This window comes from Heloderma suspectum, chromosome 5 (assembly GCF_057233095.1).
Source record: "Heloderma suspectum isolate Gila_16-S chromosome 5, 16-S_ref, whole genome shotgun sequence".
NCBI lineage: Eukaryota > Metazoa > Chordata > Lepidosauria > Squamata > Helodermatidae > Heloderma > Heloderma suspectum.
Window position 1 is genome coordinate 103869453 of NC_139462.1, and position 144179 is coordinate 104013631.

Genomic DNA, 144179 nt, shown 5'->3' on the forward strand with positions numbered 1-144179 from the left:
CAGTAATTCAAGTCTATGCCCCAGCCACTGATGCCGAAGAAGCTGAGGTTGATCGGTTCTATGAAGACCTACAACACCTTCTAGAACTAACACCAAAAAAAATGTCCTCTTCATCATAGGGGATTGGAATGCTAAAATAGAAAGTCAAGAAATCACCAGGATAACAGGCAAGCATGGCCTTGGCATACAAAATGAAGCAGGACAAAAGCTAATAGAGTTTTGCCAAGAGAACACGCTGATCATAGCAAACACTCTTTTCCAACAGCACAAGAGACGACTCTACACATGGACATCACCAGATGGTCAATATCGAAATCAGATTGATAATGTCCTTTGCAGCCAAAGATGGAGAAGCTCTATACAGTCAGTAAAAACAAGACCTGGAGCTAACTGTGGCTCAGATCATGAGCTTCTTTTTGCAAAATTTTGGCTTAAATTGAAGAACGTAGGGAAAACCACTAAACCATTCAGGTATGACTTAAATCATATCTCTTATGAATATACAGTGGAGGTGAGGAATAGTTTTCAGGGATTAGACCTGATAGACAGAGTGCCTGAGGAACTATGGACGGAGGTCCGTCACATTGTTCAGGAGGCAGCAACTCAATCCATCCCCAAGAAAAAGAAAGGCAAGAAAGCCAAGTGACTGTCTGATGAGGCTTTACAAGTAGCTGAGGAAAGAAGGGAAGCGAAAAGCAAGGGAGAAAGGGGAAGATATATCCAACTGAATGCAGAGTTCCAGAGAACAGCAAGGAGAGACAAGAAGGCCTTCTTAAATGAACAATGCAAAGAAATGAAGGAAAACAACAGAATGGGAAAGACTAGAGATCTCTTCAAGAAAATCACAGATCTCAAGGGAACGTTTTGTGCAAAGACGGGCATGATAAAGGACAAAGAAGGCAGGGACCTAATAGAAGCAGATGAGATTAAGAAGAGGTGGCAAGAATACACAGAAGAACTATACAGGAAAGATCTGAATGTCCCTGATAGCCATGATAGTGCGGTCACTGAACTTGAGCCGGACATCCTCGAGAGTGAAGTCAAGTGGGCCTTAGGAAGCATTACTAACAACAAAGCTAGCGGAGATGACACTATTCCAGCTGAGCTATTTAAAATCCTAAAAGATGATGCTGTTAAAGTGCGGCACTCAATATGCCAACAAATTTGGAACACTCCACAGTGGCCACAAGACTGGAAAAGGTCAGTTTACATTCCAATTCCAAAGAAGGGCAACACCAAAGAGTGTTCAAACTACCACACAATTGCGCTCATTTCACATGCCAGCAAGGTGATGCTCAAAATCCTACAAGCTAGGCTTCAGCAGTATGCGAACCGAGAACTACCGGAAGTACAAGCTGGGTTTCGAAGAGGCAGAGGAACTAGAGATCAAATCGCCAACATTCGCTGGATCATGGAGAAAGCAAGAGAACTCCAGAAAAATGTCTATTTCTGCTTCATTGACTACGCTCAAGCCTTTCATTGTGTGGATCACAACAAACTGTGGCAAATTCTTAAAGTGATGGGAATACCAGACCACCTTACCTGTCTCCTGAGAAACCTGTACGAGGGTCAAGAAGCAACAGTAAGAACCAGACATGGAACAACCGAGTGGTTCTAAATTGGGAAAGGAGTACAACAAGGCTGCATATTGTCGCCCTGCTTATTTAACTTATATGCAGAGTACATCATGAGAAACGCCTGGTTGGATGAATCACAGGTCGGAATTAAGATTACTGGGAGAATTATCAACAACCTCCGATATGCAGACGATACCACCCTAATGGCAGAAAGCAAAGAGGATCTCAAGAGCCTCTTGTTGAGGGTGAAAGAGGAGAGTGCAAAAGCTGGTTTGAAACTCAACATTAAAAAAACGAAGATCATGGCATCTGGCCCCATCACTTCCTGGCATATAGAAGGGGAAGAAATGGAAGCAGTGACAGATTTTACTTTCTTGGGCTCCAAGATCACCGCAGACGGTGACTGTAGCCATGAAATTAAAAGACGCTTGCTCCTTGGGAGGAAAGCTATGGCAAACCTAGACAGCATAGTAAGAAGCAGAGACATCACCTTGCTGACAAAGGTCCGTCTAATCAAAGCTATGGTTTTCCCAGTAGTAATGGATGGCTGTGAGAGCTGGACTATAAGGAAGGCTGAGCGCCGAAGAATTGATGCTTTCAAACTGTGGTGCTGGAGAAGACTCTTACGAGTCCCCTGGACTGCAAGGAGGTCCAATCAGTCAATCCGAAAGGAAATCAACCCTGAGTGCTCATTGGAAGGACAGATACTGAAGCTGAAGCTCCAATATTTTGGCCACCTAATGCAAAGAGAAAACTCTCTGGAAAAGACCCTGATGCTGGGAAAGACTGAAGGCAAAAGGAGAAGGGGACGGCAGAGGATGAGATGGCTAGATAGCATCACCGATGCAATGAATATGAACTTGAGCACACTCCGGGAGAGAGCGGAGGACAGGAAGGCCTGCTGTGCTATGGTCCATGGGGTCACGAAGAGTTGGACATGATTGAACGACTGAACAACAACAACAACAGAGTACTGTGTCCAGTTCTGGGCACCACACTTGAAGAAAGATGCAGACAAACTGGAGAGGGTTCAGAGGAGGGAAACGAAGATGATCAGGGGACTGGAAACAAAGCCCTATGAGAAGAGACTGAAAGAACTGGGCATGTTTAGCCTTGAGAAGGGAAGACTGAGGGGAGATAGGACAGTGCTCTTCAAGTACTTGAAAGGTAGGGGTGAGCGGATCACTTACCTGGTTCTGGTCCATGGCGTCTGCTGGGGAGGGAGGCGATCCGTCCCTTCCCCTCCGGAATCCTCCCTGGCCGGCTCTGCTCTGTGGCAAAGCTGCGGAGCCACCAGCTGGGGCCAGCCACAGTCGGACTTCCGGCCACTGCTGCCACACTGCGGACACAAATGGCGGCCGCTACGCCGGCCGCCATTTGCGTCCGTGCCTTACGCCGTGATCACAGCAAAGAGCAGGGGCACAAATGGCACCCATTATGCCACTTGCGCCCCTGCTCTTTGCCGTGATAGGCTACGTAAGTATTTATGTAGCCTATCATGGCCTAAGAGATGGCCGCAAATGGCGGCCACTATGACGGCCACCATTTGCGGCTGCAGCAGCCTGGCAGTGGCCGGAAGACGACCCGGAGCCGCCGCCACTGCTGGGTAGGTCCGTTCCGGGGGGGATTTCGGGGGGTGGCAGGGGGGTAGTCCGTTCCGCCATGGAATCCAGGGGGGATGGATTCTAAAGAATCTGGCCTCGGCGGAATTCTCCAACATCCCTATTTAAAGGTTGTCACAGAGAGGAAGGCCAAGATCTCTTCTCGATCATCCCAGAGCGCAGGACATGGAATAAAGGGCTCAAGTTACAGGAAGCCAGAGTCTGGCTGAATATCAGGAAAAACTTTCTGACTGTCAGAGCAATACAACAGTGGAACCAATTACCTAGGGAGATAGTGGGCTCTCCCACACTGGAGGCGTTCAAGACGAGGCTGGACAGCCATCTGTCAGGGATGCTTTGCCTTGGATTCCTGCATTGAGCAGGGGGTTGGACTCGATGGTCTTATAGGCCCCTTCCAACCCTACTGTTCAATGATTCTATGAATTCCTTTTTCTCAAGGATAGTGCTCTACTCTACGAAATGGCATGAAAGCTAGAAAACAATTTGAATAAAGGGCTTGCAGATGAGCATAAAACAAGAATGGAGCTGCAGCATTGAAGTTATATGCATTGATCCTGTTCCATGTTCATGGCAGGGGAAATAAACCACAGGGGCTTATTTTCCCCTGCTGCGCATGCTGGTTGCGTGTGGGGGGGATTAGCATAATTACCCTCAGCAGCACAACCTGGTTTGCACCCAGTTGTGCAAACCCAGCCAGGGTTCTGGGTGGCTTGTTACCCACGGCAACAAGCCATCCTGGCCAGGTTTGCATGACAGGGGAACCTGCCCTGCTGAGAGTAATTATGCTAACCCCCCCTGGCATGGGACCAGTATGTGCAGCATGGATAACAAGCCACTGTGGCTTATTAACCACCCTGTGATGGTGCAAATCGGGCCATTGTTTCACACATACATACTGTATTTCTATGAATCGTTGGCAAATTCGGGGGAAGTTTGTTACAGGACCAGTTCCTCCTCTGGAGTCTGCTTCTTGAAAGCCAGATGCAAAAATTCAACTTTGTTCTCTGGTCCCATTCAAATTCTTCCCCATCCTGCCCTGTTGGCATACTTTCCCAGGAAAAACATTGGTCTTAGCACCCGTTACCTGCTTGGTAGTGTGTCCTGCATTAGGTGGCTTTTCCCATTCATTAATATTTTGTGTTAGTGACCAGGCTAAGCCAAAGCTAAAGGGAGTCTTTGAACAAATAAGAATATTCTCTTTGGAACGAGGAGCTACTGACCCCATGTGACCCAAAAATAATCCCAAAGAAAAAACTATAATGGGAAGCTGCTGTATAAGACTGATGTAAGAATTACTGAGGGTGTCGTGCTATGCAAGTTTAGACAGAAAAATGCATTCCCCATGCTGGCTGGGGAATGCTGGGAGTTGTAGGATTTTTTCTTAATACATAGAATTGGTCCCTAAGGTACTTTTTTTTTTTTTCATTTCATTTCGTTTCTATACCGCCCAACAGCTGAAGCTCTCTTTGAACAGCATCACACAAAGCTAGGTTTTGTTATATTTACATATTAAAATGTTGATGGGTTTGTTTGTTTTTTAGGTTTTGCCATTCGGTTTTTTTCTTTGTAAATCACAGCAGCCCATCTTTTTCACAGCGCATCATCTCACCTCCTGCAGAATATTGTGATGGAGCAGAAAGAAAGCCTGGAGTATACTGCATACATTTCCCTTTAGCAGAAGCTTTCCTAGTTTGCTTACTGGTTTTTTATACCTGTCCTTAAATTTGACCTTGTCCTTGTATGAACCTCAAGTTCAAGTATGTTTCTCTCTCTCCTTATCCTTACCCCCACCCACCCCGGCCCCTTTAGTAAATACCACAGATGCAAAGCCTGGGTTGATTTTGCTGCTAACCTGTGTAACCCTCACGGGCGAATTGTGTTCAGCTCATAATGGCTCTGGGGTTTCTGAATTGGGGGAGTTTGTTTCCAAACTGCCCTATTTCTGGATTTCCCCCCTCCAATTATAATTTTAAGCAGCATTATGAAATGTCATGTTTTTGTTTTGCTTCAAATGTATGATATATGTCAACAGGTTAGAGCTTGCTCTTCTGTTACTTTTATCAGGAGTTCAGTACTGTTTTCTAACATTTGGGCTCTTGTATGATTAAATATTCAATGTGAAACTGTGCAATGAATTATACCTAATCTAAATTCTTGTTAACTGCTGAAATGCCCACAGAAGCCATTTAGAAAATTGTTTCTCTGGGATAGGCTTCTTCAAAACAGCTGGGATCTTATTGATCTTAAACCATAGGGCAGTATCCAGTGGTGACATTTGGCAAATTTAAGAGCTGTAGCAGAGCTTTGCTGAATCTTCCTGTTGCAGAAGTGGTTGCACATTAAGCTTTTGCAATCCATCATGCAACGAGTTGTGCAAGTGGTTGCACAACTGGTTGTACAAGAATAATGTGCAACTGGTTGCACAATGGATCATGCAAACATAATGTGAAAGCCATTGCACAATGGGTTGTGCAAGAATAATGCACAACTGTGCATGTGCAAATATAACTTTAGTTGGATTCTCCTCTTGAGCATAGTTTGGAACCTCATTTCCACTAGCACAACATAATTTGCTCTACTGGAATGACACAGTTGGATACTGTCCATAGTATGAATATGCCCATTGTGTCTAACAATGACCAAATCCCTTGGAAACTTGCAGACAAAGCAGACCAAGAAAGCCATATCTGTTGATGGTTTCCATCCAGCATCTGGTAACCTGAATCCAAATGTAGAGGTTCCTTTTCTCTCTCTTTTTTGAATTACCATGGCTAATATCATTGTAGGCATATCTTCCCTGTGGCCATGGAATTCTTTTTAAAGGCCATCTAAAATTATCATCATTTCATAATTTCATGGTTTATGAATTCCATAAATTAGTTATGCATTAAGTGGAATATGCTAAACAAGCCCAACAGCAGGACTGGGGTGCTTAGCTTGGTTGGTAAACAGAATTAGTCAGCTGAAAGACGGCTGTTCCCCCTTCTTTTCTGTATTTCTTCTTGCTTCCCAGCATCTGGCAGTGGCTGGGGTTTCTATGCAATGCTATTCTAGTAGTCAGGGGAAGTGGAACTATGTTAGCAGTGGTGTAGTGGAATTGGGGCTCACAGGGATGGAGCGCAAGCACTTTCCGGTTATCAGGGACACTGATTATCAGGGACCCCCCTCAAAATTCCCTGTTCCCTTTGAGCATAGTTGCAATTCTCACAATAGCTGGTGGGAAATGCATTTTTCCCAGCAACAATGTATTGTTCCCTATTGTAATGCATAGTATTTTGTGGTGACCTGGTCTTGAATGGGTAAGACGCATGAGCATTACAGAAGACCTGCTCCTGGTGGACACAAAACAGCTAGAACTGGTTTGTTGATAAGGATCAAGACAGCTGCCTGAATTTCTAGAGTCTCCTTGGGGCCTGTCTGTGGAGACTGTCATGATGAGTGTCTGCCCTTCAGAATTTGCCACTATGCCACCATATATTAGACAAAACCATACATGGAGAAAATTCTGAAGCAGAACAACTGAGGTCATGCAAGAAAATTGCAACCGCAGCAGCTACACCAAGGGAAGTCTCAGCACTTGCTGCTTACCCTTCTTATTGCCCACTATCCAAGGTCCTGATCTTTTTAACCTTCTTGGGATATAGTTTTAATAAATAATAAATTTTACCTGAAATTCCAAAATGTTATACTGGCATTCCCAGTAAGTTTGGATGAAAACTGTTCTGGCACTCCACAGTGTTTCGCTGTTTTGTTATGGCTCCCTGGTTCAACAGGCTCCCTGGCTTCTTTGTAACTTCTGAACTTCAGTGATTGCTATCCAAGAATCTGTGTCATTTTGATTCACTAATATTAAAGGACAGCTTATAAAATTCCTTAGCTCTTCTTGAATGTTGATGAGAAGCTGCTAGTGACTGACAGGAAAATTCCAAGGCTGCAAAGCAACACACACTTACTAGGGAGTAAGCTCCATTGAACGTAATAGGACTTCCTTCTGAGTAAATATACATTAGCTTGCACTATAAAGCAGTTAGTGTCGGGAGGGGGGAAGGTCAGTTAGTGTTAGTGAGAGATGGGATGTTAAGTTAGTTATTAATATATTATGGAGATTGTTTCTTTAAAAGATAACATCTATTGTTTATCTTTTCAAAATTATTATTGATGAGTTTTTAAACAACAGCTTTTTTGGCTTTTTCCAAGTGTTTGAAGTAAAATGCCTACTACAACCTATCTCTTGTTATACTTGAAACATACACTTCAGTGCCAAGCCATTAACACTGCTATTTATGGTACACTACTCCTTAAATAATTTGCTGTGCGATTGTTTCAACACCTTTTCCTCATGCTGAAAAAAATCATTTTTAGAAAAGTCTTAGTTATGGCATAAGTCTAAGCACCTATTTAAACTATGGACCTAAACTGATTCATCCCTCTTTACAGGGAATCCTGGCAGTTGCAGTTCTATGGGGGGACTTGCTAGGGATCTCCAAGGAAGTATTCTCATCACACTCTACCAATTCCAAGGATTCCTTAGGAGGGAGCAATGGTAGTTAAAGTGGTATAAAACCAACATAAAATGTTAGTATATGTATGTAAATCTAGTCTTAAACTACATTGAGTTGGATCCAGATGTATTCTTACCTAGAGAAGACCCATTGGAATCATTGGGACTTAAGTTAGACATGGCTAGCTTGTCCCATTGATTTCAGTGGGTCTACTCTAAGTATGATTAAGTCTAGATCCAGCCCATTGATTAATTTGTGAAGAAAAGTGTCCCATCCCCTCCTCCCTCTGCAGCCCCCCACCCACCCCACTCAGGAGGCCTTTCCTGAATAATATACAATGGCGTGTGGGGGCTTCTTGGGAAGGGGAGTAATCATCCAAAATCAGGTGTAGATCCTAAAATAAGGCAAGGGCACAATCCTATACATGTTTAGACGGAAGAAGTTCTGCCTGATGAGAAGGTATAGTTGGCTGGGGGAGTTGTAGGACCTTTTTCTCTGTAAACATGCATAGGATTGTGCTCTAAGTTAAGGGATTAATAGAAGACATGTTTCCTGTCCCCTCTGCCTCCCACCATCACCACTCACCATCCCACATTGTTCAGAAGCCCCCCACCATCTCAAGAGCTTTTTAGGGTCACACAGGTGTCTACAGTGGGGAGGAGGAGATGGAAACCTTTTGTTAAATTAATTTCTTTTAGGATCTGACAATGTCTTTTGCAGTGTTCACATTATTCAGTGAAAATCCGATCCTAACAGAACACTGTGGTGTGCAAGAGCAAGAATGGCATAGTGAAGAATGAATTACAGACTAGCCATGAAGCTCCCTGCATTATATTGAGCCAATTTCTCTCTCTCTCTCTCTCTCTCTCTCTCTCTTAGTCTCACAGGGTTGCTGTGTGGATGAACTGGGCTAATCCTATGTAATGTACCCTGAGGATACAGGAGGAAAGGTATGATACAAAAGTGATGGCCAAAATAGAAATGATCTTGGAAACAGTTGTCTGCCCAAGTCTAGGTTGGAAACATCATCACCATTTTTATTTATTTATTTAAAATATTTCTTGGCTGCCTTTCAGGGCAAAATGACTCACAGCAATAAAATACATAAAAACAGTTCAAATATTAAAAGTGATCAAAACATAAAAACAATAAAAACAACAATAAAGGCCAACAATAAAACCAGCAACAATGCTAACAGCCGTAACAGCAACAATAGCAGTCATATCAAAAGAGGGCCAAGGTAAAATATGTTTTCAAGGCCTTCTTAAAAGTCTGCAATGACGGAGCATGGCAGACCTCCGATGGCAGCTTGTTTCAAAGGTGTGGGGCCACTGCTGAGAAGGCCCTTTCATGTGGGATCACCCACCTGACTGCTGTCATGGGTGGGCAAATGAAAAGGGCCTCTCTTTCTGATCTTAAAGTACAGGCAGGTTGATATGGGTGTAGGTGGTCCTTCAAGTAACTTGGTCCCAAACTGTTTTAGGCTTCAAAGGTCAAAATTAGCACTTTGAATTGGGCTCAGAAACGCACCGGTAACCAGCGCAGCTAGCACAGTATAGGTGTTATGTGACTGAATCGCCTTGCCCCCACCAACACTCGGGCGGCTGCATTCTGCACAAGCTGGAGTTTCTGAACCGTCTTCAAAGGCAGCCCCATGTAGAGTGCATTACATCATCATCTGCCAACATGTGGCACACCTTTGGGAGCACAGACAGACTCAGAACTGGGCAGTATTCACAGGCAGGCACTGTTTGTGCCAGTCTGTGCCTCTACCATGTAGGGACTATTGAGGTGGTCACCATGAATTGCATGATCCTAGCAGACTTTTTCCCAGGCTGGTGTGATCCCACAAATCATGGCTCAATCACTGATCACTGCCCCCCGCCTCCATGTGGAGGTACTCAATGTGAACAGCACCCAGCTGTGAGCCTGCCAATGGCCCTGCGTGCTCCTGCAGTGCTCTCATGGCTGCTGCCAGCTATGGTGAACTGACCCTAAGGACTCATTGAACAGCCATAGCAGTTTAACAGCATTGTTCTCTAAAATTTAAAACACATGTTATTCCCTGAAGTGTTTCTTGACTGTGTCAGTCTGATGGTAAAATCTATTTTTTATTAGCTGTGCTGTGAAGTGCCTTTTGTCAAGGGCTGATAAGGTGTGAGAAATTACCTTTCAAATTATAGCAGCATTGCTTCTGGATGCTGCTAACACCTCATCAGAATTTATTTCTTTCAACCTTCTGTGAAGGAGACAACTCCAACCAATTAAACATTTTTGTTCCTTAGATGACCTATGCAGAGCCTATACTTCCAATTCATAGTGTGTGAAGACATGTTTTCCTTTGGGAAATCATAATTTAAATTCATGATAACAAATTTTGGCCACAATATACATCTCACTTGCACTGAGGAAACTTTAACCTTAATAGAACAGCTCTGTATTAAAGGGGTCATCAGTCCTTTCATTATATATTCACACTAAAAGCCTATATCTCCAAGAGTTCTGGGAATTGGAGTTTGCTGAGGTTGCTTCGAATTCTGTTAGAAGGTATGACTGGTAAACCAGTTAAAATCTGTAACATAGATATATCCTCAGAAGTTACTTTTCACAGAAATTGAGGATGTGTGGTGCTGATTTGAAATAGACGGTCAATACTTCTAATACAGGGGTGTGCCCCCACAGTAGGCCCTCGCATTCCCCCCAAATTCAGGGCTACCCCCCAAACCTAAACAAAATGGTGTTTAAAGCTGCTACAGAGCGCCAAAGGGGTAAACATGAGCTTGTTTGCAAGCTCATTTTGACCCTTTAGGCACTCTTTAGGAGCTCTGGATGCCATTTTGTTTTTTTATTATTATTATTTTATCCCCCCCCCATTCTTTGCAACTGTGGGCAGGGGTGTGGCCCATGGGGGGGAGGGTCCAGGGATGAAAATGCCCCCCTGACTTTCCAAAGTTGCACATTCATGTTCTAAAATCTGAAAGTATGTGAGCTGGATGTGATTGTCTAGAGGAGCTGTAAAGAACATGCTAGAAATAGCTTCTGCCCTTACTTCAAACTCATCCCACCTAGATCTGCATCCCACCTAGATCTGTACTCCATGAGCTAGACATAAAAGGTCCCAGGCAGAGATGAAGCTAGCAAATTCCGACAGGGTAAGTAAGCATATTTCAAAGAAAGCAGGGATTATGTCCGTGCTGGGTCTCTGCCCATTACTGAGACCCCATGGAGGTACTTAATTACTCAGGTCTGAGAATGTCTGAGGTTGAATTCACAGATGCACGTTTATCACTCTATGACCACAATATCAATCAATGCCTTGCATGCGGTGAAAGAATCATCACAGATTGAACACCATAGAGACAGTTTTTATATTCCCTAAATTCAACAGGGTAATTTCACACATTCAGCTGTAAGTCACCAAGCAGCAAGCACTGATAAACAGTGATGAGACATCAAATAAAGTACACACGTGTGAATCAGCCCTAAGTGGTCACACTTTGGCTTTTGCAAACTATTTTTATTTTATTTATTTATTTATTTCATTTCTATACCACCCAATAGCAGAAGCTCTCTGGGCAGTTCACAAAAATTAAAACCAAACAACACACAATAAAACAATTTAAAATATATAGAACATTAAAACCACAATATAACAGTACAACCACAATAAAACCTAGCAGCAGTGCAGGAGTTTAAAATACAGATTTAAAACAACAAAGATAAAAATTTAGAAAGCTAAAATGCTAAAATGCCTGGGAAAATAAAAAGGTCTTCACCTGGCGCCGAAAGGAATACAATGTAGGTGCCAGGCGAACCTCACTAGGGAGCTCATTCCAGAGCTGGGGTGCCACAACAGAAAAAAAAGCCCTCCTCCTAGTAGCCACCCGCCTCACTTCCTTTGGCAGGGGCTCACGGAGAAGGGCCGTTGATGATGATCTTAAGGTCCGGGCAGGCACATATGGGAGGAGGCGATCCTTCAGGTAACCTGGCCCCAAGCCATTAAGGGCTTTGAATGTTAACACCAGCACTTTGAATTGGGCCCGGAAATGGACTGGCAGCCAGTGCAGCTGGAAAAGTACAGGCGTAATATGAGCTCGCAGGCCAGTCCCTGTTAACAATCTTGCTGCCCTATTTTGGACCAGCTGAAGTTTCCGGACCATTTTCAAAGGCAGCCCACGTATAACGCACTGCAGTAATCCAGACGAGAAGTTATCAGAGCATGGATAACTGTAGCTAGGCTATCTCTATCCAGATAAGGGCATAGTTGGTATACCAACCTAAGCTGATAAAAAGTGCTCCGTGCCACTGAGTTCACCTGTGCCTGAAGTGACAGTTCTGGATCCAAGAGCACCCCCAAACTACGAACCTGATCCTTTAGGGGGAGTGCAACCCCCTCCAGAACAGGTTGGATATCACCTAGCCGGGCAGACGAACCACCCACTAACGGTACCTCCGTCTTGTCTGGATTGAGTTTCAGTTTATTGGCCCTCATCCAGTCCATTACCGTGCCCAGGCACTGATTCAGAACAGCCACTGCCTCACCTGGTTTTGATGAGAAAGAGAGGTAGAGCTGGGTGTCATCTGCATATTGATGGCACCTCAGCCCACACCTCCGGATAACCTCCCCCAGCGGTTTCATGTAGATGTTAAACAGCATGGGGGATAAAATAGAGCCCTGAACTATCCAAGCATGAGAATGTATTCGTTTTAGCTGACTATAGTAAACAGTGTTATTTTATTGGAATAGCGATGCTCCTTCAAAGCACGTTGCAGGAATATTGCCATCTTGACTAGGTCAACTGAAATCTGCCTTACATCCACACAAACACCACTGGATTATTTCAACATCAAGTGATGGCTTGGGCCATTACAGTTTGAACATCAGAAAGGACTGTCTTATCACTTTTTCAAAGCACATTCCTTCTCAGAAGAGCATAAGAAAAGCCCTGCTGGATCAGACCAAAGGCCTACCTAGCATCCTGCATCTTGTTTCCTAGAGTGGCCAACCAGGTGCCTACAGGAAGCCCACAAGCAGGATACAAGGGCAATAGCCCTCTCCAACTGTTGTTCCCCAACAAGTGGCCTCTGATCCTGGAAGCAGCATAGACTCATCGTGACTAGTAGCCATTGATCGCCTTATCCTCCATTAATTTGTCTAATTGACTTTTGAAGCCAAAAAAGAGTTAGTTGTTCATGCATTCAGCTGTAGTTATCTTGGGCTGGTACACAAATGCACATTCATCATGCATACATGGATCGTCACAGGCCAGACGGGGCCTTCATATCATTCCATGTCACTTCATACATGATACTTTTCAGTAGGGATGTTGGAGAAATCCTCCATGGACCCCAATGAGGCCGGATTCTATTGAATCCGGCCCCCCTGAAGTCCGTGGAGGATCGGATCTCCTACCTCCGCCTTGCCGTGAAGTCCCTCGCCAGCTGGATCCTGCCTGCCACTGGCCCTGAAGCCCCAGTGATATGGCCGCCATTGCTGTATCGCTGGCTGCACTGACGGACTGCGGATGCAAATGGCATCTGCTACACCATTTGTGTCCCTGCTCTTTGATGTTATAGGCTACATAAATCTTTACGTAGCCTATTGTGTGAAAAAACAGGGGTGCAAATGGTGTATTTGCGTCCCTGTTCCTTCGCGCAATAGGTTACATAAAGATTTACATAGCCTATCACGTCAAAGAGCAGGGACACAAATGGTGTCCGCTAAGCCAGATGCCATTTGCGTCCGCAGTACGTCAGTCCAGCCAGCAATACGGCAATAGCGGCTGGATCGCTGGGGCTTCTGAGCCAGCCGGTGGCTCCGCAGAGTCAACGCGGTGTGGAGCCAGCTGGCAAGGATTCCGGGGGAGGGGGAGGAACGGATCGCCTCCCTCCCCGGCGGACCCCCCCGTGGATGGCAAGGTAAGGGATTCGTACATCCCTACTTTTCAGTGGAGTCAGTTCAGAAATCAAGCAATGTACTGTACATGTAAGCATGAACCAATTTTGAAAAGCCATGGGCATTTTGGAAAATAGCTTATGCTTACTGCCACTGAGATTTACCCTGGTTGATTGTTTCAAATATTACAAACAACAACAACAACAACACACTTCTACTGACTGCAATTTGTATTCTAGCAAAAATAATTGACAATATAAATTTTCTACATAACTACTAATTCATCTTCCTAGCTGCTAAAAGGCACATTTACCTATTTTTACCTAAAGAAGTTAGCATTTATCAGACTTAGGATGGATAAAAGCTGTTGTGAGGTCTTAATTTGATCCAGGGCTTATTGGGGGTCCAACCCTATTCTGAGGTGGGGACTGAACCCTGGGAACGTTGACAAATGGACAGGAAAAACCTGAACCTGAGATTGTTTCGCGTGTGCGTGTGCGTGCGTGTGCATGTGAAATGAAGAGCGTTACAGGGATATTTTAAACAAAGAAAGAAAGAATTGCCAGAAAGCTTTCACAAAAAAGGCTTTTGTTTTGTCACAGACCACCAGGGTCCATTGCATCACCCAACCCCATTCTGATTGCTGCCCGAATTGGAATGGGCTGGCTGTGAGTCAGGAATCAGGATACCCTGCGCTGACATCATCAGTGGGCATTCTGGGCTCACCGCCTCTCCCGCAATCTGATTAATGCTACAGCTATGGCCAGTCAAGAGTACGTGGAGCCCTGAAGGGAGCCTGGACACTTCACATGCCTGTACAAAGAGGAGGTTGTGGCTGGGGGAGAGAGAGGGGAGAGGACAGAAAGTGCTGCGAGGAGAGAAACTGAGGGGAGGGAGAGGAGAACACTGAGGCGAAGGAGGAGAAAAAGTAGAGAAGCCAGAAGGGAGGAGGACATGCAGAGAGAAGCAGCACCAAAGTGGAAGGCAGGCTAGAGAGGGGGAGATGCAAGGCAACAATGAGGGAGAAAGAGTAGGAAGAAGGGGGGTGGACTGAGGAAGCCAGGGAGATGAGGCCTGGAACTCCCAAGAGAGTCTGATCCTGAGGAGTGGCCGGCTGACTGATTTCCCAGGACAAGAACACACCAGCACAACCAGGATATCCAAGCCTCGTGGGGTAGACAGGCTCCATCAGCAGCTGCCTGGGACAGAGGTAGTCAACGGGATGGGGACATCAGCGAATAGCCACCTGCAAGTCCCATTGCCCTGAGAAGCACAAGCGAGAGCAGGTGGAGAAGGGACGAGTTCGGAGGCAGCCTACCATTCCCATAGGATTGTGCCCTTAGCGATCTTACGATATCAAGTGGTATATAAGTAATTTAAACAAGTAAAATAAATCATAAATCAATACCACTTTCCCAGTTGCTCCCCTTACACTAAAGTAAAAGGTTCTAACTTCTTTAGCTTTTGTATTTATTTATTTTTTAAATGCCATAGTTTTAATTATTTCTTGTAAGTCACCTTAGGAGGGCTTTGCCCCCAAAGGCAGCATACAAGTGCGTTAAATCAACTAAATAAAAAATAAATTGTCCTGATAGCTCCAGATCCCACTCCACCGTTCCTTCCCAATTTGTAACCTCAGTGCCTTTCAGGGTTACATATAGGGATGTATGGATTTTTGGTCCCATCTGTGTTTCACAAATTGTCGGGCATCTTCTGCTGCATTGTCTGCTCATTGATGGAGTCGGGTCCCCCCACCCCTTGGAGAAGTCCTCAGAAAAGTCGGAACTTTTGCTGGCATGTAGCATTTTGCAGATTTTTCTTAGCTCAGCGTACAATCAAGAGCAGAGCGCACTTGCAAAAAATGCTACACAGCAGAGAACATAAGAAGAACCCTGCTGGATCAGACAAAGAGTCCATCTAGTCCAGCATTCTGTTCACACAGTGGCCAACCAGCTGCCCACGGGAAACCCACAGGCAGGACATGAGTGCAGCAGCACCCTCCCACCCATGTTCCCTAGCAACTGGTGTACATAGACTTGCTGCCTCTGATACTGGAAGTTGCATATAGACATCAGGACCATTGCATATAGACATCTGATACTGGAGGTTGCATATAGAGACATCAGGACATCAGTAGCCATTGATGGCCTTCTCCTCCATGAATTTGTCTAACCCTTTTTAAAGCCATCCACTGCATCTAGTGATAGTGAGTTCCATAGTTTAACTATGCGCTGTGTGAAGAAGTACTTCCTTTTATCTGTCCTGAATCTCCCACCAATCAGCTTCATGGGATGATCCCGGGTTCTAGTATTATGAGAGAGGGAGAAAAATTCTCCCTATCCATGGATAAGAGGTTAAAGAGAGATCAGAAGTGTATAAAACATTGTGTTCATGTGTTTTTGAAATGGCATATATATTAGTGTAGTTTCCAGCAACTTCAGTATTTTTGTACAACTAAAATTCCAGAATGTAAAAAATTGGTCTGCGAGTCAGTGTCAGTCAGACAAAGCCAGTCTGCTATGGAACCTGCAGATCGGATTCATAGAAATCCAAATACATTTGAATCCGTTGAGGATTTCTCCAGCATCCCTGGATGCATAGATTATTGCAGGAGGGCCAAGAGGCTGTGAGATTTCACCTGGGCTCCTGCTGGGTCCCTGAGCTGTCCTTCAGCCTTACCTCCATTTGCCGCTCCTTCCCTTGGCAAGTATTTAAGGCATGGCTGCCAGATGCAGCACCTCTGCGGCACGCAAAGTGCGGTGTGAATTGCGCACTTGGTGCCACACTTTCAGACGCACGAGGGACGCATGAGTCCTTTCTTTTCCTTTCCTTTCCTTTCCTTTCTTTTCCTTTTCTTTTCTTTCTCTCCTGTTTAGGTTGTGGTGTCGATTTTAATGATGGTTCTAACCCAGAAACAGCACAAATTAAGGGTGGATAATTCTGTGTCTGGAACTTCCCCTAAACTTAAACAACTTTGTATTGACAATTGAATTGTATAATCCACCCTATTACATCAGCTGCATGTAGACATGTGCAGCAGGACTAATTTTTTCTTAAAGAACCCATGCCAATATCTGATAAAATCTCAGACGACATTGACGATGTTATGGCACAAGTTTTGGGTGAACCACTTGAAGAGAGCCTGCTCTCAGCGGACTGCCCTGTTAAAGCAGACTTGGATGCCTCAGTTGATGCAGTCTCTCATCTGGAGCAGGATAAGAGAGCACTTTCCTTTAGTCTGCCCAGTCTCCTGCATGACAATGATTTGGATACCCTCTCTAAACACTGTCTCCTGACCTCCAAAGTGATTATTAATTTTTTCCAGGAAATCCGGGACATTAGGTTGATGGTGACAGGCTTTAAATCTTACTTAGAAGTGTTTGTCGATTTTGTTGGCCAGTGTTTTCCTGTGTTGAACAAGGAACTACCGACTATAGTCACAGAGCAGAAAAGTTCCATTTCAGAGCCCTCTTTGGACAAATCCTCCTCTTGTTTGCAGGGGATTGCCCCCCTGCTAGGGGTGTACAAAACCCACTTACCGTTCTGTTCCGGGTGTCCGTGGGGGGGGGAGGTGATCTGTCCCTCCCCCCGGAATCCTGCCCAGCTGGCTCCACTCTGTGGCAAGTCTGTGGAGTCGCTGGCCGGGCCCGTCCCCAGTCGGACTTCCGTCTGCTGCTGGGCTGCGGCCGCAAATGGCGTCCGGCATAGGGGACACCATTTGCATCCCTGTTCTTTTTGGTGATAGGCTACATAAATATTTACGTAGCCTATCATGGCAAAGAGCAGGGATGCAAATGGTGTCCCCTACGCTGGACGCCATTTGCGTCTACAGTCCGGGGCAGCGGATGGACGGCAGCAGCGGATGGACCTGGACCAGCCGGCAGCAGGTAGGGTCTGTCCGGGGAGGATTTCAGGGGTGGCAGTGGGGGGGAGCAGTCCATTCTGCCATGGACTCCGGGGGACTGGATTCTAAAGAATCTGGCCTCATTGGAGTCCATGGCGGATTTCTCCGCCATCCCTACCCCCTGCTGCCTCATCTGAGTGCCCTTGTCGAGGAGGCAGGCTGGTTGGTTCCTAAAGTAGCAAAATACAATTCAGGCAGGGTTTTAAAGAGCAGTCAAAATCCTGGTAATAGGTTCCCCAAGAGGAGGAACCTAAGGAAAGCTCAGTGTACATTTAACAAAAGATTGGGAGTAGGGGCTGGCAAATTGTCATCATATAGAGTAAATGTTCTCAAGAAGGTGAAAGGGTTAAAGTTTAACTCACTATTAACAGTACCAAATGACAGTCAGGATGCTGAAATGAAGGACAAGCCAGTGAGGCAGGTCAAGCATCTCAAAAGGGAGACACTACAAATGAACTCCCCCAGCCCAGAGTTCAAAATTAATCAGGAATCCAGTACACAGACAGACCACATTGGCCTAGTGTTTAAACAGGAGCAAACAGGAGTCATTACATACCTACAACAGTTTCAGATAATTTTCTTACAAGAAACGTGGATGGAGAATGTTTCCTGTCTACAGGGTTACAGGGCACTCTCTAAAGCCGCTGTCAGACGTCAAAAAAGGGGCTGCTGCTGTGGTGGGTTGGCAGTGTTTGTTTTGGTAGAACTAGATGGTAGCTGCCAAATGATAGAACCCCAGTTGCATAATAACATCCTGATGTTACAGGTTATCACTAATGGTACCTCCCTTTTCTGTATTAATGCTTATGTTCCACCAGAGAACTCATCACTGTCACCCCAAGACATGTGGTTATCATTGGAATCTGCTCTGGGAAATTACGAGTGCCAGTCTGACAACTCCCACATTATTTTGGGAGGTGACCTAAATGCTCGGATAGGACGAACTAATTCAGAGCTGCTCAAACATTTAGGTCTTTGCCTGGATGATCTATTCTGTCTGGACAGGCATTCTCAAGACAGGAAGTTCAACAGGAATGGCCGTAGCCTTATTATGCTGGGTTACAAGTGTTTCATATTAATTTTGAATAGTAGTTTGAAAGATATATCTTCCGGGCATTACACATTCTTTTCTTCTAGGGGAGCCAGTGTAGTAGATTATTTTTTGATTTCTCCCAATCTAATCCCGGATGTAAAAAGTTTCTCAGCTGAAGATCGGCCAGTGAGTGACCATAGTCCTATTAAGCTTGTCATTCAATTGCCAGTTAAGCCAACTGAGGGGAAAAAAACATATTCTTTTGAAATGGTCACTGCTGACCATAGACGGTTCAAATGGTCTGAGTCCACGAGTTCAGTGATAACTGACTTGTTATATAGCCTGACTTTACTGGGACTGAGAAATCAAATTCTAGTGGGTCATCTGGAGGTCTTGGAGGGTTATCAGCAAATTGCCAAATACCTAAAACCTTTTCTGGTACAATCTGGTCCCACGCCTGCCCCACGCCCAGGTAGAACCAACTGGTATGATAGGGAATGCAGGAACATGAAAAAAGAATTAGCAAGGATTACCCGTAGCTTTAAGTGCTTTAGATCAGAGGATTGTTATAAGACTTTAATTACAACCTGTTCATCTTATAAGTTTCTAATGAAAAAGAAGAAGGTGGAGTCTATTAGACAAAGATGGATGGAGCTGGGATTGGTGGTTAGGGATGTACGAAACACTTACCTGGTTTCGTCCAGGGACATCTGCGGTGGGGGGGGAGGGACTCTGTCCCTCCCCCTGAAATCCTTGATGGGGGGGGAGGCGATCCGTTCCTCCCGCCTGGAATCCTGCCCGGCCAGCTCTGCTCCGCGGCCAGACTGTGGAGCCGCCGGCCAGGCCAACCCGCAGCGGGGCCTCCAGCTGCTGCCAGGCTGCTGCGGATGCAAATGGCATCCTGAGTAGGGGATGCCATTTGCGTCCCTATGGTAGCCCGTGATAGGCTACATAAATATTTACGTAGCCTATCATGGCTAAAGTGGGAACGCAAATGGCATCCCCTACGCCATTTGCGTTTCCGTTTTCTCCGTGATAGGCTACGTAAATATTTATGTAGCCTATCACGGCTAAAGTGGGGATGCAAATGGCGTCCCCTACACCATTTGCATTCCCGCTTTAGCTGTCATAGGCTACGAAAATATTTATGTGGCCTAAAACGGGAACGCAAATGGCATAGGGGACACCATTTGCATCCCCACTTTAGCCGTGATAGGCTACATAAATATTTACGTAGCCTATGACAGCTAAAGTGGGAATGCAAATGGTGTAGGGTGTATTTATTTAATAATAAATAATATTATTAAATACGTAAATATTTATGTAGCCTATCACGGGCTACCATAGGGACGCAAATGGCGTCCCCTACTCAGGATGCCATTTGCATCCGCAGCAGCCCGGCAGCAGCTGGAGCCACCGCTGCCGCCGCTGGAGCCACCGCCGGAGCCGAAGCCGGAGCTGGAGCCGCAGCCAGGTAGGCTCCGTTTTGTGGGGCTTTTGCGGGGTGGTGGGGCGGGTTGCTCCATTCCGCCATGGATTCCATGGGGCCGAATTCACTGGAATTCGACCCCCCTGGGATCCGTGGCAGAATTCTCTAACATCCCTATTGGTGGTGAGACAAAAAGATCATGTCAAATTTTTGAATTTGATCAATTCAGAGCTACACTTTTCCATGCTCAAATTAGAATCTCAAATCCCTGGTTCATTGTGGCAACAACATTTTGAAAACATTTTCCAGGGACCCGCCCCTATAGAGGTTAATCCTGCTTGTATGGATCTCCCTGACTAGCCACTGGTCTCAGTCTCGGAGATCAAACATTTACTCTATAACCTGGTATCCAGCAAAGCACCTGGGGAAGATATACTCCCCCCAGAATTATTTAAATGCAATCTTGCCTGGCGGGCCCCAGTGCTGGTGAAGTTGTTTTCACATATTAATCTAACTGGAATCATCCCTGCTGGGTGGGGGTCCAGCATTATAGTTCCGCTGTACAAAAAGGGTGAAAGATCAGACCCTAAGAATTACAGGCCAATTAGCCTTTTGGACATAGTTTCTACAGCATATGGAAGATTCTTGTTGAATAAATCGGAAGCGTGGGCAGAAGAAAACAACATTTTCGACAAGCCGGTTTTCAGCAGGGGAGGAGCACAATTGACCAATGTTTTGTGCTGTCCCATTTGATTTGTAAAAGTCTGAATAGGCCTGGAGGCAGACTATATGTAGCCTTTGTGGACTTCACTTCTGCATTTGATCTAATAGATAGAAACTGTTTATGGGAAAAATTGTCATATACCAACACTAATAAGTGGCTGCTGTTTTTGGTGCAGAAAATCCACTCCCATACAGATCTGAAAGTTCATACTGGTCTGTCAGGAGCGCTCTCCGGAAAAGTCAACACCAGAGGAGGTGTTAGATAGGGCTGCATACTGGCCCCCCTTTTGTTCAATTTTTACGTGAATAGTTTAGTGGCAGATTTAAGTTCCCTGGATCACTTCCCTCTATCTTTGGGACCCTGAAAGGTACAAATGTTACTTTATGCAGATGATGTGGCCCTTCTCTCAACCACTCTAGCTGGTCTAAGGAGACTTTTAAATAAACGTAGTTTGGTCTGCAGACAGGAGAAGTTGGTTATAAATTTTTCCAAAACCAAGGTTATGTTTTTTTTCTAAAAGGAAACAACTACATAAATAGTGCCTGGATGAGCACATAATCGAACAATATCCTAGCTTCAAATATTTGGGGGTACAATTCTCCTCAAATGGCAGTTGGAAAACCCACATACAGGCAGTAAAGCTTGCCGCCTGGAGGACTGCTAAAGCAACCCTATCTTTCGGGTGATGCAATGGTGGTTCTTTGGTGGGCCCAACCTTGGAAATATATCTAGCTAAAGTGCTTCCCCAACTTCTGTATGGTGTAGAGATATGGGGTCAGGGTCATGCCCCAGCAGTTGAGACCATTCAAAATAAATTTTTGAGAGAGCTGCTGCCTGCTGGCACTTCCACCGGGGGTCCCTTCTTCCCTGCTAAGATTGGAAGCTGGAATTATGTCTATCAGAGCAAGAATAGACAAAGCTCTCATCCTTTATGGGAAAAGACTACTGAGCACCACTGATGGAAACCTGGCAAAACAAAGCTTTCTTGAGCAAATTGATAAGGGTGGTTGGGCTCAGCATTGGCTAGTGCTGTCTCAGGCCTATTTTGAGGATACCCACAATTCCCTAACTATCTTGGATAAGTGGAGTATCAGAGACAGAATCTCCAAAGCCAATTGCCATGAAACTATTCTGGATCGCCAACGCCAGGCCTTCTCACCATGGTTTTGTTTTTTCAAAAGAGGACAATATTTACAACAGTATTTCCAGGATTTAACTTTTGTGGCTCTCAGGAAGGCTTTTACAGCCCTTCGTTTTTAAACCATGCCAACTGCTTACTCGGATGAGAAGGACAAATTGTGCTATGGACAAATAATAAACAACCACATAGATTATTGCAGCTTGTTTGCCGAGTCCTGACTGCATTTTTTAAAAAGCCTCTTGGCTGAGAGGGTGGAGTAATCCAAAGTGCTTTTTCTGCCTTAAGGCATGACCAAGTGCCAGCTCAAATGACACCTTGGCCAGGCCAAGGTCAGAAAGGGAAGCATCTGCTTAATGAGAAGGGAGTTCATAATCTCTATTTGATTGTGCATGCAAAATTACCTTGCAACCCTACCTTTAATGAGCAAATCAAAAAAAGTAATTAACGTGGTTATGAGAATATTATTTCATGGAATATCCTTCATGTGATTTCTTTAAAAGGAACTGATGCTTTAAAAAAATATCCTCTGCTTTTCTACGTGAATGAATTAGGAGATAAACAAGCCTGAACTTTTTCTTGAATGGAATTCACAAAAAATGCCTCTGGGGTGTAATCATGAATCATGGTATTCCAGCTTTAATTCACCAGCCCTGAGAATGATAAAAGGGGGCAAGGAAAACCTGAACATGCTGAGGAACATAAGAAGAAAGCCCTCCATGACATGATTGCAAGTGACAGTTTCTTTCATGCTACCCATGAGCTGTGATTTCAACCTGTAGTTGTGCCACATCTCATTATGCAAAGGGAATGTCGGGGCAGGCAAAAAATAGCATTCAAATGGCATGGAGGAGGCCTGACTTAAATAGAAAGGGGTAACTATAGCTCAAGAGCTCAGAGCAATATAATCCATAAATAGAATATTAAATCAAATTTGCTTAAAGAGCAACTTCATATATACACAAATAGACAAACACCAAGGCAGGCTTTCAGACTGCTGATGTAAGCAAGGAAATCTTGTTTTCACTATCTCTTGGCTATGCTTGCTCTTATAAGATATCAATATGAAAGAAGTGAAATTATTTTATGGAGCCTAAACAAAACGTTTCAGCATTCCCTCGAATAATGAGCTTACGTGGTCAAAGGCCTATCAGTTTCAGAAGCAAAAAGGATCTTTCAATACCTGAATGAATGGTGTGGAGCAGCATTGAATATACAAGGAACAGCCTCTGCTCTGGTCAAACTGGAGAATGTGGATAGGGAGAGCATTTTAAACACATGCTCTGGTCACACTCAGTTTTCTGACCTTTGGGGAAGAGGTTTCCTCATATCTAAAATGTATTATAAGTATGGTCTGTAATTCTTGGCATTAGACACTTAATCATACGACACCCACCAGTTCTGAGGGTTCTCACTTTTAGGGTGGCCTTAGCAGCAAATATATTAATTAGTGTTACTGAGTGCCCAGAAAGTCAAAGACGTCTATATGCTCACATTTAGTTTAGTTAATTGAACTAGCTGGGAAAGGGGGAAAAAAAGATTAAATTGATAAGAAGCACAACACATTATGGCTGAACCAAACACCCTCCATCCAGCACTCTATGGGACATCCCCCGCCGGCCAGCATTATGGTGATGTTCCAGGGGAACATGGAGAAGAGTAAAAATGTTCACTTCCTTTAAATTGACTACTGTCAAAGGAGGCAATCTGCTTTGATATGCAGTGCAGTCCTCTCCCTCTTTTTGAAAGGTGGGGGCGGGGGAGGTAGGGATTGTGCTATGCATATTGCTACAGATTGCTGCCTTTAAAACAGCTGTTGGAGCCACTTTAAAAGAGGCAATCCACAGCACAATGCCCAGCATGATCCCTCATTCTTTCTAGACAAGTGCTTTGACTGGAGAAGAGGCTGGATTTTGCAGCAAAAGATGATTTATTATTTTTCTAAGAGACAATTGCAAACCCAGAGATTAATTTATTTCTTTAAAGCATCTTTATCCTGGTCTTACCCCACTCCTTCTACCCCAAATAGGCTCCCAGAGTGGCTTACACATCAATAAAAAACCAAAAAGGACAGTTTCTGTCCTTGGGCTTACAATCTAAAACACATGACACAAAAGGAAGAAGGTGTGAGGAGGGAAAAGGAAGAAAGCATACTCAGAAAATGTAATCTTTTGCTGCAATCAATAAACCCCATAAAAAGATATTTCAGCCATACAACCAAGTAGAAACTGACCAAAGGTCCATATTTATCAGGGACAGACCCCATTATCTCTTATCTGTTCCCTAATTTGCCTTTTGGGAAGATATTGACCATGCCATTTAAAAATATCAACATCAAGGTTTCATTCACCTGCTCATCTTCCAATGTGACATATGCTATCTTCTGCTAGCAATGCCCTTCTATATTCTACATAGGATAAACAGGCCAGTCTCTGAACACAACAAAATAAATGGACCCAAATATGATATCAGAAATATCAGTATTCAAAAACCAGCAGGAGAACATTTCAGTCTCCCAGGACAGCCTGTTACTGACCTTAAAGTGACCATTCTTGAACAAAGGAACTTCAGAGGGAGAGTCCAGCGTGAGACTGCTGAGTGTGGAATGGAGTAGGGAATGGAGAACCAAGGATCCTTGTGTTCACTGAAATTCCCTGAACTTTACTTTAACACTTCGTTTGGTTCACTCCTGTTCTCATTTGTGGCCTGCTTCCCCCCGAGTTGGTATGAATGGGAAAAGTGCACATTTTTCAGAACTGTGTGCTTTCCCCCATTGACCAAGTGTGAAAATTTGAATTTTTAAAATTTGTGCATTTTTAAAGTTGTGCATTTTTAGAGTGCACATTTGGCGAACACAAACACAACTTTGGAAATTTCCAAACATTTTCAGAGAACATACACTCCCATTCACATTTGGTGTTGCGAACAGGGCCTTTATGAGTGATTTCTGAACTGAACTGAAATTCTTGTACATCCCTAAATGTATATGACATGAATGTACATGACACAGACATGAAAAGCAAGCTTACTGGTTTCCTCTCACCCCCTAAAACCAAGGATACAGATAATAAATGTTGCTGAATGTATTAGAGTTGTGGTCATTCTATAAATCAGTCAGCTCCATTGTGTGACCAAGCTTTATATTAAACAAACATGGGTGGTTTTTTTTTAAAGGGTTGCGACAATAATGGTGCTGTTGAGGCAGTAAAAAAAATAATTTCCTCACATTATTTTTTAATTTTCATTGTAAGAGTAAAGTAATGTTATTTCACTATATAAAAATGTGCCACTTTCCCAATCCAATTCATTCTTCTACCCCGCTGTTTGAATAAAAACAAAACACACACACCTCAGCTCCACAGGAGATCCAATCATAGATCACCAAGCAGCATCTCATCTAGTTTGGTCTTTAGTACGAATGAGAAACTGGCTTGGGATCTCTGTGTGAGAAGAACTGGGCCCTCTTCAAGGTGTCATAAAGGTCCAGAGGGGAAGAAAGAAGAGAGGTTTTTCAACTTGACCCTCCTCAGAGCTACCAGCTGAACCATGCAGACCTTTTGGCTGGTTTCCTTTCTCCTCTGCTGTGGTGGGAGGTTTTTCTTTTTTCTTTAACCCGCCCAATTCTTCTTCGTAGGCTCAGAATTTCCCTTTCTGAAATGAAACATCCTTCCAGGTCTATGCGAAGGTTATTAAAACAAGCTTTGTGTACTAACCATGCAAAATGGTCACCAAAATGACTAGTGCAGTCCTCATCACAGGTCAGCGACTCAGCACACCTGCTCACCCTTCTAGTTCATGGGTTTTGTAACCACATGTTGCATGTGTGTGTTCCTTTGTTAATGTCAGAGGTGCTACAGGGATGCATAATACATTCAAGCCCTATTCAGGTGTTATGTAGGAAACACATGTAGGAGAGACAGGACCATGCATGCCAGCTCTGCCTCCCTGTGCTAAAACAGGCTTCCTGGTATTGTGGAGGCTTCTACTCATGTTTGAGTGAACAGAGACTTAGAGGGCAGGGCTGGCACACACAAAGACATTGTGGGCAAGTCAAACATGCATGGCCATATGCCTCTTGAGCATGTTGCTATACCCTGTTCAGGCATACCGCCTGAACAGGGCTTCAGGCTGTAATTCACTTACGTGAGAGTAAGCCCCATTGAAGTCAATGAGTCTTACTTCTGAATAGTAAGGTATAGGATTATGCTAGTGTAGGATTATGCTGTATGACTAGAGAACAGTGTTCACTTGGAACCGCTACGTACAGGAACAGGAAGCTAAGCTAGCTAGACACTGGAGAAATTAGATTGTTTCTTGAAAAATGTCCCTCTGCTTTTAAAGAATATTTCTTTTTCTGTCTCTCTAGGAACACTGCACTAGTACAAACAGCCTTCATATGTACTGCCATAGGCCCATCGTTCCCCAGTCAAGAGGCCAGGAAGCAGTGCAGCTTCTCCAGGGCCAAGGAAACTCCTCCGAACTTTTAGCTGCATTTGTCACCCAATCTGACTCCTGGCGACATAACTATTGGTGGGTGGATGGGTGGGGCTTCCACCTACTACCATAAATAACTGCAGATAGAACTACTTCTAAGGAGCAGTAATATTGCCTTTGAAATTAGCGAATATATATCAGTTTTTTTTTTTTAATTTAAAAGATTTATTGGCTGCCTTTCAAGGCGGAAGCTCTCCCAAGGCGGTGTACAATATATACCAGTTTACCAATTCTGCAGTTAAAAATCACATAAAGATATAATTTTAATGGGAGCATGCATGCCCAATCTTCTAGGGCTTTTCTACACAAGGCATTGATCAAGTGTTTATCATTCCCTACTCACAGTTGTTTATGGGTTCTTTAGATGACATCATGATCAATTTCGCTTCTGTGTCTAACCAGCACTTTTGGCTAGTTGTTTTAAGCAGGGACAACGCAGTGTTTAATTGTGAAAGCGAAAGAAATCGCGATTTCCTTCTGTGCGTTTGCGCTATTCTGCAATACCACAATGCCACCTAGAGGTTATGTAGCGACAAAGCTGAAAAGGAAACGCTCTTTGTGTAGTGCTCGGATCTCAATTCTGTGATGAAACCAAAAGTAGATACAGCAGATTAACAGCCTCATGTAGAAAAGTGCCTAGTCTTTGGCAGTAGAGGACTCAATATATATTCCAGGCTGTTCCCCCCAGAGGGAGGAGGCAAAAGGAGCAGCACATGGACTGAAAGGCTCACTAATGGAAAAGAGACCAGCCCGCAGAAGTGGCCTCTTTATAGATTCCTCTGGCCCTGCCTGGCAGTTGCTTTCATAAGCTGTCTTGTCCTAGCAGCAGCATTTAAATATATTGGGGAAAGGGTTGCCACATTTGCATTGGCCCCTATTCCAATGCCTTCAGCATCACCTTGATCTGAATTTGATGATACTCATCTCCATGTCCTCCAAAAGGCATGACCTGGTTATTTCTGCAATTAAGCTGCTGTTAAAAAGAGTATGCACAGGCCAGATCAGCTGGCCACGCTACATGAAAGACATACAGCCTGATCCTCTGCATATTTACTTAGAAGTAAACTCATCATAAACTCAAAGACATCAGTGGCACTTACTCCCAACTAAGGGTGCAGTCTTGGGTTCATATTTATTCCAGCTATGAAATCCCCGGGGGTGGCCTTGGGCAAGTCATTATCTCTCTGCATGTAAAATGGGAATGATATTGAACTGTCTCTTAGGATTGCTGTTAAGATTAATGAGAGAATGGCTGCAAAGCAGTCTGCACCATTAAGGACTGCATGCATAATTACAACCAAAGCGCTCTGGCACTTTCAGGGGTATGGGAGTTAACAAACTGAGAGCCCTGAGTTAAAAGGCATGCCTGCAGATGTGCCTATGCAACTCAAGTGCTATGTATTCTATATTGTTTCCCAAGGTAGGAGAAAAGGTGGTAGAAGCTGAAGTCTGGTTGCCAACATTTCACTGGACCCTGCTCCTGCGCTTTAAACAGCAGCTCAATGCACACAGCCAGTAGTGGGCAATCATCTCCATGCCATGAAAAGCACAGGAGATGACAGGGCCATTTTTTCTGATCACTTCAGGGGAGGCAGACATGCAGTGGTTTCCAAACTTGAGGCCTCAGATGTGGTTGGACTACAAATCCCATCATCCATGACCACTGACCATGCTGGTTGGGGGTGATGGATGTTGTGGCCCTTCATATCTGGAGGGCGCCGCCAGGGGAAGATGCTCCACTGTCCTCCTGTCTACCACTTTTCCTCCTCAAGCGCTCTCCCTGTTTATTTATTTTTTTCCCTGCCTGACCCCAAAACCACATTTCTGGGGGAAGCGGGAAAAGGACCTGAAATCTTGCCCAGCACATTTTGCTCATCAGAGGCAAATACAAGATCAGCAATCTTGTGTTTGCTGCTGACAGCTAGCTCTGTCCTGGATTTCCTGAATCAACTACATAATAATATTGATTTAAAATATACATTTCATATAAACTTAAATCATTACCCCCGGTAAGAACACGGTTCCTCTCTTTGGAAAAAGAAATCAAGTTCCTGTACAGATTTGGAAACAAATCCATTGTCACAACAATGCCTTTGATATACGCAAGCAATAGTGGCCAAATATCCTTGCATTAGTTACAAGAACTGTACGTAATGAAAATCCAATGATTTTTTAATGTCTGATTGATTATAGCTGGCCACAAGGACATCTGAGTAATAGAGATCAAGTTCACAGCATTGACTTAAAAGGTAAAGGGGAAATCACGGCATTTTCATTATAGGCAGAAGTTGCTCTGCTATTGGCAGGAGTCACATTTCATTTCTGAAGATTAATTGCATTGCTGAGTTGGCCATTGTCTGCTGAGAAGGGGCCTAAATCTCACTGAGGCGGTAAACCTGAGTTTGGACTTCTGCTCCACCCCATGGCTATTGACCTGTGGGGCACCACAAGGTTCCGTCTTATCCCTTATGTTTTTCAACATCTATATGTAACTCCTGGGAGATGAATGAATGTATGAATGAATGGTTTATTGCGGTCACAGACCAATACACATTTTTGTTCAAAAGGAAGATACAGGTAATTAAAAGTAATTAAATAAAACCTATACATTTTACAATGGGGCCAACATATTTTCTCCCCTTGTTTGCATTGAAATGAGAAAGGACCTAGCAACCTTCCCGGTGACATAGGATGAATCGTCCTTCAAACAGGACACCGCCGCCACCTCTTCAGAAGGTCATCCCGGGAGAAGTCATTTGGAGGTGTGGGCTGAAATGTCATCAATATGCAGCTGATACTCAGCTCTACCTCTTGTTTTCATCTAGAGAAGTGGCAGAATTCTTTCTGGCCATGGTCAAAGTTAGGCAAAGAAATGGGTCAAATGTTGAATGTTGCCAAGGTCATGTGATGGTACCCACTGGAGTTTTGTCCACTGAGCAAATGATTTGAACAGGGTCACTGAAATCCAACCACTTTTCTGCATGCTAAAAATCAAGTCTTCACATGAAAGCATGGGTATACATCCACCCCACCCCCAGCACACACTTTGGCACTAAGAGCAGCTCATTTAATAGTTTAAATATACGTACGGGAACCTAACCTTAGGCTTTTAGTTTTGAAAGTTGTGGCTTCTGGCAGCTGCTATCCATGTGGCCCTTTCATCTGGAAGAAGCAGTGTGCTAAATTAGCAACTGTGGGAAAAGTACATTGAATTAAAATGAGAAAGTATTTTTTTAACCCCCCCCCCCATTGCACTACTGGATCAATTTTCAGTCTCATGAGTATGAAGAGAGCTACTTTTCAGTTTGTAAAAGGCACAAGAACAGAAGAGCTGGAAGGCTTAAGGGCCTAGAAATCCAATTCATTGAATCAAGGCAAGAAGACTCCTAATGTTGAACTATGCCTGTACAGATGTTTATCCAGTATTGCTTGTTCATATAGTCATAGAAGGAAGGGGGCTTGTAGGTAGGGACGGCGGAGAAATCCGCCACGGACTCCAATGAGGCCAGATTCTTTGGAATCTGCCCCCCTGGAGTCCATGGTAGAACAGACTACCCCCCCGCCACCCCCCAAAATCCCCCCTGGATGGAACCTACCTGGCGGCGGCTGGTCCGGGTCGCATCTTTGTTCCGCAGCCATCCGCTGCTGGGCTGCAGAACAAAATGGCATTCAGCGTAGCAGATGCCATTTGCGTCCCTGCTCTTTGCCATGATAGGCTACATAAATATTTACATAGCCAATCACGGCCAAGGGCAGAGACGCAAATGGCATCTGCTACGCCGGACGCCATTTGCGTCCGCAGACCGGCCACAGCCGGAAGTCCAGCAGTGGCCGGAACCGGCCGGTAGCTCCACGGACTCCCCGCGGAGAGGTGCCAGCCGGGGAGGATTCTGGGGGGAGGACCAGATCGCCTCCCCCCACCTGCGGACCCCCCCACGGACCCCAGGTAAGGGGATCCATACATCCCTACTTGTAGGCCATACTCTGCTTGATGCAGGACATCCAGACTTGAGCATCCTCAATAGATGACTGTCCAACATCTGCTTCAAAACCTAGGGATGGTGGAGAATTTCTCCCCGAATCTTCGGGAGGCCAAATGCCAATGCATTCAGCCCCCTGAAATTGGTGGGGAAATTTTCTGCCGGCCCCCCGGCCCCCCCCCGGGATGGGACTTACCGTGGCTGAATGTCCCTCTCGGCGTCGGGTCCCGGCAGCGGTGTGGTGGCGTTTCGTCGAGGGCGGGGGCGGCGGCCGGTCTCCCGACAGGCTGCCACCACCGCCATTGCAAAAAAAAAAATGCGGTAAAAAAACAACACACACCCGTGATAGGCTACGTAACGATTTACGTAGCCTATCATGGCTAGATTTCCAAAGTCAGCCGTGATAGGCTACGTAAATCGTTACGTAGCCTATCATGGCTGACTTTGGGGGGGAAAAAAAAGCGCGTACGCAAATAGCGGCGGCCCATGGGCGCCGCCATTTGCATTCCTTATTTTGGCACATCTAGTCTATGTAAACATTTACGTAGACTACGGCGAAAATAAGGGAACGCTATTTGCGTTGCCCTTATTTTTGCCGTAGTCTACGTAAATCTTTACGTAGACTAGACGTGCCAAAATAAGGAACACAAATGGCGGTCCCTATGGGAGCCGCCATTTGCGTACGTGCTTTTTTTTTTCCCCCCAAAGTCACCCGTGATAGGCTACGTGATGATTTACATAGCCTATCACGGCTGACTTTGGAAATCTAGCCGTGATAGGCTATGTAAATCGTTACGTAGCCTATCACGGGTGTGTGTATGTGTGTTGTTTTTTTTTACTTTTTTTTTCACAGCCGGGTAGACGGGGCGCTTCTACCCGGCCTGAATTTCGCCGGCGAGGGATGGGGCACCTCCCCCCCGGCCTGAATTTTGGCCGGGCGAGGCAGAGCGCTTCCTCCCCCTCGCCTGAACTTCAGGGGGAGAACCGAAGCGCCTCCCCCCCACTGTGAAGCAAGCTTCGAGAACAGGTAAGGGACTTTCGCCCATCCCTATCAAAACCTGAAGTGAGGCAGAACACCCCCCCCCTCCCAGAACTGGTTTTGTTGTCAAGGTGCTCTTACCATTAAAAAGTTTATCCTAATATTCATCCAAAATCTATCCTTGCTATACCCAGTGAATGCTTGCAATTGGGTGGATTAAAAATTAGCGATGTACGAAAGTCACTTACCTTTTCGCAGCTTGGCTTCGTGGTGGGGGGGAGGCGCTTTGCTTCTCCCCCCGAAGTTCAGGCGAGGGGGGGGAGGCGTCCCGCCTGGCCTGGCCGAAATTCAGGCCGGGGGGGGGGAGGCGCCCTGCCTTACCCGGCCGAAATTCAGGCCTGGGAGAAGCGCCCCGTCTCCCCGGCCGCGAAACAAAAAGTGGGGAAAAAAACCCTGTGATAGGCTACGTAACGATTAACATAGCCTATCACAGCTAGATTTCCAAAGTCAGCTGTGATAGGCTACGTAAATCTTCACGTAGCCTATCACGGGTGGCTTTGGGGGAAAAAAAAAAAGCACGTACGCAAATGGCGGTGGCCCATGGGCGCCGCCATTTGCGTTCCTTATTTTGGCACGTCTAGTCTACGTAAAGATTTACGTAGACTACAGCGAAAATAAGGGCAATACAAATAGCGTTCCCTTATTTTCGCCGTAGTCTACGTAAATCTTTACGTAGACTAGATGTGCCAAAATAAGGAACGCAAATGGCGGCGCCCACGGGCCGCCGCCATTTGCGTACGCGCTTTCCCCCCCCCAAAGTCACCCGTGATAGGCTACGTGACGATTAACGTAGCCTATCACGGCTGACTTTGGAAATCTAGCCGTGATAGGCTACGTTAATCGTTACGTAGCCTATCACAGGGTTTGTTTTTTTTCTTACTTTATTTTGTAATGGCGACAGCAGCAGCCGGTCGGAAGACTGGCCGCTGCCCCCGCCCTCGCCGAACCGCCGCCGAACCGCCACTGGGACCCACCGCCGAGAGGGACATTCGCAGGAGGTAAGTCCCATCCCGGGGGGTGGCGGAGAATTTCACCACCAATTTTGGGGTGCCGAATGCGTTGGCATTCGGCCTCACCGAGATTCGTGGAGAAATTCTCAGAAATTCTCCGCCATCCCTATTAAAAATATAATGACTAAATAAAATAAATACCCACCTGTAACTTGAGCCCATTAGATCTAGTCCTCTCCTCTAGGGCGGCAGAGAACAAGTCTTTGTACCCTTCAATGTGACAGTCCTTCAGGTATTTGAAGAGTGGTGTCATGTCTGCCCTCAGGCTTGTCTTCTCCAGGTTAATCATACCCAGTTCATTCAAGTTTTCCTCATGATAGGGCTTGTTTTCATACCACTGTCCATCTTCGTTGCCCTCCTATGAATCCTTTCCAATTTATCAAAGTTCTTTGTAAAATGCAGTGCCCAGAACTAGACTTAGTATTCCAGATGCGGTCTGACTAGTGCAGAATAAAGTGAAAATATTTATTGGAAACTATAGTTCTAAAATTGCATCCCCCTCCTTTTTTTTTTTTGCATCACATGGCTTATTGCTAATATCCTTCTCACATGTCTAACTGCCCAACTGGGGCTGTGTTTCCATGACAATGGAAGGAGAAGCTAATGGAGGAGTACTGGATTGTTTGAAAGGAATCGGCTTTGCTGTGAGCGGGGTTCCACGAGCGGATTTTCCGGCCCAGTAAAAATTGCTTCAGAGAACATACTTTCTGGTGGGGTTGGGGTTGGAGTGAATGTCATCTGACTGGCAGGGGCTGCTCAATCGATAAGAGAGGCTTCCCCCTTCTCTCCCCCCCTTTCTCCTTTCCCCTGAAAGTCCAGATGCCCCTGCATTTCAGGAGCAAGCCTCACTGAGCACAGTCGGAGTTACTTCTGAGTAGACACACATATGCTTGTGTTAGGAAAGGGGGGGGAGAACACAAAGAGGGAACCCAGCCCCCAATTTAACCCGCAGGACCTCATTGACCACAATGGGAGTTACTTTGGAGGAGACAGTAATGGGTTTGTTATGGGAAAGAAAGCAATAAACACAAAGACAGAAACCAGCTACCATTGTAACCCACAGGATATCTATAATGAAGCTGTGAAGTACTTACTTCCCAAGGCAATGAATTGGAGCCTCGAGATCCCACTTAATCACACTTAAAGAAATGGGCTTTAAAATGTGCCATTTCAATTGAGGGGGATCTCTGTAAGTTCTGATGTGGGCATTCAAAGGCAAGCCTCATTCAGCACAATGGGAGTTACTTCTGAGGAGACACTAATGGGTTTGTTGTGGGAAAGAGAATGAAACCAGCACCCATTTTAATGCACAGGATCTGTATAAGGAAGCTGTGAAATAGTACTTCCTAAGGCAATGGAACAGAGCCTCGAGATCACACTTAAGGAATTTGGCTTTAAAATGTGCCCTGTCAGTTGAGGGGCTTCTCTGTTATTTCTGTGGTCATTGAGAGGACAAGCCTCATTCAGCACAATGGGAGGAAACACCCCTTGACTGGAGTCACAGTGAAAGGTGCACCCCTGGGCAGGGCTAGCATACTTGAGGTCAATGCAGGGGTTGGGGCAACTATAGTAGGGAGAATGTAACTTAAGGAAAAGAATCAGACTTAAGCAGTCTCAGGAAATCTGTTTTTTCCCTGAAAAGCTCTGGGGTGGCTGCTGGATGGGCACGACGTCATGTATCCCTAATGACCTCAACATGTAGCTGGCTCAGTGGAAACACCCCCCAGGTAGGTATACCCTGTCCTATACCTCTGCAGTTGATTTTGTTTTTTTCCCAAATAGAGAACTTCGCATTTGTCTCTATTCATTTCTGTTTGTTTCAGCCCAGTTTTCCATTCTGTCAAGATCATTTTGACTTTTACTCCTGACTTCTGTGGTGCTCGGTCTCCCTTCCAATTGTGTGGCATCCATATGTTTGATAAGGATTCCCTCCAGATCTTCATCCAAGTCACTGATAAAAATATTGAAGCGTACTGGTCTCAGGACAGAGCCTAGCAGCACCCCACCTGAAACTTCCAGTTTGATTAGAAACTACCGATGAGCACTTTTTGAGTATGATTTTCCAACCAAGTGTAAATTGGTACTGACTGATGGGGTTTTCATCTAGCCTATATTTAACTGGATTGCTAACCAAGCAATCAGGGGAACTTTGTCAAATGCTTTGGTGAAATCCTCCACTTTAGTTCCTAATTACGTTATCTTTGGCAGTCTCAAAACTCATAGGATCTATCAGCCTCCTGGGGAAGACAATCTAAACAGGTCCTTCATCCCTTTCAGGATAGAAAGCCTCACCAGCTAATGGTTTGTCCATGAGAGAGTAATTAAATGCTCCCCCAAGCCAAGACCACTCCCAAATCTATTCCATCAGAACATCAAAGTGAGAAAGTGAGAGCATGATCTGTTGTATGTTCTGCGGAGCCGCCGGCCAGCTCTGCCCGCAGCCGGACATCCAGCCACTGGGCAGCAGGGACGCAAACGGCAACGGCCGTAGCCACTGCCATTTGCGTCCCTGTACTTAACCATGATAGGCTACGTAAATATTTATGTAGCCTATCACAGCAAAGTAAAAAAACCCCACGCAAATGGCGGCTACGGCGGTTGCCATTTGCGTTCGCTATTTTTCGCCGTTCTAGCCTACATAAATATTTACATAGGCTAGAACAGCTAAAAATAGCGAACACAAATGGCAGCCGCTGTAGCCGCCACCATTTGCATACGCTGCACCCAGCCAGGAGACCAGCTGCCCCTGCTGCCGCCGCCCCCGCCGCAACTGCTGCCCCCACCGCCGCAACTGCTGCCCCGCCCCCGCCGCACCTGCCGCCCCACCGCCGCACCTGCCGCCCCCACTGCCGCCCCTTCCGCTGCCCCCGTTGCCACCCCTGCCACCGCCCCCGCCGCCGCCGCCCCTGCCACCCCCACCCCCGCCACACCTTCCGCTGCCACTGCACCTTCCACCGCCACCCCTGCCTCCCCTGCCGCTGCCGTGACACCGCTGCACCCAACGCCGCCCCTTCTGCCGCCGCCGCCCCTGCCGCCCTCGCCGCCGCCCCTGCCGCTGCCTCTGCTGCCGCCAAAGCCACCGCATCCGCCCCAGGTAAGTGCTGTCCCAGGAGGTTCTGTGGGGCAGGCGGAGGGGCAGGAGGCCGTTCCACCACGGATTCCGGGGGGCTGAATGCTAGTGCATTCGGCCTCACTGGAATCCGTGGTGGAATTCTCCGCCATCCCTACTCAGTCTGCTGTTTGCTAAGCAGTGGTGGGTCATGTCCCTTTACACACAACCCTCCCCGAACCTCACACATGTCCTCAGTGAATGTTTGGATTGGGGAGGGGGACAATGCCTGATGCTCAAAGTCTTCATATTACATAGTTTTTAGAAGTCATTTGGGAGAGTAAAGACTGGGTAACAATATATAATATTGGATAATATTGTATAAAAATGGGTAACAATATATACTATTGTTATCTTTATACAAGATTCATATATTTATGAAATATTTATGAAATATCCATATATTTATGAAATAGAATATTTCATAATCCAAAGCTGTTCAATGTTGACAATGTTTTGGAAATAAACAGAAATGGTCCTTGGGAAACAATGGGTGGAAAATGGTTTCTTTCCTAATTTTTCCAGTTTTTTTCTTGGGTTTTCACATATTTGCTTTTCTTCCCCTCCTCCCTCCCAATCCTGTTTCCTTTTGTGTTGTGTCTTTTAGATTGAAAGCTTGAGGCAGAGACTGTCGTAATATTCATTTTTGTAAGCCACTCTGGGAGCTTTTTTCGGCTGAAGAGTGGGGTAAAAATGCCATAAATAAATATAAGTTGGCCGCTATTATCAGCCTGCTCCCGACATTCCTGTGTGTAGGGCAATGTCTGAAAAGAGAAACCTATGCATGCGCATCTGTATGTGCATAAGATTCCTGTGTGATTGGGAACCCCTATTAACAGAGTAAATATTTATGTACATTCGCTGCATCATGGAGAAAGCAAGAGAATTCCAGAAAAACGTCTATTTCTGCTTCATTGACTACGCTAAAGCCTTTGATTGTGTGGATCACAACAAACTGTGGCAAATTCTGAAAGAGATGGGGGTACCAGACCACCTTACCTGTCTCCTGAGAAACCTGTACGAGGGTCAAGAAGCAACAGTAAGAACCAGACATGGAACAACCGATTGGTTCAAAATTGGGAAAGGAGTACGACAAGGCTGCATATTGTCACCCTGCTTATTTAACTTATATGCAGAGTACATCATGAGAAACGCCAGGTTGGATGAATCACAGGTCGGAATTAAGATTGCCGGGAGAATTATCAACAACCTCCGATATGCAGACGATACCACCCTAATGGCAGAAAGCGAAGAGGATCTCAAGAGCCTCTTGTTGAGGGTGAAAGTGGAGAGTGCAAAAGCTGGTTTGAAACTCAACATTAAAAAAACGAAGATCATGGCATCTGGCCCCATCACTTCCTGGCATATAGAAGGGGAAGAAATGGAAGCAGTGACAGATTTTACTTTCTTGGGCTCCAAGATCACCGCAGACGGTGACTGTAGCCATGAAATTAAAAGACGCTTGCTCCTTGGGAGGAAAGCTATGGCCAACCTAGACAGCATAGTAAGAAGCAGAGACATCACCTTGCCGACAAAGGTCCGCCTAATCAAAGCTATGGTTTTCCCAGTAGTAATGTATGGCTGTGAGAGCTGGACTATAAGGAAGGCTGAGCGCCGAAGAATTGATGCTTTCGAACTGTGGTGCTGGAGAAGACTCTTACGAGTCCCCTGGACTGCAAGGAGGTCAAATCAGTCCATCCTAAAGGAAATCAACCCTGAGTGCTCATTGGAAGGACAGATAATGAAGCTGAAGCTCCAATATTTTGGCCACCTAATGCGAAGAGAAAACTCCCTGGAAAAGACCCTGATGCTGGGAAAGACTGAAGGCAAAAGGAGAAGGGGACGGCAGAGGATGAGATGGCTAGATAGCATCACGGATGCAATGAATATGAACTTGAGCACGCTCCGGGAGAGAGCGCAGGACAGGAAGGCCTGGCGTGCTATGGTCCATGGGGTCACGAAGAGTCGGACACGACTGAACGACTGAACAACAACAATTAACAGAGTATCGACCACTTGGAGAACCTATGCTTGTACAACTATATGTATGGACATCGGCTCCATTTTCAGACATGATGCTCAATGTGTGGATGTCAGATGTGGGATGCACAACCGTGGGGGCGAGGCCAACAAGTGTGGTCCAGCTGTCTCCTGTACATGTTCACTGGATGTGTGGGGAGAGAGATCATGTGAAGTTGAACATGTCTCAACAGAATCTCTAATATATTCTGACAGCCTAACACTAGGTACAAGCACTCAGTATAAGATGGGTAGGGATCGTGATGTGGCATGTAGCATTCCTATAAATCACAGCACTACCATCTGCTGTTCCTTTATTTCTCTACTGTTATTGAGCCAAAGAACACACAACTGGATAGAATTGACACAGGGTGGTGAGTCCCTGCCCCATCCAGATAGGACTTGGTAATACACTCCAGTTCAGCCCCTTCATCCAGGACTTGGCATTAAGCACCATTCCCTGATGATGAATAGCTGACATCGCAGCTAGGGATCTGTCGACTAGAGATAATGACTCTCTGCTCTGGGTATAATTTCCTTTCCTCTCTTCTAGCCTACATCCAGTGTCTAATTTTTGCCTCCTCTAATGTTAGCCAGTACTGGGACCAAACCTATGTCTCTGCCCTCCTATTTGCTTTCTCCCTGCTGTCCAACTTGCTTTGGTCTCCCCAACCTTACCCCAGACTTATGAACTCATGTGGGGCACCACAAGGTCAGTCTGGGCCAACAGATTATTATATAGTAAAGTTATTCTTTGAAAAAATGTACAACTTTAGACTGCAGGATAATTCCTTTAATACAGGAACTTCCACAACCTGGGTTCCTCCAGATGTTTTGGCATACAACTCCCATCATTCCTGGCCATTGGTCACGCTGGCTGGGGATGATGAGAGCTGCATTCCAAAGTATCTTTAGGGCACTACGGTGGGGAAGGCTGTTTAATACATTGTAATGTTGTGGCTAGGGCCATCTCTCAGTTTTGTATAGTGCTTAATAGGAATGTAGTATAGCTCAGGGCTGGGGCATCTGCTATGGCCCTCCAGATTTTGATGAACTACTACTCTCCTCACCCTTCACCATTGGCCAGGCTTTCTGGGGCTGATGGGAAGTGGAGTCTGACAATATAACTAGTAAATAATGATGGTGGTGATGAACACTTTCCCATGAAGATGAAAACGATGCACACACAAAGAAAACAAGCATGTCAAACAGAAGGTTAAACTAGAATCCCTGCTTCCTGATATCTAGCTTTTTAAAAAAATGTACAAGGAGTTTTTATATGGAGGTGCAATCAGTCATGCAACACCCCAGCTACAATCTGGAAAGGTATGTTCCAGGAACAGTTTGACCATGCGATCTGCACTCTGTCTTGACTGAGTCTATGAGATAACTTCCCCTCAAAAGTATCCTGCAAAAAATAGATGAAAAGGTTAATTGTATTATGCTAATAAATCTCAGGATATGCTCTGCATTTTCCCTGGTATTCATTAGTGGAAGCTGAAGTAATGATTTTGAAGGTGTTGGGTTCAAAGCTTTTAAAAGCATTTGTCTGATGAGAGTAATCAGGGCTGGAAGTAATAACTTGCTCTTTGACCCCTTAATTTAAGGCTCATTAGATTACTGTTTTTCACGTGTCTCAAATGTGTGAGTCAGCCTAATGAGTCTGTCTATTTTGCAAGTGAAGACAAAGCAAGAATCAAGCATATTTGAAGATTTTACCTTTGACTGAAGAAAACCCACATGAAAAGCCAGCATACGGGTTTGCTGAAATAAATGAAACTGTCCCCATGTAGAAATGAGTCAAACATAGAAAATAAAGGTCTGAAGGCTGCTTTGAGTGGTAGCAACGTGAGGGAACTCTGGTATGCATGGCACCTTGCTCTGCATTGCATTAATTCCAGAAAGTAGCAGCTAAAACTGATTCAAGTCAACCTGTCATTTCCTCACAGTTTACGAAACAAATGTAGGCAAGAAACTTGTCACATCACCAAGGACCTTGAGGGCTAGTTCACTCATGGCCCAAGAATGTATATTACATGCTCTCAGGACATGACAGGAAGCTGCTTAGATGCTCCCACCACCGCCACCACCATGTATACAACTTGTAAACAGAGACTCTGAAAGTTGGCTCCATTGGCTAGGGCCAGCTGCAGCCTTTTGCAGGCCCTTGGGCAAAAGGTCTATAATGAGCCATTCCCTCTCTGTGGGTAAGACACCCATCCCTCTCCCTGCAAGAGGGTGTCCCTGGCTTGCTACAGCAGTTCTAAATCCACTATTCTTGCTTCTCATCCGTGGACCAGAAGGACAGCAGGGAGGGTGGATTAAGGGTTGCACTAATCTGAGCTTTCTCAGTGGGGCCTTCAAATAAGCACAGGCTCTGAGCTGCTGTCCAGCCTTGCCAAATTCAAGCACCTAGGGATGTATGAGAAATCTGTTTCAGTTTGTTTTTTGACCAGAACTTGATCTGTTTTCCTCTCCTGGACCTGAATGCGGACCTGAATGCAATCTTCAGTCAAAATCCACACATTCCTGAGCTTGCGATGCAATTCTGTGGAACTCCAAAGTAACGTCTTGGAAAAATGTGTACATTGGGAAAATGCCCATGAACAAAACCCATACTTTTTGAAAAAAAGTGCACTCTAATCAATGGGAGAAAAATGTGTACATTGGAAAAATGTGCATAATTGATGCTTATGTCTGGAAAAATTGTGCATGAAAATACGCACAAACGTTTGCGTGAAAAGATATAAACAAAGCTCAGCATTTGATGCAGACACAACTTGGAATGGGTTTTGAGGTGGAATTTGGAGAACTTCAACAAGCTCAAGTTTGCTGATTCACACATCCCTGCTACCATCAGCCATGGTACTTGCTTTATACCCAGACTGATTGGGTGGATGGATGGCACAAGTAAGGCCTAATCACGTTAGCACTTGGCCTGGTGTGCATTAAAAGTTGTGTGCCTTGTAAGCCAGGGTACATAGGGTCAGGGCTCTCTCCTACACGCACACACGCACACATGCACACACCTCTCTCTCTCTCTCTCTCTCTCTCTCAATATATAACCTATACATCCAGGGCAATTGTGAACTGGCTCTTAAATAGTGGCCAGCAGTTTCTTATACCTGCAGAACTCAAGTTAATTTTCTTATACCTTATGCAGAGAAAAAAAATTGTTTGGCTATTTATATTTGAAAAATTTATGAAAATTAGTCTCAGCAGTTACATGTGAGCAACCAATACTAATATGAAGTAAAATATTCAGGACTGAGTTCATAGTCAATCCAAAACACCCTTCCCTGGGATTAGTAACCACCAATGAACACAATGGGATTTACTTTTGAGTAAATATAACTATCATCCTTGAGCCTCTCTATATATTTATCTGTGTATTAATACATTTAACTTAACTTGGAAAGCAGCAAAGTACATTGGCTACATGTTACAACAAACGGCACGCTAAATAAATTGCTTATATAAGGTTACACTTAGAGGCCTATAGCAGAACTCAAGGCTGAATTTCCATCTCAGGAGTTCTGGGCTAACATTCCAATCTACTTTCTTTTGACGCTAGATAAATGCAGTTAAGATGAAGAAGTAATAGGAGCATTCTTTTATTTAGTCCAGCCTTGTCCAACCTGGTGCCCTCCAGATGTGTTGCACTACAACTCCCAGCATCCCCCTGCCCACCATGCTGAGAGTTGTGGTCCAACACATCTAGAGGATGCCAGGTTGGGGAAGGCTGATCTAGTCTCTCTGGGGAAAGACTCCTTGGAAGAAGATCTCAATTCTGCCAATATTCTCTACCAGCGTAACTCCAGGATGCAAGTCCAGCTTCTCTGGATCATGTGACTTTCCCTTAAGACTGTGTCAGAGGATACAGAGCTCAAATTGGCAACCTCAAGCTCTGAGGAGGGTACCTCGCCTCGTGAGCTGCCCAGGCTTGTGTGCTCAAGGCCCTCTTCGGGCACCAAAGGGAATGGAAATGTGCAATATCAGCCCCCGTTATTGGTGAACGTTATCCCTGTGATGTATTGGCCAGGACTGGTATCAACATTACGAGCCTGTCCTTGTGTAGACAACAGAGCACTGTTGCCCTCTAAGCTCCCAGTTCCTGCCTGAAGGGATCCTGCGTTGCAAAACACACAGGACTGGTCCCTAATATGGTTCACCCCACCCCCATCCCAAGCCTAAACATTTCTGCAAGTGTAGTTGCATTCATATCAGGTATTGTTAGACACTTTGGCTAGGTGGGCAAGCCAGAGACAGGGTGGCTGAGTACCAGTAATTTGGTGTTCAAAGGGAGAACTGGGAGCTCTTCCTCCGATGAATTCCCCAGACTGAGGAAGTCAGCAGGCCTGAGAGCGAGTGGCTTTCCACGTGACTTCCCAGGCCTGGAGGACTGAGGATTGTTAAGCAAGCCTCTTAGCTGGAGTTATGTACGGTTTGCCCATTCAATCCAGCAAGCAATCCAAGTGGTGCTGGTAGCAAGGAGTCAGTACCTGAAATTCAGGGCTCCCTGTTCAAGCCCTGCAAAGGCCTAGCAGCTGTCCATGTCCACCTGCTAGCAAGGTCCAGCTCTTCACAAATGAGGATGCAACACAGGGGATGGATAACTGATAAGCAGGCAGTGTGGTCTGCGAGCCTATTGAGTTCTCTTAGTAATGAGTTGCCCAGACTGCAGGCGTGTCACATATCTTAGAACTTTCTAGCAGGGAGGCAATGGCACTGAACTGGCTCTCTGCGACCACCTGATTCTGAGCGATGTTCTGCTCCATGGTGCTAGTGTTCTGATCTATGGTTTCCTTCTCTGACCACTGGTCCCGGGAGAGCAGGAAATTTGCACCCAGCCTGCAGAGCTGTTGGTTCAAGCTCTGCAGTGCGCACATGAAGATGCAATACTGACAGAATATCCTTGTAACTTTGGGATGACTTAATGAAGTGTAGGACATTGACTTACACTTGGCTCTGGTTCATTTTAAGCACTTGTCAGTCCTGCCGAAGAGCGAAGATTGGTCATAACAGTAAAAAAGACAAAAAGATTTTCAAATGTTTCCATTTGAAACGTCCAAATGTTTCCTTCCCAGAAATCTTTCCAGCAAAATCTTCACAGACATCATCTTTTTTGTGCCAACAAGGATTTGATTCTCATTTTTAAACACACAGAAAAGAACAAGTTTAAAGCATAATACAAAACAAATGCTCCCCTCCCCTCTTTTTCCTGCTCATAGAACAAGAACATCAAACATTCAAAAGCTCTAAAAACAGAACAAAACAATGCAAGAGCAAAGCAGCACTGTAGTCAGCTGGTGTATTTTAAATACCATATGGCTCTTTTTCCAACTGCAATTCGGTTGGAGCCATCACACCGTTGGGGGAGATAACAGTATCTCTTGGTAGGGCTTGCAGGAGGGTGAGTAGCAACAAGTGTTTGTGGTGTAGAGTCAGAAGCTATTATCATCTGTCTGCAGACACGGAGATCAAACAGAAGGCCATGCAACAGGACCATGAGAGAGTAGCACTGGAGCACATTTGAAGGTTTTCTTGCCAACATTTGCCTGGGGTCTGGCAGAACAAATTCGTCTGGGTGCCAAATCTCAGTCCAACTGCATACATCGGTCCACCACAGCAGAATCCTTTTATATTCACAAATAGGCTTTTGTTCTTGTATTATAGCATTTATCATCATTTAGACACCTGTGGCTTGATCTGTATATCCCTTCCAATCATGGCCCTAGGGAAGAGAAAACAGCACAATTGCAAGAAAGCCCAAATAATTTTTTTTAAAAAAATGCCTTAAATCTAGAGCTGAACTGCAGTCATTCTATTTTTCAGCAGTGCTGAAAACCATCTCCCCATTTGGTAATTTGGAAATTCTTTTAGAGTTACAGAGTGAGCTAGAAACATTTGTAAAAGATAATAAATTACACACACACACACACACACTACTGTCCTTGCAGAAATGTTCACTTATTCATTTATATTGCCTTCACTTGTCCCCACTTGACCAAAGTGATGTCTGCACATAGATACATTTGATTATCCATGAAGTTTTGTTATCATCCCATTCCCTTTATGATGCTGTAGTGGGATTCAGGGAGGACTGGTGACTCGAGTGCCAGAGGGGAGGTTATTCCATTCAGTGTTTTGTTTACCACCAGCCAAAACTCTAAAGGTGCTATCCAAGGTGCTGAACCATATCCCCCAAACTCTAAAGGATAGCAACTTTAGAGTTTTGGCTGGTGGTAACTAAAAACCTGAACGGAATCACCACCCATCCAGAACTAGAGTCACTGGCTGCCACTGGATGGAATCGCCCATGTGACTAATCCAGGAGGAGAAAGAAACAGCAGGCAGGGAAAGAACAGCACCAAAGAAATAGCAGCAGCATTCAGAGAGAACTGCTGCTAAACAGTTTTGGAAAAAAAAGTTGAATATACACATAATTGGGGAGGGGGGGATAGGGGGAATTCTACCCATATTTTTTCACCAAAGTTGCAATTGTTACCCCAAATTTAAATGGGAAGATACTTGGTACAGCCCTGCTCTCCTGCCCCTCCCCAAGCTAAACATACCGGGGACCTTTAAACCTTTCCTCATAGGTCTTGGTCTCCAGGCTCCTCACAACCTTTGTCACCCTCCTCTGAACTCATTCTAGTTTGTCAATATCCCTCTTAAACTAGCAATTTCAACTAACTAACTAAACACAAGGGTAGGTGAAAGGTGCAGAAAACACAAGCCCCATTCGTGCATTAAAACAGGGTGGGCCACATGCAGCCCCCCCCCACTCCCCAGTGCAGCCCCGCCCCCCGCCAAAAAATGTTACCCAAAAGGCATTCGTAGTGCTTATGGAGTGCCCAAAGAAGCAAAATTGGCTTATTTGAAAGGCACTCAGTAGCCACTATGGAGCACTAAGAGGGTCACATTTAGCTTAGTGTCAACCTGTGATTTTGCTCCTTTTGGGGGAAGTGCCCTGAAAAATGCACAGCACCCATGGGCTACAGCCCATGGAGGAAGGGTCCAGGGGGCAAAAATGCCCCCCTTCATAGCTCCACTGGAGGAGTCCTCCTCCTCAGAGGAGGTGGAGCCCCCAGTGACCCAGGGCACCTCAGATCAGCTACTGCTATCAGAGCAGCAGGACCCCAGGCTGTCGGGGGTGATGGCTGCGGGTCTATCTCTGGCAGGAGGAGGGGGTTCTGCCTCTGAGGCAGATGCTGCACAACCCCATGGCCCCCAGGAGCATCATTGCCTCAAGCAACAGGCCAATAGGGCCCCTGTGAGAAGGAGAGCTCACTTGCAGAGAAGGACTCCTCAGGAGAAAATGACTCCTCAGGAGTAGGGCTCTGAACAGGGAGCTCTGATTACTGCAGCTGAGTTCTGGGTGGGGCACAGCAGGCTTTGGAGTTAAAAGCCTTCACTGTAGATCTAGCCAGTGTTGGACCAATACCATTCTTCCAGCTCCCATGCTGTATACCTTGCCTCCTGGACCTTGCCCTGTGATCAATGCTCCATGTTACTGACCTTTGGACTTCCTACTGCCTCTGGGCTGTGTAACATATCTGACTGGTTGCCTTTTGATCTCTGCCTATTATTTGGACCACTCCTGTCCTGTCTTAAGCCTGAACACCATTGGAGAGAATCCTGTAGACTTGAACATTTGCTGGCTTCATTCCATTGCTTCTGTGTTAGCCCTGCACTCAGATGTTTGCTGCAGTCAAAGCAGGACACCCTCGGACTCCCCAAAGTTGCCCATCGCTTCTTTAAAAGCATGAAGGGGCATCATGTATCAAAACAGACTGTAGGACCACAGCTCAGGGCTCCACCCCTGAGGTCTGATGCACATAGGCTTTCCACCTGATCTGGAACCCTGATCATGCAGTGCTCCAGCATGCCTGCAAAGGTTAGACACGTACAGATCTACATGGGTAGGGTTTGCCTGCAGATGTCCATGCCTAATGTGTGGATGTCAGGGGTGACCTGTGGCGGGGCAAGCAGTATGGCCCCACAGCCCCCTTCTATGTGCAATGCCTCTTCACACACGTAATGTGTGGAATGGATTGAAAATGCCTGAAGTAACTGTAATGATAGGCAATTAATCGAGAAGTGTTTATACACAAAGAACAGACCAACAGAGGAAGCTGCAAAGGGGAAGGAACCTATAGAGGCAAAAGACAAGTCTCTGTCTCCTAATTCCAGAACTCCCACCCCTTGTCACTGTGACTGGAGGGCTTTGTGCAGAAAGAAGACCTATTACAATGCTGGCCACTTTGGCTACAATGTTTTTGAATTGAAATATGGACAGTTTATGTGTCAATCTTCCTTTTCCTGTTCTCTCTCTCTCCCCTGTAACCTCCAACTGACCCATTCAGGCTGCTAGATGAACACAAAAGAGGAACAAATGAGTTCTGCGTGAATAATGAATGAGTAGCTGTCATTCTGAACTCACTGTTGAGTCTAAGATATCTTTGTAACCTATGTACACCTGTTGCTGGAGAACATGGGCGGGAAGGTGCTGTTGCACTCATGTCCTGCTTGTGGGTTTCCTGTGGGCAGCTTGTTGGCCTAGCTGGACTCTGCCCCCCGCAAAAAAATGTTACCGAAAACAGCATTTGCGGTGCCTATGGGGTGCTGATTGGTCTGATCAAACATGGCTCTTATGTTCTTCTTATGTTCTTATGCCTTAACTAACGAAATGGGCTGGGCAAATTGTGGTCCTCTAGCTGTTGTTGCACTGCAGCTCTCAACACCCCTCACTGTTGGTTATGCTGGCTAGGGCTGATAGGACTTGCAGTCCAACAACATCTGAAGGACCACAAGTTGCCCAGCCCTGTTCTACAGAGCGGAACATTCAAAATTCTTCTGCAGGCAGTTTTCCTAGTTTAAATCTGGAACTTGAACATCTCAGAAATGTAAATTCAAGAATTGTAGATTTGAAGTCAAATTTTCCAGACCAAATTTCTTTCGCCTTTAATTTCATAGTCCCGTCCCCCCCGACAGGGCAGCCACCAGAGGCAGTTGTTCATGTGTCTTCATTGAATGTGTGGCTATCATACATACACCTTTAAATCTGTGTACACACATCTGGAGACCCTAAATTGGACCAGGGTTCCCAGATATGGGTACAAAGTTATTTAAAGATGCATGTGCACACATGCACATGATCCTGCTGCTTTACATGTTTGCTGCAGGAAACACTGGTGCAATGCTAATGGACACACAGCAAATGTGTTTGCAGCATAAAATTTCAATCTGCTCTATGTCAGATTGATCCTTGAAAGCTGATTTATTTAAAGTGAAATTCTTTGGAGAGTTCCTTCTTCATTTATCAACGGCCTGGGCTTTTTCATACTATTCCATGCAAAAGGAAAATCACTAGAATTTTGGAGACATTTGGGAATTGTATCTAATGGATCCTTGTAAATAACCTCAAAAATATCCAAGTTCTGTCCAGAGAGGATTTTATTTGGCAACCTGACTGACATCAAGCAATGACTTGGATGCTTCATTCAGTGTTTTCTGATACCCAGAACAACAAGTGTGCTTTTTGCATGCTGTTATTATAATCAAGCAAGTGTAAATTGCTGAGGATAAATTGCATCATGATCGGTTTCTCTGCTCTGTTGGAATCCTTTGTAGATTCATTAGCAGTTAGTTATAGAGGCCTTCAGAATTTTCTGGAGGTCCCTTTCCTTAATTACCTAATAGCTAGCCCAGACAAGTTGATCTTCAGTCACATGCACTAGCAAAGTAAAAAAGAAAAACAAAGTATTGTGGTTTGAATGGCTATACCACTAACATACATTACAGCATGTTAAAACATTTAAAAGATGACAGGTGAACTGAAAGTATAATAAGTAACAAGCTCTTCATATGAATATTGCTGACCCCTATTGGATGTCAGTGTTTGACCAGGTAAAGTTTTGAGGCCTACAGAGGCCAAGTGAAAAAAGGTCAGGCCTGGAGTTTTCTGTTGGGAGTAGGGGTGCACGAAAGTCACTTACCTGGTCACGCAGCTTTTCGCGGTGGGGGGGAGGCGCTTTGCTGCTCTCCCCCCGAAGTTCAGGCCAGGGGGGGGAGGCTTCCCTCCTCGCCCGGCCGAAATTCAGACCGGGGGGGAAGCTTCCCGCCTCGCCCGGCCAAAATTCAGGCCAGGGAGGAGGCGCCTCACCTCGCCCGGCTGCGAAATAAAAAGTTTAAAAACAAACAAACAATGCCCCCATGATAGGCTACGTGACGATTAATGTAGCCTATCACGGCTAGCTCTGCAAAGTCAGCCGTGATAGGCTACGTAAATCGTCACATAGCCTATCACGGGTGACTTTAAAAAAAAAAAAGCGCGTACGCAAATGGCGGCCCCCATAGGGAGCTGCCATTCACATTCCTTATTTGGTCACTGTAGTCTACGTAAATCTTTATGTAGACTACGGCGAAAATAAGGGCAACGCAAATAGCGTTGCCCTTATTTTCGCCGTAGTCTACGTAATCTTTACGTAGACTACAGCGACCAAATAAGGAACGTGAATGGCGGCTCCCTATGGGGGCCGCCATTTGTGTACGCGCTTTTTTTTTTTAAGTCACCCGTGATAGGCTACGTGACGATTTACGTAGCCTATCACGGCTGACTTTGCAAATCTAGCCGTGATAGGCTACGTTAATCGTCACGTAGCCTATCACGGGGGCGGGTTTTTTTTTTTAGTTTTATTGGAATGGTGGTGGCGGCAGCCGGTCGAAAGATCTGCTGCCGCCCCCGCCCCTGACGAAGACCCGACGAACCGCCGCTGGGACCCACCGCCAGGAGGGACATTCAGGAAAGGTAAGTCCCGTCCCGGGGGGGGGTGCGGGGTGTGGGGGGGTGCAGAGAATTTCTCCCCGAAACTTGTTCGGGGGGCCGAACACGTTGGCGCTCGGCCCCCTGAAGTTTCGGGGAGAAATTCTCCGCCAACCCTAGTTGGGAGGGGGTAATCTTGAGGGGAGTAGTTTCATTTCTCTGGCTAAGTGTCAGTTTCATTTCTGCACTTATATTTCATTTCTTCAGGTCTGAAGCAGTACTTTCGGTTTTGAGGGAAGAGGGTATATACAGAGAGGGAGAGAGCCAGTAAGAATCAGAAAGACCAGGCTGCCGCCAGAGCAAGAGCAGAGAGACAGCCAGAGCCTAAAGTGAGAGCAGAGTCTGAAGAGTGAGCAGGAAGCAGCAGCCTAGGAAAGTCTAAGGACAGCTAGAGTAAAGGAACTTGTGTTTTGCAAATTTTCTTTTCTTTTAATGCCTTTTATATCACTCAGCTCAATTGTGTAAATACCTTTAGTTGTAATTTGTTTGCTTTAAATCTACTAGTAAACTCTTGTGGTTAAACCCTGTGTCTGGTGTGTCAATCACCCCATGTCTACAGCCTAAACCCATTACTGGGAAGGGGAAATTTAAAAGAAGGAAGGTGGGACTCTTAAGGAGATAAGAGATCCTTAAGGAATTGCTCAGGGGGTCCAGGTCAGAAGGGGAACCGTGACACACCCCTTTTCAGCATTCCCCCCCCCCCACATCCCTTTGTGAAAGGGCATGGAAGTATTTGCAGGGGGTTTGGTGTGTGTGAGAGAAACTAAAAGGTGCTGTAATATGTATGCCATTACTGAGGAACCTAGGTTGACACTCACTTGCCTCAATCCAGACATGGTTAGTTCAGTTGACTAGTTGGGGCAGAATATGAATGAACACTGGGGCAGAATAGTTGGGGCAGGATATGGATGGTCACTGCTCCACGTACTTATGTTTAACTTTACTCCACTAAAGCTGGATAGGGCATAAGTCCAGCTGTACAGTCTTGCCAAACAATGCAACTGCCAGAGTATCTTTGTAAGGCAGAAAGCGCTGGCCCAGTTGCCTTGACAACTAGGATGTCTTTCCCCACGCCCAGGCCCAGGCCCAGCAGCATGTGGTGGTGGTGGTGGTGGTGGTAGTGGTAGGGAAATGGCTGCAAACAGGTTCCAAATATGCTTGAAATAAGCACAGCACTGCCTGTTACATAATTTACTGCAACATAAAGTATTTGTTCTCAGCAAATCTCTGCAAATCTTAAGTCGTAGCTGATGCCAATATAGCTTATCTCTTGGGTGACAAGACTTAACACTTCTCTTAAACTGAAGGTTGTTTTTGTTTAACTCTAAACAAGTTTTTAACTTGTAATTTGGATACTGGTAGAGTGAGAGTTCTTAAATAATATGATTTTTTTTAAAGACCCATTTGTAACATCAAGTTCTCCACTACCACACACCATAAGCCTTTGTGTTTAACAGCTTTACCTGTTCTCATTCACTCATTTATTCTAGAGCTGGAAATTCACTTTTTAAGTGGGAGATGAAACAGTAATCCCCCCCGCCCCGGCCTTTCCAGGTTTTGTTATCCACCCTCTCTTTGGAAGTCCACAAAACTAAAACAACAACCACACCAAATTTAATAATGCTGAGGATAACCTGTCACTGACCAGTTTCCACAGGATCTTCATCAGGAGTCAAATGAAAATGAACCTCAGCAGTCTGTAGAAACCTTCCAGATATTGTTATAGGATTAAACAAATGAAATAACAATTTCAATAACAATCCTGTAGTTTATCAAGGATAGTAATGGTATGGAAGAGTAATGGCTCTTCATGTAGGCATTATCTATGGGCTGTAATATATTCCAGATAGTATAAGGTCAATCCTGGGAGAAAGAACAATTTAATTATGAAATTGCAACAATATATAATTACCTATAGTTTTAAGAACACTTAGGGGCAAGAAGGCTTCCATCTAAAGGACTTAGCAAAGTTCAAAAGAACCCACAATCTGCAATGCAAAAACTCATGTAAAGATAATGTGGTACAAAGAGATTTTTGTTCTGTTTTGTTTATTTATTTAAAATGATTTTAGGCCACCTTTCAGAGTAGAATCCTTTTATTTCTTCGAGGGAATATATATTTTATAGTAATCAACCAACCTTAGAAATAACTTAATATTATATGTAAAGTATAAATCTTAACCATTGATAGAAAAGTGTTTTTCTCTAGTGTGAGGTAAACTTTCCCATCTCTATTTGGAGTACACTGGAGCCCCCTTTGCGCATTAATTGCACGGCGGGGGCTTTATGTGGTTAAGCGGGGGTGAGGTGTGCTGTTAGCCCCACCTGTGGCATTGTGCATGCTGAAGGCCCCACCCCCTGGATGTTTTTGTAGCCAATTACAAGCATTCCCCTTTTTTATTTCATTGGGAGTTCCTTGAAGTATGTGATTCTAAAAACACAAATGCTTGTAAAAATCGTAAGCAACCTCTGAATATGAAAGGCAGAGAAATAGACCATCACCAGGCAAGAGCAGCCATTTGGTTTTTGTTGTTTTTAAAAACTCAGGGCTTGGAGAGTTAGCATATTACTCTATTATGTTTCTGTCCTGTGAGCTGTAAGTACAGTTGGCTGAAAATTAGTGTCTTAGGGTAAAAAGATGGACTTTTTAATTAGCTGAGCAACAAGGGAAAAAGAAAACTCTGGTAGGATGGCTAAGGGGCAAAATTTCTCATGCACCATTAACATCCTTGTGGAAATGAAGTGAGGTTTTGTTCAGCCAACAAAAGGATGTGGAAAGCTCTTGCTTGGTGTCTGTGGGACACAAGCTGTAATGGGTGTGCTGTACGTAGATATTAGCACATTTTTACTTCTTCCCAAGATCTCCGGATGGTGACAACCCAGGCTTATCCCATTTTGTCTTCACGGTAACCCATCAAGCTCTACAGCTGAATGAGAATTTGAGTGCAGTCTCCCCTGCCCATGCCTGGAACATTATCCACTACACCACACTGCCTCTCATAGAGAAATGAGCGTGACTGTCTGCCCACCTGTTGCAATCTCCTGGGTCTTTCAGATGTTGGGAAGGCCTTGTTCTAGGTTCCTGCATGTTGTAAAATCTTGCAGGGCATAGGAAGAGCCTTCTCTGTGGTGGCACCTAAACTGTGGAATCAGTTACAAGGGCTCCTGATAAGCTCACCCAACTATGCATGATGGACTTTTAAATTATTCTTCAGGGTGTGTATGTGTGTGTGAAAGGAAACACCTGAAGTTGAAAGCAGAGGGCCAGCAGAGGGAGTAGCTGCTCAACTCACTTTTTTTTTTAAATTTACCATTTGTCTATTCAAGATTGCACTCAGCTGCTTTTCTTGCTGTGGGGGGAAAAATACAATCCCAATATATTTTCCCTGGTGGGTGAGGAAGCCGCGTGGGAGGATTTTGAGCAGACTGTCAGGAAGGGGAAAGGTTTATTATATATATTTGATATAAAAAAAACCCATGCCTCATCTTTCTAGTGACGTCACTTAAAACCACAATATAAAAGTACATAATGATATTAATATAAAAATCACAATATAAACAGCAACTCCTTTTTATATTAAGCAACACCTCCCTCTGCTGCTCCTCTGTTCCTGACTTCAGACTCTGGAAGTTGCTTTTCTTAAAATAAGATGAAGTCCTCTCTCCCCCCCGCCCATCCCCTGTTGGGAGGAAGAATAACTGAGCTGCCAGTCGCACAGTGCTGGCTCCAGATTCGAGGGAGGGAGCTTGGAAAAAATGCTTTCAGTGACACCTCACCTCTACCACAGGGGCCTGTTTCTCTTCACCACTGACACTGCTGCCCATTTTATTCTTTATTTATTTATTCATTTGTTTGTGTATTATTACATTTATACCTTGACATTTCCTCTTGCAAGGACCCCAGGGTGGCTTACTTGGCACTCCTCCTCTACATTTTATCCTCACAACAACCCTGTGAGGTAGGTTAGGCTGAGAGTCAATGACTGGCCCAGCGTCACCCAGTGAGCTTCATAGTTGAGTGAGGACTAGGACCTGGCTCTCCTGAGCCCCAGTCCAAGCAGTACACCACACTGGCTCTCTTGGTCAGCTTCGTCTCAGCCTAATCCATACCTCCACCCAGAGGGAAGGGGAGGGGTGAGACAAAAAGAGGGGTCTGCTGCTTATCCTCACTCATTGCTTAGTCGCTCAGGGAAGGCAATTGAGCAGGCAGCAACACCAAGAAGGATGAGCTGTAGAACCAGGGACTTGGGCAGGTTTGTAGGATGGCCATGTGCCCTATTTTACAGAGGGCAGGCCTCTAGTTGAAGGGCTGTCCAATATAGGGATGGCGGAGAATTTCTCCACGAATCTCCGGGAGGCCGAATGCCAACGCATTCGGCCCCCCGAAATTGGTGGTGAAATTCTCCGACACCCCCCCCCAGGATGGCACCTACCTCCTTCAAATGTCCCTCTCAGCGGCGGGTCCCGGCGGCGTTTCAGTGGCGTTTCTTCTGACCGGCTGCCGCCGCCACCATTTCCCCATAAAGTTAAAAAAAAAACAAAACGTGATAGGCTACATAACGATTTACATAGCCTATCACGGCTAGATTCTCAAAGTCAGCCGTGATAGGCTACGTAAATCTTTACGTAGCCTATCACGGCTGACTTTGGAAAAAAAAAAAAAGTGCGTACACAAATGGCGGCGCCAATGGGCGCTGCCATTTGCGTTCCTTATTTGGGCAGGGGTAGTCTACGTAAAGATTTACGTAGACTACGGCGAAAATAAGGGCAACGCTATTTGCGTTGCCCTTATTTTCGCCATAGTCTACATAAATCTTTACGTAGACTACCCCTGCCCAAACAAAGAATGCAAATGGCGGCGCCCATGGGCGCTGCCATTTGTGTACGCGCTTTTTTTTTTCCCCCAAAGTCAGCCGTGATAGGCTTAGGGGAGGACGAAAGTGACTTACCTGTCCTCGAAGCTTGTTCGCGGTGGGGGGGAGGCACTTCGCTGCTCCCCCCGCGAAGTTCAGGCCGGGGGGGGAGGCTTCCCGCCTCGCCCGGCCAAAATTCAGGCCGGGGGGGAGGCTTCCTGCCTCGCCCAGCCGAAATTCAGGCCGGGGAGGAGGCGCCTCACCTCGCCCAGCTGCGAACTCCAAAGTTTTTTTTTTTTAAAAAAAACACCCCCGTGATAGGCTACGTGACGATTAACGTAGCCTATCACGGCTAGATCTGCAAAGTCAGCCGTGATAGGTTACGTTAATCGTCACGTAGCCTATCACGGGTGACTTAAAAAAAAAAAAAAAGCGCGTACAGATAATGGCGGCCCCCATAGGGAGCCGCCATTCACGTTCCTTATTTGGTCGCTGTAGTCTACGTAAATCTTTACGTAGACTACAGCGACCAAATAAGGAATGGGAATGGCGGCTCCCTATGGGGGCCGCCATTATCTGTACGCGCTTTTTTTTTTTTTAAGTCACCCGTGATAGGCTACGTGATGATTTACGTAGCCTATCACGGCTGACTTTGCAGATCTAGCCATGATAGGCTACGTTAATCGTCATGTAGCCTATCACGGGAGCGTTTTTTTTCTTCTTTTATTGGAATGGCGGGGGCGGCAGCTGGTCGAAAGACCGGCTGCCGCTCCTGCCCCGGACGAACACCTGCCGAACCGCCGGCCTGACCCGCCGCCGGGAGGGACATTCGGCAAAGGTAAGTCCCGTCCCGGAGGGTGTGTGTGGGGGGCGGGGGGGCGGAGAATTTCTCCCCGAAACTTGTTCGGGGGCCGAACACGTTGGCGCTCGGCCCCCCGAAGTTTCGGGGAGAAATTCTCCGCCAACCCTAGATAGGCTACGTAAAGATTTACGTAGCCTATCATGGCTGACTTTGGAAATCTAGCCGTGATAGGCTACGTAAATTGTTACGTAGCCTATCACGTGTGTTTTTTTTTTTAATTTACTTTTTTATTTCACAGCTGGGGAGACGGGGCGCTCCCCCCTGGCCTGAATTTCAGTGGCGAGGGATGGGGCGCCTCCCCCCCAGCCTGAATTTCGGGGGAAGAAACGGAGCGCCTCCCGCCCCCCCACTGAACACAGCTGCGGGACCAGGTAAGGGACTTTTGTCCATCCTTAGTCCAATATGAGTCAGGTTTAAAGATAAAGAACTTTAGGACGGGATTGCCCAGAGACCTTGAAGCTGCCCATCAACAGCACCTGGGGGGTGTCTCAACAGGTGATTTGTTGCGAGCTGGCTGAGTTTGGAGATTGTTCGGTGGGCATGCAGGCTGCTGTCCTGCAGCCACCCCAGAGCTTTTTGCAGAAAAACCTGATCTCCTGAGACTGCTTAAAGTCCGATTCTTTTCCTTAAGTCAGGTTCTCTGTGCTATAGTTGCTGTGTGCCCCAACCCCTGCATTTACTTTGGATATCCTAGCCCTGCCCAGGGGTGTGCCTTTCACCATGACCCAGGTCAAGGGGTGTTTCCTCTCCCTGTGTTTCCCATCCCTATCTTTCCCAGCACAAACATATGTGTGTCTACTGAGAAGTAACTCCCATTGTGGTCAATGAGCTTGTTCCCAAAATGCGCACTCCCAAAGTTACTGAGATTCCCATGAATCAGAATAATGCATTTAGAAGCTTTAAAGCTATGTCGAAGCTGCATGACTTTGATGTCTGCTTCCTTGCTTCTCAGAAGTAATTAATTCTCAGCTTTGCTCCTTTGCAGCATCGGGAGCTTTAGGGGAGGGAGAAGGCTTCAGCTGTGTTTCTCTAATGTTTGCTTAGCTGTAAGGAAAGCGGCGGGGGGGGGGGGCTCTCGCATTGGTTGATCAGCCCCTGCCAGTCTTTCTTTTAAAATTTTTACCAAACAAAACAAATTGAAAACATTACACAACCTAAAAAAACAACAAAATAAAAATAAAAATACAACAACATGTTCAAAATCCTCAGTTTCTAACATTATAATATTCGAGGAGAAAAAGCGGGGGGAAAGGTTACACATAAACTTCAGTAAAAGCAGACCAAATATCTGCATATAAGTCCATTTGCAAGTTATGCCTATATACCACTCTTTCAAATGTTGCTAGTGTTGTTAAGTCTTCAGTCCATTGTGTTATAGGCGGTGAGGTTTTATCCTTCCAATATCATAGTATCAGTCTTTTAGCAACCAAAAGGGCATGAAAAATCCATTTACACTGACCATGTGTTACGTTCCAAGAAGCAGGTAATTTAAAAGAACATTTACATCAGTAAATATTAAAGAGCTTTCTAATACAAAATTTATCCATACAATAACTTCCTCCCAAAAGGAGGCATCCATTGGGCATTTCCAAAACATATGAATAAAAGAAGCATTGACTGCATTGTTGTTCAGTCGTTAAGTCGTGTCCGACTCTTCGTGACCCCATGGACCATAGCACGTCAGGCCTTCCTGTCCTCCTCTCTCTCTCAGGGTGTGCTCAAGTCCATATTCATTGCATCGGTGATGCTATCTAGCCATCTCATCCTCTGCCGTCCCCTTCTCCTTTTGCCTTCAATCTTTCCCAGCATCAGGGTCTTTTCCAGGGAGTTTTCTCTTTGCATTACGTGGCCAAAATATTTGAGCTTCAGCTTCAGTATGTGTCCTTCCAATGAGCAGTCAGGGTTGATTTCCTTTATGATTGACTGATTAAACCTCCAACAATTAGCCGAATTTGACAAGCCTTTACTAAAAAGACGTTGTGGTGTCCAATAGACCTGAAACAAGAGCTTTTGCTGAATAAGGTGTAACCGAAGATCCATTGAAATGTCTGATACAGACGCCAAAACAGCAGTCCATTGATTAAGTAAATTAGGACATTCCAATTCCCTGTTCCATTCCTGCTGTAAACCACTTGTGTCATATTTATTTATTGATAATAAATACTGATAAACATGAATCATAGGTCGATACATCTGATCAGCTTCAATAAGTATTTCCAATAGGGAAGGAGATTCTGAAGCAGTAAAAGCAGCAGGACCGAATCTAGATACCAACAAATGTTTCAATTGCAAATACTGCCATTCTGCTGAAGCCAGCAGATCAAATTTACCTCACAAAATTGAAAATACCCCAAATTCATCATCAACCCCCACTAATTGATCTAAAGTAAAGATCATATCTGTCCAGGTCTGCCATAAAAACATTTTCTTGCCAATTCTTAAATCTGGATTTCCCCATAAAGTCAATTTAGCATGGGAAAATGGATCAAACTGTAATTGGCGTGACATTATATGCCAGACTTCCCAAACTGCCAAAATTGTGGGAGGAGCTCTGTCTACCTTAATATGCGGAGAACCTAATGCCATTCATTTAAAGAGAGGCTCCAGACAAGAAGATTCCAATACTGACCACGGAGGAAAATCTAATTTGATTAGAAAAGACCAAAATTTAGTAGAGGTCAGCAAATAGGCCCGATGGTACATAGCTAGATCTGGAAAACAGAACCCACCTTCATTAATTGGAAGTTGCATCCTTTTTAAAGATATTCTTGGTGAAGAGGAACCCCAAAAGAATTTATGAAACAAAGCATTGCGTTTTTAGAAATACTTGCCAGGTATAAGTATAGGGATCCCTGGTATAACATACATAATTCGGAGTATGGTATTCATTTAAAGTGTATTCACCTTACCCCGTAAACTCAACTTTAAAGATGCCCATCTACCTATATCTCATGAAATATCATTAATCAACTTGTTTAAATTTAAACTGATCATTTGAGATATAGCTCCAGGAATAATTATTCCTGGAGCTATATCTCAAATGAGATATATTTCCTGCTAGTCTGATGACGTTCACTCCAAACATCCCACTCTACCTAGAAGTATGTTACTGTGAAGCGACTTAGAATAGTACGGTGCACTCATTCGTGGAGCCCTGCGCAGGCCAAAGCTGATTTCCTGAAAAATCCAGGTAATCCTCCATTTGCTTCTCCTCCCATTGTCATGGAGATCCTCCCCTGGACAGCAGACTAACAGCCTCATCACAGGAGGATTTTTATTTTGCAATTTACTGGGGCTTCTGTTTCTGCATTCCAAGCAAGATAAAGATCAGCTCTTTACACAGGAAAGTTCTCTGCAGCCTCAGGGAGGAAAGTGAGCCGTGAATCAGGGGGTCTCCTGAGGGATTCAAGTCTCTCTCTCTCTCTCTCTCTCTCTCTCTGCAAAGCTGCACGGCATGTGTGTGTGTGTGTGTGGCTTCGTTGCTTACAGGGCGGGATCGCCATCTTCTTCGTCTCCAGGCAGCTCTGCATTCGCTTTGAGCCACTCCTAACCTGGCTAAGAAAACTCTCCTCCTGGCCCAGGTCAACAGGCAGATACGCTGGAGGGAGAAGGGAGGGCAATTGTGATTTTTCTGCAAGCCCATTGGCTTCTTCTTCCCAGGCTGTGGTTACAGAAGAACTGCACATTTACAGTAATTAAAGTGGAGTTATATTTAAATAGTGGATTATCTCCATTGAGGTTTTGTGTGTGTGTGTGTGTGGTGGGATAAAGATCAAAAACAGCTGGATGTGCCCTGGAGGTTGATGGCGTCATGTAAGCATCCTGCAAATTTCTGTGAGTGACCAATCACAAGTGCATGATAAATGCTTCTTTAAAGACAGGCTAAGCAAGGCACACAGGTCAGTCATTTCCACTATGGGAAGATGTATTGCTATTGCATTTCTATTTACATTATAATGCTTATTTCTAAATGTGCACATACTCATATAAACCAGCATATGCAGATTTTGTACTAATCAATTTGCCCTCTCTTGCCTTCTGTCTTGGCGATACATTCCCTCTTTTTTGGCCACCCTAGGAGATTGACAGTGGACACACTGCTGTGCCTGCTGCCCAGCAATGCAAACCCCTGGTGCCGGCCCTGCCATCACATGTCCTTTGGTTCCTCTTATGTCTAGAGCAAAAACCTTTTATTTTATTTACTTACTTCAGTTTTTAAACAGCAAAACAAGTAGAAGCCAAGCAGCAGCAACTGTTCCAGTGGCTGGATGTTTAAATTGTTGCTGCCACTCGCCTTCTTCCCCTTTCCCCCTTTTTCATTGGTAGCGAACTTGATTTAGATCTTCATTGAGAGATATGGTACATCAGCTTGAGTGCCTTTTGAGATGGAAAGGCGACAGACTGATTTTATAAGTACATACTGGAAAGAAATAATAGTACTCAGCTCGGAGGACATACTACGGCAGGGGTGCGTGCGTGTGCGCGCGCGCGTTGCGTACCTAGAATTTCATTTGGGAAAGGGATATTTTGGTTTCACTGCTTGAGTGCTTACTGAAAAGAGAGGGGTGTGTAGCTGAGTTTATCATACTGGACTCCAATAGGAAAGCAGATGTGTACCCACCCAGGAAATTACCATTTACAACAAGAGACAGAACAGCAAATGGATTTTCATGCATGGCAAAATAATGTAATAAACCAAGCAAGGCCTCTGACTTGATAAATTATATGGTCATAGCGAGGGAAAAACAATTTGTTTAAATTCTTAAACCTTCAATAGAGCTGTGAAGCCCTTTGCCTTTTCCAAGCACTTTCCATGGCATCCCTCCTTTATTTTCTCCCTCCCTATGCTGTAATTGCTCTTGACATTTGTAGCTTGGGCTCCAATTCTATGTACGCTGACACGAGTATGTCCCACTGGATTCACTGAGCAAGCATGGATCGCATTGGAATGGTCATAATTCTAAACCGGGAGAGAAGTGAACTGGCAAAACCACCAACAAAAGGATTCTGCCTGCCTATTATGCGAAAAATGGAATAACTTCCAGTTCTTCTCATATCCCAAGACACATTACAGCCAATGGATTTGAAGCATGTAGTTTTGTCAGCATAGAGCAAGGATGGGGAAAGTGTGGCCTTCCAGATGTTGTTGGACTGCAACTCCCATCATCCTTCACCATTGGCTATTGTAGCTCGGGCTGATGGAAGTTGCAGTCCTGCAACATCTGGAGGGCCCAAGTTCCCCATCACTGTTGTAGAGCAAAAGTGATAGAAAGGAAAGGAGATTGGAGAGTGATAAAGACTGAAGCAAAGTGTGAAGAAGAGGGAATCCACTAGGACACATTCTAAGAAAGAGGGGGATTGGTGTAAGAAGGAAAATTGAAAGGAAGAAGACCACAAGGAAAAGGTCTAGATAGGTACAATTACACATAGCAAATTACATTTTTAAAAGGGGTGATGTACACTGACCTTAAAAGGCTGAGGAGAGTTGATATAGACCAAAGGATAATGTTTGTAAGAGGCTTATTGTGATATTAATAAGACATTCCAACTCCACACAAAATCAGTGAGAGAGGATGAGGCTTTTATCTGGTACTTTTACCAGGGGCTTCTGCTTCTGGATTCTTTGCAGGATGAACATCAGCTCCTTTACACATGCTGATCAATATCATTGGGTGATCAATATCAATGGGTGACTCAAAGTTCTACAATTATGAAAGGAGGAAAATCTCTGTACGTCTGCTCTCTCCAAACCATCCATAAACTGATTAACCTCAGGGGTCCCCAACATTTTGGGGTTGGTGGGCCCATTTGGAATTTTGAGAGAGTGTCATGGGTGTTCTCACAAAATGGCTGCTATGGAGGTGGGCCTTGACCATATATAAAGTGGCTGCCATGCTGGGCATGGCTGATCACAAAACATTCATTTCCCAGAAAGCAAGCTGGTGAGACTAAAGAAAAAGTAACTTGTCCAAGTACAAGGCAGAGGCGGGGTCTGAGCTCTAACACAGAAAGCCAGTTTTGAACCCAAATAAAAATGGTGCTGGAGGGCGGCCCTTGTCTTTGCAACCTGCCAGCCTCCTAGTTAAAAAGTAATTTAAAAAAAAAACCCTTAAGAAACAAAATAGAAATCAGGAGCAGGGAGCCTGGCAGGGGCCAAGAGAGTTGTCCGTGGGCACATGGGTGCCCCAGCTCTAACTTCTACCCCCCATACATGTTTTAGTTGTGTCTTCCTGAACGAAAAGGCTCAAAAGGCTTTAGCTTTTCCTTGTAAGGAAAAGCATGGTATACAACCCTGATGTAAATTAATTGATCCATTACTTTAATCCAAGCTAAGGAAGGATACCAGCTTGGATGCCCTCAGCCTTGAATGGCTGGGGCATAATTTAAAATCTATCATAGAATCATAGAATAGTAGGGTTGGAAGGGGTCTACAAGACCATTGAGTCCAACCCCCTGCTCAGTGCAGGAATCCAAGTCAGAGCATCCCTGACCGATGGCTGTCCAGCCTCATCTTGAATGCCTCCAGTGTGGGACAGCCCACTACCTCCTTAGGCAATTGGTTCCATTGTCGTATTGCTCTTACAGTCAGGACATTTTTCCTGATGTTCAGCCAGAATCTGGCTTCTTGTCACTTGAGCCCATTATTACGTGTCCTGCACTCTGAGATGATTGAGAAGGGATCCTGGCCTTCCTCTCTGTGACAGCCTTTCAAGTACTTGAAGAGTGCTATCATATCTCCCCCCAGTCTTCTCTTCTCAAGGCTAAACATGCCCAGTTCTTTCAGTCTGTATTCATAGGGCTTTGTTTCCAGTTCCCTGATCATCTTTGTGGCCCTCCTCTGAACCCTCTCCAGCTTGTCTGCATCCTTCTTAAAGAAGACACAGTACTGGACATAGTACTCTAGATGAGGCCTAACCAGTGGTGAGTAGAGGGGAACTAGTACTTCCCGGGATTTGGAAGCTATGCTTCTATTAATGCAGCCCCAAATAGCATTTGCCTTTTTTGCAGCCACATCACATTGGTGGCTCATATTCAGCTTGTGATCTACATAGGGATGGGGGAGAATTTCTCCCCGAAACTTCGGGGGCCCGAGTGCCAACGCATTCGGTCCTCCAAAGGTTCGGGGAGAAATTCTCCTCCCCCCCGCCCCCCCCCCGGGATGGGACTTACCTTTTACGAATGTCGCTCCTGGTGGCTGGTCCCGGCGGCGGTTCGGCAGGTCTTCATCAGGGGCGGGGGCGGCAGCCGGTCTTTCGACCAGCTGCCGCCGCCGCCATTACAAGAAAAGTTAAAAAAAACAAACGCCCCTGTGATAGGCTACGTAACGATTAACGTAGCCTATCACGGCTAGATTTGCAAAGTCAGCCATGATAGGCTATGTTAATCGTCACGTAGCCTATCACGGGTGACTTTGAAAAAAAAAAAGCACGTACGCAAATGGCGGCCCCCATAGGGAGCCACCATTCGCGTTCCTTATTTGGTCCCTGTAGTCTACGTAAAGATTTATGTAGACTACGGCAAAAATAAGGGCAACGCAAATAGCGTTGCCCTTATTTTCACCGTAGTCTACGTAAATCTTTACGTAGACTACAGGGGCCAAATAAGGAACGCGAATGGCGGCTCCCTATGGGGGCCACCATTTGCGTATGTGCTTTTTTTTTTTGTAAGTCATCCGTGATAGGCTACGTGACAATTAACATAGTCTATCACGGCTGACTTTGCAGATCTAGCCGTGATAGGCTACGTAAATCGTTACGTAGCCTATCACGGGGCTTTTTTTTTTTTTAACTTTTCTTTTGAAGTTCGCGGCCGGGGAGACGGGGCGCTTCTCCCTGGCCTGAATTTCAGCCAGGCGAGGTGGGAAGACACCCCCCCCTCGCATGAACTTCGGGGGGAGAAGCGAAGCGCCTCCCCCCCACCGCGAAAAAAGCTGCGGGACAAGGTAAGTCCCTTTCGTACATCCCTAGATCTACAACAGTTCCAAAATCCTTCTTGCTTGTAGTGTTGTTGAGCCACGTATCCCCCATCTTATAACTGTGCATTTGGTTTCTTTTTCCTAGATGCAGAACTTAGCATTTTTCCCTATTAAATGTCATTCTGTTGTTTTCTCCCCAGTGCTCCAGTCTATCAAGATCACTTTGAATTTTGTTTCTGTCTTCCAAAGTATTAGCTATCCTGCCCAATTTTGTGTCATCTGCAAATCTGATCAGCATTCCCTGCACCTCCTCCAAGTCATTAATAAAAATGTTAAAGAGCACTGGGCCCAGGACTGATCCCTGTGGTACCCCACTCATTACCTTACCCCGGTTTGAGAAGATCCCATTGATAAGCACTCTTTGACCCTGATTCTTTAGACAACTGTGGATCCACCGGATTGTTGTTTCATCTAGCCCACTTTGAGCAAGTTTGCTCATCAGGAGATCATGGGGCACTTTGTCGAAAGCTTTGCTGAAGTCGAGGTATATTATGTCCACAGCATTCCCACAGTCCACGGGGAGGTTACCTGATCAAAAAATGAGATCAGATTCGTCTGGCAGGATTTGTTCTTGACAAATCCATGTTGGCTTCGAGCAGTCACTGCATTGTTTTCAAGGTCCTTCCAGATGGATTGCTTTATCATCTGCTCCAGAATTTTCCCAGGGATTGATGTCAGACTGACTGGTCTGTAGTCCCCAGGTTCCTCTTTTTTACACTTTTTGAAGATAGGGGCAACATTGGCCCTCCTCCACTCATCTGGCACTTCACCCGTCCTCCATGATTTCTCAAAGAGAATAGACAGTGGCTCTGAGAGTTCTTCTGCCAGTTCCTAGGATGCAGTTCATCTGGCCCTGGAGATTTGAACTCATTCAAAGTAATTAGGTGTTCCTTCCTTGACCATATACCTATCGATCTCAAGCTGCAGTCCTGCCCCTTCAGCCTGTACCTCAGCCACTCCTCAGTACCAACTAAATTACTAGCGATCCCCCCCCGCCCTCACATCTGCCAGTGAATTTCTCACAATCACTTACCTCCTTTTCTTTTATAGTTGGATGGTATCTTGTGTCTGCTTCAGTTCAAAATAACAAATTTCATTCTTTTTTTTATTAAAAAGGATTTATGTATTTTCCAATGATTCAGAAAATCCCCTGTATTTCATTGAAATGAGTCCCCTGCCCCCCACTCCAGAAGCATTCACAGAAGGAAAAGGTTAATTTGACTTTCCCCAGGATTCTTCTTTCGAGTCCAATTACTTACACATCAAAAACTGATCACAACAGGCATGCATGAGAGGCAAGGGGGGGGGACAGACCTGCTTCCTATTATCTGACAATGCAAAATTACATTCCACACTGCCTGCAGTGAAACGTTCATCTTTAGATTGGTTCTAGATTGTAGAGGTGAACATGTAGGAATAGGTGCACGAGATGCTTTGCAAAGCAGAAGTGGGGTTCAGAGGGTTCTTTATTTCAGGGCACAACCCAACCAGTGTGAAGCATTCTTAAACCTTGTCAATTTCAGTCCAAGAATTAAGCATATGCTTAAATCTCTCCCAGTGAAATCAATGCACTGAAAACTTCAGCAATGGGCACAATTTAGCCATTGTAAGAAGGGTGCTCCTCCTTCCCCAGGCTGGGTGTGCTGCAGAGTCCCTACAGTGATGATGGGGCTTGCCTTGTCCTTAGTCTTCCTCTGCAGAGGAAATCTGTAGTGTTCCCCCAGATGCCATTATATGCCCTGGGTGCCTTCGTTTCTTTGTCCCCCGGCATCAGCCTCTGGGGACCTCACCAGTTTCAGTCAGTCTCCTGCTGGCCTCTTAGGATCCTGCTGCCCTCTTTCAAGCGGGATGCTCAGAGAATTAGAATTATCCCAGTAGTTGCCCCCTCCAGGGGTTTCTGGTGATGCCCCCATGTTGCTGTAGTACAACAGTGAAGGAAAAGAATAGATTCAGGAAGGGGCCTGGCTTCGGAGGTTTGGACAGCTGTAGTCACGCGCAGTTTCAGACCGCATGTGATTCTTCCTCAGATGCATTTACATGGCCGTCCAGCTCACTCCTCTTATACAGAGAATGCATGTATGAACCTTTCTACCCTTGATTGCTCAGTCACAGTAGTTTTCAGGTCCTTTAAACTACATTGGCATCCTCCAGGGCCTCTCCTGTGCTTTGCAACCATTATCGTGGCTTTTTTTTCCTAATGAGGAAGGTCTGGTATTATTTAGAAATGGAGGAATGAGAGTCTCGCGTAATTGCGCAATTCCATTATACCACAGCACCATCTAATGGGTGTATAATGAAACATACAGAAAGGCAGAGAAAGAACACAACCAACCCCCCCCCCCAAGCATGTGTAAAGGAGCCGATCTTAATCCTGCAAAGAATCTGGAAGCAGAAGCCTTGATAAAGGTGTGGGATGGAAGTAGGGATGGCGGAGAATTTCTCCCCGAAACTTCGGGGGGCCGAGCGCCAACGTGTTTGGCCCCCCGAACAAGTTTCGGGGAGAAATTCTCCGCACCCCCCCTGGGACGGGACTTACCTTTGCCGAATGTCCCTCCCGGCGGCAGGTCCGGCCGGCGGTTCGGCGGGTGTTCGTCCGGGGCGGGAGCCGCCGCCATTCCAATCAAAGAAAAAAAAACAAAAACGCCCCCGTGATAGGCTACGTGATGATTAACGTAGCCTATCATGGCTAGATTTGCAAAGTCAGCCGTGATAGGCTACGTTAATCGTCACGTAGCCTATCACGGGGGCGTTTAAAAAAAAAAAAAAAAAACTTTTGAGTTCGCGGCCGGGCGAGGCGAGGCGCCTCCTCCCCGGCCTGAATTTCGGCCCGGCGAGGCGGGAAGCCTCCCCCCGCCGGCCTGAACTTCGCGGGGGGAGCAGCGAAGCGCCTCCCCCCCACCACGAAAAACTTCGAGGACAGGTTAGTGAGTTTCATCCACCCCTAAATGGAAGCCTCATGTAGAAATACTCTATAACACGGGGTGGGGGGGGGGAGAAAACAATCACAACAAATACCATGTGGGAGGGGATTAAATGGGTCTGTGGCAAAATGTCTTTTACCTCACAGGTAACTCAGGGAAAATATCGTACTGTTGCTTGTAAACAAACTTTGGGTTTGTATTTTAGCTCCAGAGCATAGACAGTTTACATAAAACCACATCCCAAATATAGTTTTGGTGGTCTCACCTCAGCCAGGAGCAGAGACTGGGGAACTTAATATATAAATACCTAAGCTACTGAAATGCCAAGGGCTAGCTGACTAGGGATGGCAGAGAATTCCGCCACAGACCCCCAGAGTCTGTGACGGAATGCAACACTTACCTCCGCCTCCCCGCGGAATCCTGAGTTCAATGCGACTTACTCCTACACGTGTCAGCAACACATGACATTGAGTTCAATGTGACTTACTCCTACACATGTCAGCACCCCACTTGCCCCCAGCTCAGCTTTGTATTTCCACATCCAGCTCATGATCAAACCTCCTGTTAGTTATCTCAGAAGACCCTTAGGTGAATTGGGGGGGGGGGTTCCAGGGACCAGCTGGATTGAGGGAGATTCCACACACACACACATAATGGAAGAATATAGTTCTTCATATTCCCTGGTATATTTATTCCTCATTTTATCCATTCCCTGAGCATGTGCAGAGTGTGCTTTTTATTCAAACAAAGAGAAGGTTGCTGATCTTTCCCTTCATGCTGCATTTGTACAAGTGAAGTGTGACTGCTTCAGAAAGAACTTTCCATTATACTGTCTCTTTTTCTTCATGAGTTTCATAACAGAAGTATGGTGTAGTGGTTAGAGTCCAGCCCAAAGTCACCCAGTGAGATAACTAACAGGATGTTTGCTAATGAGCTGGATGTGGAAATACAAAGCTGAGCTGGGGGCAAGTGGAGTGCTGACATGTGTAGGAGTAAATCGCATTGCACTCAGTAAGACTTACTTCTGAGTAGACATGCACAGAGTTGGTTCTCCTCTCCATTTTAGCCTCAGAACATCAACAACAACGCTGGATGTGGAAATATAAAGCTTAGCAGGGGGAATAATACCTCGTGCAGGGCTCCAGACCGGCAAGGTCATTTTAAAAGGTTCTTTCTTTCTTTCTTTCTTTCTTTCTTTCTTTCTTTCTTTCTTTCTTTCAACAGCGTTGCTTTAAACAAAGAGTGCATCGCTCAGGCACACCTAGGACAGCCTTCTTTTGGGAAGCCCCGAGGAGGAGGAAGTGTTTTGGCTGAAAGTAATTACTGCACGTCTCAGGGCAGGGGAAAAATATATATAAATATCTACGAAAAATAGCCTTTCTTACGGAAGTTATGCAGACTCACAGAGATGGCTGGGCACTGGAATTATGGCTGTTGGTAAGGATTTATCCTTGTAATTTTCAGAGCGGAAAAAAAAGAGGAGAATTCCAGGGGCTTGAGAACAACGGTACGGAGCACTGGCCACAAACTGCGGAAGTCAAGTGGCACGGAAAGTACACAATTCGTACATCCCTAGGTTTGGCTCACTTGGAAGTTGGTGTTCCAGGCCATTTCCAGAATATGGACTATTGCCCAGAATGGGTACTGGAACATGGGTTTTGTGGAAGTTTTGTGGCTGACTGCCTCCCTCCCATCCAGTCATGTGTGAATGGTGAATTTGGTTGGTTTAGTTCACTGAATGCCAACTGTTTAGGCAGTTGGCATTCTGGGCCTTCTGTTCCAGACAGATTCAGTACATTATAGAGTTAATAATAATGGAATATTGAAAGTATTTCACTCCTAAAATATTGTGCTCAAGTGTCTCTGAGCTTTTCTACATGAGGCTGTTAATCACTGTATCTACTACTGATTTCATTGCAGAATTGAGATCCAAACACTACACAAAGAGCTTTTCTTTTCCTGATTTTTTGCTACATAACCTCTAGGTGGAGCTGTGCTATAGCAGAATAGTGCAAATACACCAGTAGAAACAGCACTTTCAAAAATAATACCCCATTTTTCCCATTCTAAAAAAAATAATAATGGGAATGTGATCTGAAAAAAAAAACCAGAAGTGAAATTGAAGGATTGCATCATCTAAAGAACCCATAAACAACCGTAAGGAATGATGAGCACATAATAAATGTCTCTAGAAAAGCTCTTTTAACACGTGCTGTTGTTTTCAGCATGTTTTTTTTTTTTTAAATAAAGGAGCTATTCCAGCCGACTTCATTCCGTCAAGATTTTACATGATCCCGTTTAAAAAGATCTGGAGAGCGTATGTTAATATAAAGAGAGTGTGTGTGCATGTGCACAGGGGGGAGATGTTTTATCTAATTATCTTATCCATCTTCATTCAAGAGGCTGTAAAATATTCTTTTGCTTGTTTTTCAGTTTTTAATAGCGACATGTACTCAGTAAATGTGTGTTCTTTTCAAAACAATCAAACTTGTCTTGATTTATTTTTGGATTTTCTCCTCAACCACATCTAAATTACCACACTAGTGAAAAGAGAAAAGAGAGAGGAACATTTAACAGATCACACCTTTATACTTCTGTTAGTGGCAACAAGGATACCAAGGCTGGATCTACACTTACCGCCTTTTTTCGCTTCCAATGAGGTTTCACCACCTGCCTTTCACACTACGCAGTACCTGCCTCGAATTGGAACCGGAATTTCCCACTTCCGTGCTCCCACTTTCAATACCCAAATATCCCAGTATTTCCCCTTAATGTGCTCTGATTTTCCACCTTCGCTACTGTATCTGGTTGTAGTCCCCTCCCCCGCCTGTCCATATACGGTGGTGTTTGTATTTCCCTCTTGTCCAATCACAGCTCTTGACGGCCCCATGTCTTCTTCTGGCTGCTGATCGCATAGCTTCCTCATCAGCCCCTGTTTCCTCAGCAACAAGCAAAGGGCTGGATGTGTGCACATTTTTCTGATCTCAGAAGCTAAGCGGGGTCGGCCCCGGTCAGTAGTTGGATGGGCGACCGCCTGGGAATCAGGCTTCCTGCACTGAGCAGGGGGTTATTCTATCCCTTCAAATGAGAAACTTCACAACTTCGAAGCTTCGAAGATCATGCCTCAATTAGAAAAAAAAACCCACTGTGGAGAAGCCCTGATTCTGCAAGGATAATGCCTTAATTTTTTTTTTTTTTTAAACAGGAGCGGGGGATAGGAGGGGGTAAAACTTAGGGATGTACGAACGTGACTTACCTTTAACGAAATTTGATTCGAGGTGGAGGGGAGGCGCTCCGTCCCTCCCCCCCGAAATTCTGGCGGGGGGGAGGCGCTCCGTCCCTCCCCCCCGAAATTCTGGCGGGGGGGAGGCACTCCGTCCCTCCCCCCCCGAATCCTGGCTGGCCAGGTGTGCAAATGGTGGCGGCTGTAGCTGCCGCCGTTTGCATCCCTGCAGTCAGCCGCGATAGGCTACGTAAATGTTTACGTAGCCTATCACGGCTAATTTAAAAGAAAAAAAACGTGCGTATGCAAATGGCGGTGCCCATGGGCGCCGCCATTTGCGTTCCTTATTTTGACATGTCTTAGTGTACGTAAACATTTACGTAGACTACGGCAAAAATAAGGGGAACGCAAAAAGCGTAGCGTATACGCTATTTGCGTTCCCCTTATTTTCGCCATCTTAGTCTACGTAAATGTTTACGTAGACTAAGACGTGTCAAAATAAGGAATGCAAATGGCACCGCCCATGGGCGCCGCCATTTGCGTATGCGCGTTTTCCCCCTGTTTAAATCAGCCGTGATAAGCTTAGGGATGGCAGAGAATTTCTCCCCGAATCTTCAGGGGGCCAAGCGCCAACGCATTTGGCCCCCCGAAATCGGTGGTGAAATTCTCCGTCCCCCCCGGGATGGGACTTACCTTTGGCGAATGTCCCTCCCGGCGGCGGTTCATCGGCCTTTCGTCGGGGGCGGGGGCGGCAGCCAGTAGTGAAAAGATAATCCTACCCATTGTGATCTAGCATCATGAAGATTTTAACCTTTCTGGAGTTTCCCCTCACTAGGGAAAACTGTGTGTGTACAACCTGTTTTACCACAGCGGCTGCCTACTAGCTGTGCATGCCAAACTCACAAATCCATTGCTGTGTTTGTCCCATGTTGATAAAACTGCTTTCAGTCAGGGGGGTCAAACTTCTTGCAGCCCGAGAGCTGAATTCATGTTCAGAGATGCTCTCAGGGGCTGCATTCCAGTGGTGTGTGTGGCTGAAGGCAAAAGGAGGCAGGGCCAAACACAAAAAGACTCAGCCAAACACTTAAAAAAAATACCAGCATGTTTTAGCTTAAAGCTCTTGGGGCTGGTAACTAAGCCTTAGGAGAGCAGTTCAACCTTCCAGAATAGGGGAACATGTGCAAAACCCAGGAAACCACCAAATAATTGGCAGTTGGAGGAAGAGGGGTGGGGCCAAGGTGTGGCCATCTGGGGAACCCTGGAGGGCCAAACTGGGAGCCTGTGTGGGCCAGATTTGGCCCCCAGCCCTGAGGTTCTGTACCCCTGCTATAGAACTTATTAAAAAGAAAACAAAGTCAACCACAGCTCTTAAAATTATACAGTGCTTTGTTACAATTCCACTCTGAAAGTAGTTCAGAGTAGCTCTTTCAACCTTGCTGAATCCAATTCAGCCCGTAGTGGAACTCTCTTACTCCTGTATGCAGCTATCTGTGCAAAGCAGAGCCCTTTGTGCACAGGAGCAGTCCCTGGTCTATGCACACTCCATCTCAAAGCAAGGATTAGAGAGTCAGAAGGCTTAGCATCCCTTCCCTGAATTTATTTTATATGCATTAATTTTAATTCAATGTAACCTGCTGCCTGCTCCTGTCTCAAGGGCTTAGAATGGGTTACACTTGTCAGGAACTCAGCTCTAACTCTTGGCAAGTACCTGGGCCAGGTGGCAACGTAGCATCATTTCAGCATTTGTGGCTCTTTAGGAGAACCTGTATTAGTAGATCCACTATCAGACAGTCTGCTCAATCCATCATGCTTGGAATTGATATGCCAATTAATGCATTCCTAGGCTCTCTTACAAAAATTAATTTCAGGATGAAGTACCCATTTGATGAGGGTAAGCAATTCAAGTAGCTTTGCCAAAGTAATAATGGTAATGGAAGTTCAGGCACAGCTTTTACAAAGTGGGTCTTTGCTTACTTACATTAACTTAATGTGGGCAAAACATTTAATGCCCTAATGCACATTATGCACTCCATCAATAAAACAGAAAGGGAAGCTCGATAAGTCTTTGCGAAGTTAACTGGAACACTGCTTGCAAACTAGACAGATTTTGGAGAGTCAGAAAGCTGAAAACGTTATAAGCCCCACCGGCCTAGATATAGCAGAACTAGTAAAGAAGACAAAACATCTACCAAAGCTAGAATCAGTAGCAGAAGAATATTAATGTTCTCTTTACATTACACATGTGTATCTGTTTTATCTGAGGTTAAATGTCATGGCTTCCCTTCAAGAATGCTCCTGGGGATTGCGGGTCAATGATGGTGCTAAGAATTCTTTGTTTGAAATGCCCATAGTTCATAGTACAGAGCGATAGTTCCTAGAGTTCCCTGGGGATCAGGAACCAACTATTAAAACATGAAAGGAGCAATCCTATGGGAATAGGCAGCCGCCTCCGAACTTGGAGGCGACCGCCTATCCAGTACATGGATCCTCTCCTCCATAGGGACATCAGAGAATTCCGCCACGGATCTCAGTGAGGCCGAATGCCAGTGGCGGAACGAAGCCCCTCGCCCCACCACCCCGCGAAAGGCACGCGAAACGGAGCACTCACCTGTTGCCGTTCGCGCTGCTTTGTGAATGGCGGCCGCGTCTGTGGCCGCCATTCACTTCCCCATTTTTGCCATGATAGGCTACGTAAATACTTATGTAGCCTATCACGGCTAACACAGGGATGCCATTTGCGTCCCTGAGGAGGCCATGATAGGCTATGTAAATATTTACGTAGCCTATCACAGAAAAAAGAGGGAACATAAGTGGCGGCCGCTGTAGCCGCCGCCATTTGCGCCCCTGTTTTTTTGCTGTGATAGGCTACGTAAATATTTATATAGCCTATCACGGCGAAAGACAGGGGTGCAAATGGCGGCTGCTATGCCATTTGCGCCCCTGTTTTTTGCTGTGATAGGCTATGTAAATATTTACGTAGCCTATCATGGCAAAAAAAGGGAACGTAAATGGCGGCCGCCATAGCTGCCGCCATTTGCGCCCCTATTTTTTTGCCATGATAGGCTACGTAAATATTTATATAAAATATAAATATTAAATATTTATATAAAATAAAAAATATTTACGTAACCTATCACGGCTAAAAAACAGGAATGCAAATGGCGGCTGCTGCAAGCCGCCGCCATTTGCATCCGCAGGCTCACACGCCTGTGAATAAACACAGCCGGTGGCTCCGCAGAGTTGCTGCGGAGTGGAGCTGGCCGGATTAGGATTTCAGGGGGAGGGGCGCAGCGCCTCCCCCCCACCACAAATCACCCCCTTCGAAAAGGTAAGTGACTTTCGCACATCCCTACTCCTCCACCCTCCAGCCACCCTGCATTCACAGCTAGACGGGTGATTTTGGCTGACTAGCTGCGGGACGTCTAGCAGCCATAGGATTGCACCCTAAAACAACAATTCCATACAGACTTACGTAAGAGTAAATCCCATTAAACTCAATAGGGCTTACTTCTGAGTGGACATGTAGAGGACTGCACTGTAAGTCTGCTGTGCAGATATTCCTGAACAGCTGTTGAGAAACATAATAAAGCAACACTATCCCGAAGACATGATGTAGGGCAGAGTTTCAGAACTTCAATCTCCCAATCCAGACTGCCCAAGGTCCCAATCCAACCATATGGGGTTCCCCAGATGGCCAAATCCCCTTCGCTGGCCAAACCCCCTTTCCCCCATCCATCCATGATTTGGTGGTTCCCCCACTTTTGTGCAATTCCCCCCATTCTGAGAGGTTGAAATGCCTCTCCTAAGGGTTAGTGACTGGCGGGAAGAGCTTTAAGCTACAATATGCTGGTACTTTTGGTCCCACCCCTTTGCCTTTGCTCTCCAGGAGGGCCAGATTTGGCCCCCCAGCCTGAGGTTTCCCAGCCCTGGTATATAGGATGCCCTTCTTCCAAATACAAAACTGGAGTTTGCCACCATGGAAGGCCCTGTCGAGTGTCCTTTCATTTCATGCTAGGAAGGGCCAGGTCAGAAACAGGGCCTTGAACAAGATGGCGTGCTGATTTCTCTCGAACAACTTCTTTCTCACAAGTTGCTTGTCTTTTTCTTGTCCAGAAAAGGTCATTCAATTCTTCAATGTGTTGATAGTTTGGTCTTAGTTCACTCATTCATTTCATGCCTGCTGTGCTATACTCTTCATCTATATACAGTCAGGGCCAGAAATACTGGAACAAGGATAACTGTTTTGGCAGTTGGCCTCTGTACACCACCACACTGAAGTTTAGGAAACACACCCAGATGGGAGCGAAGTCAGGACTTTCAGATGTAATTCGATATTTAGGATTTCAGAAATATTTCTGGCCCTGACTGTATTATTCCAGTATATTCTCTAGTTCCTGGTGTGGTAAAGATTAATGAATGACTTGTTTAGGTTGGTTAATTCCCGCCCCAGACTTATAAAGCAGAATAATTATAACTAATAATTTGGTGGGTTTTTAAAATACTTTTTTTTTTTTCATTTTCTCCCACTCTTTCTGCCAGTTTAACTAAACAAATTCCTCTAAAGGTGAATGGGGTTGCTGTTTCTTATATTAAGATTTTTGCTCATGGGGAGAACATGTGTTAGGGGTCACATGGAATAAATTTACGAGAGATGATCCTGTCTTGATGTTTCTCCACCTCTTGGCACTCCTCGAAATAGGCGGCTTCACTTGGCTGCATGGCAGGACCAGCCTGCCAAAAACAGCACATGAAACTCATGCATCACTTCTGATCACAGAGGCTCGCCTGGTGCATGCTCTCATTTTACACAGAGAGAAGTGCGACCTGGATTGCAAGCAGCATCTCACATGCAGCTTTTGGCCTCTTCTTCAGCCAAGTCCCCTTCGTCCTGTACCTCACATTGATTCGATTGGTCATGTGCCTTGGATGAAAGGGGGGTCCATTTTGACTTAGCTATACCCGGGTGGCTTATGATTTCTCAGGAAGTTTGAAAACCACTAGTCTAAAGAATACTGTATGTGCAACCTATGTGCTCTGGCCCAGCAAGATAGAGCTGTGTATGGATTTCCTTGCTGGACTGGGACATGCACAGATGGGATGTGGTAAAGTGAGCTATCCAATGGAGTCCATTCACATTAAATAGTGTGGCTGATAGAAGCGCATTTCCACCCACATTGCAATGTGGATTGGGGGGGGTGTATCCCCCATCTCTGTCTTGCACTACATGCATATTGCCTGGCTTTGGGCCATGGTATTTAAAACAGCAAAGACTTCTAAAGTGTGTCCAATTCACTTATTTCCAATTCCTGTTAACATTCTCTTTAAAGTTTTCAGACGTGCAGGCAATTACAACTCTAATGAACCCAATTTTGTCTTGCATGCAGAACAGTTTCACTGATTTATTTTCATGCGCTAGATGTTTAAAGGGTGAAAGATAAGGTCACAAGTATACAATATTCAATTACCTGAGGGTAAGCCCCATTGAACTTAATGTGACTTACTTCTGAGTATACATGCACTGAGTCGATAGTGCTGAACCTTGATAACGATATTCTCTCAGTAGTCATTTCACCTGCTACTGCAACATTGTAATCAGGGAACCTTAAGGGAGCAAGAGAGGCCAAAAAGCTAAAGGTGGGTGTGCTGAATTTCACATATCGATCAGAATAAATGAGCTAATTCTTTGTTGCAGACTTCTTTATGCCACATCTTCAAACATTTTGCTCTTTACATTTGTGAAGGGAGGAAGAAGGGGTATGTTAATTCTTGACAGTGTAGGCAGGGACAAAAGGTTGCTCAGACTGAACACCAACCCAGCAAAATAGGGTGCTACGACCCCTTACCATTGGATATCTCACTCAGCCTGAGCAATGGGATTCTCAGACCTTACAGGACACCCCTAAGGCTCAAGCCAACATCCTCTGTTTCAAACCTGAAACCTTAAACAGCCGCAATAACCAAAAGGGAAGCCCTGGACTTGGTACCGAGTTGTAACTGGAATAAAGCACACACATTCTATCAAGATAGGCGGGAAGTTTATTTATAAAAGGAAAATGGGAAAGGGGACAGCATACAAAAGAAACAGACAGAGTAGTATTTGGAAGCAATACTTACAGGGCAAAAGAACAGAACTGACTAAGCCTGTCTGTACATTCGAACAGCGCAGACCTTCGATAGAACAGGACCTCAGAAAGCCAGAAATCCAAAGCAGACCATAGAAAGGCCAAAATGAAACCAGATAAATCCTGTTTCTACACGAGGCATTTATTGTGCGCTCATGATTGGTCACCCACATAAGTTCGCGGGTCCTGTACACAACATCCTCCCCCTCCAGGGCACCTCCCGCTCTTCACAAACTTTATTCCATTGTTCTTAATGATGACGAAAGTCTGTCATTTTCCCTCCTCCCACTGTGAACCCGGGTCAGTCTATGGTGTACTGATGAAATGGCACTTTATCACAAATACTACAGCACCATCTAGTGGCTTTATAATGGAACATATAGAACTTGCCAAGAAAGAAAAATAAGGGAAAAACCACGCGGAAAGGAGCCGATGGTAATTCTGCAAGGAATCCAGAAGCAGAGGTCCCGGTAAAGTTGTGGGATTTTAGCCTGGTGTAGAAATGCTCAAAGACCAAGGCAACTTTTCTCCTCCTTGGTTTTATACCCCAAAGCTTTTAGATCCCTATTAGCCAGTCACCAGTTAGCTGGAAACAACCTGCTCAGGCTTTCTGGGGGCTAAAAGTTCCCACCCACACCCAGCTGAATTAATTCGGTCCAGTTCGTGAGGGTTCGGCTCTGACCTTGAAGCCAGGGATGACATGAGATAATACGCTCAGGAGGCCAAACGAGTACATGCTGGCTCAGCCTTACACAAGGGAACTTTATTTACTGCTAAAACGCAGAAGAACAAATGATATCTTGACAAAATTCTATTTACTAATAGCAAACTCATTCTCTGAGTGTGGATCCTTATGTAGCCAAAGCAGTACTGTGCACAGACAAGAGTGGGGCATCAGTAGGCTCAGGGAGCCCCAAGGGTTGAAGAAGTTTTTTAAAATGGGGGGGGAAATGGGGGGAGGGAGACACACAAAACAATCAATGAAATTGACTGTTGGGGTAAAGCTAGAAAACTAGAAAACTAGGGGTGAGGGAGTAATGGAATGGAGTATCCTGGAGGAAGGCACAGGTGACTGGCTGGAACACTGAACAGGGGCACTCCAGTCCACACTGCAACAATTTGTTGTAGGCAGCAGTAGTGCAGTGGCAAATTCAGAAGTGCAGTGTCCCTTCATGATAGTCACAGCCACGCCCCCTTCTAAAATTATACAACCTTGTAAGATTATACAAATGCGTTTTCAGTCGTTTACTTTGTTTGGAGTATCTGGTCACCCTAATGCAGAATTATTAAAAGCTCCATTTGAAAAGAAACACCAAAAAGTCATGTCCAGCAACTTGCTAGAAAATATTATTTGGTAAGTCCTTTTTAGAATCATAGAATAGTAGGGTTGGAAGGGGCCTACAAGGCCATCGAGTCCAACCCCCTGCTTTTAATTCAAGAAACATGCAACAACAACAACAATAATATAATCATAGTATATTTGTTATTAATTATTATTATGAAGAGCCATTGCAACCAGATGTGAAGCAATGTCTCATTAAAATAAATAGAACTTAGTCCACTATGACCACAACTCCTTTAAGGCTGCAATCCTATGCACACTTATTTGGGGATAAATAAATCCCATTGAACGTAATGGTACTTACTTCTGAATAGACAAGTGGGATTGACCTACAAGGCTACAACCATAACTACACTCACTAGGGGAATAAACTCCATTGAACACATTGGGACTTACTTCCAAGTAAACAAGCCTAGGATCTTACTGTCAACCAGAGGGCCTTGAAAGACAAGCTTGATGTCCAAACAGCCAGCAGGTGAAAACCTTTCACTGCATGGTGCTAAAACATGGAAAGCTGAGGGGCTGCCTGGGGATGGTTGAGTTGGGGGCTGTGGCAGCTGCTCAGGGGGTGGAAGGCAGACAAGCCAAAGAGGAGAAAAGGGACGCCGAGGAAAGGGAAGGTGGCTTTGGTCCCATGTGCCCTTTTCTCCCTCCTCCCCTAGTGAGGAGGGGAGCAGGTAACCTTGGGGCTGCAGAGCTCCAAGCTCCCTCTCTTGCCCCCTTTGTCTTGCCGGCTCTGTGTGATAGGCAAGAGGCAGCTGCCAGTCATCTGCACTCCCTTCCTCTGCTCCCTCCTCCCACCGTGTCAGCTCACACAGCAGCAGCAGGCTGGGACCCGGCTCCCATAAAAGTACAGGAATGAAGACCCAGTGTGACCCACCAGCACTACATATCTGGTAGGCAGTGCTTGCTCCAGGTTTTTGAGGGCCCTTGGGCAAGTCACCCTCAGTGGGCTCCTGCCTGCAGTGAGTCTACCTTCTCCTCACCATTGTCATTAGCTGCTATTGCTCCTCATCCTCTTTCTCATCCCCTAACCCCTTGCTTGCTTCATGGGCAGAGAGCAAACAAGCCGTGGCATCTACCGCTCCTCCTCCTCACCACCTCCATTGTCTGGGCCAAAGATAAACAATCAGGGTGCAGTGGTGATGAAGAGGAACTCCTTCAGGGGGCTCTTGTCAGTGGAAACCTGCTGCGGTGTGGCACCTTGGCAGGTGCCTGACCATGCCTGATTGCAGGTCCCACTTGTTATCTATTATTTATTTTGAGTCACCTTGAATACAGATTCTTTCTGCAGAAAGGCACCCCCAAGTTCAATTAATAATAAGTAGAGACACTGCCAACATTTTACTTGCTGCAAAAAAATCAAACTGGGGTTCCTCCTTAGCCAAGGGACTGGAGGAATTTCAAGGGGAGCCCAAAGAGTCAGGATAGAAACCAACAAAATTTCACATTCTGTACATTTCTTGATTCTGTACATTTCTTGGTCATCATTGGATTTTGCCTAAAGTGTCATTTGAAGCCATTTTGGAAGTTCATCCTGTTGCAAAACGTTCAGGGCATTTCAAAGGATTTCAGTAAGACTAGCAAAATTTCTCAGGAGGGTTCTGTAGATCCCGATAAAGATGATAAATAAGGGGCGCACATCATTCGTGCTGCACATATATCCTGATTTCTCACATTTTGTGAGCTTCTGTGTGTGTTCAGGCAGCTCTGTAAAATCGCCTCATAAGATTGCAAAGTTGACTGACAGCATGCACATTATTGTAATGGTTTCCGCCACAAAATTGCAGCAGCTTCTTTTCCATTAAAAAAATAGGGAAAAGAAGGCAATAGAGACAGCTTCACTTCAACTCATGGCACGTTATTTCTTCCATGTTCTTTCAGAAATAAAACTTCCCAGCTGCATGTTATTTATAAACTGAATGAAGTTCGGAGATAAGGCATAAGGCCTGCTGAGAATCGATTTTGGAAGAAAGCAGGATGGTAGACATGGCTTTCAAGATAACCTGAATTACTATGAATCTTCTTTTCCTCTTCCTTTCCTTGAGCAATTGGGAGTTGTAGGCAAAATATTCCTGCTGTTTCTAGATTCTTTTGGGTCAGCCTTTCATAACTTAAAGGGTATAGGAGAGAGAGAATTTTCCTACAAAACAAGATTACCTCAGGAATTTCCATATACTTACTTGCTTGTTACATTTACATCCCAGCCTTTGAGGAGACGGTAAGACACCATTTTAGCCTGACAATAACCCAGTAAGGTCAAAGGAGCATTCCAAGATTACTGGAAACAGGGCCAAGCTACCCCAAACATCCACATCTGTCCACAGACCATCAATGTACCCTTCGAGAGATAAGTCAGGAACATAGCCAAGGGTCAAGCACACATGATAGCAGGCAAGTATAATCAGAATCCAGAGGCAGCACCAGGCAGAAGTCCAAGGTCAATAATATAGAGGTCTAAACATGAGTTAAGGTCAGGATACAAGAAGCTGAGAATTGGTGTTGTTTTCGGCAAACTCCAGACAAAAAAATCAGGCTTATATTCCCAGGACCTCCTGAGCCCCACCCATGGCTCAGCCGTGGTGTATTATAATCTTTGCTCCTAAGGAGTTCCTCCTTGGAGTTGGGAACTTCATCTTAAAGGAGCCCTACCTCTTAAGGCGACGACACTTTCTGGGACTGGGTGGATGCTCAGCTTCTGCCTCTGAAGCAGAACTCCCCTATTCTGGAATGGGCAGTCCCATGGTCCTCTTCCCTGAGAACCCAGGCTCTCCCATGTCTCCCGACAGAGATGGCTCCATGGCTTCAATTATCTCAGTGAGTTCTGGCTCCTCAGAAGAGGAGGAGGATCCCTCCAGTGGGGCATGACACAGCCTTCCCCAGCCTAGTGCCCTCTAGAAGTGTTGAACGGGCGGCCCTGCAGCACTCGTTGGGCACTTGCTGAGCCATCCAGGGGCTCGCACAGGGGCAACTCAGCGAACGCCCGGTGACCATGGATGGAGGTGAGTCCGGCCATCCCTAGTACGCAATAGGTTCAGACCTCTGGTGAGAGTGATCTGTCCATTTCCCAGCAGCACACGAGATAGGAAGAAAGAGAGATGCAGAAGAGAAAAGGGGTGACCTAGTGTGGCCAGGTGTCCTCTATCTGAAGGGTTGCCAGAGGACCATCCTCTGTTTGAAAGCACTCTCTGTTTGAAGGGCTGTCCAGTCCAATTCTGGTTTAAAGATAAACAACCATAGAACTGTTGCCTGTCAGCAGTCAGCACACTGAACAGCAGAATGAACAGGCAGTCACACAGGTTGCTTGGTCATGGTCTACCACACTATGGTGAGATGTAGTGTATTTCTATTTAAATGGGAGTCATCATTTTTAACTGTGGACATATACATATACATTAGCATATACAAATGCTATGCAAATCACTATCTTCTTTTGACCTCCTTTTCTGTGAAATTTGTCCTCTTTTGGGGGGGCAATTCACAAGTGGCCCGCCCACTTTTGACTCCAGCCCCACCCACTGTGGGCTTTAGCCCACTCATGAATGACATGCAGCCCTTGACAGATTGCTCGTGAGGAAATGTGGCCTTCAGCTGAAACAAGTTGCCTACCCCTGCTATACACCCTTACTTACTGGCACTTCTGAAAAAAAAATGCATAGGTTTGGGCTATAAAAGACACTTAGCACTATTCTGACAATATCGTACAGAAAAAATTGTTTGTTTTTTTTTAAACCCTTATAGTTAATAATGTATGGTTGTACTTTCCTCACCACAGCTAAATGTTATGCTGGTGATTTGTTCCTTATTCACTTCACCACTGAGTTTTAATAGCTATCTGATAAACATAAACATGAAGGCAGGTAGGGATGGCGGAGAATTCCGCCACGGACTCCAATGAGTCCGTGGTGGAACGGACCCCTTACCTCCACCACCCCTGTGAAGTTCGACATGGACGACGTGTGGTAGACTACCTGCTGCCGGCCGGGTCCGGGTCCATCCGCTGAGTCCACAGCCACGTCCGCTGCTGGTCTGCAGACGCAAATGGCATCCATCGTAGCGGACGCCATTTGCGTCCCTGCTCTGTTTGTGATAGGCTACGTAAATATTTACATAGCCATCACGGCAAAGAGCAGGGATGCAAATGGGGTCTGCTACGTCATTTGCGTCCCTGCTCTTTGCCGTGATAGGCTATGTAAATATTTACATAGCCTATTGCGAACTCAGCAGGGATGCAAATGGCATCTGCTACGCCAGACGCCATTTGTGTCTGCAGACCGGCAGTGGACGGAAGTCCGGCTGTGGACGGGCCCGGCCGGTGGCTCTGCGGACTCGCCGCGGAGCGGAGCTGGCCGGGGAGGATTCTGGAGGGAGGGACGGATCACCTCCCCCCCGTGGACCCCCGGGCGGAACGGTGAGTGGGGTTCATACGCCCCTAAAGGCAGAAAATGGCTCCTTTCATGTTTGTGGTGGGGAAGTCTGTGAAACATTCATCTGGTTAGGTGTGTCAAGTCACTTTGGTTTGACCATGGATACTGTTTCGAAGCTGGTGTTCTGCACCCCACAGACTCACACATATCCTGCTCCTGCCTTCCAAACAAACCTAAGATTTATTTAAACAAAGTATTTCCATTGAGTTATCTTAGGCTGTGGCCTCTATCTCCTCAGGCCAGAAGCAGTGACTGTTGCCCTCAACTACCTCCTGGTTCCTCCCAGGAAGCACAACCCACTCAGGCCAAATCCAGTACTTCTTTCATAGTGTTACAGACACTGCAGCTCCAGTCAGGTAATTTGTGGGGTTTTGGGGAAATGGTTAGCCACCTTTCTTCTGCAAATTCAATTCAAATGCAAAAAACAAAACAAAAAAACATTCAAGAGCAAGTTACTGCATTAAAAACAAAACACCCTAAAAACAAGATAACGCTAAAAACTCTTGACAAGAATAAAAACAAACATAACCATTGTAGATCATTATCACAGCAGCATAACTAAACAAATAAGTTGAAATCAGACAGCAGAAAATGACCTTGCCAAGAGCCATGTTTTTATCTGTCTGTGAGGTGTCATGGTAGTTCTGTCCTGCTAGAACTGGAGAGATACAGGTTCAAATCCCTGCTCAGCCACAAATCTCATTGGGTGACCTTGAGCTAGTTGCTGTGCCATCCTAACCTACCTTGCTGGGTTTTTGTGAGGATTAAAAAGGGGGAGGGGAAGAAGCATGTATTCCATCTTGAGCTCCTTAGAGGAATGGCAAGATAAGTACTTAATGAAAAAGACACAAAATAAAACAATATAAATGCTTCTCTCGTTTTGAATCTTGACATGTTCATGATGGCTTTTCTAATGCCAGAACTCTGTACATAGTTTGGGTCACACAGTACAATGTTGTACAATGAAGATTTTACAAGAAGTGACTGATTCCTGCCATTCTGACAATCGTAATACGAATCCCTATTAAGATGGCATGTTTTTGATTCATTCTATTTCACAGTCCATTGCCAATGAGTCAATTGTAATCATTGCAGGGAGGAGACAAAGAGCAAATGATGCTGTTCTTTATGCTATTCTAATTATATAATTTCCCCCAAGGCAGCCTGTTGCTAACAATAGAGCGCTTGCAAGAATCACACTGTGCCATGAAAAGAAAAAGAAAAATGAACTGGTCTAGGTTAACTTCCTGGTTTTTGATTTCCTTCCCAACTAGAGAGAATGTGCTGGAATCTGAAAGATATGAACAGGAAATGTTGTTATCACACACAGAATAAATACACAGTAGTACTTAATTTACACATAAAATCGCTTGCATCTGATCTGACTTGGATAGTTCCACTATAGCAGAATCTGAACTGTGGTGTATTTTTTTCTAGAAAAGGAGAAGCCAAGGCTCAAGCCCCCAAATCCCTCCCTCGGGAAGCCCTCCATCCTAATGATTAGGCCCTAATCCCTGAGGCAAGAAGACTTTGTGTAGTTGCTTGGTGACATGGAGAGTCAAACTACATGGTACGTTAATTATGTAGTGTGTAGCTGACTCCTCTTTGGTTCTCTTACTCTGGAGTAAGTGTGCATGGCCCTGTTTTGGATTGGGATCACTGTACCTGGAGGGGAGGGTTAAACCTCCCCCACTCAGCCATTTGCTTCCTGAAATTCATACCCCAAGGGGGTAAAAAAAAAAAATCTCACCAGGGGCGGGGATTTCTGGAAGCAAATGGCTGTAGGAGACATTTAATCCAACCTTCCCAGTACACAGGGGTCCCACTCTGGATTGGGGCCACACATACTTACTCTAGAGCAGGGGTCCCAAACTTAATGCCCATGGACACCCTTTTTTAAATGTTCCATTTTAAAAAAATATACATATGTGGATTTGTATGAAATGCTAGCAATTATACATGGGCTGCAACAAAAGTGGACCAAATATTCAAATAAGTATCAATTTGAGGGTGACATCTATATGCCACCCTTTCAGATATTGAAAGTGTTGTAAGGTCCTCAATCCATTGCACTATAGTGTTGTAATATCAGTCTTTTAGCTGTCAAAATGATGCAGAGAATCCATTTACCCTGACCATTTGTTAATTTCCATGGAGCAGGTAAATAAAAGAGCATGGACATCAGTGAATATTAAAGACTCTTCCAGTAAAAAGTTTTTCTGAGTAATAACCTCAAAAAGAAGCAGCTACTGGAAAATGCCAAAACATATGTTTAAAAGAAGGATTAGGTGTATTGTACTGCTAGCAATTAGCTGAATTAGACCTTCCCTTATTAAAGAGACATTGCTGGGTCCAATGGATATGAAGCAAAAGTTCTTGCTGAATAAGTTGCAGTCTAAGATCCATAGATGTGACAGGTAGACGCCAAAGTGGCGATTCACTGATTAGACATTTTTTGGTGGTGCCCACATCAGTATCGCAAATTCTCAAATCCCCCCATGGGTCCAGAAAGGCTGGGGAGTAAGGAAATGAGAGGGGCTCAGCTACATGCGATGTAATTAACACAACGTGTAGTTTGACCTCAGTGGTGCAGTTAGGTAATTTTGATAGATGCTGTTCTGGTAATGTGTATCAGTTGGAAATGTGTGTTACTTCAAACTGTGGTAAGCCAGCCCTGCTTTATTTGGGGGCTCTCCTGCTCATTCTGCTGAGTGGGCCCCTGGACATCTGCCCCAAATCCTGAGCTGAGTACGCCACTGGGGGCATTTTTACCTCTTCGTCTTCATGTATTCAAGCCCCGCATTGAAAACGGACATTGTTCCATTCAGCAGCATTCTGTGGGAAGGTCCATTCTGTAATGCTCCTTTTAGATCAGGCCTGCACAGCTTGTGACCCATCAACTTCGCTGCACAGTTCCTTCTAAGTGTGCACTCAGATCAACGCTCCCTAGCTCAAAGATTCTGAGATCAGAAGCTTCAGCATATGTAATGCCCTGCCGGGTTCTTGGGCCGGAGGAGTTGTGGAAGCTTTTTAGCTTCTCAGCCCTCCTCTCCTGTATTATATGCTAAATGGGCCTCGGAGTCGGAGTCCATCTAGCTGATGTGCACAGGTGAGCTGAGGAGCTTGTGGTTCTGGCAGATCTATGGCCTCTCCCCTCCCAAGCCACTTGCCTGCCTTCAGCTTGCCCATTTCCTCCCCTCCCAAGATGATCACAACACCAACCTTGGGAGAGGAAACTACTGGGGAGCTTCCTGCAGCAGCTGGGAGGGGCAGGAGAGGTGGTGGTCGGGAAATCCCCGCTCAGATTCCCCCCACCCCCAAGGTTGTAGCATTGACTATGACCTTGGAGAGGAATCCTTAGCATTCTATCCTGGGGTCTTGGGAACATAGGATTGCTCTCAGAGAGAGCAATCCTATGGGGATCGATGGCCGCCTCCGAACCCGGGGGTTACTGCCTAACCACTGCAGGGTGGGAGGAGTGGTGAGGAGCACATCTCCTCCGCACTCCCGCTGCCTTGCTTTCGTGGCTAGACAGCCAATTTCAGCTGTCTAGCCGCGGGACCTTGGAGTGCGGGGTAGGGAAGCTGGACGACACATAGGAAGTGTTGTACTGGTACTTCTGACCTTCCTGCCCTGCCCCGCCCCCAGGAACGCCCGATTTCCCTCACTCCACACTGCTCTTTCAAGTGCAGAGTACGGGGCCGATCTATGCTGCCTACGAGGTGGCAGTGGAGGGGATGGAGGGCAGTTCTCTGGGAACCAATCTTGGAGCATGGGCTCCGAGGTCAGTTCCCAGAAACTGACCAATCCTATGACCAATCCTATGACCAATCCTATGGCCATCTAGCTGCTGACTAGTGGCCATAGGATTGCACCCTAAATATCCTAGCTGTATATTTCATGTGCACGCTCCGGGAGAGAGCGGAGGACAGGAAGGCCTGCCGTGCTATGGTCCATGGGGTCACGAAGGGTCAGACACGACTTAACGACTGAACAACAACAAATATTTCATGTGTTTAGAGGGATTCAGTATCCAGTAATTAAACCAATGGTAAAGCAAATTCCACTCCCCCCAAAAAAAAATTGGGGGGGGAAAGGACCACCACCTATTTTCACACTTGGTACATGCAACAGTCTGTTCCTAATAGGTACAGTTTGGTTTAATCAATCTTACTGCTGTAGCTGAAGAATGTTCTGAATCACAATAAGGCCTTTGTGACAACAAATACAACTGAATGGAGAGAATGCTGTTGTGAGAAGATGGCAGATTAATTAAGCAGCGTCACTGAACAGTATGCTTTGCACTTAGCATGTTCTTGGTTTTGACTGGGTCTAGTTTTTCTGTTAGTTGGCAGGGACTCCTTTGAATGTCTCATGATGCTCTGTAGCATATTAATAAAGAATAGCTCTAGGCATAATTAAAAGATTAAGCCAGCATTTTAGAAATATCTTCTAAAGACAGATGAAGCTCCTTAGCTGATCACTTATTGCAAAAAGTACTTTATCAAATGACTAAGCAGGAAGACAAATATGGGGAAAGTTTCAAAAATACAAAAACAGAGGCAAGAATCTTAAAAATACTGAGATCGACTGGAGTACTTGGTATACATGCCTTCCATGTTGAACTGCCTTAACTAAATTGTAGGGTACCGATTTAGGGATGTACGAAAGTCACTTACCTTTCCGTGGATAATGTTCATGGTGGGGGGGGGAGGCGTTCCGTCCCTCCCGCCGGAATCCTCGACGGAGGGGGGAGGTGATCCGGTCCTCCCCCCCGGAATCCTCGATGCCGGCTGTGCTCCGTGGCAGCTCCATGGAGCAGCTGGCCAGGCCCAGGCCAGAGCCGTCCGCAGCCGGATTTCTGGCAACGGAGCGCTCTGGGTAAAAAACAAAACAAAACACGCATACGCAAATGGCAGAGGCTATGGCCGCCGCCATTTGCGTTCCTTATTTTTCGCCATCTTAGTCTACGTAAATGTTTACATTGACTATTACAGCAAAAATAAAGGGGAACGCAAATAGCGTAGTGGGCGCTATTTGTGTTTCTTTTTTTTCGCCGTAAAAGCCTACGTAAATATTTACATAGGCTAAAACGGCAAATCAGAAAGGGAAGCAAATAGCGCCCACTACGCTATTTGGATTCCCCTTTATTTTTGCTGTAATAGTCTATGTAAATATTTATGTAGACTAAGACGGCGAAAAATAAGGAATGCAAATGGCGGCGGCCGTAGCTGCCGCCATTTGCATACGCTTTTTTTTTTTTTTAACCGGGATGTGGTAGGCTACGTAAGTCTTTATGTAGCCTATGACGTCTCTGTAAAAAAAACAAAAAACAAAACGACAAGACTGCAAATGGCGGTGGCGGCAGCCGGTCGGAAGACCAGCTGCTGCAGCCGCCCGGAACATCCGCCCCAGGTAAGTCTCGTCCCGGGGGGGATCTGCAGGGGGGGCGGCAGGCCGTTCCGCCACAGATTTCGGGGGGCCGAATGCACTGGCATTTGGCCTCACCGAGATCCGTGGCGGAATTCTCTGACATCCCTACCAATGATGGATTTTCAAAGACTTCAGTGCTATAATATAGCCATCATTTCCCTCAGTACAAACAACTAGAAATGAGGACAAACATCTCCTGCTGTATTCTTTCAACACAGCTGTTAAAACCCCGGAGTCCTGCCAGATAAAAGTTAGCAATCCTACCTCCTGTTATCCTTCTTTAGAGGCCGTTGCTAGATAGAAAACAACCTTTTTTGCTATAACAAAGGTGAAGTAATTCTGTTCAGTAGTTATGCACATGTTATGGTCATCATGTAGAGCAGCCTTTCCCAAACTGGTGCCCTCCAGAGGTGTTGGACAGCAACTCCCATAATGCCTAGCCACCATGGGAATTATGGGAATGGCAGTCCAACATATCTGGAGGGCACCAGGTTGGGAAAGGCCGATTTTGGCATATGGCTTGAGGCCAGGCTACCTGAAACACCGTCTTCTCCTATAAGTGCCTGCCTGGGATTTAGCTCTTCAGGGGACGCCCTTCTCTCAGTACCTCCACCTTCAGAGGCACGTTTGGTGTAGGGATGTCAGAGAATTTTGCCACGAATCTCGGGGAGGCCGAATGCCAGCGCATTTGGCCCCCCGAAATCGGTGGCGAAACGGTCTGCCCCCCCGCCCCCCCGGGACGGGACTTACCTTGGGCGAATCTTCCTGGCGGCGGCGGCTGCGGCGGTGGTGCGGTGGCGGCGGCTGCGGCAGCCGGTCTTCCGACTGGCTGCCGCCGCAGCCATTTCCAGTAAAAAAACAAAAAATAAAACGTGATAGGCTACGTAAAGATTTACGTAGCCTATCACGGCTAGATTTTTAAAAAATACCGTGACAGGCTACGTAAATGTTTACGTAGCCTATCACAGCTGAGTAAAAAATAAATAAATACGCGTACGCAAATGGTGTCTACGCTATTTGCGTTCCCCTTATTTTCGCCGTAGTCTACGTAAATGTTTACGTAGACTAGATGTGCCAAAATAAGGAACGCAAATGGCGATGCCCATGGGCGCTGCCATTTGCGTACGCGTGTTTTTTTGGGTTTTTTTTTTCTCAGCTGTGATAGGCTACGTAAACATTTACGTAGCCTATCACGGCTGACTGCAGGGACGCAAACCTGTCCGGCCAGGATTCGGAGGGGGGGACGGAGTGCCTCCTCCCCCGGCCAGAATTTTGGGGGGGAGGGACGGAGCGCCTCCCCCCCCGGCCAGAATTTTGGGGGGGAGGGATGGAGCGCCTCCCCCCTGGCCAGAATTTCGGGGGGAGGGATGGAGCGCCTCCCCCCATCTCGAATCAAATTTCGTTAAAAGGTAAGTGACTTTCGTATATCCCTAGTTTGGTGGCGATGTAAGGAAGGGCCTTCTCGGTGCTGCTCCCAGACTTTGGAATTCCCTGCCAAGGAAGGTTAGGTTGGCTCCCTGTCTGCTGTTCTTCCACCAGCAGGCAAAGACGTTTCTCTCCAAGCAGACCTTTAGCTTTTAAATGCTCTGTTGGGTTGGGTGATGGTTTTATTCTGTAGTTTTGGTGTGTTTTTATACTTGCTTTGATTGTATTTGCTTTTTTATTCTTGTTTTTAATTATTTTTAAAGGTTTTATGATTGTTAGCTGCCTTAAGGGCCATTTTCTTGGTGGAAAGGCGGGGTATAAATTGAATAAATACGTTTAAACTGTCCTATGCAACAGCTATTCACATTGTGAACCATTCATGTTTAGCACCTCAGCATGTATATTGGGTGATATTCCAACTTCAGATTTATTCCTGTGTGGAAAAGGTCTCTGTGATGTCAAGAACACAGTGAGCCAGCTGCTGCCCATCACACTTGCCACATAGCTGTAGCTGCCATGGGAGATAGTGGTGGCCTCCACAAGATCACAGAATCATAGAATAGTAGGGTTGGAAGGGGCCTACAAGGCCATCGAGTCCAACCCCCGGCTCAATGCAGGAATCCAAGTCAGAGCATCCCTGACAGATGGCTGTCCAGTCTCGTCTTGAATGCCTCCAGTGTGGGAGAGCTCACTACCTCCCTAGGTAATTGGTTCCATTGTCATATTGCTCTAACAGTAAGGAAGTTTTTGCTGATGTTCAGCCGGAATCTGGCTTCCTGTAACTTGAGCCCATTATTCCGTGTCCTGCACTCTGGGATGATCAAGTCAAGATCATCTGGGATGGTCTTGACCATTAGGTCAAGATGGACATGACCTAATGGTCATGCACCAAACCTAGTGTCACTGTGATGTTACTGGGGTTGATTTACAAGGTTGTCATCATCCAGGGATCATGGGGAGTGTAGGTCATCCCATGATCCCTGGCAAAAAAAGCACTGTCAGTTTTACTATCCAGTGTGGCTATTTTTTCTCCTCCCAGGCCTTCAAGGCGGGATTTTCCCCTCCTTGGAGATGGGAACAGGGAAGTGGGCAGTGGAGAGAATGGCTCAAAACTTTCCTTGACAGGTTTCAAATGTCCAAATGGAACAAAGGGGATCTAGGGTGCATACTCACCTTGAAAAAGGAAAAGGATTAATTTTCAGGGTGTATATGCACCTTAGATCCTGTGCCAGAATCTTCTACAACCTGCTAGCATCCCATGGTAAACATGAAGGAGGTCCTAATCAAATGAGCTGACAAATAATTCTCTGAAGGTAGAAATTTTGAATTTGTTATCATTTCCCCATTTACATTTATTCAGTCTATTAGATAGTAATGTTTGTCCATATAATCCAGGTCTTATATCAACTACACTGGCTCCCAATTTTCTAGGTCCCAAGGTGCTGTTTTTTGTCTATAAATCTCTAAATGGTTTGAGGCCAGGATATCTGAAAAATAATCTCCTCCCATACGAACCTGTCCATAATTTATGATCTTCTTCAGAGGGCCTGCTGTGTGTCCCACCACCAAGAGAGGTTAGGTTGGTGGGGGCACTGGACAGAACCTGTTCTGTGGTAGCATCCTGATTATGGAACTCCCTCCCTAAGGAAGTCAGACTGGCCTCATCTTTGCCTCACTTTGGGTGGGCCATAACGACTGGTTTGTTTAGGCTAGCTTTGATAGGTTTTAAATAGCTTTATTCTTCTCTTTGGTTATTTTAAAGATGTGTTGTTCTGTTCTTAATTTCATTGTTTTTCATGAGATTATTTGGAAAGTTGTGTGTCAGCTTGGTGGCTCTTTTGGGCAGGAAGGTGATAAATTCCCCCCCCCAAATAAATAAATAAACAAACAAATAAATAACATTACTATATTTTCTCCTCTTGATTAAGATGCTTTAGATTCTAGTTCAGATTCTATTTTAAAGCGAATTATATCAAGTTGTTTATACCTACATGCCACCAGGCTAAAAGTACTATTTTTGGATACAGAACAGATGGGTGCCACTTTGGTTTGCAAAAGGAACTTATTGTGAATCGGAAAGATTACTTGTAGAAGTATAAATGTAGGGCATCACCATAATTTAACACACTGAGTGCAACATCCCTCTGGGAGTTTCTGTGAACTTTTAATGCTGTTAAAATTCAAACATTACAATTTATTCAAATAAATATAATCAACGTGAGCTAAGTGCTAAAAGATGCATGAATAGAAAAGATATTTCCCCATCCAAAGTTAAAATAACACTTAATTCCATCCCTGCAGTCACTGATCATGGCATATACTATATAGTGCTTTCCCAAAGGAAAGTAATTGCATAAAGAATTCATGCCCACGTGTCTGCAAATCCACAACCCTAATTAATTAGCAACTAGTAGGAAGTCCCTAAGTATTATTGTTTTCCATTCGGGATGCATTCTACCATATGTAGTGTGTGATCTAGGAGTAGAGCTAGAATATTTTTTAAAGTTAAGTTGGGCAGAGGACCTGCCCTCTTGTCCCCAGGTTTCACCCTGCTGTCTGGATCTAGTTCTTCCAGCTGCAACAAGCTCTGCATTCTTTGGGCTGCTCAGCCACTGCAGATGAGACGGGCTAAACTGGCAGCAGCAGAGTGTGGATTGGAAAGTCACTCTGTCTTCAGCCATATCACTGGCCTATGAAAGAGCAAGTTCATGCTAGGTGAAGCTTAGGGTCTGTAGCTAGCCAACAGCTAGCTTACACTAGACAACATGAAAATGCATTATTCTACCCTTCTAAAACAAGACTGTTTATCTTTTTTAAAAGAAAGCATATGTGCAATGTTTGTGATCTTCCTTGATGGAATGTTGCGAAACTTGTTTCCCACCCACCCACCGACCCACCCACACAGTGATTAGATAACACCTACTCATATAGATAGATCTGCTCAGACTGGTTTAATCAGCCCTTCAGTTCCATGTACTAAAATGTTCCATTTTCATAGAAGCATAGAATTGGAAGGGGTAATTTAGGCCATCAAGTCCAACCAACCCCCTGCTCAGTCCAGGAATCCAGTTTAAAGCATACCTGATAGATGGCTGTCCAGTCTCTGCCTGAATACCTGCCGCGATGGAGAGCCGACCACCTCTCTACACAGTTGGTTCCATTGTTTGACTGCTCTGACCATTTGGAAGTTTTTCCTAATGTTCAACCAAAATCTGCCTTTCTGTAATTTAAGCCCATTATTTCGTACCCTACAGTCTTGGATGACAGATCAGGTTGCAGCCTTCTGCCATTTGACAGCCCGTTAGGTAAAGTTTCTCCCCTCATTTCTCCCCTCAGTCTCCTCTTCTCTAGGCTAAACATACCCAATTCCTTCAAGCTTTCTTTGTAGAACTTAGTTTTCCTTTTTTTTTGTTTCATCCATTTTCCCCATGAGAGGTCTTTAAAAAATTCTTCACTGCTTTAATTCTTAATCAGGATTATTCATAGCCAAATACATAATTGAGTTATCAAAAAGGCCTGGAGTAGCTGAAGTCACAGGATGAAATGTTATGAAGAAGATTCTTTATTAGAGCATGTCTGTTAAAAACAGGAATCAGCCTAGGATGTGTTGAATGACATCTGTTTTTCTTTACACTTCACTTATCAACATCAGAAACAGTTGGAGACAGGAATGGAAAGTCCTCATTACCTGCTTTTGTGGCTTTAGGCATATGGTATGAGGACAGCATTTTGTTTTAAAAAAAGACATGAGCATATATCTAAAATACACACACATAAAGCTGTCTCACTGGGAAATACAAATAAGAGTATGGAGTGGGAGACAGAGGACGTTTCTACACCAGCCTAAAATCCTGCATTTAAAATGGGGCTTTCTGCTTCCATTTTAAATGCAGGATCACAACTGACGCCCTTTACATGTGCTTCCTTTTTCCCTTGCCCTTTCCCCCTCCCCCTGTACCTGAGTCTTCCATTATCTTTCACTGATTTCATTCCTCCTCTTGCCGCTTTTACTCTTTTCACGGAGGAAACGGAAGCGGAACACAATGGGGTAATTGGACAGCTCATTATCTGCGATCTATTTAAAACCGGAACAAAGGGCATTTAGTGCAGGAGGGTCATGGCAGGATCACTGTGTCATGTAAAGAGCCAGTGATCCCAGACAGACTGACAGCAATTCTCACTCCAGGAAGACTTTGCTATCTGAGCAGACTCCATACTTCTCTGGTGGACAATAGAATTAACTCAGCTGCTCCTGAGACTGCTACTCCTGGTCTAGCCCAGGGCTGGTGTCAAGGCATGGTTGGGCACCAGACAAGGGCTCACACCTCTAACAAGGATCCCTGGACCTCGTCCTCTTCTTCACCATTACAACTTGCTTGTTCACAAGGTCCTTGCTCTGGCTCAGACAACAGTAGTCGTGTGAAGGAGGAACAGTAGATGCCACTGCCTGGCAAACAAACAGGTGGTAACAATGATGAGGAAGAAGAGAGCAGCAGCAACTGCCTGATGCTGGTGAGAAGGCAGATTCACTGAGGGAGAGGGGAGCCCATTGAGATCGTCTTGCCCAACAGCCCTCCCAAACCTGGTGCTTGTACTGGTCTTATCAGTGTTGTGGGAGATGCTCTCCAGGAAGATGAGTGTCTTGAATGTGTGGAGAGAGCTAGTAGCAGAAAGAAAAAGAAGAACAATGTGGTTGTCCTTCAGAGGTGATCATTCCTGAATCTAGACTCTCCTGCTCAAGGCCCTTGACATCAGTAGCATGAGATGAAGCCTGAGGTACAGCAGGCAGAAAGCACTGATCGGTTGACCAGACAAAAGCAGTCCAAGCTCCTAATATTTACCAGACCTTGCCAACGTAGAGGCTACGTACTGTTCATCAGTTACAAGCATACACCTATTCTCTGAGGCGTGAGGACACAATTCATGGCAGCTCTCTAGATTAGGTCTCTGCGCCTGAGGTTCTTAGTTCAAACATGCTCCTAACATTAACAGAGGATGCCTGTATCTCCATCTTACCCAGCTGGTGAGCTTTCCAGCGGCAACTGATTATTATCACACGATTTCTTATTCTTTGAAGTTGTTAAGGTTCATCACACTGTTGTGGGCAGCTGGCTAAGTGATCTGGGTCAGCACCAACACAAGATGTCCCGCCACCTGAGACAGAAGGACCCATCGCCGCCCTCCCCGGCCTCCCCTCCACCCAGTGATCTTGTCCGTCAATATCTTGCTCTAAGGGATCTTCACGCTGAGGGAGCTAGCCAGCCTGCTGTGAGGCACTGGGCCCGGTGGGCACTCCAGAGAGCCCCACCAGCTGCTTTTCTGCTTTCCTCTACTATAATGGAGGGTTTTTTCTTTGGTGACACTCCCTTGGTTTTTCTGTGTACCTAGAACGATCCCTGACTTCTTATCTCTCCGAAATTGCTAGCACCTGAGTGAGGGACTGTCAACAACCATGTATAGGATATTGAATCTGATGCTTTCAATAATAATTTTACCTGCCAGTTATTGAGTTGAACAGAGATATCATTCTGAGTTCTCAGAAGGCAATTTTAAAGCTAGTAAGTACAAAGGCGGATGCAGTTTGTATTGAATTTATTTGCTGTTGTTTATTGTTCTGTTTAAGAAATTTAATTTTGTGTATTGTCATTTTTATAGCCCCTAAAGAAGGCCCCTAAAAATATCAGGGCTGAAATGTGTTATAAAAAGAGCTTTATTGAAAATAAAGTCGTATATTCCAGCATCCTGAGATGTGGGGCATCTCTACACCAGCCTAAAATCCTGCATTAAAAATGGGGCTTTCTGCTTCCGTTTTAAATGCAGGATCACAGCGACTCCCTTTTTCACTTGCTTCCTTTCCCCCTTCCCCCTCCTTCTCCCCGTATCTGAGTCTTTCATTATCTTTCACTGATCGCTCCTCTTTTCCTCTTTTCAGGGAAGGAACTCAAGCGGAACGCAGTGGGGTACTTTGATAGCTCATTATCTGCAATCTATTTAAAAACGGAACAAAGGGCATTTAGTGCAGGAGACACCCTGGAGGGTCATGCCGTCATCTAAAGAGCCCACAAATAGGGATGCACGAAATTGGCCTTACCTGGCTCCGCCGGGTTCCACTGGGGGAGGGAGGCGCTCTGTCCCTCCCCCCGGAATCCTGGCTGGTCAGCTCTGCTCCGCGGGGATTCCGCGGAGCCACCAGCTGGCTCCGCCAGCAGCCGGACATTCGGCCGCTGGCTAGCAGGGGCACAAATGGTGGCGGCCGTAGCCACCGCCGTTTGCGTCCCTGTAGTCAGCCGTGATAGGCTACATAAATCTTTACGTAGCCTATCGTGTCTGACTTTAAAAAAAACACAAAAAATGTGTGTACACAAATGGCGATGGCTACGGCCGCCACCATTTGCATTCCTTATTTTGGCCTGTCTTAGTCTACGTAAATATTTATGTAGACTAAGATGGAGAAAATAAGGGGGAACGCAAATAGTGTCTGCTACGCTATTTGCGTTCCCCCTTATTTTCTCCATCTTAGTCTACATAAATATTTACATAGACTAAGATGGGCCAAAATAAGGAACGCAAATGGCGGCGGCCATAGCCGTCACCATTTGCATACGCACGTTGTTGTTTTTTTAAAGTCAAACGTGATAGGCTACGTAAAGATTTACATAGCCTATCACGTCGTTGTTGTTTTTTTTAACCTAGCCATGATAGGCTACGTAAATCTTTACGTAGCCTATCATGTCTTTTTTTTTTTTAACACTGGAAATGGTGGCGGCAGCCGGTCAGAAGACCGGCCGCCACCGCCGCCACCCGGAACATCTGCCCCAGGTAAGTCTTGTCCCGGGGGGATTCGCGGGGGTGGGGTGGGGGGGCAGGCCGTTCCACCACAGAGTTTGGGGGGCCGAATGCACTGACATTCGGCCTCACCGAGATCCGTGGCAGAATTCTCTGCCATCCCTACCCACAAACGTCCGTGAAGGAGCAATTTCAATCGCAGGATAAAAGCTCCGTGTGAAGGATCCCATGTTCTCTTCGAGGAGATCTGTGGTGGATACTTTCCAGTTTGTCTACACTCTGCTGTGGCAGTGGCAGTGGCAGTTTCTGTGGAAGCAGGCCCCGTCAGAACAAGGACACTTCAGGCTGAAGTATTGATGGGCGAGAAGTGGTGACTCCTCCAGCCTTAGGTGGCACAACCTTTTTTCTTTTTCGCTGCTGCTGGAATCTTGCCCATCAATCTCTTCCTCTGAGGGGGCTGCCCACTGGAGTCAATGCCCCATTCTGAGGAAGGACCCCTCAGAACAAGGTACTGGGCAGGCACTCCAGACAGCTCTACTGGCTGTTTTCCTGCTGTGACAGCACTCCATAGCAGGCAGGGGTGGCAGCAGTAACAGCCAGGGAAATGCACCTGGGCGATGGCATGACATGCAATACACTGCCCCTCCCTGTCTGCTGCCTGAGGTAAGGGTCTCACACATGAACATAAGAAGCTGCCTTACACTGAGTTGGACCATTGGTCCATCTAGCCCAGTACTGTCAACACTGACGGGTAACCATGGCTCTCCAGGCTCTCCATGGAATTTTTCGAGCCCTACCTGGGGATTGAACTTCGGACCTTCTGCATGCAAAGCAGGTGCTCTGCCACTCAGCCACAGCTGCTTCCCACATCCGGTTTCATGCAAGAGCTGGCCCTGATCTGGGTATTGTCCATGCCCAGGCAGCAGATGCTCCTTAAAACTTTCAGTAAAGTCTGATTCATGTTGGGCAAAATCTCTCTCTCACTTTCACATAGGGATGGTGGAGAATTCCGCTACAGATTTCAGTGAGCACTGGCATTTGTTCCCCCAAAATCCGTGGCGGGACAGCCTGCCACCCCGCGGAATCCCCCCGGAATCCCCCCAGAATGAAACTTACCTGGGGCTCTGGCGGCGGCTGGTCTTTCGGCCGGCTGCTGCGGCCGCCATTTGTGTCCAGCCAGGCTGCCGTGATAGGCTACGTAAGTATTTACGTAGCCTATCACGACGAAGAGCAGGGACGCAAACGTCTGCTTAGAGTGGCCAACCTGCCACTTGAAAAGGCAGCAAGGCTTTTTTTTTTTCATTTAAAAGGAAGAAGAAACTCTCAGAAAGAAAAGGACAGAAACTCTCAGTCACCTCATATTTAAAGGTAAAAAATTTAAATTCTTAAAATTCACCCACCACCCAAAGTTTAATCCAATTTGCCCCTTGCAAATCCAGTACTTTTAGCCCAAACCCCCAATTGTAGAAAGAATCTGGGCTGAATACTTCAGTCTTGGTCTAATTCTGATGCAAAAGAAGATGAAGACAAATTATATTGGGATGATATAACAAATTAATTCTGGGAACTTTTAAATTCAAAGTTGTCCTGGAAATCCTTATAAATGCCCAAAGCTTATCAACTGGCTTTGAAAAGGTCCTCAGTGAGATTAATCTGGAATGTAGGAGGGTGTAATCCATTTCAGGGAAGCAACAACACACCAGAACATGTAAGCACAATTGACTTTGCAGTGGGATGAAAACTGATTAATTTCTTTCTTCCAGTGGATTGCATTCTCTTTCTGTATTATCAGCAATTTCTTACCTGAAAAGGATGTCATTCTTTCATGGTTGTTAATCTCTATTTATTAATGGAATGTAAAGCTCCATGAGCATTTGAAATTACTCCGTTTCCTGGAAGGGAATAAAAATGTATCTGGAGATTTTGTCAGATGACTATTTTTGACTGTACTCCCCTGCCCCCAACTGAGTTATTGTTTCAAACAGGTTGACAGGTTGCTTCAGAAATATAGTAACATAGGGCATGATTCAGCCAAAATTAAGAACACTTAAAGAAGAATTAATGGGAGAGCTGATTGTGTGCATGAATCTATGAAGCTGAAATCAGTGGGTTTTAAAAGAGTTTAGCTTTGGCTGGATATTGCCCATAATGTTTTCTGTACTGGAACCACAATGAGGAATGTCCTACAGAGTATTTGTATTTAGGTGGTTATAAATTTAATTAATATTAATATTAATAATAATAATAATAATAAGATGAGAAATTCATTTCAGTTCATTTTTTATCAGGATTTAGTACCCAGTTCACATCTTCCAGACCAAACATGGAGTCAATCACAATCTGCCGTCGAAGTCCATACATTTCTGTGAATCGCATTGCACAGAACAAAAGAAAATGTGTTCAACAGCATGCATAGTTTTAAAAATACACACAATGTGAGCTTTTGAAAAATGCACACAAACGTGCTTTAATCAGTGAGAGAAGAATGCATACATTTCAACAATGTTCACAACTGATGTGTACATTTGGAAAAATGCACACAAAAATACATAATGACTTTTCATGTGAAAAGCAAAGCAAACAAATATCACAACCTGATTCAGACATGAGATGGAACAAGCTTCGAGATGGAATTTGTATATCTTTGAGGTGCTCAAGTTTTGCTTGTACACATATCCCTAGAGAATGCCCTCCCTGGAGAGGTCTGCTGAGAGAGTAATCTTGCTGACCTCAAAAGCTTCTTAGCTGCACCAGCTCAAATTTCTGAATGATCTTCAAAGGCAGGCCCTACATAGAGCATGTTATAATAATCCAGTCTTGAAGTAACTAAGAAAGGGGAAGAACTGGTGTTTTAGTCCTATGGGGGATCTTCACGACAATAGAATGAGAAGTGCATTGGAGTACTACCCAGATTTTCATGGAAATGGCTTTGCGTCAGGGACACACAAAGCAAGATAAGCCCAGTATACTGTACCTTTAAAATCTGGATTTCAGGGGTCACACGGTGCTTGAAAGGAACATAGTTCCTGGTTGTGGGGGACGACGACGACTAGAACGGAACGTCATCAAACTGGCAGGGGGTGCTCAACCAATGAGAGAGGCTTGTTTCCCACCCCTGTCCAGGCTCCCCCCTGCTACTACATTATTATGAATGGAGAGCAACTAATTTTCTCCATGTGTGCAGATTTCCTTGAAGAAGCCCAAATCCCCAGTTCTTGAGTGCAGCATCTGAAGGGTCCCCGTGAGAGCTTCCCCAACCCCAATTTTGCCCAGTTATTCCCATGTGTGCACTTTGCCTTGAGAAGCCAAAATCCCCGATTCTCCAGTGCCGCATCTGAAGGCCTCCCCCTGTGAACAGCTCAGCCCCTCCGTTTTGCCCCATTCCAGCACTCTGCCAAGGAGTTATTCCTTCCAACGCCCACCGGGCCCTTTCTCCTTCTCCCTGCTCACAATGAGAAACTCCTGGAAACTGAAAGATCCTTACTGTAATACAGTGAGAAGGGTCTTTACATAACAACAGAGAAGACTTGAAACTACAGAACATCAAAGAAACACTGCATCCCAAAATCCATGTAAGAGAGCATGGAGAAGCGAAAAAGCACTTTAGGGCGAGTTACTAAAGTTAGCCTTTAACTCTCCCACTGCAGTGGAGCGAGATTTATTTCTTACTTCTGAGTAAATATGCTCAGAAAGGGGGGGATATGTTCAAGATTAAAAGCAGGCTAGCTAGGGTGAATGAGTGACCCCCCTACTGTGGTAATGTGAGGGGCCAATGCTGTGCTCCTGGGGATTTTCTCATTGGGAAAAAAATACTTCTATTGGGGAAACCAGGGGGAATGGGGCATCCCACCCCCTTGACCACATCACTGCCAAGTCACAGAGACATGCCCAGGATTTAATGCGGGGGGGGGGGAACCCTGTGGTAAAACCACCAGGGAGCCGCTTTCAGTAAGAAAGTGGGAGTAAATGGAGTTTCAGAAAATGTGGCTTTTCAAGAGGGAAGTGGCTGGTTGGCAGCGGATTGGTGAGAACATCATCGTCATGAAGGAATTCAGACTGCTCTAACTTCGCACTAAATCGCTCATGAAGACAGTCCCCAAACTGACAAAAGCACCCCTGGCCAGAACTGCCACCTGGTCGACCAGAAGCAAAGCTTGGTCCAGTATCCAGGAACAAGCAAAGAGAGGAAAGAGAAAAGGGAGAGAACAGCACTAATCTAAAGAAACAATGAGAGAAAGGGAAGGTTACGTCCGAAGCCCTGGGATTAGATTTATTTATTGGGAAAAATGCAGGTGCACAAACACACTTCAACAACCGGAGCAACTGTTGTTCTTCAGAGGCAACTACAAAACAATAAAATGTAAACATTATAATCACCTGTGATTTTATCTTCAAAAATATATGAAAGTCTCTCTTTCTCTCTGTATGTGTGTGCATATCTATCTATCCTATCTATCTATCTATCTATCTATCTATCTATCTATCTATCTATCATTAATTCTATTCAAACATTTAAGGGAGTGTTAAAATAACTTCTGTATCTGTCTATTCATTTTCAACTCTCCAAAATTGTAAGAAAGCTAGCACTCCCACGTTGAAAACCTAATTTTTTTGGGAGGAGTGCAACCTTACCTAAAACAGGCTTTATCTGATTGCCAGATCCAACCAATTAAGTCCTACTAACCAGGATCATTATTCTTTAATTGGTTCACCCACATCTAGCTTATTTGATTCCAGACAACAGTTCAGAACATCTATGACCTCCCTGGAGTGAGATGGAAAAGGGAGATAGAGTTCAGTATCATTGGTATACTGAGGATGCAAGACTCCAAATCATTCTTTGGATAATTTCTTCCAGCAGGTTCATGTTAATCAACAGAATGGACCCCTACTGGATGCTGTCTGCCCCTCCCCAGGAGGAGGGACATTGAAAGACCCATCATCCGACATCTACATCAAAGATGCTAGTTGAATAATTCTCTTTACATGATTCTCACTTGGAAGATACTGGGCCAGCCCTCCCATTAGGCAGAAAGAGGCATTCACCCCTGGTGGCAGACGTTGGGGACATGGAGAGGTGGCAAGGTATTGGAGGACAGCCGGTTTTTAAAAAATCTTTTTTATTTTCAACACAACTGTAACAACTGCAAACAAAACAAACAACAGAAAGGGGGGAGGGGAATTCATATCAAGAAACATATCAATATACAGTAATCATTAATATCTCCTTTGATAGAAGGAAAAGAAAGAGAGGAAAGAAAAAAAAGAAGAAAACACAAGGACGAGGGCAAAAAAGGATTAACATTTCAATTTCAAATGTATACATTTCAAATATATAAGCTGTCCATATATCTAAATAAGCATCCATATGACTTTGATGGTTGTAGGAAATAAGCTCAAACAGAGCAAGAGCAGTAAGATCTCCAGGCTATTGAGTGATAGGTGGTGGGTGTTTTCCTTCCAAGCTTGGAGTGTGTCTCTTTGCAACTGTAAAGGCTCTGTGTAACCATTTTAATCTCCACATCACAGGGATGTCGTTGAAGAGAGTTGAGTATGCCATTCAACCTGCCCTGCACCACCTAAGCTAGCCTGCTGTCCTCAGATTCAGTGGAGGATGCTTTTCTCACCAGCACTGAAGTAAGATTCAGGTGCCAGTGCAGGCAGCTTCTATACCTGGAATCCGGGGCGTGCCATCTTGTCCTTAGCCTCAGGCAGAAAAGGACAATGGGCAGACATTTAGCAGTCAGTTGTGTCCAGAGCATTAATGGCACCCTTTTGTCTATGAACTCATTCTGGAAGCTGGCCCCAATTAAGCTAAATGTCATATGAAAAGTTCAGGTGCAAATTAATTATACTCTTCCACACTAATTGGAAATGCAATTTGTTGCACTGATCAAGGTTAAGTAATTGTTTCCACACGTAATTCTATGACAGATATTAGAAATACAATTCAGTTAGAAGTTATATTCTACTAGGTTCACGTTTTCCATCAAGACGACTGAAATCCTAAGCATGTTTATTCAGAAGTAAGTCCTGGTGAATTCAGGGACAATTGCCCTCTAGTAAATATGTTTAGGATTGAAACCTAAGAGTTCCACAGCTTGTCAGCTGTCCAATAATTTTTTGTTCCCTTTCTTTTTGTTTGTTGGCACTCTGGGGACACCAGATTAGGCCAAAACATCTGGAGGAATTGCCCACACATACACTATCCATTGGCTTTCAACTTGTGGGTTAGGACCCACTACTGGGTTGCAGCCTGACTTAAGGTGGGTTCCAACAGGAGCATGAACATCATGCAGATATATTGGGGCAGGAAGAAAGAAATGGATCCCCATATACATGTCTGAACATGTGTGGGTCAGGTGTCTAAAAAAGTTGGAAACTAATCCCTAGCTCATGTGGGTGGATAACACATGATCACTGTCCATCTAAAAATTGAGCAATGCATAGTTTAACAGCTCCCCCATTGCAAAGGTAATATGAGAAATGGTCTCTCCCCACCCCACTCTTTCCATTAGGTTCTATATACTGTGCAAGCAAATAGTTTTGTTCTGGATGTGGGAAAAGTGTTCCTAGAAGACTGGAGAACTCTTTCATTTCCTCCCTGAGTGGTCTAACACACTATGAACCTTAGAAGCTTCCTGCCTTAATGAGCTCTCCTTCCAGATTGCCAACTCTAATTAAAAGCAAGCTCAATCTTAGTAGCTCCTGTATGAGCTTGCATACAATCAGTCACATTAGCATGGACCTGTCAAAACGAATATTCAAACCTGCCTAGTGAATGAATGAAGCAGTGTATTCTCACCCTTTGTTCCATCCACTTTGTCACCTAAATTAATTATTCAGGCCCTTTCATGGTGTAACTGGGAATCTGGCAGGTAATACATTTTGTCTTTCATGAGTCTTTTCCCCAGCCAGTTATGTCATATCCCTACTTTTTAAAGGTGTGCCAACTTGGGTGATCGGCCCATCTCTGGCTGAAAACCTGAAGGCATATTACTAATTGTACTGATCTTCATTGCATGTTATCTCTCAGATATTTGCAGATGTGAGTACAATTTCATATCTTCTATAATGTCTATAAAACTATTCATATTGCCTACATCAGGCGTAGAAAACCTGGTGAAGTTTTGGACTTTAACTCCCATTAGCCCCATGCAGGAGGGCCAATGGTCAGAGATTATGGGAGTTGTAGTCAAAAACATGTGGATGGCACCAGGTTGCCTACCTCTGTCTTATATCTTCTATAAATCTTTGTTAAATATTACATAAGTGGGATCTGCAACAAAGTGTTGCAGTGTATCCTCACTCTTGAAGTGTACTCCTGTTCAAGATTCCTACAAATGAGCCATGCCCTCCTCCACGATATATAAACTGTTAGAGGCTCAAGCCAGACATTCCATTCCACCCCCCGCCCCCAGGTTTTCTTTTTGCAATTTGCACTCAAGATTGTGTTGCTACTGAGCATCCTCAGTCCTCATTGAGCTGATTTGGTGGTGGGAGGAGGGTGTTGCCTCCTTCAGCTTTTAAAAAGGATTTTGTATATTTCTGCAAACCCCAGGGATCCTCAAAGCATGCCAGTACTCTCTTCTTTCTCAGTGGCCTCATTTTGGCTCCATTTCTGTCAGCACTTACCACCTGAGTTTGATATTAGAGGGAATGATAGCAGGAATGTGATCTTTTAGTATCTAATAGATGATGCATAAATGATCAGATATAAAATTCCACTGCAAGCCAGATATCAAGTACTGTAAAATACTGTATGTAGGCCATTTTATGTCAGATATCTGAGTGTCAAATGTAGGCATCAAATCACCAGAGAATATGTGGCAACTATTTGATCATTCAGAGAACATCTGGAGAGTATTCAGCATGGAAATTTAGAGTGGGCAATTTGTGGGAGGAAATTAGTTTTCAGCATTACCAGGACGGAATGGGAGGACATTAAAAGTGCAGGTGTAGCTGATAAAAAAATACCCCTCTTAAGTATATACTTCAACAACATAATATTTATGTTACTGGCAAAATCTTAAAATGCAATTACTGCCTTATTAAATTCAAAACTTGGCAAGCACTGACATATTTAATTATGTTTATGAAACAGAACAGTGCATGTCTTCAACAGCACAAGACTTAAGCAGAGCTCTTGTATATATAGCTAGTGCAATCTGGCTCTTTTTCCGCTAAAGGTTTTGTTCAGGGTTACTGTCTGACTTTTAAAAAGTAGATATACATACAAAAGGCTGGAATAAAAGCTTCTTCAGTTTATTTCATAACCCTTTTAGCTCAGTGGTTTCCCCCTTATAAATAAGGATGATATTGGCCCTGTTTCTAATGGATGTCCATTCAGGGCATGATCTGCGCTCTCTTCCCACCGCTGTAGGCGTGCAGTGAAAAAAAGGCCACCAAAGGAAAAAAAAAAGAATCATGGATTTCTTTCCTACAAATGAACAAATCCCATCAAAATCCATGCAAGGAAAAGCAGGGAAGGGAAGGAGGAGAAAGATGGGGTTCTACAGATTTAAAGCGACTTCCACTGGTAAGAGTTACACTAGACTGGAACATACACGACTTGGTAACACATAGAAACTACAATCACACATTCTGTGACACCGTTGGTTTGGATTATGCTATCCTTTCAGAAGATCCTGAAAGCTCCATTTAGTTTAATTATGTTCTATTTCCTCAGATGCAATTTCATTAATGAAAGATACTTCCTTATTTTCTCTATAACATACATGATTAATGCCTGTTCTTGAGAAGCTCAGTTTTCAGAGCTCCAGGAAGAGGTGAAATCATGTTTTAGCAGTCAAAGATTTGCCATTAGCTTATGAGTGTTATTGCAGTTCTAATTAGTTTGCTGCTTCAATCCTTCAAGTATTTTTTTGGCTATATAAAGACACTGATAAATGTGATGTCATGATGGCCAAGGTTAGTTAATTACATCAGGAATAGCAACTTGGCAGCAAAATGTCCTGAAATGATAGAAAATAAATGAGTCATGCTTCTTGACACTTTCTTAAAACAATAATAATTCTGAACTACCCTATAACTGAATATATGCTTGTTGAATTGTTTACATTGCAAGTTTTGTGTGTATTATTGATGTACACTGAAAAAGATTCAGCAACTGATAAGACTATAGCAAATTACATCTTTGTTCTGGATGTACAGCTATTTGCAATTAGGTCCAGACTCACTTCCAACACAACAATGTCTTATGTTTTATTTTTAAAATGGCATGACCAAATCTTGAATTAAAAAATGCTGGTTCTCCTCTCGTTCCTGGGGGTGGGGGGCAAGTGCAAAGGCACTACCCCAGTCCACCAGTGAAGAAGAGGGCAGGAGAAGTGCTAATATTTTATCAGAATTCATACATGAAGTCTCCCCAACAACACAAGGATGGAGAACAATCTTAGAAATGGATAACAGTCTTCTGTGAGTATAGATCAAATATGGATGCAGTACAGATGCACATCTCATGACCATCTATATTGTAAAGTGCATCCAGATCTTGGTGAATGTCATGGCTTGCAATGCATATTTTCGGTAAGAATGTTCAGTCCCATAAGTTGAAGATATAAATGCACATCTCCATATCCTGTCTCATGCCAAGAAACATGCATAATTCCTTCTGGCATGCCAGTATAGCTTGACCAAAGCCTGAATTTATCCAACATCAATGCAAGAGCATCTGGGTGATCTCCCCATAAAGAAAAGAAGCACTCTTTAAATGTAACTACTGTTGGTTAAAAAGGTTTTAGAAATGATAGGAAAAGCACTCCAAGGGCATTCTGAAAACAGCAAGGTAGATTTTTTCAACCGACTTTTTTTAAAAAGCAAAGCGTGGTTGGATTTTTACTGTGCACTGACAGTACTTATTGTAGCGTACGTTCATTGGAATGAAACATACAAGGGGGGTGGGGAAATATCAGGTAAGACCATCCCCAGATACTGCATATTTTTGAAATGCAACAAGAACTGGAGAGCAAAGCTCTCTACAAGAAAATTAATCCTTAATTAATGCATATAGAGTTTCAGTTGTGCAATTCATATGGTTTTGAAAGTTTAATAGCAACACATTTATTAATATGATTAAAATGATAAGACTCAAGGCTGAAATGTATAAGAAATAATCATATTGTAATGGGGCAGCATCATGAGAGGGAGAACAGAGAAGAAGTCACTCACAAAGTGGTGCATCTGCCAGCCTAAATTATGGAGACTTTGGGAGTTATAAAGAACGAAGGGCTAAATGCTGTTAGATTGATTCTAGACTGGGTATCTTGGGATCTGTTAACTGAACTCAAAAGGATTGCACCAGCTCCATTGATATGGGCACTTTCAATCCTTGCAATAATTTAGGGTCAGCTCTTAGATTGTAGATCACATAAAAGTGGAGATGTGTACTCTCTCCCTGTTATAGAAATTTCAGTTGTAATATGTTTGTAATCCTATGATTTTATGGGCTATGCTATGTCTATTCTACCTCTGTATGAAATTGTCATGCCAAACAAAGACATGGTGCCTTATCAGAGACTCAGGAATGCCAAGAATGTATTTACCTCTCTCTGCCCATGCCTGAGTATGTAAAAGGTGTTGTCTGTTTTTTGTCTCCCTCTCAGCTAGACAAAGAAAGTTGTAGAGAGCAGGGTAAGACAGCCCCCAGAGACTTTGTGTATATAAGCCTCTGGATCACATTACTTGATTGTGATCTTTGTTGGAGCGTTAGCCCCAAACGTTGCCTTATTCTGCAGAATAAAATCGTGTTGGACCAGATCTCTGCCTCCTCTCGTTCTTGGTAAACAAATTGGAAAGTCTACCAGGGAAAGAACACAATTTTTGTAACATCCCAACTTTAGAAAGTTCTCTAATTTTATTGGGTTGGATACAGATAACAGACATGCCTTGCAATCAGTAAAGATGTTGTGCAATGTCACAAATTGTACTTGCTTGCAACTTACCCTCCATGCGCCCCCACTTTCTTCGGTCTTTCAGACCCAAATCCAGATGGGGGAGATGGAGTGCTTGAGAGCAGCAAAGATGACCAAGTTGTTGGTGTGTGTGTCATGCCTGTTTTGCTGCTGTGTGTGAATGAGTCAGTCTTGAGTCTCTTTCTTGACTCTGTGTGTGTGTGTGTGTGTGTGTGTGTAAGAGAGAGTTGTCTTGATGTGTGTTTGTGTTCTCTGTGTCTGTGTGCTCTATGCTGTAAGAGGGGAAGCTTGTGTTTGAGTTCTTTACCATGGATGAGATATTAGTCTTTTGCTTCCAGGAAAGCATGGAAGATGCTTTCCACTAAAATATGTTAGAAAAAAATATTTGCATTATTGTTGTACATTGTTGACTGTGTGCGTGTCTGGGTGCACAAATGTCATTTATGAGTTTTGAGTTGGGGGCAGAGTAGGAGGCCCAGGAAGGACGGCACCTCCAGGGCCCAACATGGACTTGAACTGGCCCTGAGTGCCATATTTCCTCTGCCTAGGCCCAAACCATTGCCATATCTTAGCCAGCAGCAGCCATCCTGAGGAAGAATGACCAGGTGCATCAAGAGGGCTCTTCCGCCCCACCTCTCGCTTTACCTACTCTGACAGCATGGAGGAGGGAGTACTGACAAGGCCTAGGCATCATATCTGCCAAGTTAGGTAGACCTGGCCTCTGAGAAATTTGTATACTGTGTGTTAAAATAGGTAGCAGTTATATCCAGCAAAAGGACTGCAAGGAGACTAGAAACTCCAGCATAAGAGGTCAAGAGAGAGGAGCCTAAGTAAGCACTACAGATCTTGTTTAATTCTCAGTAAAGCTTTAGTCACAGCATGTAGGCCTCTGTCTTTCATGGGCTAAGAAAGCACTATTAAAACATTGTGTCAGAAGTGAATACCTTTTTCTGATGACAAAGAACTGAAAGAAGGCTCAAGGAGCACTGTTTATAAAGGCAGCAAGCACGTTGATGGCAGAAGAACATATTACTGCTATGGCAGCCAACATGATTCCAGTTCCAGGGCCCATGGACGTGGCAGGTGATATTTTTAACAACCAGATGTTTTTCAAAGCACAGTGGGAGAATTATGAAATTGCAACAGGATTGGATAATAAAGATAAAAGGATTAGGGTTGCGACACTGCTGTTGGTGATGGGGAAAGAATGTGATTTGCTCCAGCAGCATCTTGATATTCCAGCAGCAGACTGACAAGATCCATCCAAATTATTAGAAGCCCTTCAAAAGCATTTTGAGCCTACTAGAAATGTTATATACAAACGCTATCTCTTTAACAAATGTGCACAAGAACTTGATGAAATGATAGATGAATATATTGCTAAATTACACAAAATGGCAGATTCATGTGCATATAGCACTTTGAAAGAAGAATTGATTAGAGACAAACAGGTTATATGTATTAAGGACAAGGGAGCATAGATGAGAATGCTCAGAAAGCCTGCCTTGACTCTGCAGGAAGCCATAGACATATGCAAGGCTAGTGAACAAACTCTAGTGCAAATGCAAGAAATGCACCCTTCAGAAGCAGGGAGCATGAATTATGTCAGCAAAAATAAACATTCCAACATTCACATGCCATCATGCAAAAACAGTGCTGAGCCCAGAAGATTTCAGAGTGAGCGTTGTGGCTATTGTGGCAAATAGCATGATCCTGGCAAATGCCCAGCATTTGAAACTGTATGCAGAAGCTGTGGCAGAAGAAATAATTATGCCAGAGTTTGTGAACGCTATTAGCAAACAAAAACTGCACAGCATGTGAATCAGGTTGACAATGATGATCTTTGCAGTAAATCAAACAGTGATAATTTCTGCACATGTGACATCAAAACAGTGCATACTAAAGCAAAAAAAAAAAAAAAGTTTGTCGAAGTTGAATTAGCACCTTGCAAAGAAACTTTGCAATCCTGGCTCAAGCGAGAAACAAAATGCCCAATACAGTGGTGCCTCTGTGCATGTAATGAGTTCTAGAGACTTTCTCAACGTTATGCAAGATGGAGAGGCAAACCAACAGAACCTTGGCTCTGGCACAAGCACAAGGTGGCATATCAAAAGCACAATCCTTTAAAATTTCCATGATGCCTTTGAAGGACTTGGATGTCTCCCGGGCACCCTACATTTCAAAGTGGATGAAACTGTCCAGCCACACCATACAGTATGCCACGTAAAGTCCCCATAACACTGAAAGAAAAAATTATGACTGCAATAAGACAAATGGAAAAGAATAGAATCATTGCCAGAGTGATGGAACCTACCAAGTGGATAAGTAGCATGATAGCGACAGAGAAACCTGATAAACTTCGCATCTATATTCGCACCCATTTTGCAAAATGGGCAACCTGTTGTATTTGCATCAAGGTCTTTATCGCAGACTGAATGGCATTATATCCAAATTGAAAAAGAATGTTTGGCAATAGTATTTGCATGTGAAAAATTTGACTAGTACTTCTGGTGATTCAGGCTTCCTGCAAGAACTAAAAAATGTCAGGTTCTCTTCAAGCTATATACATACAAACTGTCCCCTGTAGTCCTTAATTAATTGCACCTCTGCTACAATCAATTTCACAGCCGCATCTGCATTTCCCTAAAAAAACCCTAATCAAACCAGGAGACGGGATTAAAAACACTGGAACACACTGCAGAGTTGTCATATACTACTCTAACTCCTCCCCCTACCCTCGGAAAAAGGGAATAACAACCCTGGGCTACTTTGCAGGACTGGTCTAATCCACACTTTCTTGGCCCCAGCTCTGCCTCTTGGGTATATTAATGATAAACTTTATCTGCATGCATTGCCAGAGTAACTTTTTAAATGTTAACGTACCTAGAAAAAAATATCAATAAGGACTGCGTTGGAAAGATCATGAAATCCTGTCTTTGCTGCAAAGTTTTTGAATTTTGGAAGACACACTACTGGCCAATCTTAGCTACAGTACATTCTGGGATTTCTACATTGTTTTTTATGAGGCTGAAATCACTTCCTAATAGGGAAGACCCATAAAAAGGCTTAAAAATGAACCAGGAAGATAATTCTTGAAACAGTGGATGTTTTGAGCATTGCTATGATTTCATTCATTGGCTAAAAGCACTCAAAGGCGGGAGCAGGCTAGTTCCTTAGAAAACGAATTGGCGGAATACTGGGTGCACATTCTACAAGGCCTTTTTTTAAAAATGTGCTTCTTCTTTTCTTTTTTTTTAAATGAAAGCTGGGAATCTGGACACCCATGGATGCAAATATTCCTGATTCCTCCTAGTCAGTGGTTTTTTGGGCAGCTGGGAAAGGAGGAGAATGCAGACAGAGCTATATCAAATCATGAATAATCACATTAAAGCGCTACATGGATCTGAGTTTGCATTTTAGCTAGGCTTCATCTTGGAGAACTCTGAAAATAAAATAGGTAAGCAAAAATTGGTTGTTTGTGTCTGATGCCCTTTTTCCATGACAACGGAAGGAGAAGCAAATGGAGGAGTACCGGATTTTTTTAAAAAAGAAATCAGCTTTGCTGTGCTTTGGTCCATGCAGGGCTCCACAAGCGAGTGCTCGGCACCAGTAAAATCACTTCACAGAACATACTTCTCAGTGGGGGTGGGGGAGTGAACATCATCTGACTGGCAGGGGTTGCTCAACCAATAAGAGAGGCTCCCCCCCCCTTTTTCCTTTTCCCTGAAGGTCCAGATGCCCCTGCATTTCAGGAGCAAGCCTCATTGAGCACAATGGGAGTTACTTCCGAGTAGACACACATATGCTTGTGCTGGGAAAGCGGGGGCTGGGGGGAGAACACCGAGATGGGAAAGCAGCCCCCATCGATGCTGCACAGGATCTCTATAACGAAGGTGTGGTTACTTCGTCAGGCAATAAATCAAACAACAGAGAATCTGAGCCTTGAGATTGCGCTTTAGAGCATTTAGGGAATTCCTGCTTTAAACTGTGCTATTTCTGTTGAAGGGGGTCTCTGTACATTCTGATATGGGCATTCAGGGGACAAGCCTCATTGAGCCCAATGGGAGTTACTTCTGAGTAGACACTAACTGGTTTGTGTAGGGACAAGAAACACATGGGAAACACCCCTTGACTGGGGTCACGGTGAAAGGCATGCCCCCGGCAGGGCTAGCATACCCTGGTCAATGCAGGGGTTGGGGCTGGTGGAGACACCCCCTGAAATGCATGAAATGTTGGTTAATTCAGTGCTTCCCAAACTGTGGGGTCCAAACATGATCCCGGGTCACACAAGCAAGGCCTCTTTTCCCCCTATTTCTGGGGGCACTTTTCCTTCTGTCTTTCTTTCATCAGGCTTGCAACACACACCATTCCTCTTGAATGGAAGTTTCCCCCTCACTCCCTATATATTACCCTTAAATACTATTCAGTGCATATTGCCTATTAGTCTATGCCCGTATATTAATGTTACAAAAGAAATATATATTAGTTTACTGGGACCCACTTCAAAACGTTTGAGGAGTGGGTTGCTGTTTTTCAATTTGGAAATTGAAAAATCCTTAAAAGAATTTTTAAAAAACAGAACCCCAATTCAAAACGTTTGAGAGGTGGATTAATGTATTTCAATTTTGTAACTGCAGTTCCTTGCATACTTCTGGTTCTGATTGTTCTGATGGGAAGAGGCAAAACAAACCATCATTTTTCAGTCACACGCTAACCTTGAACCAAGTGTCGATGCTGTCATGGATTGGGGGGCTGATGGGATTATGTCATGCTGCTTCTCACACCTGGGTCGAGTCCCATTCTGAAGGCCAACCCAGTTCAAACATTCACCCAAGAATCCATTTCATGTGGTGGAGAAGCAGGCTGGAGCTCTTGGCACCACCACCACCATGAAAAGGAAATGTGCAACCCAGAAACTTCATGCATAGAACCATACACACAAAGACTTGATTTGATTTGCATTCACCCTCCGGCCCTCATTTGAAGGACAAGGGTTGCACAAATCTCACCTGTATATGCTTGGGTCTACCGGTAGAACATTGTCTAAAGCCAGTGTGGTGTAGTGGCTAGCGTGTTGGACTGGGAATCAGGAGATCCAGGTTCTAGTCCCCACTCGACCATGGAAGCTCACAGGGTGACTTTGGGCCAGTCACTGACTCTCAGCCCAACCCACCTCACAGGGTTGTTGTTGTGAGGATAAAACAGAGGAGGATAATGTAAGCTGCCTTGGGTTCCTTGCAAGAGAAAAAAAGGTGGGATATAAATGCAATAAATAAATAAATGGATCTGATCCTCTATCATGAAGAGGATCCCTGCCCAGATGTTGGTGAGTCCCAGCCCTGAGATCATATTTCATGTGTTTTAAATTCAGTCAAAAAATATTTCAGTATCACTCCAAATTGGACACAGACAGAATTTAACATATAGATTTGATCACACCTGGAATCCAAAAAAAAAAGCTTTTGTATACATTGGGTTGAAATGCTCAAAATCCTACAAGCTAGGCTTCAGCAGTATGCGAACCGAGAACTACCGGAAGTACAAGCTGGGTTTCGAAGAGGCAGAGGAACTAGAGATCAAATCGCCAACATTCGCTGGATCATGGAGAAAGCAAGAGAAGTCCAGAAAAACGTCTATTTCTGCTTCATTGACTACGCTAAAGCCTTTGATTGTGTGGATCACAATAAACTGTGGCAAATTCTTAAAGTGATGGGAGTACCAGACCACCTTACCTGTCTCCTGAGAAACCTGTACGAGGGTCAAGAAGCAACAGTAAGAACCGGACATGGAACAACCGATTGGTTCAAAATTGGGAAAGGAGTACGACAAGGCTGCATATTGTCACCCTGCTTATTTAACTTATATGCAGAGTACATCATGAGAAACGCCGGGTTGGATGAATCACAGGTCGGAATTAAGATTGCTGGGAGAATTATCAACAACCTCCGATATGCAGACGATACCACCCTAATGGCAGAAAGTGAAGAGGATCTCAAGAGCCTCTTGTTGAGGGTGAAAGAGGGGAGTGCAAAAGCTGGTTTGAAACTCAACATTAAAAAAACTAAGATCATGGCATCTGGCCCCATCATCACTTCCTGGCATATAGAAGGGGAAGAAATGGAAGCAGTGACAGATTTTACTTTCTTGGGCTCCAAGATCACCGCAGACGGTGACTGTAACCATGAAATTAAAAGACGCTTGCTCCTTGGGAGGAAAGCAATGGCAAACCTAGACAGCATAGTAAGAAGCAGAGACGTCACCTTGCCGACAAAGGTCCGTCTAATCAAAGCTGTGGTTTTCCCAGTAGTAATGGATGGCTGTGAGAGCTGGACTATAGGGAAGGCTGAGCGCCGAAGAATTGATGCTTTCGAACTGTGGTGCTGGAGAAGACTCTTACGAGTCCCCTGGACTGCAAGGAGGTCCAATCAGTCAATCCTAAAGGAAATCAACCCTGAGTGCTCATTGGAAGGACACATACTGAAGCTGAAGCTCCAATATTTTGGCCACCTAATGCGAAGAGAAAACTCTCTGGAAAAGACCCTGATGCTGGGAAAGACTGAAGGCAAAAGGAGAAGGGGACGGCAGAGGATGAGATGGTTAGATAGCATCACTGATGCAATGAATATGAACTTGAGCACACTCCGGGAGAGAGCGCAGGACAGGAAGGCCTGGCGTGCTATGGTCCATGGGGTCACGAAGAGTCGGACACGACTGAATGACTGAACAACAACAATACATTGGGTTGAATCCAATATTGCTCCTATTGAGCAGACCCATTGAAATGAATAGATCTTAGATTAATCATGCCTACCTTTTAATGAGTTTATTCTAATGAGAACTAACAGTGAATACAGCCAGTATTCTCCAGTTGAGAAATGTCACTGAGCATCGTAATTTCTTGGCTTCAGATACAAAACTCTGCAGCACATAATGCTTGGCTCAAATTTGAGAGGAGTCATGTTTTTATCCCACACTTTCTCCAAATCAACACCCTCTTAGACTTTAAGGCCAAACACTGTTCACATTATTAGCAATTTGCCAAATGACTTTTCATTCGGTGCAAGTAAATTGCAGGTGCAAGGCCTCCCTACAGATCAGGGCAGTGGCATCGGGGGGGGGGGTTGAACATTTTGCCCCCCTTTTGAGGTCCCAGTCGCCTCCTGCAACTGTAATTTGCAATGGAAGAAAAGCTCTGTCATTACAACTGGAGTGGTTTCTTTGAATAAAAAACACAATTCCTCTCAGTACTTTAAAAACCCTGTCTCATTTCCCTGGTTCATTTATGGTGTCACCCTTTCCCCCCATGTTAAAAATGTCCCTGTCCATCTTTGAAATGTTGGTGCATATGTTTTGGTAACCTTACTCTAATTGAATATGGGATCTAGGAATCTTGCAGTGGAATAATTGGCTGTAATGGTTTTAATTTTAAAATAATACATCCAAAAACATGTCAACCCTCCTTCTCAACAACAATATATAGCATAAGATGTTATTTAATTCCTCCCTGACCCCCGCGTAAGGCAATACATTTTGTTTTTCTTTTTTTTTCATTTTCTCTGGTCCTTCACACTCCTGGGCCATGCCCATTTGTTTCGTTTTATTTAATTGCATATTGCTCTTCATGTCGACAAGAGGATGGCCTTTTTTTGGGTGGTGATTCCCCTAGTCCCTGAGGTCCTGAAGAAAAACATAATCTAGATGGAAGAGAAGTGATACTGAAGTATTCCACCTTACTGAGGTAGAGGGTAACTGAAGATGTCACATATAAAACTGGATAATTTGGGGTGTTTTAGTAATTACCTATTACTGAAATCAAGAAAACAGGTAGATTAGTTTAATTGGGGGGAGATCTCCCTCCCAAAGCTGGGGGATTTTGGGGACTGGGGCCCAAAAGTAATGAATTGTTTTGGGGCAGGAAAGGCTATGATTTCTTTATTTTCCCTTTTAGCCTCATGTGGTATGGTGAAGCCCCTTCATTGATCACTGCCTTGTTGTGGCGAAGGGGCTTGCGTAACTCAGGGAAGCCATAAGCTATGCCGTGCAGAGCCACCCAAGATGGACAGGCAGAGAGTTCTGACCAAATGTGGTCCACTGGAGAAGGAAATGGCAATATACACCAGTATTCTTGCCAAGAAAACCCCACGGAACGTATCACAAGGCTAAAAGATATGACGCTGGAAGATGAGCCCCTCAGGTCAGAAGGTGTCCAATATACTACTGGGGAAGAGCAGAGGGTATTTCCAAGTAGCGCCAGAAAGAGTGAAGCGGCTGGGCCAAAGCCAAAAGGACACTCAGCTGTGGGTGTGTCTGGTGGTGAAAAGAAAGTCTGATGCTGTAAAGAACAATATTGTTTAGGAACCTGGAATGTAAGATCAATGAATCAAGGTAAGCTGGAGGTGGTCAAACATGAGATGGCAAGATTGAACATTGACATCTTGGGAATCAGCGAACTAAAATGGAAAAGCATGGGCAAATTTAATTCAGGTGACCATCATATCTACTATTGTGGGCAAGAATCCCTTAGAAGAAATGGAGTAGCACTCATAGCCATTAAAAAGGGTGGGAAAAGCAGTCCTGGGGTACAATCTTGAAAGTGCTAGAATGATCTCAGTACGAATCCAAAGCAAACTATTCAACATCACAGTAATTCAAGTTTATGCCCCAACCACTGAGGCCGAAGAAGCTGAAGTCAAGAAATCACCGGGGTAACAGGCAAGCATGGCCTTGGTGTACAAAATGAAGCAGGACAAAGGCTAATAGAGTTTTGCCAAGAGAACATCCTGGTCATAGCAAACACTCTTTTCCAACAACACAAGAGGCTACTCTACACATGGACATCACCAGATGGTCAATATCGAAATCAGATTGATTATGTACTTTGCAGCCAAAGATGGAGAAGACCTATACGGTCAGTAAAAACAAGACTTGGAGCTGACTGTGGCTCAGACCATGAGCTGCTTGTTGCAAAATTTCGGCTTAAATTGAAGAACGTAGGGAAAACCACTAAACCATTCAGGTATGACTTAAATCATATCCCTTATGAATATACAGTGGAGGTGAGGAATAGATTTAAGGGATTAGACCTGATAGAGTGCCTGAGGAACTATGGACGGAGGTCCGTAACATTGTTCAGGAGGCAGCAACTCAATCCATCCCAAAGAAAAAGAAATGCAAGGAAGCAAAGTGCCTGTCTGTCATGAGGCTTTACAAGTAGCTGAGGAAAGAAGGGAAGCGAAAAGCAAGGGAGAAAGGGGAAGATATATCCAACTGAATGCAGAGTTCCAGAGAATAGCAAGGAAAGACAAGAAGGCCTTCTTAAATGAACAATGCAAAGAAATCGAGGAAAACAATAGAATGGGAAAGCCTAGAGATCTTTTCAAGAAAATCGGAGATCTCAAGGGAACATTTTGTGCAAAGATGGGCATGATAAAGGACAAAGAAGGCAGGGACCTAACAGAAGCAGATGAGATTAAGAAGAGGTGGCAAGAATACACAGAAGAACTATACAGGAAAGATCTGAATGTCCCTGATAGCCATGATAGTGCTCTCACTGGACTTGAGCCAGACATCCTAGAGAGTGAAGTCAAGTGGGCCTTAGGAAGCATTACTAACAACAAAGCTAGCGGAGATGACAGTATTCCAGCTGAGCTATTTAAAATCCTAAAAGATGATGCTGTTCAAGTGCTGCACTCAATATGCCAACAAATTTGGAACATTCAGCAGTGGCCACAAGACTGGAAAAAGTCAGTTTACATTCCAGTTCCAAAGAAGGGCAATGCCATAGAGTGTTCGAACTACTGTACAATTGCGCTCATTTCACATGCCAGCAAGGTTATGCTCAAAATCCTACAAGCTAGGCTTCAGCAGTATGTGAACCGAGAACTACTGGAAGTACAAACTGGGTTTTGAAGATGCAGAGGAACTAGAGATCAAATCGCCAACATTCGCTGGATCATGGAGAAAGCAAGAGAAGTCCAGAAAAACGTCTATTTCTGCTTCATTGACTACGCTGAAGCTTTTGATTGTGTGGATCACAACAAACTGTGGCAAATTCTGAAAGAGATGGGAGTACAGACCACCTTACCTGTCTCCTGAGAAACCTGTACAAGGGTCAAGAAGCAACAGTAAGAACCGGACATGGAACAACCGAGTGGTTCAAAATTGGGAAAGGAGTACGACAAGGCTGCATATTGTCGCCCTGCTTATTTAACTTATATGCAGAGTACATCATGAGAAACGCCGGGTTGGATGAATCACAGGTCGGAATTAAGATTGCCGGGAGAATTATCAACAACCTCAGATACGCAGATGATACCACCCTAATGGCAGAAAGCGAAGAAGATCTAAAGAGCCTCTTGTTGAGGGTGAAAGTGGAGAGTACAAAAGCTGGTTTGAAACTCAACATTAAAAAAACTAAGATCATGGCATCTGGCCCCATCATCACTTCCTGGCATATAGAAGGGTAGGAAATGGAAGCAGTGACAGATTTTATTGGGCTCCAAGATCACCGCAGATGGTGACTGTAGCCATGAAATTAAAAGACGCTTGCTCCTTGGGAGGAAAGCTATGGCAAACCTAGACAGCATAGTAAGAAGCAGAGACATCACCTTGCTGACAAAGGTCTGTCTAATCAAAGCTATGGTTTTCCCAGTAGAAATGTATGGCTGTGAGAGCTGGACTATAAGGAAGGCTGAGCGCCGAAGAATTGATGCTATCAAACTGTGGTGCTGGAGAAGACTCTTACGAGTCCCCTGGACTGCAAGGAGGTCAAATCAGTCCATCCTAAAGGAAATCAACCCTGACTGCTCATTGGAAGGACAGATCCTGAAGCTGAAGCTCAAATATTTTGGCCACCTGATGCGAAGAGAAAACTCCCTGGAAAAGACCCTGATGCTGGGAAAGATTGAAGGCAAAAGAAGGGGACGGCAGAGGATGAGATGGCTAGATAGCATCACCGATGCAATGAATATGAACTTGAGCACACTCCGAGAGAGAGCGGAGGACAGGAAGGCCTGGCGTGCTATGGTCCATGGGGTCACGAAGAGTCGGACATGACTTAACGACTGAACAACAACAGTATGGTGAAGAGCCTGTTTCCTGTTCCTCCTGCCGTAGTTATGGAGTGTGGGGAATGATCTACCCAGCTAGAAAGGACATTAACTGAGGGCTCAGTTTTGCCATTCTGAACAATGGTGGTCCATGCTGAGAAATCCCAAACTGAATGCCTGACTGAGAATGTGGTCACTCCCAAGGAAGAGGTGAAGATCTCAGTCAGTTGATGAGGTTCAGGCCAAATGTGGCCCCTTGTTCTGCCTGGCCTGTGTAAAAATCCAAGGTGTCCACCAGGAATCTGGCAGAGTTACTTTTGCTGGGAAAGAGGACCTCCAAAGCCTCAGGGACCTCTGAATCCTCAGGCCTCCAACGGATGTAGAGCTGCTGGAAGATCTTGAACTTCAGTATTGTTGACTAGCAAGGTGGAAAACACAAACAAAGATACAATCAGGCTGTGAAGAGAGAATCTTTGAAGGGGAGCATGGGGCGGGGGCATTTCTGTGATACGGACAGCTCTCCTATACATCTCCCTTCCCTTCGCTCTTCATGACACAGGGATAGCACACACTTCAAATGCTGGCCTCTTCACAGCCATGCCATTTTTCTTCTGGCGAACCCAACTTAGCAGCTCATTCACCTCTTTTCCCAATACTGCACTATATTTCCCAAGCATGGCATAGACTAAGAGAATCCCAGCTGCACTTCTCATCTGGGATCCATGTGCAGTGAGCAAAGCCATGCTCAGGAATAGTCTCTGCTCTTCTGTGAAGAGGTCACCAAAGACCTAAAATCAACAAGTGGCCACAGTTCTAAGACAGTGTGCCGGAAGGTGACATCCATTTTCCTTGGTACGAGAATAGAACAAGGGGGACCCACAACAAAGAATTGCAGCAGTGCCTCTCTTTAGGCTTCTAGCCAGCCTGAAACAGGAGCCTTGTGGTACAGTTTGGGGCTCAGCAAGGAGAACGTCAGGAGCAGTGGGAGGAAAAGAACAGCCTCCTCCCTCTGATATGTGTTGATCGTATACCTTTAAATGCTGGAGCTCACTGAGAATTCCAAATCCAAAGATAGGCCTAACCGTTAGTTGGCAGTTGGGGTTAGACAGTTAGAGTGACCAAGTAGACAGTTCAACAGTAACCTGTACATATTGTAACCTTTAAATAAGACCTTAGGTTATGAAGCATCTGTCTTCACAAGAGCAAAGCTTGAATTAGAACCCAATGCTCCCCGTCCGATGATGTTCCTTGCTTTGCCATAAGCCGATAAAGGGTTCCTGTTTTGCGCTGGCAGGAGAGGGAGGTTTCTAGAGAGTGGCAATGGGAAGAGGGCCCCTTTTTCCTTTTCTCCTTCCAGATACCTCCCTCTATACTGCAGAGAAGCTCCTTAATTCCATGCTTCCTCCTAAACCTAAATCCCAACACCTTCAGAAGCATGTGTTGGTGTGTCTCTGTTTCCTTCTCTCCATTTTCTTTTCAACGGAGACCCTTATCATCCCTCTTGGTATAGTCCCTTCCACACGAATCCCACTGTAGAAATGTGCCTCTTTCGGCTGCAGTATTGTCATGCAACCATACTCACGCGTGCCACAGAGGGATATCCTTTCCTCACTCAGTCACCTTGCATGTATCTTTGTAAGCCACCATCTCCTTGCTCTCTTTTCCTCTCTGGTACCACAGTTCCTTTGCATCATTCATGATCAGCCATAATGGAGAGACACCAGAAGCAAAATCTTTGTCGCTCTCTACATCAGGGGACTTTCTGACATAACGGCCTGGAGCCTTTCTGTTCCCGCCCCTGCCTCCATTTCTCACCAAGGGGATTTGTCCAACATCGTTGAGGTCGAAATCCAGCAGTGAAATGAGGCAAGACTTGAAGGAACAAAGAATTGATCCTGGAAAGAAATCTCAGATAGTCTGTGGGTTTCTTTCCTACTTCTGTTTTTGTGTATGGGATGGGGCTATGAGAAAGAGGGTCAGGGCACCATGAAGTGCAACATGGAACATACTGCTGATCCCTTCTGAACACAGAGGAAAAGGAAAGAACCAGAAAGAAGTGGTGTCCTGTTTCACAGAATCATAGAATAGTAGGGTTGGAAGGGACCTACAAGACCATTGAGTCCAACCCGCTGCTCAGTGCAGGAATCCAAGTCAAAACATCCCTGACAGATGGCTGTCCAGCCTCGTCTTGAATGCCTCCAATGTGGGAGAGCCCACCACCTCCCTAGGTAATACGTTCCATTGTCGTATTGCTCTAACAATCAGGACATTTTCCCTGATGTTCAGCCAGAATCTGGCTTCCTATAACTTGAGCCCATTATTCAGTGTCCTGCACTCTGGGATAACTGAGAAGAGATCCTGGCCTTCCTGTCTTTCAGGTTGTCACCACTTGAAGAGCACTATCATATCTCCCCTCAGTCTTCTCTTCTCAAGGCTAAACATGCCCATTTCTTTCAGTCTCTCCTCATAGGGCTTTGTTTTCATTCCCCTGATCATCTACGTTGCCCTCCTATGAACCTTCTCCAGTTTGTCTGCATCCTTCTTAAAGTGTGGTGCCCAGAAATGGACATAGTACTCAAGATGAGGCCAAACCAGTGCTGAGTAGAGGGAAACTAGTACTTCACGTGCTTTGGAAGCTCTACTTCTATTAATGCAGCCCAAAATAGCATTTGCCTTTTTGCAGCCACATCACATTTCAGAGGAGCACTACTCCCAATTGGATACACTCCCCTCTGAGAGCTTCAAAAGGAAGTGAACCCAGAACAGAGCACAGGGAGACCATCCAGCCCAAGAGGAGAGATTAGCTTGATGCTACAGTGTTAAGCTGGCAAGCATGGAAAATGTGCCAGATAATGAAGAATCTTTGAAAGGGATGGGATTGATTTGAAAGTAGGTTTACATTACCTATTTGGGAGAACACAGGACCCAGCAAGAAGGGGCTGCTGGTTTCATCCTTCCCAGCTTCCTTATCTCTCTGGGGGCAGAACTTCTTGAGGCAATGGATGGCCTCCCTGGCCTGATGTCTCAGCCCTTATTTTCTGGCTGTAATATGGATGCCATAGGTGGCATATAATACCCCAGGAGCAGGGTGGTCTCCGAACATCTCATGGGAAAGAAAACAAGATGAATCTCTACGCATATTTCTCTGTCAGCTCGTCCCTTTCGTTCAATTGACTTCTGTCCTGCAAATGCATAGTTAGGATGGGACATCAGTGGAAGCTCTCAACCATCATCTCTATTTTCATGGTAAATAGACCAAGTGCAAATATGATGCTCTACAGTATGCATTTGGGGGGGGGGATGATCAGATGAACATGAGACTTAAACGTACATTGCCGGGTGGGACGCTAAAAAGCCAATTCCCTCACCATCAGTGGTCCCACTCAGAGGTGCCACAAAGGTTGCCCTTGAGTGCAAAATTTCTCTTTCACAAAGAGGCAATATGGGGGGCATGATCAGGACCATGACCCTGGTGTGGGGCAAGCAATGGGGGCTTTATCCCTTTGCCCTCCATTGAGGCTCTGATTTGGATTTCCTCCTTGATCTGCAACTGCTAATTATATGAAGAAAATAGTTCCCTTCCACTCAAATGGTGGTTTGGGTCCACTCCTCCTAATTCTCGTCCACTCTCAGTCTAATAAACCATGCCAGCATATGCAGATGCTCAAACCCAGTTCTGGCAGGATGGCTGCATAGCATAAGGAGGGATGTGCCACCCATGACTGCGCTGCCTTTCCAAGGCCATCTGTGGACAGCATCCCGAAGTTTATGTGCTGTGGAAGGAAGCAGGACCTCAGAATACTTGCAGCATATGGGGTGGGGATTGGTTCTCACAGTGGTCTGGATTAATAAAATCAGATTTAGAGGCAGAGGATATTGCAAAAAATCATGCTCAAGGCAGCTTACAGTAACAGCACAAAAAGTTTCACCTAATAATGGTTTTACATAATAACTCCTTCCCCTCCCCAATTTTCTGTATTGAATACAAATCTAGAATGCCAGCTTTGATAGTAGATGGCATCAAACAAAGGTGTCATGTCTCCCCTTAGCATTATCAGTTTATTTGTATGCTACTTTCCCAAAGCAAAATCATGCTCAAAGCGGCTTACAGTAACACTATACTAGTTTAACATAGAGGCAAGCAGGAGGCAACAGGCAGTAGTAACTGAAATCAGAGGCCAAAAGCTGCCACATAGTACCCTACAGCAGGGTGGTGTCCAGATGTCTAGTGGGAAAGAAAACAAGATAAATCCCTATGCGCATTTCTCTGTCACCTCCTCCCTTTGCTTCAATTGACTTCTTTCTGCAAATCTGCAGGCAGGATGGGCCCTTAGCGGGAGGACTGAGCCACCTTCTCCATTTTCAGGGTAAATGGACCAGGTGTCCCTCTGATGCTTTACTGTTTGCATTTGGGAGGGGAGGATGAGATGACTATGGGTCTTAGCAGCACTGAGAGCCAACTCCCATCCCTACCAAGCTGTCACTCCGAGTCAAAGGAAATGTTGTGTTGATCAAGTGTGTTGCCCTGCAGGGCACAATTTTTCTGTCCCGAACAGGCAGGATGGGAAGCATGATCTGGAACATGACCCTGGCATGGGGTGGAGGGGGCTTTAACCGATTGCCCTTGACTGTGGCTCTGATTCAGCGTCCCCCCCCCTGCACCTGCTAATCACGTGAGGAGAACAGTTCCCTGGCCCCCCAGTGGCAGTTTGGTCTATCCTCTGAATTCCCTCCCACTCCCAGGCCAGGGCTCCAGGCCGTGCCAGCATGTGGGGATACTCACATCCAGGTCTGGCAGGGTGACTGCATGGTGCAGGAGGGATGCTCCGCATGTCAGGGCTCTGCCTCTCTCCTGGCCATGTTTCGACAGCATCCAATTCCTGATGTGCTGTGAAAGGAAGCAGCAGTTCAGAATCCTTGCAGTGTTTGAGTGGGGGAAGGGGGAGGGCCTTACACACATCACCCAAGCCCTGCTTCGGGGCCCTGTGTCTCTTTGACCATATCTATATAGTGCTTTTCAACCGTACTGGTTCACAAAGTGGTCCAGATTAATTAAATTAGATTTAGAGCCCGATGATATTCCTCTGAGAGGAACACATCTAGAATACTAGCTTTGATTCCAGATGGTATCAAACTTTGATATCAGATGGTATCTCTCCTCCTCCTCAGTTTATTTGTACGCTGAGTTTCCAAAGTAAAATCATCCTCAAAGTGGCTTCCAGTAAAATCATAAAAAATGTACATAATACGAGTGTTACATAATAACTTCTTCCGCTCCCCAATTTTCTCTCGATGGATTATAGCCCACGGGCTAGACAAACATCCCTTTGGAGGGCAGGAGGAGGCAACAGGAAGGAGTAACTGAAGACAGAGGCCCCTGTTAGAGTTGGCTGAAGTTCAAGCTGGTCTGGTAGGACATGGGAAACCCCAGGAATACAAAGTACTCCAACGCCCTCTGCACAAGAGTCTCCTCATCTCTAGGTCCCCCATGTCTTGATCCTAGCCATTCCAATTGGGCCCTGTTCCTGACGGGTTGTGCTGTGGTCCATTAAGCCATGTTCTCTTATACCACTGCTAAAAGCTGCATCTAATAAGTGCTCACCCCCTTCTTGCCTTCTGTAGGGCACACCCACCTGCCTCCCAAGGAAGGATAAAAGTTACCCCACTCCAGTTAAACAAGGGACTGGGCACCACAGACCCAGAACAATGTATTTGCCCAAGCAGTTATACATTTGATGAGACTTTACCTTACTGGGGAAATCTGCTCTTTCCATTTTCATTGCGAAAACCCCATGAAGAGCCAACCTTGGGAGATGAGACTCTAGTTCCTGGTCAAGGCTGAATGTGCTGGCAGGAGAAAAAGAAACACCATAGGTTGGATTAAGGGAGGGACTATGGTTTAGGCTGGTCCAAAGGGAATGTATTGAATCTAGCCACCCACAGCCCTACCATTTGCAGAGGCCTTCCAGGAAGGCTACCCATCATCATGGTCATTTCATCGTTCTGTTACACAGACCATATTCAGGGCCAGCCCGCATTTCCAAATATCGCAGAGCTCCTTCACACATTTTCTCAACTGAAACTGGAGGCACAACTCCATCTGGCACACAAACAATTTATTTGGAGGGTGCCAAAGTCAAGTATGTTGCCAGCTTGTTTAGAGGCTCTTCTTTCTTTAATGATTGGTTTAGGTAATTTTCCAAAACTCAAAATTAAGCATTTCCCTTTCCCCCCAAATGAGTGCTCTCATTTGATGGTAATAGGAGCTCCAGGGGTGAATTGGTTCTGTGGCACCACAGGGAAGTGTTAGACCCCTTTCTAAACATTCTATAATCCCGAACCTGATTGCCACCCTCCACCCAAGGCTGCAGTTTGTGTAATAACATTACATCTGGGAATTCCAATCACAGAGCCCCCACGACACATGTAGTTTGACCCTGAAAGAGGAAGTGGAAAAGAGAAGGAGCCATTGACATGGATGGATCAGCAACTTCTGAGCCTATTTTGGTGTGTTTTTTTGGGATGGGTGGGAACCCCAGAGGAAAAATTATGGGACTCCATGTCAGGTGATGTGTGAGGGAGTGCGATTCCTGGGCTTGCACGCGAATGAGCATGGCAGGTAGTAAATGGCACTGACTAAAACTCTTCCCTCCCCACTTCCCCAAATAAGCCACCATAGGCTTGTGAAGACTAGTTCCAGTGCAGATCCCATCTTCTTATAACTAGCCAACTCCATACCTGAGGTGGTAAAGGGCCAGCATTGAGCAGGACTGGATGGAGGATGGCATGCAGTCATTGATCGCGGGTGTGGGTCTCCACCAACGATTGACTCCGAGCCGGCTGTGTGTTGAGGTTGTTAGGGATACATGATGTCGTGGCCATCCAGCAGCCACCCCGGAGAACCGGATTTCCTGAGACTGCTTAAAGTCCAATTCTTTTCCTTGTGTTCTCCCCGGTATAGTTGCTGTGTGCCCCAACCCCTGCATTGATTTCAGGTATATTAGCCCTGCCCAGGGGTGTGCCTTTCACCATGCACAAAGAGGAGGAGGGGGGAAGCTGCTTCTATTGGTTGAGCAGCCCCTGCCAGTCGGATGACATTCACTCCAACCCCCAACCCCACCAGGAAGTTTGTTCTGTGAAGTGATTTTTACTGATCCGGAGAACCTGCTCATGGAGCCCTGCTCGCAGCAAAGCTGATTCTTTTTAAAAAATCTGGTACTCCTCCATTAGCTTCTCCTTCTGTTGTCAGGGTTACACCTCCAGGGTCTCCATCACCAGTTAGGAGAGGTCAAGAGGTCAAAGACAAAAGAAGAAAGTCAAATATCCATCATCAACCAGCTTGCCCCCAAGACGGATGGCAGAGCTGAAAATGAGGGCTTCTCCACACTTTCCTCCTAGCCCGCATAACCCCATTGGATTTGTCTGTCTCCTTTCTCATCAATACACTTTCCACAACATTCCATAGGACAACTATTGCAACTCCATAGTATCAGTCCTATTTTGGCCATCCCGTTTCAAGTATGACTGCAGCTTTCTTTTCTCTGGCAAAGCAACAAGCACTACTGAGTCCCTGGATTCCTTTGGTTTACTCCCCAACATTGAAATCCTGGGCTACTCATTCATCATTTAACTGCTGCCTCTTCCCACTGGATTTCAGGTGCTCCATCTCACTCACTGCCATGGCCAATGCCAACTCCCCTTTGCTGTTGGGGAATCCCAGTGTCCCCCAGCTGCTCTTCCATGCAGCTACATAGCATGCAGAGATGGCATGCAGGAAACAGGATTTTTGTTTGCAATCAAGCAGGAACCTCTAGAAATGGCAAGAGTGGGGCAAGGGAAAGACATTTCTAGGCCTTGTCTGAAACGGTCCAGGCACCCTTTCAGCAAGTTCTGAGTGGGAATAGCACTACCTATCTGAAATGAAGCCTTCCTTGCAATAAGCTGTAGTCCTAGCCAGCTGTAATTGGCAGGTGCCTGAACACCCAATCCTATCACTCACAGCCTCCTTTCTAAGGCACCTAATATGAATCTCTAAGTGGGAAACATATTCAGAGATGGAGGGTATCAGAAAATGAATATCCCATGAAGATAGGCTTTGTGTTTGAGTACCAGGGAATCGTATATGGTTGTCTGAGACACTTGAATTAGTCCTTTTTAAGAAAGGCTATGATTCTGTAGTAAAATAGCTGTGCCCCCCCCCCTTTTCTGTGAGCAAAATAAATTAGATTCCTTGGGAAGTATGCATATGTTTCCCATTTGCATATTGATTCATATATGGTGACTAGTTACATAACTCAAGTCTGCACAACATATCCTTATTTCTAGTCAATACATTTTTGTTCAAATGCTGTGGTTGCAATTAATATTGTAGGTATGATTTTGTATTTTATGTGATTTACTGATCCCTGCCCAAATTCTGTAACTGTATTTTACCTAAAGCAAAAGCACCAGTTCCGTTTTGAGATGGGTCTTTATGTAAGTATTTATAAAATCAGTGCATGCTACAACAAGCAAACTAAAGTATGAATATTCTATCCTTGAGGAGATGGCAACCCCAAAATGTGTTCAGACAGCTGCTGCACGTCTTGAGAGAAGCCCCCTGCAATCCATTATTCCGATGAGCCCTTCTGGGCAGATGGCAAGAGCAGCACCTCTATGCTACCATCTGTAAGCTGTCCTGAGGTATAGAGAAGCTCCAGAACTGAGGAAGTGAGGGACAGTAGGGGGCCATTCTGGCATCTGATGGAGCGAGCAAACAAAAGCAATCGAAATTGGCATGGACTGTATGGACTGTATTGTGGCTTTATGTCAGGAGCAGTGAGGTTGCACCTTTTGCCCTGACTTAATTCTCTGCATGAACTCCTGGGCGGTTTTCACTCAGCAGAGATGTTCATCTTGGACTGGATCAGTGGCACAAAGATGTCTGTAGTGGTGACTTTGGGGAAAGACATGGCAAGGAGACAAGTAAGGAGGAAAGACAGATTAAGAGAAATGAGTCCCCCTTCCTTCTTCAAGAGGTGCTGCAGTGCTTTCCCCTGAAGCCTTCTTCAGTCAGAGAGCTGGAAAAGTCCAGTCATCCCTCCATCTTCCCAATGGGCATGATTCTCTGTGCCCTCCCAGAAATCCCCCCCCCCGAGCCCAGGCATCGCCTCACCGGAACCGTCCGACCCAGTCCTCCTCTCCATCCCCAGGGCATTCAGCCTCTTGACAACGGAGCACAGGTTGATGGCCTCCTTCCTGTGCTCCTGTTGTCTCCAGGCCAAGGGATGGATCCTGCTCTTCTGGCAGCGGCACCAGGAGGTTCCTTTCTTTTCATTTGGACCCCCTTCTTGTGCTGCCAGGATGGCCTTTGGAGGCCTTTTGTGCAAGTGGGTGTACAGCTTTCCCAGACTAGAACAGAGCGAGCAGAAGGTGAGAAATGGACTTTGCAGTGTCTTCATGCTCAAGATGGCTTCACTGAGATTAAGCCATCTGAAATCTCCAGGCCTGAACTGAATTTACTGTAATGAGCTTCTTGAAGGGAGGGATTGAACCATCTAGAATGATGGCTGTTTTGTTACTGTCCAGTGGAAGGTTCTTCCACCCAGTGTGACTAACAGAAACACCAATTTTATTTTATTTTATTTTTTATATTTATTTATTTATTTATTTATGTATATATACCGCCCAATAGCCAAAGCTCTCTGGTTCCTGATTTCCTCTCCAGTCCTGATTTCTAGTCCAGCAGTTAATGCTGCCATGGTCTGGGCACTGTCTCTATTATGCACTGCATGTATTTTGTTCATCTTTTGCCATGATGATTCCCTATTTTTGTTTATTATGAGTTTCTTGGTATTATTGCACCTAATTAGTGCTGTGCTGAAACCTCTTTCCTACTTCACCACCACAAAAGGTTGCATATTTTTTCTTTTAAATATTTTAAAAATTTTCCATCTCACTCTCTAACTTGCACTCCCTAACCCTCCCTAACTCTCCCTCACTCCTTCCCACTATCTAACCTAGGCTGTGTTTCCACCAGCGATTTACTCCAACCTGGCTGTGTGGCGAGGTCTCTGTGTTTCCATGACATCGTGGCCATTCAGCCCCAGCCCCACATTTTATCACTGAAAAAACGCTTCTTCTGAGACTGCTTATAGTCCGACTTTTCCAGCTTACCGCGGCTCCATTACTGGCCTGTTTCCACAATTGCACTAGGTCCGGTATCATAGTCTTGCCCATGGGGTGTGTAGCCCGGCCTTTGTGGGTGTGTCGCTCTGACCTCAGTGACCCAAGCCTTTCCCTCTGTTTTCTGGAAGTTTCATCGTCATTTTGGAGCGGGATGCCGAGGGACCAACTTTTAAAACATCATTGAAAATAACTAGAACACAGCCCATGACCCCAGTCAAGGGGTGTTTTCTGCCATTGTGCTGAATGAGGCTTGCCCTCTCAATGACCACAGAAATGACAGAGAAGCCCCTCAATTGACACGGCACATATCAGAGCCCTCAATTCCTTAAATGTGATTAAGTGCAAGCGCGGTATGGAGGCTTTGGTCCATTGCCTTAGGACGTAACTCATTCACAGCTTCCATATAGAGATCCCATGTGTTAAAATGGGGGCTGGTTTCGGTCTCTTTCCCACAATGAACCTATTCGTGTCTCCTCAGAAGTAACTCCCATTGCAGTGGATGAGGCTGAGATTCCCCCTCAATTGAAATGGCACACATTAAAGCCCAATTCCTTAAATGCATTTAAGTGACCAAGTGAGGCTTTGATGAATTGCCTTAGGAGGAAAGTACTTCGCAGCTTCGTTACAGCTATCTTCTGGGTTACACTGGGGGCTGGATTCCGTCTTTGTGTGTACTACTCTCTTTCCCACAACAAACCCATTAGTGTCTTCTCAGAAGTAACTCCCATTGTGTTGAATGAGACTTGCCTTTGAATGCCTACATTAGAACTTACAGAGATTCCCCCTCAATGTCAGGGTGGAAACTGAGCCCATAGAGCCCCAGAGCAGTTCTGATTCTGAGGAGGAAAAGCAATCCATGGGAGAGGAGCTCGCTCATCCCTCACAGGCACAGCAGCTGGCAGAGATTCCTCCTGCCAGCATTCCTGGGAAAGATAGCAACCCTGGCAGTGAGAGAGCGCTGGAGGGGGGCTTACTGGATGCTCGGTGCAGACGCAGGGAGCGGCGACAGATGGAGGGCACCAGAAGGAGGCGTACTGCTTGTTTGGTGCTCAAACAATGGTCGCGTCCAGAGGACCCAAGGGAAAGAGGGAGGATCTCTCCCTAGCCCATAAGTTCAGAGTCTTCCTGTGGTTCCCCTTCAAACGGGGACCAACTGCCTTACCTGGAGCTTAGGCTACTCTGCTATCTTTCCCCAGTGCTGTTCCTTGCTTAGTCGCTAGTGATTAGTATCTGAGTCATAAAGGAATAAAGCCTCGGAAAGAATCCTCGTAGTCTGTGTCCTGAGTTGGCTATTGGAGGGGACTGCAAGAGGCAGCTAGGGCGCTCCTGACAGTCAATTGAAATGACACACTTTTAAGCCCAGTTCCTTAAATGCGATTAAGCGTGATCTTGAGGCTTTGGTCCTTTGCCTTAGGAAGTAACTACTTCACAGCTTCCATATATAGAGATCCTGTGCATTAAAATGGGGCTGGTTTCGGTCTCTTTCCCACAACAAACCCATTACTGTCTTGTCAGAAGTAACTCCCATTGTGGTCAATGAGGTCCTCTGAGTTAAAATGGGGGCTGGTTTCCCTCTTTGTGTCCCCCCCCTTTCCCAATGCAAGCATAAGTGTGTCTACTTGGAAGTAACTCCCATTGTGCTCAATGCGGCTTGCTCCTGAAATACAGGTGCATCTGGACTTTCAGGGGAAAGGAGAAAGGGGAGGAAAAGCCTTTCTTCACAGCAAAGCTGATTCCTTTTTACAAATCCTGTACTCCTCCATTAGCTTCTCCTTCCATTGTCCTGGAAACACGACCGAGGAGGCGGGAACACTGATGAGATAATCAGACCCAACCCAGCCTCCACTCAGACTCCACCCAGCCATCAAGAAAATAATGTGATTAGAGCTCAGTGGAAACAGCACAGAGCCACAGGCTACAGCGATGATAAGCCAGGACTTTAAGCACTGTGGAAACTGGAAAAGGAGAAGGTGCTATTGGGGAAACATCGTAACAAAGTTGCAAACAAAGTGAAGTGTTGAAACACGCCCCAACTCTAACAAATTTCTCAAACTCTATAATAAGTATCTTGTTCAATTGACTATCCCTAAGTCTCTAACCCTTTAACTCATTCTAACTCTCTATTGCCTTACTCCCCATAAAGACCTCTTCCCACCAAAGAGCTCTTGAATGCCATTCTGCACAGGGTCATTTTGGCTGGTTAGATGGAGCTGCAGCAAGTGAAAAACTCCAACCAGCCCAGGAGCATCCCAGGGGCCTTCCTTGCTCGGGAGGTGGCCAGGGGACTTATTGTTTGGTCACTCACACTTGAGCCACCAAGGGCTGGTAGGGAACCTAGTCACTTGGAGGTGGTGTTTGCTGGGTGCCTCCCTTCCAAGTGGCCAAACATCCCCAAACCTTCCTCCCAGCTTATTTTTTTTAAAAAACCTTTTATATTTAATTTGTAGCTGAATAGAAAAGAAAGAAAGAAAGAAAGAAAGAAAGAAAGAAAGAAAGAAAGAACAGCATGACATCACAATAACATTAGGGGGATTTCATCACTCTTATCTTAGAGGTATATCTGTATATCTGAATAGATATCCAAATGAAACAGACCATTATGGGATATACATTCAACTTTAGAGAGAGCAGTAAGATCCTCAGACCATTGATGGTGGGTGTTTACCCTTCTAAGGTTGCAGTATAAGTCAGGCTGCTTGCACTTTATGTTCGACGGGGGTGGGGTGGGGTGTGCCACAGTCTCCATGACAAGTGTGGTGGTCTGTAGAGATGTATGAGAACTCTCAGTGTGCAGATCACCTGAACTTGCACTGTTTGCAACCCGAATGCGAATTGGAGCACATTTTTTCCCTAAATGTTCACACATTCTTGAACTTGCGATCGCGTTTGAAAATGCATTATTTTGAAAAATGCACACTTTGAAATGCTCATTTCCCCAAAATAAACATTTACACGCTTTAGTCAATGGGAGAAATTGTGCATTTTTGAGACATGTGCACAAAAATGCACGCTTTTACTGTTCTAACAAACCAAAAAGCAGGTCAAAAAACAAAATGGCAGCAAGCCAAACCAAGCTTCAAAATATGTTTGGAGAATTTTAGCAAGCTCAAACATCCCTGGTTATCCCATCTGTAGTAGTGTGTGTAAATGTTGAAACCCATCCTGCCAGTTACTGACGTAAGTCACAAACACATGGGACAACTTACAGGAGGATTCCCCTAGCAACATAGTAAGGCTCAGATGCTTTATAAAGCAAGACAGGATCATGAAGGGCATCTTTGCAGGTCCCAGGCACCTCATCCCCCTCATCTGGATTTGATCCTGAAAGCCCAAGGAAAAGTATGGGTGCATGGAGGGTAAATTGCAAGCAAGCACAATTTGTGACATTGCAAAACATTGTTATTGATTGTGGGGTGTGCCTGTTAAGGCACCAGCCTTAGCTTCCAGTTTCCTGGCTTTGTGGAGCCTGAGCCAATGTGAGAGAGCCTGAACTCTGGTCTTAAGCAGGCAGGTTTTTATCATTGAATTTCCCTGTTGTTGTTTTTTAAAGGAAATGTATAATTAGAGTGTTGGCAATCCTAACCCATCACCAATGAATTTGAATCTGCTTTTTGCAAGTCAGCCTATGTTATTTATTTATGACGTTTCTGTACTACCTCATACCCAAAGCTCTCTGGGCGGTTCACAACCATTAAAACCATAAAATACAACTTGATAAAATAGAATATAAAAGTTTAAAATGACAGTATAAAATCAAAATAAAAACCAAAATAAAACCTAGCAGCAGTGCAAACATTTAAAATGCAGTAACAGATTTAAACAACAGAAATGAAAGACGAAAACGCCTGGGAAAATAAGGTCTTTACCTGGCGCAGAAAAGACCACAATGTAGGCTCCAGGTGATCTTGTCTGGGAAGCTGATTCCGTAACTGGGGTGCCACGATAGAAAAGCCCACCTTCTTAGTAGTCACCCACCTCGCTTGCTTTGGTGGGGGCCCGGCTCCCTAAGAAGAACCACTAAAGAAGATCTTAGGGTCGAGGCAGGTACATATGGGAGGAGACGATCCTTCAGGTAACCTGGCCCCAGGCTATTTAGGGCTTTGAATTTTAATACCACCACTTTGAATCGGGCCCTGAAATGGACTGGCAGCCAGTGCAGCTGGAAAAGTACTGGCATAATATGATCACGTTGGCCAGTTGCCCTATGTGATACATGGGATTAGAAATACTTAACTATTGGTAATCATGATTTCATTTCAAGGTGTGCACTTAAACTTTTTTTTTAGTATACATTTCAAACAAGCAATAAATGCAAGTAACCATGTTTGCTAATTTAAAAAAAATCAAAATTATAGTAGGATAATACTTTTATTAGGAATAACCAAACATCCCAATCTAGGAAGCCAGCTTGAGAGTTTCCCAAAATGTTTATTTGTGCTGAATTATAATACAAAAGGAGGCTCTAAAGTTGTATCTTGAAACCGTGCCCCCTTCTGCAGTTGCCATCTCTACATGTGCAAGAAGTCTTGTGCACTGCTCACATACATGTATGTGCATGAAGAATACTTTGATGTGCAGAGTAATATGCCATGTTCAATACTATGACAGCCAGCATGAGGAAACCAGTTTGAATCTGTCCTTGGAGGAGATAATTAGAACAATGACTTTTATGATTAGTTAAAACATTTGAGAGAACTTTGTACTTCAACTCTGCTGTTTTTGTGGATTTGTGAATGCAGGCATGGTGTCGACATATTGGCATAATACGAAAAGATTGTGATAGAATCAAGTTCTCTTTCATTTTCATCCCCTGACTTTTATTTCAATGGAATATGTTGCATTTGTCAACCTGTTTTGTCATATTATGCTCAAATTTGAATATGATGTATTTCTGGCTCTTTATTTATAATATCAGACTGAATCCCTCAGGATGGTACTAACCACTCAATTTAAAACTGATGTATTTGGAAGGAACTGTGCTGAGAAATGGAGGGGTAAGGTATTGTTGTACTCTGGGAATGTTACCTCAATAAAGTTATGACCAGTCATTGACCAGTGTCAGATGACAGGCTAAATTAAAAAAAAAAAGTGGTGTATAATATGCTGAAACAGACCACACCTCTGCCTGTATGTACAATTTGATTTGTAAGTGAAATCTAAAAAACATGATTTTTCCATGCCTGACTGACAGACTTTGCACTGTCTGTTCTTCATCTTTTCAGTGCTGCACCCCCAAATTATTTCAATACTTTATGGATTTTCCCCCAGTCAATTTTGAGTCCTTTAGGGAAAAGTGTCAAACCTATGGCGTCAAACCGGTATTATGCATTTTCAGCTATTATTTTTCACAACTGAGATGTTTTTTCAGTGAAAGGTACACTTTACAGATAGCCATCATGACTAATAATTTTACTAGCATCATAGGCTATCAAAGAAGGCTACCTCGTTTATTCACTCCATATGGAAATGATAAACCCTTCTCTGGCCCATAGAGACATGAAAGAGGCTTCCATATTTCTGTCTCATTCTCGGGGCATTTAATTATTTATTTTCAATTTCTTTTGGAGGTGTTTTTACACTTACCTAATCACTGTGAGGTAGTCGAAGTGTACTGTCTACGTTTATTTCTTTCTATTATACATCTCTCCATTGCTCTGCAGTCTCCCAAGCTGACTGCACTTTCTGAACTGGGAAATTGCTATGGGAGGAATTACCTCATGATGTCTTCCCTGGGGCTTTAATTGAAATTCAGGAAGCCAAGGGAGCTACAGGCTGCTGGAGAGATGCTTGTACAATGAAAGATAGGACACTCATACACATTCGTCAGCCATCTCACAAGTCAGGTCAGCACAAGAACCCTCAATGCAACTCATGAGAATTTCTGCAAAATTTCTTCTCTGTTGAATTTATTTTCGAAAGCAATCTCTTTTCTATCAATTGAATGAGAATGGTTGGGGGAAAATTTGGAGGAAATATTTGGCACAGCACTAACATAAACATTGTTGCACAAACTGGAGTGGCATGTACCAGTGCATAACCAGGCAGAAACTCAGGAGGCAGAATGCATCCTGCCCACTCCTTCCCTGAGTCATACCCCCCATGGGTTAACCCCCCACACTTTTAAAGGCCTCAGCTGATGCCAAGCTCCATTCACCTTTTTCTTTTAACACCTCTGTGTGTGTGTGTGTGTGTGTGTGTGTAAGAATTTCAGAAAAAAACTTGTGGGGGAAACATTTATTCTTCCCTCCCAAGGCGCAATGGACATTATCCAAATTGGGGCAATGCACACTTACACTAGAGTAAAGAAAATCCTAGTCCTCAGCGACACAAGGCTACACAATGAGTGTGACAAGTAGTTTGGCTCTGCGAAGCATAGCTAAGGTGGAATGGGAACCAGGCTTTAAAAAAATAATATCAAAATGCCCCCTCCATGTCTCCACATCTCTCTCATGGCTCTGCTTGGTGCTCAGGACCTTGTGGTGATACAGATTCAGTAGTCTTTTCTGGCTTCCATTCTGAATAGACACAGCAGCAGAGGCCTTAATTTAAACTATTTATTTGAGCATAAAACACAGTGGAGACTCAGGGACTTCGTGCAGGCCTGGCTTGTCCCAAAACGTTTCCCAGTGCTTATCAATTCTAAACCCCTCCTGTCTACATTGTCATCTCATTCACACTTTGAGACTCCTCAGCTTCACCTGTCTACCTGGCCAGTCACATGGAACAGGTTACTTTTCAGAGACAGTGGTGGTCCTGGATTTCAACCTCCTACTTAGCAACCAAAATGTGGCTTCCAGGACCTCACAACTATATTTTTCCATGTCACTGATACCAACATGGAACAAAGCCACTGATACCACCCCAGCACTATCTGCAAAGCTGTCTAGATGAGCCATGATATCCATAAGCTTTGCACCAGGCAGGCAATTTCTCATGCTGTCTACACATCCATCACAAACCCACTCATATGTGAGCCTCAGATGACTGATGGGAAACTTGGAGGTCAGGTTTTCTGGGTGTTTCCTTTCCAATTGGCCAAACATCTCCAAACCTCCCTTTCAGTTTTACTGCTAGGGAGTTTGTGGGGATCAGCGCATAGCAGCTGAGAGGATCCTTGGCCACTTTTGCAGCTCCAGCATTGGAAGGGAGGCTGCTTGCTCTTCATGCTTGCCAGAGGAGGGTGCTGCAGTCCCCATGGCATGTGGGGTGGTGGGCATCAGTGTAGAAATGTGGTGTTTCCTTCTGACGCAGGGAAGACTGGACATGTATCTTCTATGTATAATCTTTTGGGGTTTTTTTAATGCATGATGTCTCCACAACTCAATATACAAAGGACCTACTTTGATCTGTCACTTCTGGAACTGTGCAAAGGGATTCAATGCCATCTCAGTGCAGACACAGACCTGCTCATCAGCGTCATGTTATTTTTTGTGAGTTTCTGACAATGACAGAAAACAACCCCTCACTTGTACACCTTTAAACCTGGGTCACCTAACCACACACGGGGAAAACAATAGATCTGTCTGAGACTATGACTACAGTTTCTCTTAAGGTACCCTTAACTCTGGTTTTAAGCCAGAAGGTTTTTTGATCATTGTAAAGCCTCATGCATGTTTAACTAGGCATATAGGATGTCCATAATGTAACACTTGTACGATGTCCTCTTCGTTCACTGTCTGACTTGCACACAGAGCTGCATCTCATGGGCCTCAGCATGCTGTCACCAGAATTCTTATAAGCAAGCAGTCTAGAAACCTGAGTTACCCAGAGGGGTTTCCTATCTAGTGCATCCTTGCCCATCCTGGTGCACACCAGATGTTTTGGACTTCAATTCTCATCAGCCCCAGCCAGAATGGCCAGTGGTTGGGAATGCTGGGAGTGGTAGTCCAAAATATCTAGATGTCACTAGGTTGAGGGAGGCTGGTCTAGTACACATAGTGACTGGAGCATGGGACTGCCAATTTCATGAGCATGAATTTGCCACCAACAGCGTTCCACTGTCAAAAAGGGCCGAAATGGGTCATTCTGGGGATGTGCAGCAGTGGACGACACAAATCTCCAAAGCTGTGAGTCCTAGTGCCAGGTCCTGAGTGGGTCGCTCATTTCCAGGTGCTTTCTTTCTTTCATCAGGTTTACAACCATTCATGTTGTTTTTCAGATAACTCTATATCTTCAGCCAACAGAAACAAAACCCACCTAGACTTTATGGCCCAATTCTATAGAACACTGTTTATGTCATTAGCAACTGGTTGAATGATTTTTAAAAACTAAATTGCAACTGCAGGGTCAAATCCAGATCAGGGTGGGGGTGGGGGTGGGGTAGGGGTTAGGGATGGGACTGTGTAAAATCCGCTCTGTCTGTGTTTTGTGGATTGTCAGGTACCTTTCGTTCCATTGTCTGCCCACAGACGGATGCAAATATTTTTTTTTCATTATGCAGAAAATACGCAAATTATTACATAAATATTTACATAATTTACCTCAATACGTAACATTTAGTGTATTGTCGCCCATTCCATTCAATGTTTCCTCAGCAGAAACTTAAATATTTGTCTACAGATTTATATGTGTAAATTTTGGGAAAGTAAAAAAATCATCTGAAAGTCTATGGACTCCGCACAGCCTGATGGGGGCACTCTGCAATAGATTCCACAGTTCGGATTCTTAGAAATCCGAGCTCATTTTAATCCATCTTGAATTTCTCCAGCATCCCTAGTAGGGGTTGAACACTTTGCCCCTTTGCTGAGGTGCCAATTCAAGCCCTAGTAGGGCTTGAACACTTTGCCCCTTTGCTGAGGTGCCAATTCCCTCCCGCACTTGCAGTTGGCAATGGAAGAAAGCTCCTCTATTACAATTGGAGTGGAATCTTTGGGAAAAAACCCGCACCATTCTTTTCAGAACTTTAAAGGTTTCATCTCATTTCCGTGGTTCATAAGTGGTGACACTCTTCCCCTCCCATGTTACAAGCATGTCCTTGGGCCCATCTACATGGGAGGTTTTCTCTGATGCTGCTGTGGCTTAAAGTCATTAGGGGCACACAACATCGTGGCCAATCTGTGGCCAAATGAAAAGCTGCATTTTCTGGAAGTCCTTTTACTCTGTATTTTTTTTTTTACTTAAAGTGGCTCCCAGGCGATTCTCCTGCAGTATGCCCTGTCCCTCTGCATTAAATCCTGGGTGTGCCTCTGTGATGTGGCTGTGACCTGGCAGTGAGGTGGTCAAGGGGTGGGGCTGCTCCCGTCCCCCAATTCCTCTTTTCCCCCATTTGCTGTACGGCTGCTTTCACAATAAAGTCTCCTTTTCCCATTCATAATATCAGTAGCTCTGTTTCATTTACAGTAGTGGAGTAGCCGGTTTATATGTAGTGCACAATAAAGAATACAGAGAGGAGAAGGAGAAAGGGCAGCCAGTCACACAATGCACCTACAACTAGGAAATACACAAGGAGGCAGGAAGAAAGGGCGGCTCTGACATATGTCCAAACTATTTTTACTACAGTTTATATTTCTTATCCAAGAATTCCAAAGATAATCTTTCTACTTTAAATTTTCATATATTTTAATAAGATTACCAAATATTGAAGATTCTTACTGAGATTAATTCTCATACCAAAATACTTCCTGTATATACTTCCTGACTGTATATGGTCAGGCACCACTGACTCCGAACAATGAATTTGCCCAGCAGTGCTGAGTTTGATCAGAATTTACCTTGCTGTGGGAATCTCCTGTTTTTCTTTTTGTGCTGAAAACCCCGTGAAGAGCCAGCCTGAGGCGATGAGACTCCACCGCCGGGCTAAAGGGAGGCTGGAATTTGCTGGTCGGAGAAAAACAAAAGCGAGGCCTTAGAGGCAGGGAGGGATTGTGGTTCAGGTCCAAGCAGGATCGATTGGCTGCAGCCACACACAGTTCTACCATTTGCAGAGGCCTTTCAGGAAGGCCGCCCGTCCTTATGTCCAGTTCATAGTTCGACAACAGGGATTGTATTCTGGGCCAGTCTGAATTTCCAAACTTCTGAGACCAAGTACACACTTTTGTCTCAGCTGAAAGTGGGCCCACAAACAGATTTGCTTGGAGGGTAAAGTACCTGATGTCCCAAGTAAGATGGTTGTTTCTTCAGCTGCTTTGTCTTTTTAATATTCGATTTCGACTGGCTCCCAGGATTAAGTCTTTCCGTATTCCCCCCACATGAGGTTTCTTATTTGGTGCTACCATCCAGTGCTACAGTCCCAAGCGTGATCACCACCCCTCCGCCATAGCTGGAGTATGTAAAATCAGAGTATGTTTGGGATTTTCTTTGCCAAAGACGGCCACGCAAACACAGTTTTGCCAAAACAGAGAAAGCAAGGAAGAGAAAGAGCCATGAATACTGAGGCAGCAGCAATTTCTGAGCCTATTTTGGTGAAAAAGAACCTCAGAGGAAAATGTTGCAACTCCACCAAACATGGAATGTGAGGGAATATAATTCCTGGACTTGTAATGGAACTAGGGATGTCTGCTACTGGGAAATCTGGCCCTTTTTGGACCTGTGGGATTTCCATATCGTGCCCAACTCGGCTACTTTTTGCGAGTCAAGCGGCACGGTGTCCTGGAGTTTCGGGGACTTAGTGTGCATTTTTTTTGGCCTCACCTGTAATTTGTGCAAAGACATTTGCACAAATTATGGTCATGGTTTACACAAATCTCTGTAATTTGCATAATTTGCACAAATTACAGCAGTACATTGCATAATTAGCCAAAATTGCAGCCATAATTTGCACAAAACATTCAATTTATGGCCATAATTTGTGCAAATTCTGCAATTTACCGCCGTTATTTGCACAAATACCTTTTTATGCAAAAAATTAAGAATTGACAGAAATGCCACCAGCTGTCCTGAGTGATTGCACACTGAGGTGGGCCAGCTGGTGGAAGACAGAACCTAGTCCAGGGGCCAAGCTGATCAAGCTCGTCGAGCTCCACCCCTCAACCAGATTCCTCTGACAACCATAAGTGGAACAAGCTTGGGTGGGTGTATATAGGACTGAATCGAAATTGTCCTTCCTCACTTCCCCAAATAAGCCACTAGGGGCTTGGGGTAACCAGTTCTTCAGCCAGTGCAGATCCCATCTCCTTGTAAGCCAACTTCATACCCAAGGTGGTAAGTTGCCAGCAGTGGGCAGGACAGCATGGCTGAAGGCGTAGACTCATCGGGCAAGGACTCCATCACTACCTGGGAGAGATCAAGAGGGAAAAGACAAAAGAGGGAAGTCAGAGACCCATCAACCCCCAGCCTATCCCAAGAGAGAACGGCAAACAGGAAAGAGAGGGATTCTCCACAATTTCCTCCCAGCCTTAGAACCCAGTTGGATTTCTTCCCGTCCATCTGCCTTCCACAATGTTCCACAGAAGAGTCATGACAACTCCATACCATCAGTTCTTTTGTGAAATAAATCTGGCCACCCTGTTCCAAGTCTGGCTGGACATTTCCTCTCTCTGACCCACTCATGAGCCCTACTGTGTCCCAGGGTTCCTTGGCTTGCTTCCCAGCACTGAAAGGCAGGGCTCCCCACCCCCCCTTTCCTCTTCCCACCTTCCCCCTGGGTTTCAGGTGCTGTATCTCACTCACTGCTATAGCCAATGAAAGTTCTTCCTTGGCATAGGGGAGCCCCAGCTTTCCCGAGCTGCTCCTGCATGCAGCAGTGGAGCAAGTGGCAATGGCATGCAGAAAGCCAATGGTCGGGCTGCAATCAAGCAGGAACTTCTGGAAATGGCAGGAGTCGAGCTGTTAGCGAGGGAAGGACATTTCCGGGCCTTGTCTAAAATGGTCCAGGCACCCTTGCAGCAGGTCCTGAAGGGGAAGAGTACTCCTCATCCAGAAGGTACAGTCCCACACAACTGCAATTGGCAGGTGCCTGAACCCCCCAGTCCTGCCACTCATCATCTCCTCTTCATATGAACCTCTGTGTTCAGACACCATATTCAGAGACAGGAAATGTCAGAAAACAAATATCCCGTGAAGACAGGCTTGGTGTTGGAGTGACAGGAATCATGCATTTGGAACACAATTGTCTGAGACGCTTGGATTATTTCTTTGCAATAAGGGTATGATTCTGTACTAAAACATCCCTCTTCCGCACACCCCACCCCACCTTTCTGTGAGCAGAATAACTGAGATAACTTGGATAATAGGCGAATGTTTACCATTGTCATCTTGATTCTTATACGGTGACTAGGTAAGTGCCAGAAGCCTATGCAACATAGAATAGAATCATAGAATAGTAGGGTTGGAAGGGGCCTACAAGGCCATCGAGTCCAACCCCATATTCATAGTCAAGGCAGTATAATTCAAAAGTTAAGGGAGCAACGGATATTGTTGAGAATATTTTGCTTTAAGTGATTTAGTGATCTGAGCACAAATTCTGAAATGGTATTTTTCCCTAAAGGAAAAGCACCGGGTCAGTTTTTGGATATGAGTTCAACACATGCTACCATTTAATATTGACATTGTCCTGGGCTGTGTGCAGGAAGCATCAGGGGCAGAGCTTTTGATGTCAGCAGCAGTGAGGAAGGGGATGGATGTCCCCTTTGCCCCAACTTGATTTTCTGCATAAATGCCCGAATGGTTTGGACCTCCTCCGAGATGTTCCGGGACTGGATCGGTGGCACAAAGATGTCTGTTGTGGTAACAGGTGGGAAAGACATGGCAAGGAGGCAAAAAAAGGAAAAGGACAAGAAAGGAGAAATGAGTCCCCCCCGTTCCTCCTTCGAGAGCACTGCTTTCCCGACACCTTGTCCAAGCAGAGAGCCAGAAAAGGCCTGACCTGTATGATTCTCTGTCTCTTCCCAAAACACCCGTGCCCAAGCCCAGGTGTCACCTCACCTGAACCACCCAACCCAGTCCTCCTCTCCATGCTCAGGGCGTTCAGCCTCTTGACAATGGAGCACAGGTCGATGGCCTCCTTCCTGTGCTCCTGTTATCTCGAGGCCAGAGGATGGACATCTCGGCAGCAGGGCCAGGAGGTCAATTTCTTTTCATGAGGGCTGCTTTCGTTTGCTGCTGGGCTTGTCTTTGGAGGCCTCTTTGTGAAAAAGGCATACAGCTTTCCCAGCCTAGAAGACAATGAGCAGAAGGTGAGAAACAAGCTGTTCTGAGTCTTCCGGGCGGCTCAATATGGCTGTCCTGAGCTTAGGTCAATCCTGGTTTCTAGTCTCATGCTCTGTGTCTCCCAGGAAGTGACACAGAGAATGGTGCCAGGAACAAAGCACTGTCTCTGTTGGGGACAGTGTGTATTTTGTTCATCTTTTGCCTTCCATATCTTTTCTCAAAATGAGTTTCTCAGCATTATTGCTTATTAAACACAGTTCCAAAGGAGTTCAGTTAACCACTTAATTAGTGTTTTGCCAAACCCTTCTCCTACCTCACTGCCATATTCACAGGCTACACATTTTTGGATGGGTGTTTTGGCAGTTGGGTGAAGGGGAGGTATTGGGGGTGAAATCACCCACAATAGTGTAAGAGCCGTGGTCTGCTGCTTGGTCTCATTTTGTAGAACTCCACAAAAATGCAAGAGTAAGGAAGCAAAGCCTTCATTCTGATGACTTCCATGATGTTGCCAGGCTGAACCCAAGTCAGAATGATACCCACCAGCATACTCAAGCTGAAAATGTCCTAAAAGCATATGTTTCAGCCCTGTAACCAACACTAAACTGATGCTTCAGAATAATGTTCACGGAACAGCAAGATCAGTCCATGTTGAAATGATCCAGAGGGCAAACCTATGGCAATGCAAATGGTGGGTCCCAAAGGTGAACCTGTGCCAAGGCCCTCCAAAACAGGGAGCTGGCTCTGTTCTCAAGGAGGATGGCCATGCGCCTTACTCCATAAAGGATGGGCCTTTGTTTGAATGCCTGTCACAAGACAGCCTTTTCTTTGAAGGCATGCTCTCTTGGAAGAGCTCCCTGGTCAAAGTCCCATTGAAGGGAAAGAGGCCTAAGAAGGGAGACCAGGGAGCGGCCTTGAGGTTGTGCATCAGTCCTGAGCAGCTGGACAGCAGACAGAACAGGCAGGCACACAGCTCACCTGACCATTGTCTCCCACACTACGGTGAGTTGGAAGGTTTGGGTGGCTGCAGAGGCTCCAGGGCCAATTCCCCTGGAACCTCCCCCACCCTGGGGACCCCTTCACAGTGTACCACTGGATTTTGGCAGTGGCAGCAGTGGATGGCCACTGGATTGCCATAATCAGTGAATGGCCTCTGTAAGGCAGCACCAATCCACATTTTGGTTCAAAACAAGGCACAGTTAAAGGTGTCCATTTTGTCCATTTTGAGCCCACATTGGGATGACAGGTAGCGACAGAACCAGCGTACAGAAACCGCTCAGAGATCTTACTCATACTTTACATGATGCAACTTTCTGTCGCCCTCTCTAACTCCCCCTCCCTAACCTTCCCTAAGTCTCCCTCTCCCTATCTGACCTACTCTAACAACTGTCACAAATGGTATAACTCACTATAACCTCTACTAATAACTATCTGTAACTCTGTAACTAGCTCTAATGAATATTTCTAATTTTAACTTGTCCTAAAGACCTATCTCTAACTAACTGGTTCTAAAACTGTCTCTAAATGTCTAACTGGTTCTAATGAATATTTCTAACTCTAACTGGATCTCACAACTCACTCCTACTCCCTCTCCCTCTCTCCTTCTTCCTCTCTCACCTGACTCCCCACAAAGACTTGGTCTCACCAGGACCTCTAGAAGGCCACCCAGCATGGGGAGGTGTCACAATGGAGAACGTGTCATCGTTACTTAGCAACCCTGCTCACTGGGCCCTTGGTGGTGAGGGTTGTTGCTGCCTCCCTGGCAAGGGGCCAAATATCCCCAAATCTCCCTCTCAGCTGTCCTGCGAAGGAGTCTGTGGGCTGCAGAGCAGCTGAGAGGATCCTGGGCCACCTTTGCAGCTGCCGCATTGGCAGGGAGGCTGCTTGCTTGTCATCCTTGCCAGAGGAGGGTGCCACAGTCCCCATGGCGCGTGGGGTGGTGGGCAGAAGTGTAGAAATCCAGTGTTTCCTTCTAACTCAGGGTAGACTTGGACATGTACTTTCTAGGCATAACATTTTGGATTTCGTAACACATGGGGTCTCCACCACACCTCATGGAAAGGACCCACTTTGATTTGTCACTTCTCGAACTGTGCATGGAGATTCAATACCATCTCAAAGCAGCCACAGAGCAGCTCATCAGTGTCATATCGTTTTTTGGTGTGTTTCTGAGAATGAGAGAAAACAAGTCCTCACTTGTGCACCTTTAGACTTCACACACATAAAACAACAAATCTGCCTGAGACTATGACTACAGGTTTTCACTATATTTTTAAAAAGCTCCAATTCATCAGTATTGTGCAGTAACCAGGGGGGTGTCTCCACCAGCAATTTACTCCGAGCTGGCTGCGTTTGGAGGTTTTTAGAGATATATGATGTCATGGCCATCCAGCAGCCACCCCAGAGCTTATCACAGAAAAATCAGACTTCCTGAGACTGCTGAAATCCTATTATTTTCCTTAAGTTGGGTTCTCCGTGGTGTAGTTGTTGTGTGCTCCAACCCCCGCATTTACCTCGGGTATGCTAGCCCTGCCCAGGGGTGTGCCTTTCACCATGACCCCGGTCAAGGGGTGTTTCCCGCCCCTGTGTTTTCCAGCACGACACAATTAGTGTCTTCTCAGAAATAACTCTCATTGAAGTCAATGACGCTTGTCCCCTGAATGCGCACACCAGCATTTACAGAGACCCCCCTCAATTGAAATGGGAGATTTTAAAGCACTAATTCCCTAAAGGCTGTAAAGTGCTTTCCTGAAGCTGTGATTCTCTGTTGTTTGGTTTATTTTCATTCGGAAGTAACTACTTCCACCTTCAATCAATGGATCCTGTGCAGCATCCGCTTAGAAAGGGGGCTGGTTTCCCATCCCTTCGTTTCCCCTCTGTCATTCCCATCACAAACATATGTACGTCTACTAAGAAGTAACTCCCATTGTGGTTAATGAGGCTTGTCCCCGAAATGCGCACTCCCGAAGTTACTAGATTCCCATGAATCGAAATAACACATTTAGGAGCCTTAATGTCGACGCTTTGAAGTTTTGAAGCTTCGATTGATCGCATCATTGGCAGATCAGGGCAGAGAGAACATTGTACTCCTTTAGTGATTGTTCTTTAAGGGGGTAAATAATGCTGGAGGATGGGAGGAGACAGAGAGAGATAAAGACAGTGAGTTATGCAGCAACACAGGAGGAAGCGTCCTGGGATTTTATCAAAGGTGAAAGGGGGGGGGAGCATCTGTTATTGGTTGAGCAGCCCCTGCCTGTCAGATGACATTCACTCAGATCCCCCCAACCCACCTGGAAGTATGTTCTGTGAAGTGATTTATACTGCTCCGGTGCACCTGTTCGTGGAGCCCTGCCCAGATCAAAGCCGATTCCAAGAAAAATCTGGTAAGCCACCATTCCTTTCCCCTTCCATGGTCATGGAGACAGGGTCCTGACCATTATGGGATTCATTTTAGAATCTCTTGTTATGGGGTGCAGCAAGATTCTATCTTTACACAAACACACAGAGAGACCATTGTTTTCAGTTTCTATCCCATAAATTCCATCAATAAACTGCCTTTTAAAAAGTCATAGAATCATAGAATAGTAGGGTTGGAAGGGGCCTACAAGACCATCGAGTCCAACCCCCTGCTCAATGCAGGAATCCATGAAGTCTGCCATATAGTATGAGTTTCATTTATACATTACTAGCAAATGGACCTGGCTTCGCATGGGTTGGAATTGCCTTTAGGCTGAAGCAGAGATGCTTTCAAACAAAGTTACACAGCCATCACCATTGGACACATTGTGCCCGCCCCGTCTGAGTGAAGGCATGCCTGCTGGCACCCCCAGGCATGGCCCCTCCCATGGTCCACCTGTATAACCCCCTGAGAGAGGGGTCTGTCCACTTCATCCCCCGTAGATGGAACTGCCCCACAGCAGAGGGGAGGAGGCAGACTTATAACTCAGCCTACTAATCTTCCCTGGCTTCAAACTGTGCTTGTTCTTTTTTTATATACTTTAACATGGGTTTTTTTTTAAATATTTGGGGCTTGTTTTTTAATGTTTAAAAACCATGAAAAACATGAATGTTGTATGGTTAAATCTGCTCGCTGCAGTGCTGAATCATGATGCAAAGTTTAGTTAAAATCAATCAAATGGAACTGAAGTGCAGTATAACTTTTAAAAATTTGATTTGCCACCTTTTTGGTTCAAGATGGCAGTGGAAATTTTCACTGTGACCATCCCAGATAGAGGTAGAACAAATCCTAAAAGTTTCATAACAATTGGATGTATGGTTTTCGCATTCACTGAGGACATACAAACACTTCCTTTTATTTATATAGAGAAGGAGGAGAAGAAGTGTTATTTGGTAAGAGGCAGGAAGCAGAGACCAGAAGGAATCCATGTTCACAAATCCTGCAGTGATGAATCTGTGTCTGGGGGCACACTGATAAGCCCTCCACTGTGAAGAAGTCCAAGCTGGCTTCTGACAGCATGTAACATCTGTTGTTTATGCATGCATTTAGGTAAATCTCAGGACATCCAAGTCTTCGGTAAGCCTCAACATGTATTAAAATGACCAATACATAAATGGACTTAGCAAAGCTCTCAGGCCAGAACTATTACTCTCTGAGGGAGCCTCTGCTAGTTTTACTAACACTTTCCTATATGAGAATGTCCTACAACTGTCTTAAAGGAACAATCCTCCACAAGTATGTTTTGCAATGGAAGCTGCAATAATAATTATTTATTTAATAGATTTATCTACCACTAAATGTATTTAAAAATATTTCTAAGCAGTTATTTTATATTCTGACTTACTAGACAGAAAATCCAATTAAACAAGTAAGAAAACCTAGGGTAGGAGATGGCTCCCAGAACTTCTCCATCCCTGTCAGTAGGGCTTATTTCTGAGTAACCTGCATAGAATGACTTTTTTTTAATAGCAGCTGTAGTACCAGTTTCCTACACCTTATCCAGAGGCAGAGGCTTACTTCTGAGTAAGGTTTACACCAGGACTAGTTTCCTGATATAGGCAGGGCTCCATAACTCCCTCCCCTTCTGTAAGAAGCATAGCTAAAGTGGAATGGGAGCCAGGCTGAAAAAATCAAGATGTCCTGCCCCTCCCCACATCTCTCCCATGGCACTACTTGGTGCTCAGGATCCTGTTGTGGTAGAAATTCAGAAGCCTTCCCTGGCTTCCACTCAGAATAGACAAAGCAGAATAGGAATTAATTTAGCGCGCAATCCTATGCAGGCTTAGACAGAAAAAAGTCCTACAACTCCCAGCATT